Here is a 144,179-nt window from a genome sequence, read left to right on the forward strand (position 1 = left end):
ACATTGGGATGTACGTACGGACGATTAGACCTCATAACATAAGCTCCGCCCTTACGGCGAGCGTGTAAAATATTGTCTCGTGTTTATCTTGATTGGATATATCTCACAAAACAAAGGAATGCCATGTTTAAAATTATTCAAAAGAATTATTCAAATTTTAAACATATTATCCAAAATTAAAACTATGCCCACTGGAATAGTAATGCCTTTGAAAATCAATGCACTTTTTTTAAAAGTGCATTTTCCCAAAATAAATATACAGCAGGCTTTCATAGATACTTTACTTTTGTGATATATTTCTTTAAAAGTTGTAAAAACTAGGTTACAGGACGTATTTGTTTCAAGCTGGCACTAGAATTCCCAAAAGTCATACATTTGATTACTGATATAGACATTCAGAACTGACTATTTCAGTAATGAATGTAATTTGTTACAATTTGATTACACGTACCTTTAAAAGGCAATTATTCACTTCACATCCATATTTCTTTAGAAGTTAATTATTTACACGTACCGATAAATACTTGTGGCAAAATCAATGCTAAATCATGTGACCTTGATTATCTCCTATGTCATCTATCATACTTGAATATTTCATTAAAAAATATTTTTAAAAAATTGCACTCAAAATATGAACCTACAAAAGAAGTTGGAGAGATTTACAAAATGAGAATGTATTTGATTCGGTCTTTCAACTTCCACCACAACACCATAATAGTTTTTCCGGACTTATGTATTCGCTTTATTCCAATTTTATTATGACCTGTTGAGCACGATTTCCTGCCCTTTGAATTGAGTACTTGGAAAATATTTTACCTTCAAACGCTATTTGTTCCAATGATTGAGATGGACCAATGATCTGGACAAGATGTCAGGTATTTCTAGTTGTTTGGGAACAAGTTACATTCCCGAAATTAACCGAAGAGGACTTTGGGTTGTGCTTGTTTGGCGCGTCCTTGTGCGCGTTCGATATGGTCGCCATATTGGTACGGATAGGCTTTAGGCCTGTTGAATAAAAGCGTAAACAAGAACACGTTTGACGTCACTGAGATTATTTGTTGTTATTGTTGTTGTTTCATACTATATTATATGAAACAATTATTCCTCACAGGCTGTATAACAAATTATTATAAGGTGAAACGTACGTTTGACATCAGTACATGTAAACGTCGTAATTAACGGATATAAAATGAGGCATGGAGTCGTCAGTTTAGACGCTCTTAAGTACTTTTACATTTGCAGAGATATTGTTTATTCAGATTGATCCTTCTCATTTCATTTAAACCATTTGTTATTTTCGCAAAAATATGCATATAAAATAATTATGATATATTCCCAAGAACTCGTCGTGGCATGACCCAGTTCATGTCATTTGTTTTTACGCACTTTAAAGAATCTGCTACTACCCTGTTACGCTCACAGGGGCTTGTATCGTTGCTTACAGTTTACATGTCATGCACTATACAATAACTACATGTATGACAGGTACGATACGAGCCCCAGTGGTTATGCTACTGTACAGAAATTATGCAACAAAATACATGGCAAAGTAACATCAGTAGCACATTTAAAGAAAGATAAATTATTGGAAAAATGACATCAATAACTTTCATTTAGTATTCCTAACATCTTCATATTTCTATCATATTTTTGATTTTGAAAAAAAAAAATCCCTAAAAGCTACAAGAATAAAATTGTAAAAAAAAATCATGACGGTTTAATAACAAAATTGTTCACTAGCGAGTAGAAGATTATCTTATGAACCACTTTTTTAAAACATTCATGATGGGGGTGTGTAGAATGTTAGTCTCTTGAATGTTCCCTTATGGAAGTCACTAAGATAAGTCATTTTCTCTAGAAATGTGAATATTTGGAACCAAAGACATAAAGTTATATTGATGGGTTTTGTTTTCAGTTTCTTATCATTCTTACCACTGTATACAATCATTAAAATTAAATAAAAAATAATAACCAATATCAGGATTTATTTAAATAAGAAAGAATATGGAGAACATTAAATTAATAAAGTAAAATAAGTAAATTTGCTGGTGGATCACTAAACACCAACCCTCATGAATTTGTTAAATCACTACAAATTTTCATGAAGTCCCTATTGTAATTTAACAAGTGGTCTTGTGTTGATGTATCTAATAAACTTTGAGATTGCATTCCCTTTTATTTTTAACTGATCAGTTAATTGTGTTAATTGAGTGCCTGGCAAGACCCTGCACTTGGCAAAATATGATGAATGCCAACGGCATAAACTGTCTTGTGTTCTTCCATTGAGTGGGATGCCACCACCCAGGCAAAGTATTTATCAGGGAGAGCAAATAAATATAAATAACACTTAAATTATTTAGTGGACTTGAGAAACTACATAAAATTCAAAAAGAAAGAAATTGTGATGATTCAGCCTTACTTGACACATTAACATATGGTAGCAAATAACTAAAGAAACAAAAATAAATTTAAGTTTGTTAAGTTTTCCAAAAGTTGGATTTGGCAGATAAATCTTTCTCAACAACCCATTAGTCCACCTCATGTCATGTGTGAAACATGTTAAAGGAAAATAAATATGATTTGAAAGATTCAAAATTGATTTGAGACAAGTACAGCTATTTTTGTAATAATAATAAAAATAATTTCTGGAATTGTAATGAATAATAAAAACATGCTATTAATATCATTAAATTCTGAAAAATATTACTCGTGAATTTCCATACATTACTTTCTAATGAAAACTATTGATGTACTGATAAAATTAAAAAGTACCATAAGTTGCACTGGAGAAAATACTGGGATATAATAATATTGTACTCCTCTGCCAAAATGATTACTATCATATTCATATTTGAGTACTTTTAAGTAAATTTAGACATGAAATATTACTCTTCTGACAGACATGGTTTAATTTGTCCATGACCGGTGTGATATTGTAAGATCTAAAAATCAAACATTATCGCATAAACTTGAAATAACATTTTTTAAAAATACAATGTTACTCATTGAATGTTCTTTTGCACAGGTATATGATGTAGTTCAAATAAATATTTTTCTTGGCATTATCATGAAATCAATCTAGTTATTTCCTAGTGATGCCACATTTCATTATAAAAATGGTTCATTCTTTGAGAAAAGATTCAGCAGAAAATAAAGCCCACTCATCAGTCCTCTTCAGCAGAGATTTGGATGTAGATCACTTAGTACACTTTTGTACATTATATCTATCTTGAAAATTTCAAACATGGGTTCACCTGTATTAAAAGAAATTTCAACAATTTCAGTCAGAAGTGTGCAGACTAGAATATGGTATTTTGATTTTTAGCTCTATTCAAACATTATTAGCCATTTTTCAAATGAGTTTATGCATTTGATTTTATGATAATTTATACAGTGTGTTGGAGAGTCATGTGACAAATAAATGCAGGGTTTTCAAAGAAATAAAAGTATCATACTTTTTGTGGGCAATTCAAAATATTTGATAATTTTTGAAAAATTAACAGTTGCAGATGTGCTTTCTTTCTAGGAGTAATGTAGTTTTTTCATCAATGATAATGTCGTAATTTCTGATAAATTTAAAAATCTGAATGCCAACATTATTCAGAAAGAGTAGTTTCTATAAATTGGAAGAGTGAAAAAATGATTTTTTACTGTTGTACACTTTTTGGCAGCTTTTACCATGTAAAAAGAATTAAATCCAAAGTCAAAATCTTCCTCATGCAGGAAACTGATCCTTTACTCTTTCATTCCAGTTACCTTGACACCTTATGTTTTTGCCATATTTATATATCAGAATTTCAGGTGTTGCTTAAGTACAAAATGTTGTAATGTTTGTCGATTCTGATTTTTAAATAGCTGTTTGGGATATTGTCAACTACATACTAATTAATCATGTAAACATTTGAACACAGTTTACTGTGTACAAATATTTGCCAGATAGGATTTTGAATCCTTGGACTCTCCTTAAGATCAGACTCATTTTGGAAGATGTTTGCAATCAAGTTTTTTGATTTTGTTGCTAATATTGATCATATAGCTAATTAAACTTTTGTTGTGTTTCAGGCTTTGAGGAAGTAATGAGCAAAGGAAACTCAAATTAGGCAGTACTTAAATTTCCATTTAGCATGGATGCAAAAGCTGGAGAGGATACTTCCTGTGAAAATAATGATGACTCCCAGGTAGGAAATGATCAAGACAACACATCAAATGATTTTAGTACAGGGTCAAAAAAGAGTGATGCTTGTAATTTGGAAAACGAGATTTCCAAAGAAGATAATTTGAAAGAAATTGACAGTTTGTCTACATTAGGACAACACAAATGTCAACTTTGTCCATTCTCCTTCAGCATAAGAAATGACCTTGACACACATGTTATGAATGAGCATACTTCTGACCCAAAATTAAGAAATCAAACATGTGAGACTGTTACCATGACCTCTGTTTCCAAGGATAAGAATCTAAAGTCAAAGACTGTTACCATAGATTCATTTTTGAAGATCATACAGATTTGTAGTAGTTCAAAAGCAGTTGATACTTCAAACTTTGCGACTGGCCAGCATAAATGCCAGATGTGTCCATTGTCATTTAGTTTGAGGGATGACCTGGATGAACATGTAGACTCTGCTCACAACCAAGTTTCAGATGAACACAAGGACTGCAGAATAGCACAGTCAGAGAAGAAAGGGAAAAGGAAATACCAATGCTTAATATGCAAAGTCTGTTACTGTTCGAGATCTAGCTTTAAATGGCACTTGTTTCGATCACATTCCATGGATTGGCGGCTATCTGATATCAATTGGTCTGTTGAGTTAAATTGTAAAAAGTGTCCATTTTGTTCTCGGTTCATGTTTAACTTTTCTGGCTTAAAACTTCATGTCAAGAAAAAGCACCCTGAGGAGGATATTAATTCATTAGATGAAATACAGACAAAGTTTGGAGAAGATAGGAATAGATTAAAAGCCAAAACTGTAAATGATCAGCAGAGAGAAGATTGTGATAAGTATGCTGAAGAAGAGATTGAAATTGGAATCAAATATAAGTGTCCTGCATGTGACCTGTTTATTAGTAACTTTGCAAACCTCAAAAGGCATATGCATAGAAGACATCCAAATAAAAAAAATCTTGAGAAAGTGACCACAGAAAGCACAAGAGTAGCAGTTCCAATCAGTGATGAACAAGCAACAAGTGAAAGCAAAGGGATTTTCAAGTGTCCATATTGCTCATTGCTTATGTATAGTTTCTTCAGTGTAAGACGTCATGTCCAGAAAAGACACCCAACTGAAGCTCAGGACATCACTCTAGAAAGGACAAGAGCATCTGGACAATTAGATCAGCTGGAGAGGAACAGTAAATCATATGAGGAGTCTGAGCCTAAGCACACCACTTCTGGTAGAGAAAACAAAGCAGATCAATCTATAGAGACAGAACAGTCAGTCTCTAAAAGTACAATTCAACATCGGTGTCTTTTTTGCTTGTATGTATCTTCTTCTTTTTCAAATGTTAAAAGACATTCCCTTTCCTGGCATGGTGACAAGGATCTGTCAAAACTTAAGTACTGTAATACCAAAATATGGCCACATAATCTGCATGGCAGTGCAGAAAAAAAAGACAGTGTTGTTGAGTCAGAACCTGATAGCCTGAATTTGGAGGGTAAGGATGTTGATTTGGAGAAGGTACATTTACAGAAAAATGTTGGTGAAAGAGATGGAAGTGATGTTGTTTCAGATGGTTTTAAATGTGAGTGTATCGGTAAAACTGATGAAGTGAAACAAGCACTTAAGGAAACAGAATGTGTTAATGTTTCAGAAGAAAATATGAAGAGCAATTACAAAGCAAAATTACCTATAGTAAAAACAAATAATCTCCAGTCAGACTCTGAGGACAGGAATACAAGGAGCTCTCTTCGGAGAAGATACAATGGTAGTTCATGTGGGAAATGTGGAGAAATATTTAAGAACAAATTTAGTAAATTTGAACATGAATGTACAAGTGTTTCCACACAGGTACTTTCGTGCACTGAATGTGACAAATATTTTGCACATTTAAAGAGTTTAAAGCATCACTTCAAATCCCAGCATAAAGGAAAAACTCTAAGTAAGCCCAATGCAGAGGAATCAATAAATAAAGCTAGTGTGGCAGAAAAGTTTACAAATTCTCAGAAAGATGCAAGTCAGAAAAAGAGAGATTGCTTATCTCCAAGGAGACAACACACTAAAATGAGCAGCATGACTGATGTTGATGATAAAAAGAAGGAAACAGAAGATGTGGAGCTCCAGCTTGAAGTTTTCCCAGATCTGGTACACTTTATGCAGCATTTTACTTGCCTTTTATGAGTGAATAGTATGTGTGTGTCCTAGTTCTTGTGTGTGATTTAAGATATTATATATAGAGTCAAACCTGCCACTAGCTGCCATCCATGGGAAAAGACAAAACTGGCCATTGTATACAGGTGACCTCTGTACACAAGTTCACATCTTAAAATTGGTTTTTGAACAAAAACCATCCACTGAATGTTATTATCATTATTATTATTATGAATATTATTATTATTATTATTCATTGTTTATGTGCACTATACAAGAAAATGAATAATTACTTGTATATGTTGCTCTCTTCCAAATTTATTATTCCACACAAGATTACTGTATCCTGCTAGCATTAATTAATCGAGCCTTCAGATTAAATCAGCATTAATCACAGAATGTGTTCATGCTTTAAAAACAATATCTTGTTTAGCCAGTTGCACAATTAGTTGGGATCAAATGACAGCTTATGTGAAAAGCCTGTCATGAGTAGGAAATCAACAGAATCCATATATTCATATTCTTTGTGACCCATGAACAGAAATTTCACCTGTTTATACAGACAAGTTTTAAATATCGAATGATCCCTAACCCTAATGAAAAGGGATATAACTCATTTCACTTGTGGAAAACAAATGTTTTTCTTCAGTGATAGCTTTAATTCACAAACAAACAGATGACAGTATTGAACTATGCCTGTCTTAATGGCACAAAAAGCAGCTTGTATTTCTGCTGCAATAACACAACTACTTTTCCTGCCATCTAGCAAACAAATTGCTTTTACCTTTTACCCTATTGACACCATTGAGTTGCACTTTCATTGTGGCTGGAGTACGGTGATTACATGCAAGAAAAAAACTGTTAGTACATCATTTCAAATGATATTCATTTATCAAAACAATAATGCCTACCTCATGAAGCAGTGACATACCACTATTTGATTAAGAAACACATGGCCACTGGCAGCAGAATGAAGGTGACATATATGGGACATATTTATAGGAAATGTGCCAAGAGGAAATTAGGATAGCCATTGTGAACACATGACTGCCAAGTAAAGGTTGGCGTTAAGACAGGTTTGACTGTACATGTATGTATGTAAGTGTAAGTGTAATAATGAGGACTTTGTATCGCGTCTAATCTTTAGAAGCTCTAAGCACTTTACAACATTAGACAACACCTATAAGATAAAAAACATAATGATATAATGATATGATTACAAAAACAAACACCATGAAATAAGAAAACATTATAAAACATGCTGAGAATATTTAAGGTAGGAAACATTATTAGGTCTTTAAGTTTGTTCTTGCAGTCGAAATAAGTGAGTTTTGAGAGCTCTCTTGAATGTGATCACTGTGTCTTTGTGTCTAAGTTCAGTGGGCAATTCATTCCATGTTGCTGGACCCTGGTATGCAAAAGAACGCTGTCCATATGAGTCATTAAATCCTTTAGAACACTCACCTTTTTTTAAAGTATAAGTCCTTGTTAGAACAGACCACGTTTATTCATCGGCTTTTGACCACAGATTTGAATTACCCATGCATGCGTGTAAAGCAGCTTTACCACATGTCAAGAGTAATGCGTTAAAACCGTCTTTGTGTGTGTGTGTGTGTGTGAGTGTGTGTGAGTGAGAGAGAGAGAGAAGACCACAAACTGTATTCACTACACAATAATAATAATTCAAACTAGATAATATAATGTTTGTAAATGTTTTTATTTTTATGAGAAAAACTCAGAAAGAATTTAGCAAATCTCAATAATGCCAGTCTGTCATAGTCAACAAGTACAGGATCATTGTTCGCAACACATTTTTCAGTTTCTGTTCAAAAAAACTAACATATCGACCGTATCTGGTGACAGCGATGCACGTTTCTTGTTTATAACGTGTCCGGCCGTCGAAAATGCACTTTCTGATGGAACCGACGTCGCAGGAATACAGAGATACTTTCGTGCAAGGGCAGCCAGCCTGGGATAACGTGGTGTATTGTCTCTCCAATACTGAAGAATGTCACCATTAACATTAAGTGGCGTCTCCGACAGATATGTTGACAATTCGTCTACTGATGAAGCGTTGTCATCTGTGGCACACAGAGAAGCGAGATCATCAAATATATTATTTTCTGCGACATTTTCCAGTTTCTGTCTCTTCGATTCTGGTTCATCCGTTTTGTCAGTGATGGCATCATTAGTTTGCGACACAGTTAGTGGATCCGGGATTACTACTGCCATCAACTCCAGTCTGACAGCAGCGTACGTCTCCTGTCGTGGTGCTTCTTTAAAAAACTTTAAAAGTTTATAACGCGGATTGACAACTGCAGCCTTAGCTGCATTGAGCACGCTGTATCCAGTAGGATAATAGCGGGTTTGAAGTTCATTTGTGATTGCTTTCCTACATTCTTTAATTGCAGCTGCGTCATCTGGTTTTAAATCGGAAATGTTTTTCATTATTATGTACAAGTGCACATACACAGACGAGATAGATGGGTACTTTTGTCCAGATGACATGACAGTAACTTGCTTAAAAGGCTTTAGTATTGGTATGAGAGCTTCAGCCAATGACCAGTTTTCGTCCGTCATTTCATATGTAGAAGCGATGCTGCGGACTGTTACCTGTGGGTCAGACAGAACTGCACCGATCGCCCACCGTAATTTGACGAGGCGTTCCAACATATCCAGAGTCGAATTCCACCTTGTAGAACAATCTATTATAACTTCTGAAACCGTTGTGGTGTCATTATTTTGAAGAGCTTTCTGTTTTTCACGCAAAGCCTGAGCTGCAACTGTACTGCGTTTGAAATGTGCGGATAATCTCCTGGATGCACCAAGCATTCTGGCTATGGATTTCACTTTTAAACCAGCGCTAATTGCCAATTGCAACGTATGCGCAAAGCAAAGTTGATCTGGCCAGTCATCCAGCAAGTTCATGGCTGCATTCATATTAGATCCGTTGTCATGGACTGTAGCAGCTATTTTATTTATTGGAATGTTCCACTCATTGGCACAATCACTCAGACGAACACTGATATTTTGCCCAGTGTGTCTTTCCGGAGTCTCTCTTGTCTGCAAAATTGCCAATTCTAGTTCCCACACAGGATTTATCCAATGAGCAGTCACACACATATATGCAATGTTCTGCAAAGATGTCCACAAATCAGTCATAAACGCTACATATAAAGCCTTTTCCAATTTCACCAACAGTTTTCGAACGCCTTCATCATATAGTTCCTTTATTAAAGCAGTTGTCGTTGTTCTAGATTTAATGTCGTAATCTGGCTCGAGAAAATTAATTAGGCTTTTAAAACCTTCTCCATCCACAATACTTATTGGCCGCCCATCTTGTGCAATAAAGGCCGCAATTCTGCGATCAATTTGTAAGGTCCTGGCTTTTGATAAGTTTGGTTTTCTGACCAAGAATGAAGCAATGCTCGGAGTACTATTTGCGCTCTCATTCTTATCAACGTCGATGCGATGTGTTCCAACGAGATGTTTCCGCAAAGTACTCGTGTTTCCACCTTTTGCAGAAAGCACCAGTTCACACAACTTGAACGAGCATTATTTTCATTTAGTCGTTCAGCATGCACCCACACTTTAGAACCTTTGCCCATTACTCTTTCTTAAAAATTTATTTAAATACAAAAATAATATTACTAAGAGTCGCTATAATAACTGTTTTGTTTGACACATGAAGCTCTTCTAAAATGGCAATAACAAATAGGGCTATTATGCCCCAGTTATACCACGTGACCACGCAGTCGCAGAAGTGATATTATTTTGGAATTATAATTCTTAAGATAGTTATGACAAAAACGTAGTAGTATCGAAAGTAGAAATATCGGTATATGTATGATGGCTAACTTTCAAAATTAGCAGCGCTAGTCGACTAGAAAAACAACGAGCTGCTCAAAGATTACTTTGAGGCATTACGAAGATTTCAAGTTGTCTAGGTGATAATTGTTCATAATATAAATTGTGGGATTTCTTCGACATGTGTGTTCGGAAATCAAAGGTATCCATCTGGATTTCATTAAAAGAGCACGCAATGTACCGTTCATTTAGCACCCACAATCAATAGTTATTGTCTACAAAGAGGTTTATTACCTGTAGAACAATGCTATGTTTTAACCTTGGTATATAATGCCTCGGGGATAACGGTTTGTCCTGTTGCACAATGCCAATGAATTTTATTAATCCAAACAGACTCTCTGATGTATTGTTTATTTATATTAAGCAGGGATCTGGTTTCTAATTAAAGCCATAGCTGTCACACCTGTTTGAAGTGGTTGGCGAGTGTGGCGATTTTTTTTTACGGGTACCCGCGTTTACGTTTCAATACCCGGGTTTTTCAATACGGTCGGGTACCTGGGTACCCGAGTGCCCGTTGACAGCCCTACATATGACTTTGTTTTCATAGTGGGAATAATGAGTATACGATTGTCAGAAGAGGAGCATAAGTATCTTGCTGGTGTGTACACATGGGTGAGGTCGGATAGGTATGTTGGACTAGAGACCGACAGTGAAACATAGCACAGAGAACAAATTTTGTGTTTGATTCTGGATCAGATTGATAGCCATTGTAGGGTACAGAGCAGCGGGGAGATGTGCTGTGATCGTGGTACTCTAAGTATGATCCGAGCAGCTGTGTTTTGAACTTTTTGAAGTTTCTGGAGCAGATATTGAGATGAACCAGACAGAATTGAGTTACAATAATCCAGTCTTGAAAGTACTAATGAACATACAAGTGTTTTACTACTTTTAGTGGCATCAGCTGAAAGATATTTGCGAATTGAGCTGATGCGTCTCATCTCAAGATATGCAGCCTTGCATATGTTCATGAAATGTTGGTGCAGTGTGAAAGGACTGTCCAGAGTAACACCTACGTTTCATACTGATTGTGTGAATTTAATGTTGGTGTTGCAGATGTTTATTGTTTGAGGTAAAGGATGTGAATGAGAAATCTTTGTGTTGTCATCAGAATGGCCTCAGTTTTATCATCATTTATCTGCAGCTTGTTACATGTCATCCATGATTTCACATCAGAAATGCACCTCTCTACACCTTGGATGGTAGCATCAACTTCAGTTGGGTGGCTAGATTTGTATATTTGGGTGTCATCAGCGTACAATTGGTGAGACACTGGATGATGATCTATGACACTTGAGAGCGACTGAGTGTACAGAATGAAGAGAACAGGTCCAAAAACAGACCCATGTGGAACACCACAACATAGATCAACTGGGCTGGAGTGTATTCCATTTGCAGATACAATTTGTATCCTGTTGACCAAGTAAGACTTGAGCCACAGTAAGGCTGTATCATGAATGCCAAATACATGCTGGAGATGGTGAAGTAATATATCATGGTCTATTGTGTCAAATGCAGCAGACAAATCAAGGGGGGTGAGGACTTTTTATCTTTCCGCTATCCAATGCAGAGAGAATGTCATTAACTACTTTTAGAAGAGTGCGATATGCAGATTGTACATTGCTAAAAGGACTGTGTGAATTTAGATGAGATACAAGCTGGGATAGAACAAACTTTTCTAAGAATTTTGATATGAATGGGAGATTAGAAACTGGGCGGTAGTTCTTTAAATCGTTACAATGGTCAAGTGTTGGTTTCTTCAGCAGAGGCTTTACAATGGCAGTTTTGAAAAATGATGGGAATTCACCAGAGGAGAGAGAGATATTAATAACATCAGTTAGTGAAGGCAATACTTGATCTAAGCACTCAAGCAGCAGTGATGTTGGAATTGGATCAAGTTCACATGACTTTGGTGCACTCTTCATCAGGATTGTACGTACGAAATCCATAGAGACAGGTTCAAATGTTGCTAATGGTTGCCGCTCAAATTCTGTATCCCAACTGTATGGTGACAATGAGTCAATTGAAATTGTGGTGTCAAGCTTACCTCGAATGGTTTGTACTTTGCCACGGAAGAAATTTGCAAGCAAGTCCGGAAGGTCGACTGGAGAGAAGGTAGTTGGAAGTGGTGTAGATTTGTTCCTTGACATTAGCTTGTTAGTAATCTCGAAGAGCTCTTTGCAGCTGGAACTTTCCATAATCTTATTAGTGTAGTGGGCTGATTTCGCTGCATGGACTATATTTGTAATATTCTTCTTAGCAACTTCATAGATTTGCTTATGAATAGTGAGTCTGGTGGAAAGCCAAATCCTCTCAGCTTTACGGCGGTCTCTTTTAACAGCGCGAAGTTGGTCCCTAACACTGCTATACCATGGAGAACACTTTTGAATTGATACTCTGCACTTGGTAGCTGGTGCATGTTTGTCAAGCAATGAACGCAGGCTGTTATCGAGTTGTTCTGCGGTAGGAGGTAAGCAAGTTGTTAAGTTAGCTTGGATGTCGTGCATTAGTTTGGTCCTATTTATCATACGGAGGTTTATCTTAGTAGCAGATAAAGGTGAAGGTTAGGGACTGATACGTCGAGATGGCATATAATGCAGAGGTGATCTGATGCAAGGTCATGGGATACCAGGGAGGACCATAGAATGTTATCATGAGGTCTATGAAAAATCCAGTCTAAAATGTGACTGTGTTTATGGGTGGGTTGGTTAACTGACTGTTTCAGGTTGAAAATACTTAATGGAATCTATAAGTTTTGATGTATTTTATCCAGGCTGACTAAGAATGGGGCATGGACCTGTCATTTTTGAAGAAAATGTAACAGATTGAGAAAATCTTTTGAGGAATAATGTGCTAATAAGCAGCAAATTATACATTTTGCATGATTTTCATTGGGATACGGACTTGTTATAATCCCCTTGTGGACCATTAAAACATTTGCTGCATGTTGAAAACAAGTGGTGCTCATGTTATCCTAACTAGTATCTCCTGCTACATTTCTCTTCCATTGGCTGTGTGATTAGTTTCATTTTCTATGATATTAACCAAAAGCTTCTGAGTCTTGACCAGACAAATCTGATATACATATTTAACCAGGGCTGTCATAATGGTTACAGATTGGCCAAAACAAAAATACAATAAACATATTAGTACTGATCTTTGGCGGGACCCCGAGTGGTCAAGTGATCTAAAGCGCTCAACATTACATTTCATTGCCCTTTCACCTCTGTATGCGTGGGTTTGAGTCTCAGGTTCAGCCATTGTGGGTATGTAAGAAAGCTTGCCAGTAGCTTCTCATGAGTCAGTGGTTCTTTCCTGTGTTTTCCCCGGGTTCTTTCTCTGCCGTTTGTACTGACTGTCATGTATAGCCTATACTGTGCTGAAGAATGGCATTAAACCCTACAACAACAGCCAATGTTTGGCTGTCTTCTAAATGGTAAAAGTTATGGATGAAAAATTGAATTGATTTGAATTTTAAACATTTTCTTTCTTTTTATGCTGTTAACATGTCATGTATATGTAGGCATGTTAACTCTTTACTTTCTGCTGATGCATATATGCGACAGTAAAAATGGCCTTGTAACCCCAGATGCATATACAAGCTGATAGTTATACTTTTTCTGTCCTGGCTGGCTCATACATGCATTTCTGGCCAAGGGTCGGGAAACCCCAGATACGCATATAGCTGTTTCATATTAAAGCTTTGTATTGGATGAAATTGCAGACATCCGTTCTTTTTAACAATATTTAGCCAATGAAAATAGTCCTTACATAAAATGATCAACATATTCTATTAGTAGTTTTACAGCATGTAAGCAGGAAATTCTATTGAAAACGAGGTCAATTGTGACAATAAAACAAAATGGCAACATTTGTGTATTCTGACAACGATTCTGATGAAAGTTTTGAAGGATTTGAAAGTGATGACATTGCGGATGATATTGATTTTAATCAGATTCAAGATGAAGGATTGGACATAAGTATAAGTCCTATTTCGACACCTGACATTTCAAATTTATCTGAATCCAAAGACAACGATTAAATCTGGTCGGAACACTTGAGACTGGTAAACATGGATGAATTTACTGCAGTTTCAGGGCCAACATTTATTTTACATTTTTTTCCTGAAGAAATATTCCAGTTACTGGTAGATGAAACAAACATACACCGGGAAACAAATTGTCAAGAAACCTGATCCCAAGTGGTCACCTACTTCGGTTGCAGAAATGAAGGCATTTCTTGGAATACATGTTGTTTTTAGTATAATGCAAATTCCTGAAACACAGGTAACTTAAATGGAGTACTCAGTATTCCAGATGTAATGACAAGAGAATGATTCGAGAAGCTGTCAAAATATTTTCATGTTAACGGCATGACTAACAATCCTCCATGGAGACAACCTGGTCATGACAAGTTGTGTCATATTAGGCCAGTTCTAAACACTATCCTTGCAAGGTATCTTGAAAATTATAACCCACCCAAGGATCAAACTGTTGATGAGGGTATGATAGCGTTTAAAGTTAGATTATCTTTTAGACAGTACTTGCCAGCAAAGCCTACCAAATTTAGTATAAAAGTATCACAGAGGGCTAATCCAGCAAATGGCTATGTTCACGAGTTTCAGATATACTGTGGACACAAAGAAGGTCGAGGTCCTGAGCGTGGCATAGGATCCCGAGTTGTGACAGACTTGACAAGAAGACTTGTTGCCAAGAACCACCATGTTTACATGGATAATTATTTTTCAAGTCCAGCCCTATTCGAATCTTTGAAGACCGACAAAATATACTGCTGTGGAACCATGCGTGCAAATAAAAGAGATATTCCTGAAGCCATAAAAAATCCCTGAAACCTTTCCAGAGGCCAGTTCAGAACAATTCAGAAGGGAACACTGACAATAAATGCATGGAAACATAGAAAATTTGTCCATTTTCTTTATAACAACATCAGCTCTGGAGAAGAAACTGTAGTTCAGCGACGACAGAGACATGGTGTTCGCCAGCAGATAACCTGCACCTGGTGTGGCCACATTATGCTCCAAGAAGAAAATGGGTGTTGACTTGGCTGACCAGATCAGAATGCAATATGGTACATGCGGAAAAGCAAAGAAATGATAGCCCTTTGTAATGTCTTCCCATCCATGAAAGAATCCCCAAACCATCAAATTTTCACCCAGAGAGGAAGGACCAAAAAACAGCATCAGCTTGACTTTCAAAAAAATCTTGGACAGCAGCTTATTGAAGGTTACAGGGGATCAAGGATACATACAGCAGTATCAGCTATAGATAGTGAAGGTAACTGCCACTGGCCAGTCAAATTTGACAAGCAGTTTAAATGCAAACTTTGTTTGCAGAATGGCAGCAGACATGAAGTCTTTATTGGATGTGAAATATACAAAGTTAAATTGTGTGTAGACAGAGACTGCTTCAGGCAGTATCATAAAACATTACCTAATCTGCAATTAAATAGTGGACACATTGTTATGCAAAATGGTGGTGAGAAAAGTAATATAATATATATTATGAACACAAACAAATATCTTGAGGTATATTGTTTATTATAAATATGTGAATATAAACATTGATTCCTGTGGATTCTATGTACTTATTGGTAAAAATGAGTGGCTCAAAACATTGATAAGTGTTTACAATTTTATTTTTCATTAAATTACATAGTTTGCATGGGACAAGATTGATATAGAAAATGTAGACAGCATGTGCACTAACTCAAGAAGCTTTCACTCAGGCAGCCATTACGATGCTCTGGGGTTCAGCCTACAAACAGCTGCTAGAAGGCAGGCTGCTTATCAGACTTAGTAGGCAGGGCAGGAAGTACTTGCATAAGGTAAAGAGTTAATTAATAGTATATTTTCTGCAGTTTACTCGATGATTGATCAATATGGTCTTTACACATTTGAAAGGTCTTCCTACCAGGATGCTTTTAATTGCATGGACATTTTTGGACAAAGTCAACAAAGGGTGTGATCCAGTACAATCAGGATTGAATGTTATGCACAGTGTTGTCACAGTAAAATCTGTACATCTTGAAAACAAATTTATGTTACCATTTTATTTGTCATTATAAACTGCCACACTGCAGACATTGTAGCGATAATTGTTAAAGCTACATTAAAAATCCAAATCACCCACACACATACACACCATGTTATTTGCTATGATAGGCCTGATGTCCTCTTTTCTTGACCCAGGTTAGTGCCTTGCTACCACTGTAAAAGTCCATAATGGTCAATAATTTTTATCTGGAAATTTCTTGATGACATTTATGTTTCAAAGCAAAATATATGTAATATTTTACATAGGGTTACATTTTTTTAGGAAACAAATTTCCCAGGTTTTCCTCACTGGTAGTAGTTGATACTTAAAAAAGGCCTTTTATATCACAGGTATTGCAACAGTTAAAAGAACTTTTAATATCCTTTATTTCGTTGCTTGTTTAACACGGGTTATAGAATCTTCTGCAACTTGGCTTTACTTCAAATGTGCACCTATAAAAAAATGTTAGCATCACTTGGTCATGTTCACTTCCTGGACTTCAGAGGTAATTGTTAATGAAAAGAGCCTATAATGTTTTTACATTTTATATATTCATTGCACTTTCAGAAGCTTATATTTTCTGTCCTGGCAATCTTCATTTGTCTTATTTTAATAACTGCTAAAGATAATTTACTTTAGACTAATTCAGGCTGATCTTTCAAGCCCATGGAAGCATTCATATTGGTTAGACGTGTGCTTAGATCATGTACAGTTTACACAAGTACAATATCCAAAGATATTCCAACCACAGTACATGATAAAAGTAACATGCCTAATTTCTCTCCATTTTGCATGTTGTCGAATGATGCAAACAACTTAACTTTACACCTGCCACTCTCATAGAAGTTCTTTATATCTGTACAGCACCCCATCAGCTATCAGGACTGAATAGACTTTGAGTAAATGATTTTAGTATTAAATTTTAGAACAATATTTTATTTAATTTGAATAAATGCACCTACTTGACCACATTGACATACACTTTAACCTTGGCAGGATTTAAACCAGCAGCTCACCGCTCCTAGTGGTTAGAGCGTCCACCTCAAAAGCGGAAGGTCATGGGTTTGAACCCCGGCTGAGTCATACCAAAAACTTACAAAAATGGTTGTTGTTGTTGTGGGGTTTAATGCCATTTTTCAGCACACGATAGGCTATACGTGGCGGCCAGTAAAAATGGTGGAGTTGATTCTGGGAAAACCCTGGAAAGAACCACCGACCCACGAGAAGCTGCTGGCAAGCTTTCTCATATACCAACATTGGCCGAATCCAAGACTCGAACCCATGCAGACAGAGGTGAGATGGCAGTGATCTGTAACGGAGAGCACTTTAGACCACTCGTCCACTCAGGGCCCTACAAAAGTGGTACTAACGCCTGCCTTGCTAGGCGCTCAGCATTAAGAGGTTAGTGTTAGGACTGGTTGGCCTGGTGTCAAGATAATGTGACTGAGTGGGACATCATGCCGTATGTTTGTGGCATTATGCCTCAGTATGATATCACTATGAACTGCCACACTGCAGACATCATAGCAGTATGATTGATTTTAAAAAAAAGCTACATTAAAAATCTTAATCACACACACAGACCTGCAGCTCATTGATTGTTAATGCTATATTCTAGCCAATGAGAAATCACCATCTTTTTATGAGGTTCAGCTCAGTAAAACAGTTGATGACCAGTTTTCAAGTGACACTGAAGACCACTTTTGTAGCAAATGTCTGTGACTTTTTCTACTTTGGACAAGTCCATCATGTATTTTTATTCTTTACAATAGATTGGACAAGCATTTTTATCTGTAATGTTAGCTGTTGGGTAGTATTAACAGTGCAAGTCTTCATCTTGTTCAATTATTTTTTTTCAGGATTCAGTAGATGAATTGGGCAATGGACAAGAAGGAGAGAGATTTGCAGATGTTAAGACAGAAGACATCAAGCGACAAGAGGCAGCGCTTCATTTTAGATCCATAAGTTCAGATTCTTTCTTTCTGTGTCCAATACTGGATCAAGACTTCATTTACTCCTCCACTGTAGCAGAAGACGTCACCCAAGAGACAAGTTGGGGATCAAATTTTTCATTCAGGTGTGAACTTTGCAAAAAGATTTTTTGTCAGAGAAGAAACGTGGAAATGCATCTGTTTTGGACCCATGCCAGAGTTCCTATGTACATATGTAAATGCTCAAAGTTTCAATCAAATATGTATTCAGAAATAATGAAACATATCTGTCAGGAACATAAGTACATGGATACTAGACATGTCTTGATTGATAACGTTACTGTTCTAGAAAAGAGCTCTGGCAAAAAAAGCTTGGAAAGTGCCACCAGATGTTTTGAATCCAAAGAATTGTCCAAAAATGGTAAGGAGTCTGTCAGTAAGGAGAAAAATGACGAAGAATATGCCTATTATAATGCTCAAAGTACAGTTAAAAAAACGATTGAAGTTCCTTTTTGTGAAAAATTGCAACTTTTGTCTGGCCATTTATTAAAAGGCCCACTGGAAGATATAGCAAATATCAAATGTGGTGCTTGTATAAAAACATTCAAATGGCGGAAAAGCCTCCAGCGTCACTTGCAGTCCTATCACAAGATGACTCTTATGTACAGTTGTCCATTTTGCCCCAAAACATATTTCAATATTAGAGACACCTTGTACCATCTCCACGGCCTGCATATGGAAGAATCTCGGCCTAGTTATGCTTCTGTCTTGTTTATTGCAGTCAACAATACCAGTCTTGATTATAAGACACCAATCATTAGAGACAGTACACATGACCCAGTCATTAAGAATGATGAACTGCCTCACACTGTGGAGACTTTGAATGAAATGCAAATTCTTGCATTTAGCAAAGTTACAGAGTCCAAAGAGAGCAGTGCAGTTTCTAAATTACCTAAATTACTGGGCTCAGAAAATGGTCCGAAAATGGAAGGGGAAAAAAGTGAGCCAAAGAAAGCCACAGTGACAGACAAAGACATCCAGTCTCCAGTAGAAAGGGGGACAGTTCCAAGTAATACAGAAACTTGTAAGAAGGGTAAGCCAAAGGTAGCAAGTATCCAAAAGACCGGTCAGTTCAAACATTCAGAGGAACTTTTTTCAAACAGGAAAGAAGTTCTCAAAAGAAAACAGGAAGACCATGGATATTCTACCTTAAAAAGGGTTAAAACAGAGAAGAGGAATGACAAAATTGGAACCAGACAAATAGTTTTGCCTTCTCAGAGAGAGAAAGTATCATCACAGAAATTGCCATGTTTTGATGGCAAAAATAAAGCAGTAACTATGGACACTAAAGATAAGGATGAAGATTATGTTTGTCCAAACTGTAGCCACAAATTCAACAGAATGACAGCTCTAAAGTTTCACATGAATATGAAACACGGGGAAACATCACTAGGCCTCGGTGATTGGTCTTCTCTCTCCAAGATGGAAGCCAGAAGAGCAGAAGTTAAGCATCATAAAACTAAATCAACTGAGAAGACAAGGGCAAAAAAATTAAATAAAAATTCACATGATGTGAAAAAAAAATTTAAAAGACAGGAAAAGCAGCTTTCAGAGAAATTGGGTGTAGATAAATTGGTAAAGTTTGAGTCAAAGGATTCAGGAAAAAAACAGTCAGAAATGAGCTTTGCCACCAGGAATTTTAATAGAAAGAATACAATGTGTGAGACTGATTCAGAGAAAGGGAAGTCTCAGATTCTTGACAATACAACAGCAGAACAAAGCAGTTGTGTAAACCATGATCAAACCATCAAATCAAATAAAATTTTTATTGATGATGCATCAGATGAGAAAAGCTTCAAAAGAACGGATGAAGAAGGAATAGCAAATGTGGAAGTAAGTCAGGCAGCTAGAAAGATGGTCAAGGTTTACAAATGTCCTTTCTGTTGTGCAGTCTTTATGAAGTTTGCAGCTTTGAATCATCATGGTAAGAGATGCCATTTGGATGAAGACTTAAGCAATGTTAATAGTGTCAGCACACGCCATTTCAAATTTATTGAGGAATTAGAGGCAGAAGGTATTAAAACAGATCAGATGATGAGCTTTTACAAGTGTCCCTTCTGTCCTTTAGTTTGTGATCAGTTTCCTAATCTTAGCAGACATGCTCAAAGGCGTCATTCTGACCAAGATCTTACCAAAGTTACTAACGCCTGTACTAGGATTATGAAGTCCTTGAAAGATGTAGCTGAAACTAAAGTCGGTGTGCAGTTTGGACTTCCATGTGTTTTTAAGTGTCCTGAATGTCCCAGTACAGCTAACCAGTTTGTAGAGCTTCAGAGTCATCTGGAAAAAGACCATCCCTCACAAGATTTTTCATCCTTAACAGCAGAAAATACGAAGATTTATAAAGTACTACAAGATGGCATTTTCTTTCCAGGAAGCACAACGGGACAAATTTCTATTTACAAGTGTCCTTTCTGTTCACAAGTATGCAGACACTATCCAAATTTGCTACGACATGGCCAGCGGCGTCATAAAGACAGAGATTTGAACTTAATTGATAGAGACAAAACCAAGACTAAAGCTGAAGCAGTTTTCACACCAAAAGAATACAAACCCAAGATGAAGAATTCTGAGATAGATGATGTAGCAGAGTTTGCGGATTCAGAAATTGAAGTCAGCCAAGATGTTGATGATCACAGAGAGGAGGATATATCAAGATCTTCTAACATGATAATTAGGAACAATAAAGCTCAAAAATCTACAAAGGAGGAGACAAGAAAAACAGTAAGGTGTGAATTGTGTGGGCACATTGTTCACCGTCAGAAATTGGAGAAGCATTTGACACTTTACTGCTGGAATAATCCTCAGACCTGCAATCAGTGTGGCCTTCTCTTCAAGAGAGGTATTCGCCTCCAGCAACACATGTTTGTCCACACAGGTAATGTAAATACATCTAGCATTTATTGTGTCGTCTTAGAAAACAAGTGCAACAATTAACATGTCTTTTACTGTTTAGGTAATATGCATGTATTGCTCTTATATTTTGCTATGGTTTAGTTTTGACCAGCCTACAGTATGCAAAAAGTGTACCGATCATATTTTACTCCTGGTGGTGGAGTATGCTGTTGAGTGTAGTTAGTGAACTATACCATGAAATCTCCTGTCTGTACCTGTATTTCTCTCACCAGGTGTAATTTTCACTCAGCTCAACTTCAGAAGTGGATTCTGCCAGGCCAGTCTGTGGATTACAACCTCTTAAGGACTTTGCAGTTAGTAATATTATGGATCATAAATCATTTAAGTCTGTTACTCAGCAGTTCAATGTAGCTTAGGCCCAATTCCACCTTAAGTCTTGGAAATTTTACTGTATAGTCAGGTGTACTACTATGGATACCAAACAGACATGAATGGAAAATGGTCAGTACACTTTGTTTGTACGGTTTATTGGCAGACATTGAAAGCAACACTACAAATGGTATTTAGTAAAACACCTTCATAGAAAGTTTACAACACTTTTAGCCAAGTTAACTGACAAAAGATTAATCACTGCAAAACGTTCATTTACAAAAAGAGCCTGAATTTTTCAGGGTAGATTTGTGAACTGCTTTGCATTTAAAGAATTATTTTGCTGGGTTTTTTTAGTTCTCCTGTTTCTGTTCTGTGCGTGATACCATATGATGTTCAGCATGTTTGTTTTAGCTGGTAATTCATTATTTGATTGATGTTTGATGTCACATCAACATGTTAAAGTGTCATGGCAACTGGAGTAAAATATTTACCCAGAGAAAGACCATGGTATCCAACTCTATCTGGTCTGGGCTAGATTTGATATTGTAATGTTCTGATGGCAAGTTCTGAACACTGACCATCAAGTCACAGTAGCAAACTATTCTTTTTGTCAACATGTACAAAAGTAGCAGCAAAAGTAAACAAATTATCCCACAAGATTTATTTTTAGCTGAACAAAACAAACTCAAATTGGAATGAAACTTAGGAATGCTGTACCTGTATTCAAAAATGTGATTGAATAGTAATCCTTGGGCCATGAAGCTGGTATGATTAACCTGATTATCACATTGATCAACTGACTGTTATTGATACACACAGTGTTATGTATACTACAGTAGGCAGCAGTATAAACATTTAACATGTAGATCTCTAAACAAAGCCAGCCATGAGCTTGTTGAAAGTAATGAGGAAAGAAAAACAACATTTCATCTTGAAACAGTTGGTGGAATTAATTAATGAATCATTTTGACATCTCTAAAATCAATTGTCATCAGGGCATGAATGTTGTTACATGCTTCTTTTATATTTGCCACTGGAGAGCATACAGAGGGAGATGAATTTGTCATAACACATCAATTACAAATGTGGATTAACTTGTGGGAAATAAACTGTTTAACTATGTGTGTTAAGCTGTGTTTACATTTATTTTTGATAAAGGGATTAACATCTCTGACATGCGAATTTCACAAGTTCTTGTATACTTGGGCATATTCAGGTGCACATTTCCTTATGCCAGCTCATTCCCTGATGTAGTCAGTTTGGTCTTCATTCCTGTAATTGGGATTCAAATAATGGTATTCTGGATTTAAATTCATGAACCAGTCTACAAGATTTGACCCCATTACATATTTAAGGTATATTCTGAGTTTTTATTGTTGATATTATTCAATCCTTTTAGAAGGAAAATATGGACTATATGATTTCAAGAGGCAAGATAATATGATTAGATCTATTATTTCAGTGACACATTGAATTTTCAAAGACAATTTTTAGGTTTGAAACAGTATGATTATTTGAAGTAGGTCACAGTCATATACAGAGTTTCCACCCATGTTATGATCAACAGTTATTGTGTGATAGTTTGCTTAAATGTATATTAGTAATACCTCAGTTACACTGTCTTAAGCAGTCTCTTTTGAAAACAAAAACAGTTTCCACAGGATGGGTGCTCATTACAGGTCATTATTACTGTATTATATAGGTTTGCAGGACCTTGAAAAGTAACTGTTAAGACAGGTGCTTGCATATAACATAATATGTAGAGTCTCTTTGATTTGATTGTCCTTCAGTAAAATCTGTGTTCAGTTCATTTTTCTTTTAATTGCAGGTGACACCCCTTACACATGTAATGAATGTGGAAAGGCCTACATAAGATCACACTCCCTGAATATGCATTACAAGAAAGTCCATGCCAATCTTCCAAAGAACCACAAGTGTCAAAACTGCAGCAAAGCTTTCTTATTCAAGTCACAGTTGACTGAGCATGAAAGAATTCATGATGGTACAGATAGACCAATCTGTGATGTCTGTGGCAAAAGGTGAGCATAAGATAAGAGTGGTCACATGGTTCCTATATTTTAACACATTAACCCCTGGTGAAGAGTTTATGTGGCAGGAAGTAGTAGCCTACTGCCGAGCTCTGTAGCATCAAGGTCATGCATGATACACTAAAGTGGTGGCATTATAAAAAGGTAGACACTAAAGTGATGGTATTATAAAAAGGTAGACAGATGTAGCTCTACAATGGTACCAGATAATCTTAAGTTACAGTTGCATTACGAAATATAGAGGGGAAAACCTCATTTTTTGGACCCAATTTTTTTTTTCCACCCAAAATTCGCCCGTGGTCAGAATCTGGTTTTGTGTCCGGATTTTAGACTTTTTAGTCTCAGATCTAAGGCAGACTGGTATGAACTGCAAACAGACAGATGAACCTTTGCAAAAAGTAGGATAAGATTGGCATTTGGAATAAAATGTGGTCTCGATACTTAAATAATGGGTCTGTTAAGCAAAAAAAAAGGGAAAAAAAAAAGAACTCTAACTTTTATCCCTCTAATCATGCGCGAGCCAAATAGCCAATGAAAAACGATGTTTCCAACACAACTACCATATATACTCGCGTATAAGCCGAAAAAGTTGGGGAAAAAATAAGGCCTGGAAGAAAGGGGGGCGGCTTATCTGCGGGCCAAGGTCCAAGTCTGAAATTTTTAAAGCTTTTTTCCTCAATTTCCAGTATTTATTGTTTCTGTCGATCGCCGAAGATGAGATCACATGCCTAATGATGCCACATGGCTCATAAGATTTGTGCTGTCGTGAAGTGAAACAAATATTTTTTTTCTAACTTAAGTGGTAGGATAATGAATGAAAAACATGCTTTAACGTACTTGACGTCTATTTGACAGATGTCCATCCACCAGAAAATGCAGCCATACATGTTATTTGAGCCACGGTGATACGTGTATTTTCCAAAAGAACCGCCATATTAGTAATCTCCAGTCAAGTATTTAACCCTCAGCTAATCAGTAATCATTAAACTCTACGGTATCGTACAAATGCACGCTAGCTTATTTCAATGTAAATAATAAAAGAATCTATGTAAAAAAATAAAAGAATTATGATACTGAAGGTATATACGACAAACATTTTGATTGAGAGTAGAAATACATGTACGATAGTCTTAAAGGAACAATAGCGAGAGGCTACATAGGGGTTTGTTGCGCGCACACTTAGGAAGGGTAAATAACAGGGCAATATACGAGTCAGCGTGAATAATTGTAAAACAATATAATTTGTGGGATTTCGTTGACAGGTGTTTTAGAAGTAATTGGCAGCCACAGTTTATATACTACTGTTATTTAGTTGTTTGTAAAGCAAAGTGGATTGTTAGCGGTAGAGTGTTGTACAATAGTACCATATGCTTAATCTGTGGTAAATGCCTCGGGGATAATAGGTTTGTTTTGTTACACAATGCCAATGACTTTACTCATACATGCCGACTCTCAGATGTATTGTTTAATGAGATATGGTAGTGGACATGGTTTCTGCCCAAAGTTATAAACTGTCACAATACTTGAATAATGTCCACGCTGAAACCAATCATATTTTGATCAATTGAATCACACTACTGGTAGTTTTAAAAAAAAACACAAATAAACAACAATGATAAATAATTATCAAATACAAATTGATAACTGACCACACATGGAAATAATTACAGGATAAGGTATATAAATAGTATACTACCACTATAAGAAATTATTTCAGTTTAATCTCTCTAGAAGTTTATATTCAATTCAGTCAGATAAAATGAATAGTGTTGGAAGTAAAAGAAAGCATTCTGCTTATGATGCAGCATTCAAACTTAAAGTTATTGAATATGCAGAAGCAAATAACAACTGTGCTGCAGCATGCAAATTTTTTGTGAACGAGAAGCAAGTATGGGAATGGCGGAAAAGCAAAGCAGCATTAGAAGAAATGCCAAAATCCAAGAAGGCTCGTGGGACTGGGTTTGCCTCTTTCCCTGAATTGGAGAAAGAACTCATTGATTTTGTAAGTGAATGTTGACAAAATGGATACATTGTCACACGAACTGCAATTTGTCTATGTGCTACGCAGATGGCGAAAAATGATAAATATAAGTTGGCAGATTCAAAATTTGTTGCATCAGCCAGCTGGTGTTCTCGTTTTATGAACCGGAATGGTTCTGCCTCAGGCAGCGAACGAAGATAGCACAAAAGCTACCAAAAGACTTCGAAGAAAAAATTGAATCATTTCAGCAGTTCATCATTAAATGCAGAAAGGAGTGCTCATTTGAACTATCACAAATTGGAAATATGGATGAGACGCCTATGACCTTTGACTTACCAAGCAATAAAACAGTCAGTGCTGTTGGTGAGAAAACTATTCTGATAAAAACGACCAGCCATGAAAAAACGCATTTCACGGTTGTATTGGCCTGTTTAGCTGATGGATCAAAGCTGCCTCCTGTCACCATTTTTAAAAGGAAGTCGCTGCTGAAAAGCATGAAATTTCCTGCTGGTGTCATCGTTCGTGCACAGCAAAAGGCATAGATGGACGAAAGTGGAACAATTGAATGGTTGGAGAAAGTATGGAACAAGAGACTAGGTGTAATTTTTTTGGAAACCTTCAATGCTTGTATGGGATATGTTTCATGCACACAAGACCGATGAAGTAAAAAAGGCCGCAAAGAAAATGAAAACAACACTGGCTGTGATACCAGGAGGTTTAACATCAGTGTTACAACCTCTTGATGTCTGCCTTAACAAACCTTTTAAGGACAAGTTACGAAAGATGTGGGCAGAATGGGTTTGTTCGGGGGCTGTGAAAATGACAAAGGCGGGAATTTAACGAGGCCGGACATCGATTTGGTCGCCAAGTGGGTAAAAGAAGTGTGGGACTCAATTCCATTGGAAATGATTGCAAAATCATTCAGGAAGTGCTGTATCAGCAACGCCATGGATGGAACAGAGGATGATGCTATATTTCAATCTGACAATGACAAGGAGAGTGAGAAGGAGAACGACACACTATCAGATGACCATGATGACGTATATGATGAAAGCACGCCCGTAACAGAAGCCGAGTTTCGTGAACTGTTTGGCGAGTCTGATACAGATCCAGATTTTTAAGGATTCTAAAAGTGATAGAACTTTTATAATTCATGATTTTAGAATGAGGATTAATTAAATTTCCATTAAGCCTTAACACTTTAGAATTGTTTTTATTTCAACATATAAATTAGCTTTCTTACTTTCATTTTATTTAATAATGTGATTTGCCTAAATAAACATATTCAGAACTCACTTTGTGCATCTTGTGATGTACCGGTAGTCTAGAAATTTTGGGTCAGCTTATACACGGGTCATGCACTTTATAACAGTTTTACCAATTCAGTTTGGGGGGGTCGGCTTATACATGAATGGGCTAATACGCGAGTATATATGGTAGACATTAGGTTATTGGAAAATCAGCTGGAAGTTGATGTCTTAGCATGTATTCAGAAATAGCTTTCAAAATGTTTCCTACTCATATTTCAGGCAAAAATGACAAAAACCTCCAGGACTTAAATAAATGTGTTAAATCTTCTTGATATACCATTATTTCCAATAGAATGTGGGCATTGTCATAGATGCCATGCAGTTGGTAAAATTGTTTTTTTTATGACTGCCAAATGTTTATATGGCTATAGTTGTCAGTATACATAACCAGTTGCAGCTATAATGTGGTTTCATATCAATAAATCAATACGTTATTGATGTTGTCATGAAGCATTGTCATTGGATTTGGCATGACGATATTGTCAGAAAATATAGAACATTGATCTTAAACAGATATGAGCTGCACATTCCACATAAATCCATCAGAGAACAAAGAAACAATTTATGGGAAGAAAAAAACTCACTAAACATTGATAAGCAGAACTCAAAGAAAACATTTTTTAGACACATGCCTAGGGCTGACGACTTAAAAAATATTACAAGCCCCACTCAGTCTCCAAGCCCAACTCCAATTTCCATATGCCCAAAATGAGAAACAAAATCATATTTAACTGACTTGTGTGATTATTTGGATGATGAAAAATTTCATGCAGTCTTTTTCTCCAGGTCCCAAGTTCAGCCATTGTCTAATTCCTCTAACAATGTCCTTCTTACTCAGTAGATTGACAGTGTTTGTGTTCATTAGCATCTGAATTGTCTTAATGTTACGTGTTAAGGCTCAAATAAACAGTAACACAAGGAAGAGTGAAAACAACAGGGCCTGGCTTTGAAAAATTTAACAAATAATTTATTTCTCTGGAAAAATACTGTAAAAATGAAAAGAATAAGAACATGCAGTTTTAAGATTCAAATCCAAAATTAATCCACAAATAAAATTTTAGAAGTCCTAATGATGAAATGTTCTAACAAATTCAGATTCAAGTCCCGACGAAGAATTCAAGATGGAAGGCAATGACGTATACTGTATCCTTTGTGGTGTTGGAATGTCTACAGTTCTGTGTTGTTCACAAACAATAATCTGGTGTTTGAATTAATGAAATATCTTCGACCAAGAATTCTGTATGAGCACTCATATATTTCCAGGAAAAAGAATTAATCCTTTTGAATCCAAATAATTCAAATAAACATTAAAATAACTCCAAACTAACACAACAGACACTTTCCAGTGTTAAGTAAAAGCCCTGACTGAGAAATATCTCTACAATAATGATACAGTAACTCAAAATGCAAAACAAATTCCCAGATGAGGGTCAACATTTCAGAACCTTTGAGAAGTATTTACATATAAAAACATGTAGTCCCAGTATGACCCTGACAAAAACCATTTTACTCAAAGAATAAGATAAAAAGTTGTTTATTCGTCTCAATGATTCCTGAATTAAGGTCAGGAACTAGGTCAGCTTTAGGTGTTTACAACTGAAGAGTCAAGGTCAAGCTATTTTCTGAAAAATGTGTGTGATTTGGACTTTTAGCTTAGCTTTAACAATTTTTTAGTCATATCGCTACGATGTCTGCAGTGTGACAGTTTATAGTGATGTCAAGCACTGGGGCTTCATGCCGCAGACATGTAGCATGATGTCCCACCCAGTCACATTATCCTGATGCTAGGCCAACCAGTCCTAACACTAACCTCTTAATGCTAGCGCCAAGCGAGGTAGCTGTTAGTACCATTTTTATAAGTCTTTGGTATGACTCGGCCGTGGATCGAACCCACGACCTCCTGCATCCGAGCGGACGCTTTAACCACTAGGCCACCGGAGTGGTTTCTGAAAAATATCAAGTTCCTAGTAGACAAAACTACATTATTTTGACATGTAAGGAAATTAAAAATAAAAAGATTTAAACCTTACAAACAATTAAAGTAAAAAGTGAATCTTGATTTATACAGTTTCTTTATGCTTTTAACATTCACAGGTGCTGCTTAATTTGTTTAACCAGTAGTTTCCTTACACTAGAGTAAGTGTGTGCATGGGACAGCTGAGTTATTATTCATTCGACTTAACTTCAAACACCTGGAAAAACACAACAACAATTAAACAAGACCAATAAAAAATCAAAAATACTCAATGCAAGCGTTTTTGCCATCTAAAAAATGCCAGAGGTTGGCCGATTTTTATAAACAAAGATAAGAGCCAACATGATCTGTTTATTACTTATAATACCAAAAAAAATATCCTGCATTTGGCCTAAGCTCTCCTGATTACAACAATAAAGTAACCAATTACCATGTTGTCATGTATACACACTAGCTGTAAATTCCTTTATGCAGCCACGCATCATTGCACTGGTTGCAGCAATTGATGGGACAGGTCCAGTACTCCTATGACTGATTGTGGCTGGTTTCTGCTACATACATATCCAGATTGTTATTTTAGAATCACATGTACATGTATGTTAAAGCCATGTGAGCACTAGTTATAGTAACCCAGGCAATCTATTCCTGAGTCACTAATTACATTCTTCACTTTGTACATAAAGTTTGGAGCTTTCGATAGACATATGGTAAGTGAAATCTTCATAACAGTAAATTCATGGAGATAAATAATAATTTACTAGTCTTCAAACATATTGAAAATAAAAATAATGCATTTCATCAAAATGATCTAAGTTTCTGTGGCAAATTAGTCTTTTAAATATATTTCACAAGCCCAACGGGCACCTCATTTAGAATACAGCAGGGGCATTGGAGTATCAGATTTTTTGAGCACTGATAAGAGTCACTAAAATAATTTCAAAATAAATATGTCATTATATTCTGGTGAATAGCTGCTCCATGAATTTGATAACAAATGATGGTGCTTCAGTTTACAACCATCACAGCACATGTACCATGTTCTTCCCGAGTGTGCACTTTTAGGTACATGTTATTTACAATTAGCAGTTGTTAATATGGTCCACTCTAATATAATTAAAAATACTCAAGGCCTGGAAATTAAACACAAGAGCTGATGTCATATTAGGGTGTTGAATATAAATTGCAAAGGCCAATATGGTATGGCACCTGTAAGATCATATTTTGTTAGCACTACTTGTCATAGAACAGATGAGTTTATGGGATTGTCTTTTGAGTGTCGTCCATCCATCTGTTAGCAGAAGTTTGTTGTTGCTACTCTCCTTAAATAATTTGGATGATTGCCATGAAATTTTACACACACAATCATCACATTGTCTAGTTTGTCCTAAATGAAAATGGTGCCATGCAGACATCCAATATGACAGCTACTGTGACAGTCTTGAAAATCTTATGATCGCTACTCTTTGTGAATGGATGGTCATATCAACATGGAGTTTTCACTGAAAGACTTCTTATGATTTCTAGTTGGGCCTAAATGAAAATGGTGCTGATCTTACTTTTAATATGGCCACCACAATGGTAATGTTGAAAATGTTGTTATCATTACTCCTCCTGAATGGACGGTTATATGAACATATTGATTTCATTAAAAGGCATCTTATGATGTCTAGCTGATCCTGATTTAAAATGGTGTGATCTGATGTCCATTATGGCTGCCATACACTACTTCTGGATGGATGGTCATATCACCATGGGGTTTGTCCTAAATGAAAATAGTGCAGATGTAATGTCTTATATGGCCACCACAATGATCATTTTGAATTTTTTTTTATTGCTACTCATCCTGAATGAAAAGTTGCCATGAGGTTTACACCAGATTTCTTTTGTTTTGCTTGTTCTAAATGAAAATGGTTCTGCTTCTAAATCGGATAGGACAACCACAGCAGCCATCTTGAAAATATTATCACTATTCCTTCTGAGTGGGTAGTCGTATCAACATTGGGTTTAGTGAATGAATTCTTGTGATGTCTTGTTGGTTTTGTTACATATGTCTATAATTGTGTGTTTGACCTTGACCATGATTCTGGATTGTAAGGGTCGTTTGTAAAAACCATACTACATAGCTGTCTTTTGTCCATTATCGTAGATTATACTTTAAGACCATGATCATATATAAACATGTTTATTTGGATTTGAGTTCAGGCCCTTATTTTTCCCATGGAAGTTATATTGTGTGTCTGACTTTTATCATTTTATTTACTTAAATTTAAGTTCAAGGCCTGAACTTGTTTACAAATTTGATGGGAAAATGACCCACATTCCGGTCATCTTATCGTGTCTTTGGTTTTTATATAAGGTTGAGGTTGTGGAATCATTTTTAGTTGTGTTCAGATATAATTTATGGGGAATTATTATTTAAATAATTCATTGGAAATATGCTCATTAATGTCTGGATTAAAATTTGCATTGGGATTATTGAGGACTCATTCAATGATATTCTGGATTGTATCATTGTCATACATCAAGGCTTTTGGTACATCAGCACATTCCAGATTCATGGAATTTGGAACTTTCTGTACTTTTGGACTTGTGATAGAACATTTAAGGTAAATTGGGGTTTAATTCACGATACTTTAAGGTCCTCTTTAATTTTTCTTTTATAACTTAGAAAATTAAATTGTTTGTTGAAATTTATCAAAACTTGTTGTTTTCACTTTCACATGTTCCTATATTCCTTATTAATGCTTGTCATATTAATATAGTTCATAGATGATGCTTCTCTGTTTACAACTCATTTAGTAAACAAAAGGTCAACTAAACTCTTTAAGTTTTTTTAATTAAAATTAGTAGCAAGGATTACAGTGAAGCTCATGCAACCATATTGTTATTATATATCTTAAAAGTGTTTTGGTCATTAATACCATTTCTTGTTGGAGAAATTTCTTTCAAATGTCAAAGTGTGGATAGGTATGGATATAAAGAGAAAGGTCCCATGGGAAACTCACCTGAATATTTCATGTATATATTAGGTGTACGTCTGTGTATGTATGTCACACTTATTGTGATCTCACCTCTGTCTGCATGGGTTCAAGTCTCGGGCTCAGCCAATGTGGCAATATGGGTATGTGAGAAAGCTTGCCAGTAGCTCTTCGTGGGTCGGTGGTTCTTTCTGGGGATTTTTAAATACGTGTTCTTCCTCCACCATTTATACTGGCCACTATGGATAGCCTATCTTGTGCTGAAAAGTGGCATTAAACCCTATAACAACAACTGTTACAACACTTGTTGTCATATTCCAACAATACAGTTGTACATAATAAAACGAGGAAATAAGTGCCTTCTTTTTCTCTCTCTGAATCATTAAGCCGTGGGGACAGTTATTTCCACAAATCTTGATTACAAGTAACTTTGGGTGGCCTAACAATCACTGGGACCAGACAATTGATCAATAGGCAGTGGCTACCAGGCATCGAGAACACTTGCACAATCAAGGTATTGGGTTAGAGATCAGATCAAACCTGCACATTCCTAGTGATCCAACTGCAGGAACAGAGCCTGCATTTATGAACACTACTTAGAAGGAGATCCAACTGGTCTTCCCTTTCAACCCTTTTGTTTCTCATTTCAAGAGAGAAATCGTGGATGTGTTCACTATGTCCCACTGCAAGTACAGGAGCTGAGGTTCATAGACCACCACATATTAGTCAGGAGAGGTCATCACAGAAGGAGTGTTAGCCCACCTTCTGATACAAGATTTGGAACCACTCTGGTGGCCTAGTGGTTAGAGCGTCCACCTCGGAAGCAGGAGGTCATGGATTCGAACCCTGGCAGAGTCATACCAAAGACTTACAAAAATGGTACTAACACCCTGCCTTGCTAGGCACTCAGCATTAAGAGGTTAGTGTTTGGACTGGTATGCCTGGTGTCAGGATAATGTGACTGGTTGGGACATCAAGCTGTATGTTTGTGGCATGATGCACCAGTGCTAGACATCACTATAAACTGCCACACTACAGGCATTATAGCAGTATGACTGAATTTTTTTAAAGCTACATTAAATATCCTAATCACACACACACACACACAAGGTTTGCGAAGGAAAATGAAAATTCTCATCCTTCAGACTAAGCACCAATTAGGGATGGTTCACTTGCTCTCCGTGAACAGTCACAGAACATCTATGTCTAACTTATCTGCCTTTCCCCCAGAGACTTGTGTATCCAAAAACAGTTTGGATCAGGAAGATGATAATGCCTTGTCAATCATAGCAGCCTCTCAGAAATTTGCTGATGATCAGGAGGGGATGGTGTACCCTCCATTTCTAGGTCTCCAAACTCCTTCAACCAAGCATTTCACTTCTTTGAAGAGAAGATATAGTCATTCAGCAAGGCCATAATATGCCTTTGGAATCAACCTAAAGGGAGAGAATGCATTAGCAAACAGTTGATCCCAACTCAGGCTGAAGGTGTTCACTGGCTAAGCTTTTTGGTCTGGGAATGCTACAAAAACATAAACAGAAGCTTCACGAATTTCATGCCAACAAGTCCACAAAATGTTTCCCTCATAGAATAAACACAAACTCTGCATTGTCTTGATGTAGAGGCCATTTTATTAGGTCTACCTTGCCTATTCTGGACAAACTGTCCACACAGGTATTTTCTTCCTGGAAGGTGACGAATTGAGTGTATAATCCATTCCAACTCTGTTGAGCATAAAAGATTCAAGACAGAAACAAGGATCATTTATTACCTCCTTGTCATCTGAGGAATGTAACCACTGATGTGTTGTCTTAGGAGACCATGGTACAAGGCCCTTTTAAGTGATATCTGCACCATTTCAGTATGAAGAACACAATCCAAATTGTTTGTGTAGGTTTGTGGTTTTGACACCATTCATAAGCAAATGATAGGTTCTATACACGGCAGTCATTATCTTTGGTGCAGGAAGACCCCAGGAAAAACCTGGGAAAAGCCACTGACTCAATGGATGCAGCTGGCAAGCTTTCTCACACCCGTGTTAATGTGTAGGGGCATCTGATCATGGAACCAGTGGTCCTGGAGAATGTATTATTTCTGATTCTTAGTCTTTCCTCTCTGTGAATCTGATGTGCCATTGTACAGATAGGAGTAGGGTTCAAGGGCATGCAGAGGAACTCCCATTAGAATTCTTGACACATCAGGAGCTACTGAAAAGTTGACCCTGCAGAAATTTGATCTGACAAAGAATCCATGTGTTGTTTCCAGATTGCCAAGACAAAAAAATGAAGTGGATGTAATTGGAATCTCAGTATGGATACTAAGTCCCCTGTGGAATTCAAGATTCCCAGAACTGGGACGTAAAGGTGGATTGGCAAGGAGGTCTTGCCTTGTAAAGTCCTCAGCAATCACAGGATTTTGTGGGTTTTTTTCTGGGAGAACCTGGCATTGATCCTAAAAGGAAAGGAAATTCATTTCTCTGTCTACATAGTCCTGAGAAGAAATGAGATATGAGATAGGTTGAGAATAAGTCCAAATGGAGTCACTACAGACCAACAGTGGGTCATATTATATGATAGGGACTGTTTGCTGATGTTGTACAGCAGTCAGTTGTCAATGTACTGGATGTGTTCAGTCCCCAAATATTCAAGTGTGCAGCTACTAATCCCATAACTCCAGTTAAGACCCTTGGCAATGAGGCTTGCCTGAACAGCCTGGCTCAGAACTCAATACACGTACCTCCTTTCGGATAAGAAACCAACAATATTTATTGTGCGTGGAGATGAAAGATCACAATGTGGAATATCATCCTGGAGATTAAAAGAAATTGTTCATTCTACAAGTTTAATAGTGTTCTGAACTGAGGCTACAGTTCTTTCATGAAGGTTTTCTCTCACAGAATTTTAGGCATGGATGAGCTATAATCAACCTTAGAATCCCACCTTTTTGGGGACCAAAAATAACTGGGAGTAGAATGTTGGTGCCTGAATTATTTTAACCCTTTCAACTACACCCATCTGAAGAAGGATGTGCTCCTCTTCTTTTAACATGATTATATTTGGCTAATGCAAGAGAATGGGGGTCCTTGAGAGAGGTGCAAATATTGTGAATCACAGATGTAAACACTCCTACATCATGGAAAAGGGCCCACCAGTCTTGCATGATGCTTGACGATGACTGTGAAAGGTGGGTCATCGAACAACAGCGTGTCTTAAAAAGATATGTGCACTTCAGATGAGGCAAGATGTCCCTAGGACCACCCACCCTCACCATTTCTTGTGAAAGGGGGAGGAGATAGTAGTCATTATTGACTTGCCCTTGACTCTCCAGGATCTCCATCTCAAGTATAATTAATATGGAGTGAGCTTATAGGAAGAGGGGCTACTTTGCTTTTGTGTTTGCATGCCCTTCATTGGATATTGGCTTGATCAGGCTGTATTCATTTATTATCCAGTTGCAAAGGGCCAGTAACTGATGCAAAGGGACCTATGTTGGAGATGCAGTAGCAGGAATGAGACCACTTAATAAGTCTCTGACTCCAGTAGTGCAGCCCTAATAATTGTCCAGTGTGCCATCTCTGGAGGTGGAGAAGCTCCACTGACAGTGCCATGGCTGTAGACAATGTGTGCCTTGGTGTCTTCATGCAGCCTCCAACAACCACCGCAAGTCAAAAGCAGATAATAGTTCTTCCTTCCGAAGACTGGAAGTCACTGAGAACAGATCAGCATGTGATGCTTTAGCCAATCAGGACCTGGCCTTTGATTTAAAAGAGAGTCAAACAAACAGCCCTGATAAATACCCCTTGCAACAATGTGGCATCCAAAGGTTAATGGCCAGGATGGAAATGAACCCTATACTGGAAACTCGTACTAAAGGTTGCGGTGAGGAAAGAGGGACAAAACACCCCATATTTTGCCTTGCCCATTATCTTTCTTCCATCCTCCGCACAAGTTCCCTCACCATAGATGAGTGAAGAAGCAAGAGCACTGGCCCAAAAAGCCTCTCTAAACTTGAGGAAAAAATATTGTGTCACATGAGCACATAGGTTTTGGGCAATGTATCAGGCGGAAGGAGGCAGTATCACTCATTAGTGCCTAGATTGAATCTCCCATGTGTTGCTTTTGACAATTTAAAAAAGAATGAATCTTTGAGTCAGTTTTAATTGAATATCTTGCAACTTAAAACCATCTTTCTATTTGTAGTCAGTGCAGAGAAGAAGTGAATTACATGTTTTATAAATGTGGGTGAGGGGAGATGTAATAGTTCAGTTCCAATTCTGTTTCCCTGGTTATGTCAGCTAGATCTCCTTGCAGAAGAAAAGACTTCATCAGTACTTCTGTCCCTGATAGAGATTCAGTCTCAGTAACTTCTGTGCAGGGGATATACTTCGTTGCCAAGTAAGGGCACTTAAGTTCTGTTTGGCAGTTACTAAGCGAGAATGAAAGATACTCATAGGTTAAGGGGCTCCGCTGATATTTTGGCATCCACCATCTCTAGATAGAATTTGCTCAAACCATCAACAATAGATTATTGGTCTCTCACTCAGAGAGACCTCTCATTCAGGTTTATAGCATACCTTTTCTTTTTACCCTCAGTCCTTATCAAACCTTAAGCAAGTTAAGTTTTGTCTTGTTTCAGTTGTTACTGCACAAACAGTGACCAAGACTGCTACCTGTTAAAACAATATTACAGTGAGAGTAATTTTTTCACTTTTTACTCCCTTACAGACCATCATCCTCCCTCATTACTGACACATTCAGATAAACAATAGAGTCTTATATGTATTACTGATATTAAGATGTAGTGGGGGGTGTTTAAAACTTTTTAATTGTATAATATACTTACCTGTCATTATTAGATGCCTTCTTCCAAATCCACTTGTTAGTCATGGTCCTAGAAAAGAATGAGGAAGCACACTGCCAACAATGGCAAGTCAGACTGGGTTAGTGAACATGCTTTATGAATTTCTAACAGGAGGATAGTGCATCTAACATGAATGAGGTTTATTCATTGTGAAAAGAGTAAGCTAAACAGTAGTGACCGGGGAAAGTATTACATAATTAAAATTAGCCCCCCCCCATACATAGTTGACCTTTAAACTTCTGCTTAAGCTCCACAAGACAGAATTGGGCCAGTTTTGAAAGAAGCTATCCTGGCATTGATGCTGTTCAAGCTTGTATAATATATACCATTACTAAAAAGAGACAAGTCTTTACAAAACTATAATTTGCTCAAAACTTTCAAACAGAAAATGGCAGAAGTTTGACAGAAAGAATAGCTCAAGACTTTTCAAATTCATTTGGATATGGCCACTTTTCAAAACATACACAACCAACCTCAAACTGTATTTTTTTAATATCAAAACCAGCTGAACAGAATTTGAACAAGTTTGACAGAAAACATCCTAGTTTGACAGCCTTTTTCAAATTTAGTGTATTTAAGAACCACAAACTCAGCATCCATTACTGAAAAAAAAGGCCAAAGAGAATTTGATTACATGACAATGAAAATCATTCTGGCATAAAGGCTTTTCAGTTTTTGTTCATATAATGACAATCCATTATCAGATATGCCTACCATTACTAAAAATAGAAGAAACTTTTTTTAATGTCAGAAAGCATGACACTAAACCAAGATTTGTTGGTCAGCTATCCTTGTAATTTGCTTTTTTCCTAGATATGTCAGTTGAGTAATCTCAGGCCCACTTGGGCCTCTTGTTAATGAATAATATGGAGAATCAACATAAATGTAGACAAAGGTTGTTTATAATATTTATTTCTTTATGTTTCAGTTTGGCAGGTAGAAATTCCCTAAAACGCCATCAGTTGCACAAGCACCCAGAGATGTTTGATGCTCAAGCAGTTCAGAAGTATTCCAAGACTTTGGTTTGCCACATATGTGGGCTAGTCCTCAAAAGTCGAGGTGGCTTGAAGAAACACCTTTCAAGGACTCATCAAGATGGCAAAGAATTAAAGTGCAACCATTGTTCCCAGACTTTTCAGTCTGCTAAAATTTATCATAAACACTTACTTCATGTTAAACATGAGGAGCTTAGGAAACAAAGCGTGGCTAATAAAGAGGATGAGTCATCCAAGCAGAATTCAGTATTGGATAAAGACAATGAAGAGGAGAATAAACGCTTTATCCCGTTGACATCTACTGACAGAGGTATCAACCAGTTGAGAGATATCTGTAGACGTTATCGTATTGAAGAGAGATTGTGCACTGATGGTCTCCCTCACAAGTGTATTCTCTGTGGCAAAAGGTTTCGGAAAGTGAAGTACTGCAATCTTCATATTCGTCGTTACCATATAAGAGATGAGCACAAACCTCTGCGATGCAAGGTTTGTGGTGCTGGATTTGTTTTGATGAATGAGTTTAAGAACCATGCCCGAGTTCATACTGATATTCGACCTTATCAATGTAAAATTTGTTCAAAGCGTTTTAAACAGTCCAACCATTTGCAGGATCACTTCAAGAGTCACAAAAAGGAGCGTTGTGAAAAATGCCAGATATGTGGGATGCAGTTTAAGGTACGAGGAGCCCTTTCGGCTCATGTGCAGAGACACAGCAAAATCAAACCCTATGAATGTCCTCATTGTCATCAGAAGTTTGTTGACAGAGGCAGCCTCACTCGCCATTTGTCAAATTATTTTAAGGATGGAGCTGTGGCATGTCATATCTGCTTCCAGAAGTTTAATTTCAATTCTGGTCTGGCAAAGCACCTTGATACACACATACTTCAGCGGCCTTTCCCATGCAAATTGTGTGATCAGAACTTTACCTGCTTTACAAGTCTCTATTACCATAAAGTCAGATGTAACCATTTCCTAGAGGAAGACTATGAGGATGCATATAAAAAAGAAACCAACCAAACAAACAGCAAAAAGAGTGAGACTATGTCACCAGAAAATACAGAGGAAATTTTGGAAGCAACTCCAGGGACAAAAGATGGAAATCCTGTTGTAGACACAGGGACACCTGAAACATTGGTTGGAGGAGAGTCTTATGAATTGAATAAGGAGAACAGTAATAAAGAAACAGTAAATGCTGATATGCAGCAAGGGTATAATGTTATAACAGATAGACTGCAAGAAGAAGTGGTGCCTTCCCTAACTGGCTCTTTTTTGGAATTGAGTACAACAGGAGTGTTGGAGGAAGAAATCGGCTTTAGGTATATCAGAGAAGAGGGAGATGAACACTTGCTAATCCTAGATGCTGATGAGGAGTATCTCACTGACATCCTAAAGAAAAAATCAACCTACACACTAATCCATGGTGCCAATGAAAATAGCCCTGGAATTGATGCACCTGCAGACTGTGAAGATTATGTTAGTAAAACCATTGCACCCATGGAGGTAGATGATTCATCTACATCTCAGATGGTTGTACACAATGTATCTGCTGGAGAGGAAGGAGAAAAGTTTGTCAGAACCTCCAGTTTGAGTCAAGACAAAGGTATAGATACAGGGTCAGTAAATGCAGTTCCTGGAATATATTTAGAGGATATTGTGGTAGAGGTAGATGTTCATACTCAGACTGAGACTTTGGGTCTAGATACCTTAGCAAGTAGGGAAAATGATGCTCATACTCAGACTGAGACTTTGGGTCTAGATACCTTAGCAAGTAGGGAAAATGATGCTCATACTCAGACTGAGACTTTGAGTCTAGATACCTTAGGAAGTAGGGAAAATGATGTTCATACAGAGAGTTTGGGTCTACCTACCTTAGGAAGTGGGGAAAATGATGTTCATACTCAGACTGAGACTTTGGGTCTACATACCTTTGGAAGTAGGATAACTGCTCAGACTCAGATAGAAAATGCTAGGGAACAAGTTCCATTGGAATTTGAGATTGAGAAAGATAATGTTCAATCGGTTCAAGAGGAAGGCAGTGCTAAGAGTCTTCCAGAAGATCAGTCCATAATAAAGACACCGGATTTGAATATTATTTATTCAGATCCAGATGCAAATACTGCAGGTTCTATTCCTTCTGAAGATACGTTGTCATTGTCATTGTCTGGTCAGGGTTATACAAAGAATGTGCTAACTAGTAGTTACTCATATATCGATGAAGAAGGGAATACAGTTTATGTCTGCATTACAGAAACTCCGTCAAATAATACAGGTCCATTGGATCAAGAAGTCATCAATGCTGCCATGATGGTAGATGGGGAGTGTGTGATATCCTCCTCAAATCAGATCAGTGCCAGTGGAGAGATTTTCCTGTCAGGGATAGAACACTCTTACACATTAACCACAGCATCAGAAAAAAAACATGTACGGAAAGATACTTATCCGCAGTCAACAAAATTGCAAAATCAGGCAACAGAAAAACACATGCAAGATGTCACCTGTTTCCTAGACATGGTGGATAAGCTGGAAAAACAGGAGACCAGTGGTGAGGTTGTGCCACTCATCACAGGGTCAGACTTTCTCGATAACTTGGCAGAAGGAGGAAATGAGGAAGGACCATCACAACCACCCATTATAAAGAAAACTGCCTCCTCTTCAAAATCCCTAGTCGGGACAAAATCCTTCAAGTGCAGTGTTTGTGGAAAATCATTTGCAAAAGTAAAATATCTAAATCTTCACAAAAAGCGACATATTCCAGATGATGACAGAGCCTTTAAATGCCCGCATTGTTCAAAAGGGTTCAGTCGCTCATCAGAGCTGGAGAGACATATTAATATTCACTCCAACAATCGACAATTTGTGTGTGACATATGTCAGCAGAGTTTCATTCAGAAGGGACACCTGATGACACACAAATTAACCCACACTGGGGAGAAACCTTATAAATGTAAATACTGTAATCAGGGATTTACAACAGGGAGCAATAGAAAAATACATGAATTAAAGCACAGTGGTGCGACATCATATGAATGTACAATTTGTAAGAAAAGTTTCCATCATCGAGCTGCATGGATGACTCATCGAGTTTCACATACAAAACTTTTACAAGTCAGCAAGATTGAAGAAGCAAATGAAGTAATGAAAGATGATGTACAGTCAAAGTTTATTTGTGATATTTGTGGAAAAGTATACCAGTCAAACAGTGGTCTCAAACTGCACATGGATCGACACCAGGAGGAGAAACCTTTTTCCTGCAACATTTGTAGTCGAGATTACCAGTCAAAGAACCTTTTGCAGGAACACTTGAAGATTCATCAGAAAAAGAAATTAGAAGAGAGTATAGCCTGTGAGTTTTGTGGAAAAGTATTCCAGAAAAGGGCATCTCTGTATTCTCATATTAAAACCCACAAGAAAAAAGTACAGTATCGTTGTATTAACTGTGGCAAAGAGTATGCCTCAACTTCATCCTATACTTACCATGTTGCCAAATGTTGTATGGAAAATGAAGATACTGCAAGTTAAAAAAGTAACATTATGAAATTTGTATAATTATATGTGCATATACGCTGTACATATTAGGTTCAATTGAGGCTGCTTTTTTGTATCTGTAGCACAAGAAATTTTGTTTTTGGGGTGGAACAGATTGTGGGTTTAACACCCTGTTTCAGCATACATTGTAGCTGGTATACTTGGTGGAGGAAGAACCATCAAGCCATGGGAAGCTACTTGCAAGCCTTCTCACAAACCAACATTGGCCCAGCTGAGACTCAGTCCCCACGCAGACAGAGGTGAGATGTGTGAGTGATCTGTAAAGGTGAGCACCTTAAAGAACTCGGCCACCCGCATCCCCAAGAAAATGTATGGATGACCCACTGAAATACGAAAAAAGATGCATCGACATGGTATAGTATCAAAATAAACAGCATACACATTGTACATCTTGTGTTCGTGATTTCAGCCCATTACCAGTGATATGTACTTGTACATGTTTTTATCTGGTATTTGTCATTTCAGCTCATTGAAAGTGATACGTACTTGTACATGTTTTTAAATGGTATTTGTCATTTCAGCCCATTACCAGTGATATGTACTTGTACATGTTTTTATCTGGTATTTGTTATTTCAGCCCATTACCAGATATGTACTTGTACATGTTTTTATCTGGTATTTGTTATATCAGCCCATTACCAGTGATATGTACTTGTACATGTTTTTATCTGGTATTTGTTATATCAGCCCATTACCAGTGATATGGTCTTGTACGTTTTTATCTGGTATTTGTTATTTCAGCCCATTACCAGTGATATGTACTTGTACATGTTTTTATCTGGTATTTGTTATTTCAGCCCATTACCAGTGATATGCATTAAATAGGTATTTATTGACAGACTGACTCTTTAGCATGACTGATTATATCAGCATATGTTAGCAACTGTGTAGTTAACAGAGAAATACCGTATGTCATCAATAGGTGATCCACAGACATGTTGACAAGCTGTTTACTGAAAATCTCATAATAAATTAAGATGGTATTATCCAGATGAAATTGTTTAATAAGGCTTTTCATTGCATCTAGACCACCTTAAGAACTGCAAATAAATGAGCTTCTGGAAAGAAATTTGACTGGTAAATATGTCAGATGTAAAGACATCATGGTTTGCTGCAGCCATGATAGGAATTTTGTCAAAGTTGTATTCTTTGACTTGCACATGATAAAGACAGTACAACAAAGCTTGGTAACTTTAAAATTGTCATACTTTTGATTGTTACTTTGTAAAACCCATTCAGATTGCTGTTCCAAACACGAAATTAAAAACGAATACATCAGCAGTATTAATGTCTACACACATTCATTACTGGCTGGGAATAAAGTAAAATGTTCATTTGATTTGATATAAATTTTTGGAGAAACTTTGGCTTTTCTAAATTAGACCCAACTATCTTTGAAAGGCATGACGTTCAGTTTTTAATGGTACTTTATTTCCATTAAATAGCATACACTAAAATTACAAAAAGTTTCAAGTATATTCTTTTTTTCATAAAAGAAAACAGTCACCAAGCCAAATATTAGTCCATCACAACATATGGCCTGGCCCCTTTAGAAATATCAAGGGACCATTGGTCCCTTTTTCCTGAATCTTCCATTAAAACCTGTACATAGAACAGTTGTAGAATATTGTATGTTCAACTCTGTATGTAATATAGCTGTTTTGATTAGTTATTTGAGTTTTTGTTTACCTGTTTTAGTTTGCTCTTGTTCGTTCAGCTCGTGTTGTCAAAATTATTATGCAGTAACTTGGGTCATGGGGAATGGTTCAACCTTGAAAATTCCTGAGAGGTTCCTTGAAAGCTCTTTGAATTTCACAAAAGTTGATTTTATCCTTGAAAACTATTGTAATTTGTTCAAAACATCTTGAACTTTTCTCCAAACTTACTTATCAGAGTGAATACAAAACATCAAAACTGAATAAACTATCACTTTTCAAATGGTTGAACTAACATGTTGCAGAATGATATATCTCGATAATTACTCAGCCAAGTATGAAGAAAATCTATTAAGGGGTTTAGGAAATGTAAGCAAATGAAACAGCTTGAATCAAAACCTTGCCACAATCTTTCTTCAACTAAAAGTACAGTGTATATTTTCTGACTGCGACCTTGACCCTAAGAATGAATTGTCTTTGATTCATAATGAATTACACTAAGAATGATGAAAATCTATCCTGGAAATGAAGGCAGATTAAAATTATTAAAAAAATTAAAACATTGACACATATTTTCTATTCTATTAATGACTTAGAAAATACAGGCAAATGAAGAAAAAAAAGACTTTAATCAAAATCTTTGATCCAGTTTTTTATCACTGTATCCTTGACCCCAAGGTAAAAGGAGTCAGTCAATATGTCATTGAAATAGTTTCATAATGATTTATTCCAAGTCTGATGACAATCTTTCAAGGGATTTAGGAAATATAAATGAAAACCTGCTGACTACATGCATGAATTCTGCAATTTTGTCATAGTTTAAAAAATACACAAGGATAATCCAAGATCACAGATATTTTTGAGGTTTAAAAATAAATTGCTAAACTTTATATTTTTGAAACTTTACAATTACAGCTTAATTTTGTTGTCATTATACTTTTTACTTTTACTGTTGTCATTATACTTTTTACTTTTGCAAAAAACTACCAGTCAGATGATGAATCATGTAAAAATATCACAAGCATCTCAAATCTGTGTGCCATTTCTAGAAAGGTCATTATAGATTTTTTAGAACTGCAGATATTTTTTCCTTAAATGTGTACAGAGTTTGGTGGTTTTGCAAAATATGTGGTAAGCCAGTGTGTGTGCGCGTGTGTTCTGTTTATGCAAAGCTGATATGTACATTGATAATTGTCATCATTGCATACTCCAAGACTGCACACACTTGTCTTTTGTTGTTAAGTGTCCATCATGCACAATTTAAATTTGTTACTAAATTTATGGAGATTATAAGTGATATGTATTAAGAGGTATCACATATGGCTGGTTTCTTAATGTACTATAACATTAAACACATCACCCATACCCAAATCCATTGTAGATTATGAAGATTAAAATGATTAACTGTACTTGTTTTAGTTTATCTGTGAGTCTTGTTGAATCTTTAATTAGAAACTGTATGTTTCATGTTAATAAGAACAGACTGTGCTTTGCTGTTGCTTGTTCTTCCGTATTAACCTGGATGCAGTGGTGCGTCACTGTGGTTCCACTTTTGAGTTTCATATTTTTGTGCAGGGTTGAAAATTTAAAGAAATGGCATCCTACTGATTTTTCCCACTTGTCATGACAAGATTATATGTTTTACGGTAGCTTTAAAGAATCTACAGTTTTCATATTTTGATATCTGGATGATGATGGGGTTGTTTGGGTTTGAGAGTAAACAAGAAGGCTTTACTTCTGACATTTATCTTTGTGAAGATTTTTAGCTTTGCATGGCTATTTCCAATTCCTGAACTTGAGATGTAGAATATTTTTAAGAAAAACAACCAAAAAAACCCCAAAGAAGTAGACTATTTTTGTTGATGTGTTTGATGCATCAAAATAGTATAATTGCACATTCAGAAAATATTGATGCCTACACTACAAAAATTCCTTCATAAATTTCAGGCCAGGAAAAGTTAGTGTCCTTTTGCTATTTCAGGTAAATTTCCCCAGCATACAGAAGCAATGACTTTCATATGCTGTCTGCTTCAGACATAGTTTTCCCAGTTATGTTGAGAACTAATATCAATCCAATTTGTTGAAAGATGCATAAATGTATGCTAACTTTCTCTCCCATTTTAAAGTTAACATGTAGAGCAACCAGAAAGTCTTGCATTGACCACTTTCAGCAGTGCTTCAGAAACCCTGGAGCAGAACCTATAAAGCTTTTGGATATTGATTTTGTGGCCTTAAAGCCATTATTCAGTACATGGTAGGCTATACATGGCAGCCAGCTTATTTGGTGGAGGAAGACCCAACAAACCCACAGGAAGCTACTGGCAAGCTTTCTCACATACATTGGTCAAACTGAGATTTGAACTTGTGACGAACTGAGATGTGTGAAGGCAGGTGCCTTAGACCACTTGGACACTCGAGACCCAACTATAATGCTGTTAAAGGAAAGGAACAATGGTACCTCAGTGGTTAGCATGCTGGACATGCGACGGAAAGGGTACTGGATTAAATCATACCAATGGATCAACGTGAGTCAGCTACCATGGTGTGTCCATGTGCAGAGCACTAAGTCCAATTGCCTTGTACTAAATAACCTGCTACTTTTGTGGTTAGAGCATTTGCCTTGAATGCAGGAGGTTGCAGGTTGGAATCCATGCCAACTCATACCAGAGACTAATCAAAATGGTACTGACAGCTGCCTCACTAGGCACTCAGCATTAAGAGGTTAGTGTTGGGACTGGTTGACCTGGTGTAAGGATAATGTGACTGGGTGGGACATAATGCTACATGTCTGTGGCATGATGCCCCAGTGCTAGATATCACTATAAACTGCCGACATCATATCCATATGAATGATTTTTTTTTTAAAGCTGTTAAAAATCCAAATCACACACACAAATAACCTGCTTGTGTTGTGTGAACCAATCCAAATTAAACCTATGGAAGGAAGCCATAAAAATGAACTATGATGTAATTTTTTACAGGCATCAATGAAAGTTCAGTTTTTGAGTAGCTTATCTGATAAAATCTTTAAGAGTTATTCAACAAAATAATACATTTTGAATGCCAGATTTCTTTTTAGAAGTAGCAAAGCTCCAGTTGATTGGTGAATAATTGGTGCTCATCTACTTATTAGTAGCTATTAAATTTAATTAGACTGGCAAGTTGTAGAGCTACTATAAACCATAGAAAGGTAAACTTTATTAATGGGATGCATTTCCATAAGAAATCCCCATTGACCCAATCTTGGGACACTGTGATGTAAATGTACAAATTTGAGATCAGTTAAATTTTGTATTTTATTATATTTGAAACTTATTGGTTAGATACTTAGATACAACTTTTCCTGGAGATGTGATGACACGGCGTCCTCCAACAGCTCTTGCTGTTACCTTAAACTTTTTATGAAAACTACTTTAATTTGTAATATTTACTGTCTGTACTTGTTATGGTAACGAGACAAACTACAAGCAGTATAGATCCTGATTTGCCGTAGCATGATGCACCTGACGATAAGGGTCTATGCTTTTGTTATACCAATTGCTCCTAATAAACCGTGATCTACAGGCACACTGTATGATGACAGATCTCCATCAGTGCAGTTTACAATTGGACTTGAAAGGGAGTGCATTGTACTGGTAGTTTACACCTAAGGTCAAAACTATGCAGTAATTGTATACATATATTATAAATGGTCTTTGCATTTAGTATGTAGAATTTCTTCCCCATCTTTATCAATAAGTAAATTTCAATTAAATGTCACCATGAACTAAGTTTACTGCAAAAAAACAACCGAAATGACTGCTGATCTTTAGCAGTACTGTAGTACTAGAAAAACATTTTTGGGTTGTTTTTATTTTAACTGGGTGCATCAGCCAAGCGTGTATGCTTTACCTGCAGTACTGTTCCAGTTAGTTTGATGTACCTTAACCTCCCATAAAATTGAACACATCTGAAAGGTACAAGACAAATCTTAACAATTTTCAAGCTTGCTTAGAGTTTCATTACAAGGACATATTAGGGATTAATTATACAGTTTTAAAAATGTTAAAGTTTAATGAATTTGTTCTGTTATCGTAATGTTTATATGCTAAATAGTGTCTCCAGAACCTTGCCAGGTAGTCAATCCCACCTTATCCTTCTACTGTTAAATTGACTAACACCTGTGTGGAACTTCTTCCAAAGTGCTTGCGTGTGAAATAGCTTAAATTTTAATATTAAAACATTATTGAAAATTATACAGATGTCCAATAATAATTTAAACAAGTATCCCTAGAAGGGACTGATGGAGCACAAAGAATTTACAGAAATTCAAACCCTTTTCTTCTTTCAACTGCTTAGTGTTGAAACAATCCCTAACAAGATTTTCAAATCAGCCACTGTGGTGACAAGATTAGATGCAAGAATGGCTTTGTTTCATTTAAGACCAACTAGACACTAGGATAAAAAGGTATGGTATTACCATATACTGTCTGTCTGCTGTATTTTCTTAGGTGATATGAACCACGGTACTTCTTCACTCTATTGGTACTTTCATCATGGAAATTCCCAAGTAATCTTGTTATGAATTCAGTGACAATAAAAGCAGGTCTTTTATATTTCCTGGAACTTTTTTCTCCAAAACTTATTATTTAAGATAGCTGTGTTTGTCACAGATCATTTTCAAATATTACAAATACATGTATAATTATGAATCTCTTGTCAAATCTTTGGCATGTGTCACGCATGCTAACATTGCTGCAGAATGAGATATTGTAAAACCAAATACAACTTTTGGAGAAATTTATGATTAAAGGAAGGAACCTTTACAGGACTGAGACTTGGCCTAAGACGTTCAGAGTTTTTTCTGTTTAAAGTTTACCTTATTTCTCTAGTCCACAAAATATTTTCTCATTTGACGAGTCGGTTTGTATTTTATTACTTTATTTGTTTTAAAAAAAACTCTTGCCAAGGTATTGGCATCCATTCAAAGCTTCCCTGCCTGTAGTGGACTATAGGCTTCATTGTTGAAACTTCCTATTTTTATTGATTGTTCCAGTGGCCGAAGTGGTTAGAACATCCGTGGATGTGGAAGGTCATGCGTTCCAACCTCAGCTGGGGCCTACTAAAAGATTTATAAAAAAATGGTACCAACAGCTGCCTTGCATGGTATTCAACATTAAGAAGTTAGCAATAGGACTGGGTGGCTTGTTGTCAGGACAATGTGACTTGGTGGTACATGATGCTACATGTCGGCAGCATGATGCCCCAGTGCTAGACCTCACTTTAAACTGCCTCAATGCAGGCATCATAGGGATATGACTGAAAAATTATTAAAACAATGTTAAAAATTCAAATGAACCACACATGCTCCCATTTTTATCAAGAAGCACTCAAGTGTCAAGACTGTCTTTCACAGGGTATCATCATATAAGCTATTAATTGTAGGGTTCAGTGTTCAGACTTCCTATCTTTATCAGTAAGCTCTCTAATGTCGGGGTGTCAGCTATGGAGTAAACTTAATCATGACATCCCACTTTAGTTACAATGTTTCGATGACAGGTTATACCACAATACATAGCTATTTCACTGACCATTTAATGGGGGGTGGAGGTTGCGATTTTCTTTAGAGCTGTGGTATTTCCTTTTCTCATAAGATAATATGGTGTTACTTCACTAAAAATAAGAGAAAGATATTATTTTTACCTCTAGTATTTGAGAACTTGAAATTTTGTTAAAAATCCAAACCCCTGCCCCAGAAAATTTAAATTGTTGGTCTGCTAGATAATTGCAGTATACTGTGGTATGTATTGCAATATGTTAAAAAAATATGGTGGTATAAAAAAAATCATGGTAGCCAACTCCACTTTATATCCTTGGTGAAAACCCTGTCTGAATATGGTCATCTGTCAAGTAGCTGCAATAACAAGAATTTCCATAATGTCAGATCAGAATACTTTTCATTTTTGCCCAACTAGACAATCATGGGAAGTCTTCTGGCAAAAATCAGTAAGACTTTCTGTTTCAGATAAGTAACAATTCGATTCCCCAAGACTGCTGCTATAGTGTCCATTTTTGACCTTGGACTAATGGGTCATTATAAGGAGACTTCTTGTGGAAACCCGAAGTCAATACGTCTTTCCTTTTCAAAGGAGTAGCAATAACAAGTTTTGTTCAAGATGACAGTCATAACAGCCATACTGAATGTCAAATCAGAAACATTTTCCTTTAGGACCGACAAGATCTTACAAAAGGTTTTCTGGTGAAAATCCAGTCATATTCTTCAATAGTCATATTGACAATCTAGGAATAGTGATAACGAGATCTTCAAGATGGCCATTGTGGCAGCTATATTGGAGTTTGATTGGCATGTTTCATTTGGGACCAACTAGGCATTATAAGTCTTCCCAGTAAAATTTCCATGCTGATATATCTTATTGTTACGGAGAAATAATTCTTTAGATGGTAGCCATATTGAATGTCACATTGGCTGCAATTTTAATTCACTACCTACTAGACCTCACAGGAAATCTTTCTGTGAAAAGCTCATGTTAACATGTCTAGAGTAGCAATAACTAGATTTTCAAAACAGAATCCATGGCAGTCAAAGTTATGTCCAGGACACACCATTTAAGAGGAATAACAATAGACAAGATGGCTGCCATGGTGGCCATCAGATAAGCAACATTTGAATTTAGGACCTGCCAGACATCATTAGAACTTGTTTAGTGAAAATTCCATGGTGGTATCTGTTCAGAAGTACCAATAAGATGTCTGTTGCATCATCTGCATTTAGGATCAACTAGACAACATAAGAAGTCTTTCATTGAAAACCCCATGTCAGTACACTTTACTGTTCATCAGGATTGAAATGACTGGTCATCATGCATATCTGATGTTAATTAAGCTTCACAGCATTCCATAAAATATGCAAGAGTAGGTATACATACATGCCAACCCCTGACAAGGAAAAAGTGTAATCCAAGTGGACAAAATGAGTAATCCACATATAACATGTTAAAAATTCACTGAACAACAATTTATTTGCCCCTCTCATCTTTTAACATCCTTTACTGCTTAAAGTTTTCATATGTAACACTTTTAGCTTTAGAAAGCAACAGATTATCATGCTGCATTTCAAAACACTTTGTACCGGCTGAGACCATAAATGTTTTGCACACCAGTAGAGCACTAAGTACTGGGTTACTACTGATCCTGGATATGAATTCAGTTTTATTTTTGTTAACAATACTGAACAATCTCTCACAGTCAGTGTTAGGATGGTAAAGAACCAACATTCCTTTCATAACCTGACAAAGAAGAGGAAATTTATATCTTCCAGTGACTGGGTCTTTTAGCTGGGAAATAAGATGCCATTGCATATCAACTCTATCTGCATTAAGTATATTGTCAGGTTGAATCCCAACTTTATACTTCAGGAATTCTCCTAGTCTACCTGTGTAATTTTCGCATGCAAGAACAAAATCATCAAATATTGTTCTGTGTTTAGCAGAAGATATTTCACTTAATATTGCTAAAGCCATGAAAATTGGGCCGTTTAGTATTGCCACAGAAGGGAGTAGTGATTATGATGACAAAAAGTTGCACCCAGTATGTGTTAGATACTTCGACAATGAAAAGGGCAAAGACAGGAGTGTTCTTTCATTTACAGAACAGTAAATTCCACTGGAGAAAACATTTTTGATTTGCTTGATAATGCTTTGAAGAAACGTGACATAAGTTGGCAGAACTGTATGGAGTCTGTAGCTGATAATGCATCAGTGATGACTGGAATTCATAAAGGAGTTGCATCCTATATTTTGAAAATGTCCCCGTCATTTGATGCACCTTGTTGCTGGAAAGGCTGCTGATAAATTAGAAATAGATATTTGTCATTTGCTAATTGATATTTACTACTATTTGGAGAAAAGTAGTAAAAGGAAACGTGCTCTAAAGTTGTTACAAGATCAGTTTGATCTTGAAGACTATAAAGTAATAAAGCATGTGTGTAGAAGATGGTTATCCCTTGGCAAATGTATTAGCTGTTTACATGAGCTTTGGACAGCACAACACGCTTTCTTTTGAACTGAAAGTGAATCTGCAGAGAAAAACCGGGGATAAAAGTGAAGAAGAATAGCACAAAAGCAGAGTCTGTTATTGTAAGTCAGAAGAGAACAAGAGATGAAAGTATGGATAGATATACTAACAATAAATATAAATCCATGGAATTTTTATTTGAGAGGCCTATATCTATCCAGGTTGAGGGCCTCCAGGCTCAGACCAAGATTGTGAAAGATAAATGTTGTGACAGGAAACTTCAACCCATTGTTAGTAAACTAAATCAACCAACTGGATCTGGTTCTTCAGAGGATAAATTGAGTACGAAGCATACTGGATCTTCTCATTCTTCTAAGGGCAAAACTAGCAAAATGGATACTAAGAAGTCACAGAAAGAAACAGAATCTGTTCACTGTTTGTAAGAATCAATGTGTGAGATGGTTTTTAAAAAAAACTTAATCCAGTTACAGAGTTGTATTGCTTATTTATGAAGAGTGCCATTCCAATGATGCAGCAAATGTTGTCTTACAGAAAGAGGAATGATGTATTCATATTATGCACAAAATTCTGCCAACCAGTTGTCAGATTTGCTATTAAGGTTTATTAAGCCAGAAATCATTTCATCAGACAAGCTTTTAACTGATATAGATTTTCTTGATAGAGCAAACCAGAAAGAAAATGACGACTTGCTATTGGTGCAGAAGCAAGAGAATTCATAGAACACAATTCTACTCTTGCTGTGAAGGTGTTTGATGATAATGTTAGAGATTATTATGCTACAGCCTGTGATTACATGCTCAGAAATTCCCATAGGGAGATGAAGTGCTTTTAAATGCTACAGTTGCTGACGTAAATAAGAGTCAAAAAGCTTTAAAAGTGTTAGATTCTTTTTCAAGAGATATCCCTTTCTACTGCCACCCTTGTCAAGCAACATCCATTTGAACAAAGGAACGTGGTCTGCTACCGCTAGTCTGTGTTCTATTAAGAACTCAGTAAATAACTCTGCATTTATAACATCCATGTCTGCGCTAGAGTTCTACTGTAAACAATTAGTTACCTTAGTGTTGGAGTTGGCAAGACAAGCTAATTTGACGCTTCTTTGTTTTCAAGGGTTTCTCCACATCAAATTTACCACCATGACCAATATTAAAACAGTTTCCACACAGCCTGCAATGGGCATGATGCTGCCCTAGAATGGAATGCTGTATTAAGTCATTATGTATTCATCTTTGAATCTTTGTAGAATTCGTGTTTTTTCTGATCCATCTGTGAAATTATTGGAAGACTTAGTGCCAAATAAAGTCTTTTGGCACAGCCTGCAATGGATGTGATGCTTCCCTCAAATGAATTGCTGTATTAGGTCATTCATGTGTTCATCTTCGGAGGATTCTATTTTTTTTTTTGTTTTGTTTAGTTTTTGTGTTTTTCTAAGCCATCTGTGAAATTATTTGAAAGAAAATATTTTTGCTCTAACATGCATCAGCGAAAATAAATTTTTAGTGCCAAATACATGTACCTATTGACTTGTTCTATACCAAATATGAATTAGAACAAAGAATTGGCGAGCAAAGATTAAAAATTAGAAATTTTAAACTAGTTTGTTTTCTCCTCACTAAGCATTCAAGGTCAAAAGTTTAAAAGTAGAACCAGCATGTTTCTTGGAAATAAGATAGCTGCTATAAATTTAACATAATACTGATAGGAAAGTGCATACAAGTCTATGGACAAACATACTCTTATATCATAGTTGCGTAGAAGCCATCTTTTCTAGAATACAGTGTGGGATTAATTGAATGTTAATAAAAACAAGAAAACAAATTATTAGTATTTCTTGAATGGGATGTAACAAAATTGCATAATCCATATACATTAACTCGTAAGGCGTAACTTAGTGAAAAAAAAAAGTAATGATTATGCCAAAAGAGTAATGGTTGGCATGAATGGGTATATTCATAAGACTCTCTCATCCACTTCCACCAAAATTACAGGAGCAGACATGTAGCATCAGATCCCACCCAGTCACATTATCCTAACACCAGGCCAACCAGTCATAGCACTAACCTTAATGCCAAGCACCTTGTGAGGCAGCTACTAGCATCATTTTATTAGTGTTGGGTACGATTCGGCTGATGTTTGAACCCATGACCTCCTGCATCCGAGTGGTCTAAAAATTTGAGAATATTCTTGAAAATGTGACTGCTATGTAAGAATAGCCTAATAATACTTTCCTTATTGGCCATTTATAGCAAATGTATATGACCCATTTCCAAGAAAACAGATGGGTTTCTTCAAATATGAACTTTTCCTCAGATTAATGACATTGAAAAGCTAGTTAATTAGCAGACCAGTTGATACTTTTAAAGAAAATGGTGCCAGATGTTTAGCTAAACGGTGCAAGTTGTGGGTCTGTTTGCTCTATTAATTAATCCGAGCAAACTGCATATACCCAGCTCTGCATGCAGATTATGCAACAGAAAATCTAGTGCAGTTTGTAATTGGACTAGATTTATAAGAGAGTCAATATGGTTATTTTATATCTTGGAAAAGCACAAACTGTATGGCACACATTTATGCAAACTGCACTGGAATGTTGTGGGGTTTAACGCCATTTTTCAGCACACGATAGGCTATGCATGGCGGCCAGTATTAATGGTGGAGGAAGAACCCGGGAAAACCCCAGGAAGAACCACCGACCCACGACAAGCTACTAGCAAGCTTTCTCACATACCCAGCACTGGAATGTAACAAATATAGTAACATCGTCACAAAATGTGGCTGAATGAACAGACGGTAAAACAAAAAATTAATTTCAAATTTCATTTGCAAATTAAGCTTGAGTGAATACTCAAATACCAATTCTTCACTAAACTGTGTATACATACAAATGACACTTCTCATTAACCATTATAACTTGAAACCTTTTCCCTACCAATTAGCCCATTTGCTTTACACTATGAATTTGGCCAAATGACTTTTCATGCAAGCAGGAGTTTTATGAATAATGCAAAACATGGTATCAAAAGTCTGCCATCCCGTTTTTAAAATTCTGTGCATAGCTTGTGCATTACTATGTGTAGAAGCTGAGCCACCATACTACCACATCCTGTCATGAAATGTGACATCTTGCCTATGAACTAGATGGTGCATCATCACTACCTGTAACAAATGTAACAATCTGAACTTAGGACTGAATACCAGCAGCTCACCTCCAATACACTGTATCTCAAAATATTCAAATACATGTTACCAGGGTGCGAAATATCGAGGGAGTGGTGTATAAGACTTCCAATGCACATTTAATGCTATGCAAGCATATTTACTTTGTAAAACGTTTCTCATAACTTGACCATTTTGCACCTATGCAACAAACTACCACATATGCCTGCATACGAGTTGGCAATCGTTTTATTTAAAACTGAAAACTGATTCATGTCAGGATCATTATCAAAGTGTGATGCAAAATATTTCATAAATCTTCGGGTAATGTTGGAAACTAAAGTTGTTGATATGTGAACAAAATACCAGAATATCATCATCGTCGTTTTCATGATGCTATTCACATGGTTCCCACTATGTATTAATTTTATTACAGAATTCAATACACATAGATCGATAAGTTGACAAGTTATTTGCGATATATTCCACTCAATAATCTTTATAATCGACTATAACTGGTCAACAAGTCACCCATTACATATATTTAATTTGCAAAGTATACCCCTGGGTCAAAGATAAATTAGCTTTTTGCAGCCATAAAAAAAAAAAAAATAAAAAAGGGAGGGGTCTTGAGTGTATACAGCAACTACAGCCGACTACAGGTCAATCTGTTTACTTCTTGTAGCGTTATTTGTTATGTTTACTGAACATAATATTTTTACTACAAGTTGAGCATTTGTTGGAATTTAAAAAAATTTGATATAATAAAGAATGATTGTTTATATTATCCACATGTAATATTGATTTGTATCATTTTTTGAGTATCTTGATCGAGCTACTTGACAAACTATTGTCACTGATACAGTGATACTAATACAGACACATTCTGCCTTGTACTAATAATGTAGGTACAACTAAAAACTTGTATCCTGAAAAACAAAAAGCGAAGACTGAGAGTTCATACCTTTTATTCTTAAATCACACGGGATGGCATACACATACTTAACAATTATTTTTACTCAAATGTACACCTCACACCCGTTTTAAGACGCACTTGTCTCACATTTTGAGGACTTATGCATCACAACTGCAAAGACTCTACCAGGCAAAGAATGTCTGCAGCAAAACTGTGAACAAATTGCAAATTTTTGTTTAAAAATGAATTTTTATATACATGTGAATAATAGAGTTTATTAATGCTCCATAAAAGCACAGAGAAAAAAAAATTGCATAATGTTCTCCAACTGGTTATGTTGTACAAAATTCTAAGGAATATATTTGGATTAAACCTTGGTTCAAATAGAAAATAAGAACAGTTTGGTGTCATACTGAGAAGAAAAAACCCCCACATGAAATAACCTTAGCATGTTTCTTATATAGATGCAAGTGCAAAACAAAGTTAATGTTATGACCATTGACCATTAACCAGGTGTCGTGTCTTAGAAATTGTCAAGATATACTCAAGTGCTACAAAATTTAGTTGAATCTATATAAGTCGTGTGTTTTTAAAAATTTAAAATCTGTTAGCAAGCCACATGCCAGTACAAGATGACCACAATGGTGCCATGTTGAAGGTAAGCTTGTTATCAACTACATTCAGAAACACTTAACAAATTGCTGCAATAGTGTTTTACTGTAAACCTTATGTCAACAGACCACTGTTCAGGTGAAGTATCAATATAATATTATCAAGGTGGACATTTTGGAAGTTAGAGAAGCAGCATTTTAATACAGGAATAACTTTATATTGAATGAAAGAAATTTATTTTTTATATGTTAGTATAATATCAACAAAATATATAGTTAGAAGTGTTTTAATGTAAACTCCATACTGATATGACCATTCACTTAAAAGCAGTAGTGATCACATTTTCAAAATGGTCGCCAATGATTGGCATTTTCATTCAGGACAAACTAGATATTATAGACCACCTTTTGATTAAATGTCCACGTCAACATGGCCATCCATTCTGGAGTAACATTAACTAGATATCAAGATCCCTTACTGGATTAACATCGGCACTGCTATCATTTAGTACTAACAGGGCATCACAAGTCTTTTCGTGAGAACTCCATATTACGACCATACATCAAGAGTAGTAGTGATAAAATGTCAAGACTGTCATGATCAGCTATTTTGTATATCAGATAGGCATCATTTTCATTTGGGATGAACTGTACAAGAATTCTTATGGTGAGATGTGATAACAAGATTTTCAAACTGGCTGCCATGGAAGCCATACATAATATCAGACTGGCACTATTTTTGTTTAGAACCAACTATCTCAAGCATTCGTCTGGTGAAAACCTCATTTGATATGACTTTCCATTCAGGAGGAGTAGCAATACAATTTTCAAAATGGTTGCTATGGTGGCCATCTGGATATCAGACTATCACAATTTTTTTTTCAAGACCAAGAAGAAAACAATCTTTTAATCAAAACCCATCTGTTCAGGTGTAGTAAGGACAAGATTTTCAAGAAGGTCCAAGTAGCAGCCATATTGAATAAGCCAGTGGTACCATTTTCATTAATGATCAACCAGAACTTGACATGAATGTGTGCATCAAGTTTCTCAGCAATCCTCCAAGTAGTTTATGAATAGTGATAATAAGCCTGTGCTAACAGATGGACAACAGGCCATCCCATAAGCTCTCCTTATCTGTCACACCGAGTGGTGGAACTGTCATTCAACAATGCAGTACATGTATTTGCACGATATGATCGGAAACCATATGTATACAATCTGAATATACTATGAAACAGTTTGGAACAGATTACTTTTGTTGTGTGCTAAATGGAGCATTTAGGTTTTACTTGGTACTGTGCCATGGAAGGTAACTTCTTTTGAATTAAGCAATCATTACAAATAATTTTTTCTAATCAACATGTAAGGGAACTGATAAATGCATCATGATTAGATCTCATCTATGGCAAGTAACTTCATTAAAAAATCACAACACAACATACAATTCTTCAAATACACTTGTGAAGAAATTGATAAATACTCACTGAAATAATAATTTTGTAATTCCTGAAATAAACAAATGTCATACGAAATAAAAATGTCATGAATAATGAATGTGTTTTTCAAATTTGTCTCATTATAATAAACCAAAATGAATGCATACAACACTTTAAAAATTAAAAAAAAATAATTCATGAAATGAAGTAGAAAAGTTTCTTTGCTATGGAATTTACAAATTCACACATCCATACATGTGTGATAATTTTGGTTCACTTCCCCTCAAGGAATAAGTTTTTTTTTACAAAATGTTTTTGGAGCTAAATATAAGTGGTATGCTGTGTATGGAATAAATACTCATGAATGGAAGAGCATTAAAATGGTAAAGCTGCTGAAGAATAAGATTGAATGACTTTAGGAAAGTGATGCAGATCATTGCAGTCAACGAAAATCTGTTTTTTGCCACACTCATATCAGTGCTCTTTGCCTGTTTGAAGCAGACGATCACCTTGCTCAATAATCATCAAGATCATAATCCTCTCCTAATGTGTCTAGCTCTGGATTAAAGCTCTGAAAGTCGACTTGGTATCGTAAAATTCCTGAAAGAAAAATCATATATGCTTTTCTTTTGTAACAAAACATAACTAATTTTGTTCACTAAAAGACTTGCATCTAATTCCAGGAAAGAGGTTTCCAAATGATGAGAAATTATGTTATCTCCTGTCCGGTGGGTGGGGGAAATGCCTAAGATGGTGTTTTTCACAACATCAGGCTTTTTTTTTTTACCACCCACAATGACCTTCTAAATAAGCAGTTTTATTCTGCTTTAAATGGGAGCATATGACCAGACCATTTACTACCTGCTGGCAGGATGCAAATTTTTCAAAAAAATTACCAATAACAGGAAGAAGAAAAAAAATCTGCTCTTTGACTATGCATATTTTGTTCTCAAAATAGTGAAAAGTAAATTCTAATTTAAATTTACAACTATGCTAATGTTATTCATACTGAATAGCAATTTTTTTTTGAATTTGCTACTATGATATCAAGATGAACACTTTTTAAGTTTTATTTGTCATTTATACTTGCTAATAAGTAAGACTGCAAACAAAACTGACCCTCTTTTGTTGTAGCATTATGTGCCAGCTGATCCAGGCCTATGTTGTCTGTACTACTGATTACTACTAACAGATCCAGGCCTATGTTGTCTGTACTACTGATTACTACTAACAGATCCAGGCCTATGCATAGCTGCCAACCCTCACGAATTTGGTGTGAATTTCACGACTTTTTCAGCGATTCACGGATTCACGCCGTAAGACAAAAATTCACGAATTTTCCGATCCTCAATTATTTTAAATCTTTAATAAAATAACCGATTTCCCATTAAGCGCTAGTCGTGATATTCGTAGTTGCCGAAACGGTCCGGTGCCGCTGGTCACGATATTAGTAGATCTACAGCTGATTAGTACAGTTGGCCCGGACGCAAGCATTTTAGCCTATTTTAATCTATATATATAAGAGCAGTTTTACAAGTGCTTTTGAGAGAAACTGGGGCCTAACCGGAAATTTGATCCGCGCATGCGTCAAAACACTGATTCGAGTTACCGTTCAGCATCGCATGTAAGATTTTGAAAACGTCTTCACCACCAAGGAAAAAGAAATGTATTACTCAAAAAGTGAAGTTTAATTTGGAATATATCAAAAATTGGCCGTGCATTCTGCCATTAAACATTGATATTCATTCATGCTTTTTGCACTCAGTGTGCCATTGCAGAGACGATGTAAGGAAGAATGTCGGTTGCAAAATACACGTAGAAGTTGGGAAAATTAAGAATTCGCAGATTTCAGCTCTGGAATATTTTAAACCATTGGCGGAAGACCCGCAGGCTACCAACGCTTAAGCATTATTTGTGAGTTTTCTTGTGTCGAACACAATCTACCTTTATCAGCTGGAGACCATGCTAAACATTTGTTCTGACATGTTCCCGGACTCGAAAATCGCTTCCAAATTTTCATGTGGAAGAACCAAAAATGCTGCAGCTCCTGTGCATTCCTCACAGCAATAGTGACAGCGAAAGAGTATTTTCTTTAGTGAGGAAATATGACAGACTTTAGGGTCTCCTTAGCTGCAGAAAATTTGCCAGCAATTTTAGTCCCCAAGATCAACCAGCAGGCAAGAAGTCGGAACTATTTTTAGTGTTTAGAAAGCAAATTTACGATCAAGCAGTTGAGGAAGTTCAAGTCTGCCATAGTATCAGTCTTGATAAATAAATATTTCTGCATATATGTAGTGTTTTATTTTTATTTTGCGAACTTGATATAGGGTAGTAATGACAGTCGGAGTAGTCAGAGTGGATGGAGTTATTGTCATGGTATTTTTCACGAATTCATGTCCAAATTCACGAATTTTTATCCCTATTTTCACTAATTGTGAGCCTGGAAGGTTGGCAGCTATGCCTATGTTGTCTGTACTACTGATTACTCCTAACAAATCCAGGCCTATGTTGTCTGTACTACTGATTACTACTAACAGATCCAGGCCTATGTTGTCTGTACTACTGATTACTCCTAACAAATCCAGGCCTATGTTGTCTGTACTACTGATTACTCCTAACAAATCCAGGCCTATGTTGTCTGTACTACTGATAACAGATCCAGGCCTATGTTGTCTGTACTACTGATTACTCCTAACAAATCCAGGCCTATGTTGTCTGTACTACTGATTACTCCTAACAAACCGCTCTGACCCTAATTAGCCAGTGCATTAAGCAATGAGAGATCTGGCTGTGCATTTTGCAGTTGGGTTTCTACATGAGTACAGTATATCCACTGTACAAATAGGATTTGATAGGTATGTGTAAAACTAGATGCCCCTACCACTGTTTTGTTAAAGTATTAAAATGCCATGTACCTGCAACTTTGTATATTTCACCTTGGACACCTCTCTGGGAGCCTATGGAAGATACATGGGCAACCTATGTACCAAGTTTTGTGCATTTCCATCCAACGGTTTATTAGAACAGTGAATTACAGACAGACAGATGGACAGGGAGTACATGAATGTCACCCTGATTAAGTGCTGACAAAATGAAGGTAGACTTAAAAAAATCCTGTCAGTCCACACATCTCCTACTGTCAAAATGTTACTATTAAATCCTACAGTCCTTGCTCATTTCCTATTGTCAAAATATTAGTTAAAATCCTACAGTTCATACATGCAGACATGATTTTGTTATTCCACAAAAAAAGCTGAAAATGTGAAAGTAGGGTTTGGGGGTCCTCCCGCAATGGGGTCTCAAGGATCAGCGCCCACGATCCGGGGGTCCAGTCATAAAAAACTGCTCATGGTGTAACTTATGATCATAATATATAACAAAATAATCATTTGAAAAAATAACTTACCAAAATTTTCAACTTGAATAATTTCAAAATATTTATTGTCACATGATATTGTTCTCCAATACTATTGATGCTTGAGTTATTTCATGTGCTTGTCAGTGTTCACATCGTAATTAAGTCACAATAATTTCTAAATTTTTGCAGCAAATATATTATACATCTCTCTTTTCATAACAAATCTGTAAAATAAACTCATAAGTACATCAACATACATGCCAACCCCAGGCAAGGAAAAATTGTAATCCAAGTGGACAAAAAGATTAATTCGAGCAAAAAAAAAAGAGTAATACACATATAACATAATAAAAATTCAATGAGCATATGTACAAAATGATTTATTTATCCCTCTGGAATTTTAACATCAATTACTGCTTCAAGTTTTTGTATATAACACTCTGAGCTTTAAAAAGCAACTGACTCTCATATTATGTTTCAAAACACTTTGTACCAGCTGAGATTATAAATGTTTTGCACACCAGTAAAGCACTAAGTGCTGGGTTAGAAAGCCTGGATCTGAATTCAGTTTTATTTTTGTGAACTATACTGAACAATCTCTTACAGTCAGCATTAGAATGGTAAAGAACCATTATTCGTTTCATAACCTGACAAAGAGGAAAATTGTTTCTAACAGTTATTGGGTCTTTTAGCTGGGAAATAAGATGAAAAAATCAACTCTATCTATATGAAGTACACTGTCAGGTAGAGTGGAGTGCCAACTTGATACTTCAGGAGTTCTTCTAATTTATCAGCAGCTTTTCCTGCACATGGTGCATCATATGACAGAGACAACCTGATATGTACAATGACGGAGACATTTTTCAGAATATAGAATGCAATTCCTTTCTTATTGCTAAAAATAGTTCTTTTGAAAGGTTGGATGCTCTATATTTCCTCCTCCTCCTGATGTTAATGTGATTTGGTCATGTATTGGACTGGAAATGAAATTTTATAGTAAATTATGTTTCTTCAAAAATACTTACCGTATCATATTTGTCTAAATCCCTCCCAACCCTCATCGCAATGCAAGAATCGCGTCACAGAAAGTGCTCAAGTTAAAACTGACAATATCTGGTGATATTTGTTAAAAAAAATTGTTTTTAATTAAGAACGTATGTGCGGTCATTTTTATGGGGATTAAATAAAGGTTGGTGGAGTTTATCCTTGTTTTTGCTTTCCGGTGGTTCATAGCAGGTGGTTGCACATAACAGCTTTTAAATAATAAAATCGATCAGTGCATTGCAGCTGTGATTGGAATTGATGTTGTTGTTGTTGTATGGTTTAATGCCATTTTTCAGCACACGATAGGCTATACATGGCGGCCAATAATAATGGTGAAGAACCCGGGAAAACCCCGGAAAGAACCACTGACCCAAGAGAAGCTACTGGCAAGCTTTCTCACATACCCACATTCGCCGAATCCGAGACTCGAACCCACACAGAGGTGAGATGGCAGTGATCCGTAACAGAGAGCGTTTTAGACCACTCAGCCACTTGGGGCCCTGGTCGGAATTGACAGGTGGTCGCTCATAGCAGAGGTCATTCAAGTAGTTTTTATTGCAGTAACATTTTGACAATAGAAAAGGGACTAGGATTTTCATAGTAACATTTTCACAATAGGAAATAAGAAAGGACTAGGATTTTAATAGAAACATTTTGACATTAGAGACATGTATGGACTGCAGGATTTTAATAGTGGCTACCGGTCTGAATTTATGTTAGCTATGCCTATAGTGTTTTATAGTTTCTGTCATAAACCAGACTAAAGTATACATAGATTACTTCTTAGTCTGGTTCCCTGCTTCATATGCTCCCTGCATTGTTCTCCGCTATTTGTATAGAGCTGAGCAATGCAGGGAGCATAAAAAGCAGGAAACCAGACTAATTATTCCCGCACTTAGCCTGCTTCCCGGGTTTATCATAGAACCAGTCATCCTTATCGACAACTGTATCGCAAGAACAGACAGACACCACTGACCTATATGTAATCAACTGTTACAATGACCGCTTGATTAGTAATAATTGTTCAGATAAAAAAAAAACATAATAGGAATATTATAAAAAAATGGATTGTTGCTACTGGTGAAAGAAACTAGTCTGTAAACCAGGTTAATGTACATGTTATGAATTACCGTTGTAGTGCCCAAGTTGATGTAGTGGTCACATATATTGTTTGCTGATAAGAGTTAATCCGTATTACCGGGGGGTGAATAAGGTCATTGTATATTAAACCATGAAAAACCAGAAACATGTGCAGGATTCGACTGATAGTGTTCGACTTGTGATGTTTGTTGTATTTCCCCCGATGTTAAGTGATTACAACCCAATCATAAAGCTGTTGTCTATTCAAGTTGGTGTGACCAGGTAACACACATTACTTCGAGTTAATCCCTGTATGTGATCTGTGAATGAAGCCGTTGACTTTTGTGTGAAAAAATGTTTCTGTTCCTGGATGGTATGATTGTTTCTTTTTATTTCATTAATTGTTAGATATGCAATGCACATGTATAGATTTTCCATATTTTCCCACAGCCCAGGCAAAACCATTTTTAATGTTTGATATTACAATTGAGCACTAATAATTTTAACACCTAGAACCTTAATAACAATGGACAAACTGCCAACTAAAAAGAGACAAATTTTAAGGCTGGAGAAAACAATTATTGTAAGTGAAAGAAGTGAAAAAGAGCAGACCACTCACCAAAAAGCAGTTTAAACGTCAGAATTTTTTTAAAGATTGTTATAAAGGAAAATAAGTAATTCAGAAACGATTTCATATGCTAAAATATGTGATCTTCAAATGTAAATGTGATTTCATGTTTAATGATAAAAGTATACCTTTACTGCTATATAATTTTGTATTTAGATGAATGCATACAATATTTTAGTTAGAACTATTAATAAAGAATAGAATATATGTACAGTGATTGTGGTTATTGTTCTTGAAATTGTTCTGAAACTGGACCTTGGAAACACGCCTTTTTCTACAAATCTGCTATGAGAGACCACCTGTCTTGAGAGACCGCTTTTTGTTGACAGAAGGGTGGTCTCTCATAACCAATTTTACTGTATTAAAATTCTACAGTTCATACATGTCTTTATTGTCAAAATGTTTCTTTTAAAATCCTAGTCCTTGCTTATTTTCTATTGTCAAAATGTTGCCATCAAAATCCAACAGTTCATACATGTCTCTATTGTCAAAATGTTACTCTTAAGATCAAAGTCCTTGTTATCTCCTATTGTCAAATTGTTACCAGACCTACCAACCCTGACAAGTCTGTCTCAGTAAGGCAGTTTTTTTGTTGTTGTAAGATTGACTAGTTTTCAGTAAGGTGTAACAAAATATCAATAACTGCTAATGTAAAGCTGGATAATGTAATTAAAAGTTTGACGCATCGACAATAAACATTATGTTCAAATGAAAAGTTTGCAAAGCAAGCATAGACTTTATTTACCATTAGTACCGTTGTAAAAACTCTAGTTCCAAACCCTGTGCAGCTCAATGGTTTGTTGTTATCTCTCAACTTGACATAATTCTTGGAAATTTTTTTCCATTTCACATGATGATGGCAATCAATCTCCCACCACGAGACAAACATTGGCATGTGATGTCCAATAAACGTAACTGTGTCCTTTCCAGCTTTTATTCACAAGAATCTGAATACTCCGTTTTATTCTTCTGTGTTGATTAGTAACACTTTTCTAGAAGCTTATTTTCCCTTTCATCTTAAACATGCATCACTTTCTGGACGCCATTTAAAAAATTCTATAATCAACAGTTTGATCATACAGATGCTTCACATGAACAAACAGGTGCATTTTAAAGCATCTGGGGTGCTGCTGTAAAGTTAGTCTGGTTCCCTGACTAATTTCACTAATTCTAAGATGAAACCCGGATCCTAATAAAACATGGATGAACTAATTATCTGGATGTTTCAGCAGCCATAATTTTTCTGTAGTTTTTGCTAGCATGCCATAAGTATGTATTTTAAGGGTAATTTTCGTAAGACTTAGGCGAAATCATAAGAGCTAGCAGGTCTGTGTTACTATTAAAATCCAACAGCTCATACATGCCATCTGCTGTAGTCTACATATATCCTATTGTCAAAATGTTACTGATAAAATCCTACAGTGCATACATTCCATCTGCTGTCAGTCTACACATATCTCCTATTGTCAATGTTACTGATAAAATCCTACAGTTCATACATTCCATCTGCTGTCAGTCTATACATGTTTCCCATTTTGTCAAAATGTTACTTATAAAACCTTTCAGTACATGCATGTGTCTCGTTTTCAAAATATTACTGTATAAGAAAAAATACTGCATGAAACTTTGTTGCAAGATCAGCTTCATTTCTGGTTGAAATTGGGACTAATTTCTGATAAGAATTTTGCAGGGGAAAAACATTGGCTGCCACATCTGGTTTAAACATACTCACTTTCATCCTTTCAAAGTTGCAAACATTATCCATTTTAAGAATTCTATGTTAATATCAAAGTGTGTATGCATGTGCTTAGCCTTTGTGAAAGAGGGTGACAATTTAAAAAAGTTTTAAAAATCAATATCAGTGCTTGGTAAAGGCAAATCAGACTCTTCTATTGATGAAATGGAGCTAATATGTAATGTCAACAAGTCCAATTTTTAAAACCTCACGAGTGGGGCTGAAGACAAAATAGCTTCTTCACCACCACCACTTCTGTCACTGCAATCAAAGATAGATATACAGCCTTTACCTGTGCTCAAAGCGCATCCAAATGGAAACCAAACTGACCCATTTCCCAGCATTACAAGTCAAGGCCCCGCACATGACAAGCATAAAAATATTTTTGACTTTTATCATCTGGCATCTAACTCAATGACAGCAGAGCTGGATCCATGCTGTGTGCTTTTGACTCCATGTTCAAGATAAAAACAGCATAACCATCATAAATGACCTTACTTTTGACAGACAAAGGCCCAAAACAGGAATCTTTTGAATGACAACGGCTCAGTGAAATGTGTGTAAAGTTCCACTTTTATTATTATTATTGCAGTCTTATTGACCCTGACATGTACCTAAAGGTTGTCAAAGCCCTATATATACTTTAACCACATACCCATAGTTGCCATTCTATCACTTGTTACCTATATCTGATTTAATATATATTTATTTTAATTTAATTGTTTGTTTGTCAGTTTTAAATTTTTTATTTTTATTTTTCTTACAATAATAATGTAAATTTATTCACTGGAGATGATATTTTCCCAGAAAATTGGTTGACCTGAATCATTCCTTTCATCAACACCAGGTGTTGACCTGGATGCTGACCTTGATTCAAAATTAGTAAACACAGTTCTATTTTATTTTAAAATGATTGGTTGTTGTCAAGGTCATGATGGGGCTTTGGGTTTAAGATGTAAACAACTTTTTTTAACTTTATTATTTCTTACCAAACATTATTGGTCTAATGAAGGCCATATTATGTGTATGTGATATAAACATGATCACATGACCCCCCTTCTGATTTCGCAACTTGGGGGAATTTCAAAACTGCATCTTATAATACAATATAACCTTTGTTTTAGAGAGATCCTCAGTTTTGGGGGCTTTTTACACTGATGTCAAGTTAGTTTGTTGTAGCCAGATTTGAGCTATAATTTTCTTCAGATCAGTTGGATTTCAAAATGATTAAATTCTTTTTTCTCTGGAAATATTTTTAGGAGTGCTCACACAGAAATTTTGGAAAGGCATTGCTTACAAATTTAATTTGGATTTCCAACACTGGAGTGCCATTATTTGTATTTCTACAAGGAATTGTAGATAAGCACAGTACTGACTACAGCATACGTCATCCATTTTGGATTTTCCATCAGGATTCAAACTTGAAATTATTAGAACATTTATTACTAGACTTTGCAATTTAATTCATGGATTATTCTGGATCTGATTCTTGAAACCTTACGTTCTTTGCCTTTATTCATTTTTACAGAATTTTCCAGTAAAATAAATTGTTAAAATTTAAAAAGCTTGTTGTTTTCACTCTTTCTGTGTTACTGTTTATTCGAGCCTAAACATGTAACACACTCTCGACTGGTCAATCAACAACTGTTTCTAATTATCTCACAATATACTCACCCATGGTGTCTTTCTTCAATTCTTTTTAAGACCATGTCTTCTGTTGAAAGGAGTATCACAGATCAAGCTGCCTTTTCTTGTCAACAAACCAAAATCACAAGTTTCCCCTGTGGTTTCATTTATAATCACAGAGATGCTCAAATTTACCACAGTACAGTAAAACCAAGTGCTCCAGTGACAAGGCCTTAAGAGACCAATGTATGGCCAGAACCATGGCATAATGAATCACGTTGGAAAAAAGCCGTACCCATAAAAGGGATACCTTGAACCACAGCCTGTATTTTTCTAACAATTTTCATAAAAACTTTGGTTAAGTCATAGCAGTAATCAGTTGTCTTATTATTAATCAGTAAATAGTTGTTTATAATAGAACAACTTGGTCCCCCAACTGTATGCTATACAAGGTTTTATTGTTGAAATACCATCTGTACTCACTTATAAATCAGACTGCAAAGAACAAAATTACAGATCTGGCGTGGCATAACACGATGGCAGATCAGGGTCTATGTTGCTTGTTCTACTGTTTACTCTTAACAAACTGATGAGACCCAGATCTGCCAGTGTATTATGTGATGGCAGATCTGGGTCTGTGTAATTTGCAGCTGGACTCTTATAAGCAAGTATATACTGTACACTTTAGACAATTTATTGCCCTAAGTGATAGCATATATTTAAGTGGATTTGTCTAGTAACTGTTTGAACATACCTCCAATTCCACCAAATCCTTTCACAAATTGTGCTCCCTCCTGCGACCTGTCTGTTATGATTTCCAGTGTGGCTCCTAAGATAGAAGGAAAGTACTGGACCATCTAATCAATCACTGAAGTCACTGATGATAAGCAATACATGAAAAGCTTTTAATGACAAGTATGCAAAAGAAGGGTTTCCTAACTGTTAATGGCCCTAAGCTTAATAGTCCTGTATGTAGACACTTGACACTATACTTTACTTCCTTATCAGACTCGCTAAAACCATGGCCTAAACCTACAGATCCTGGAATCTATGGGTTTTTCTTTATTATACTAAGTACAAGCCATCAACAAAGTTTCATTAAGAAACTTGCCAAACAAAGTTCCTCCACAAACCCCCTTTTTTCTTAAAATAACAATGACCCTGACCTTAACCTTTTTGAGCCCAAAATAAAAAGGACCAATTCCATAAATTAAGTGCAAGTCCTTCACAAACTTTGGTCAAGGTACATGTTCTACAACTTATTATGTCAAGGCCTTTTTTAAATACTTTTTAGTCGGTGACACTTAGCCTTGACCTTAAAAATCATGGCCTAAGTGCAAGTCATCCTAAAAGTTTGATCATGGCATGTGATGCAAACTAATGCTGTTGTAAGGAAATCATTTTATTTTCAGTCATAATGACCTTGCCTATAACATTTTTGCCCAAATTTAATAGGTTTCTTCCTTGATCCATGAGCAAGTCATCCACAAAGTATTTTTAACTGGAGATTGGTGAGAAGTTATTGTGTAGAAATGAAAATATCCTTGGTAGTCATGTAAATGAGTTATGTCCCTTTATATAAATGCTGCTGATCTACTGTGTATTTACACTAAATAACATATAACAGCAAAAGTATGAATCACTGCAATATTTAAATTTCATTTTGAGTAAATACAAGTTTAAAAAAATAATAATAATAATAAATCGAAGGAAGGAATCCCTTTGCAAATATAGACAAGATCAGCAGCTGTATATATATATATATATTAATGAATGTAACAGTTCATTAATGAAATCCATTAAAAAAGATAAAAGCTAAAATAAAGTTCAGATAAAAAGGGCAGTATAGATCCTGTTTGCGTATACACTGCATTATAATTGCACACTTTTACCAAGTCTTTAGATTTGTTAAAATTGTATCACTGATGAAGAAAACTAGTTTTCAGTTCAACAATACCACATTTTAGAATGCTTCAGAGGGAATATAATAATTCCTAAGTATATTCTTACCAAAGTTTTTATAACTGTTGGCAAACCACTCAAGAAGGGGCATCTGTTCTATCAATTCCATCTCTACACCAGTCTGAATGAGAAAAAGGACAAACAACATTAAGGCAGCTTATACCTGTCTATCAATTATGCTATTGTTTATAATCAATTCCGTTACTGTTTATACAGTATGAAGCATTACAGGAATGATTTCTGGAAGATAATTCAAAATCTTGACAGAGTTGGAATTAAACATAAAGTACAAGATATCAATTCTCTGCTACCAACTGTTTAATCTGGTAGCAGAAAAACTTGAACAAAGTCTAACTTTTTTTTTACTATACACTTATTTGGCCTCTGCTGCTCAACACAATTACTGCTATTAAACTTTCATTGCTCTCTCATATGGAATACTGTTTCTATTACCTTTGGTTGCAAATGACAATAAACTGCATAGTAAACACATTCAACTTAACTGAATCTTATGGACGCTTTTGAAACAATATTTTTTTAAATTTGTTGTCAATTTGAAACCACCTGCAAGAACATTATAGAAATTACTTATATCATCAACCAACTTTCATTCTGACATCAGCAAATTTGACCTTGATACTCATAAAAAGTAAGTTTTTTTGTTCAGTAAAATTGAATCCTTATGTCACAGAGTTCTTCCTATATAAAATTCTTTTTCACAAGGTAGCTACAAGCCATAAAACAACAAACTTTGTAAATTGCTACTGTGTATTTTGAACCCTACGTAATCTGACTTTTGCTTTCTCTTGTGAATTCAATTTGCAACCAAGACCAGTTTCTTCTCATGCCTAAGAACTGAGAGAACAGGCCAGATGTTCTGACCTCAAGAAATATCACAAGACTAAACCACAAAACTTTGTTATATGGCCATTTAAGAGAAGAAATAATATTGACTTATCAACATTTAAGCACCTGAAATTATCAGTCCAAGGGGCATATTTTGGACATGCATCCCTTTATAATGCTCTAATATGGGGACTTAGCAAATTTTGTGGGTACACTACACAGACAATTTGATGAAGCAAATGTCCCCTGGGTTCATCCAAGGTGCTACACTGGATGAAGAACACAATCTCATGATCAAAAATAAATAATCAGGCCTATTTTCTCTGTCGCATTTTCTGTACAATACTGGAGATTTTTTTGTACATGTAAGATGAAGAATTTCACATGTTTTCTTAACTGCAAACAACACACAGCCTTATCTGCCATCAGATAATGTGCCAGCAGATCATGGTCTGTTGTTTGTTCTACTGAATACACCTAACAAACTCCAAAGACCTAGATCTGGTGGCACACCATGCAATGGCTCATTTGGGTCTCTGAGATGAATCTGACTTGTAAATGAGAATATACGGTATTTGTGGGGTTCACTAAACTGTAAATCTGAGTCATAACAACTCATGCAGCCATGTTCCCCCTGCTCTCTTTATAAATCACTATGTTATAACATAAATCTCTACTGAGACTTGATATTCATAAGCAAGGAAAACCTTTCATCATGACAGGACAAAACCCGACTACATACTCATCAATTGGGGGGGGGGGGGGTAGATGCAGATTCACACATTGTGAATAAATCCAAGTGCATTTTCTACCCTTAACAAGTGCCAAAGTTTAACACTGCCTAAAAACTGGCATTCATTGGTTATAAATAACTTTGTCTAATTCGCCTACTTGTCAGTCTAGAACATGCATGGTCAACTTCATCCAGGGTGCTGGCTCAGCAATGAAATAAAATGAAACTTGTTTCAGACATGATTTTCGTATTCCCCCCCAAAATGCTGAAAATTTGAAAGGGGGCTTTTGGGGCCTCCTCCAACGGCGGACAAGGTCTCATGGTGCAGAGCCTCCAACCAGGTGGCCAACAGCCAAAAAATGCATTTTACAATCAATTCAAAACTGCCCCTGGTGCAATTTATGAACATAATATATAACAAAATAATCATCTGAAAAACAAACAAACTTATCTAAAATTTTCAATCTGACTTGAATAATTTCACAATATTTATTGTCACATGAATTTGTTCTCCAATACTAATGGTGCTCAAGTTATTTCAAGTGCATGTCAGTGTCCACATCATAATTAAGTCAAAATAATGTCTCAATTTTTGTAGCAAATACATTATACTTCTCTCTTTTCATAAAAAATCTGTAAAATAAATACATTCACTTGTCTTTTTCTCCAATGGACGCAAAACCTGCTGATATTCCAGTCTAGCCCTTTATGTGGTTTTGGCAAATATTTGTTTAGCCTTCCTTTTTGACTGACTTTTTTGGCTCAATGTGCAATCGTCTCAATGAGAGCCTTTTTCCTTTCAAGCTGGTGCTTGTATTGGCGACATGCAGTTCGCATATTCCAACAGACAACTACAGCTGTTCTCTCATGCAAGAAATGTTTTTTCTTATAGTAAGTAACTGCACTTTTTCCAGATGCCTTCTGAGATTCAATTTTTCCATATGCAGCTTCTTTTGTAGGTGCTGTTCCAAAACCTTCCAACCATGATCGACGTCAAAAAATACCAGTCCTCTAGCATTCAGTTTTCTTATAAACTGACCAACTAAATCTCGAATTTTCGCTCCAGTAATTCCCACATCCATATGTTTTTTTAAACCTTTATCTAAACTTCTAGTGTCATGGCCACTCTCAACAACTCGGGACACCATTCTTTTTTGCTGCAAGCATGCCTCTTTCCACTGCCATCAGTTTTCATTACACAAAGATTCATTGGATGAATTTAAACTTTTGACCAATAAGAATACTTTTTACGAGAGTCGTTGCGGGATGGGACTGAACAGACCATATTTTAAAAAAAAAAAGGATCGGAGATGATTAAAAATAAAGGACTATATCAAGAAAAATCAGATTCAAGTTAGGAGAAAAGTGGAATTCTGCTTTAAACGGAGAAAAATCTTGTCTGTTGTTTGCTTATATATGCACAAAACCTGATGTAAGTATTTTCCGTCAGCAACATAAATAATTCTAGTTTACTTAGATCTAAGCTGTAGAGTAGATTTGACAGAGCCTTATTGTGCCCAATATCCATCCTATCATATTACCTGAATGTGTTGGAGGTCATTGAGCAGTAACCCTAGATCATAATAGGGACTAATCTTTTATTTTCAGAAAGATAGGAAGGTTAGCCAATTGCGATAATGAGACAATACTTTTGACATTTCACCAATCCCTAAAAACATGCCACTTTCCTTTGTAAATCTTTAAAGTGGAGGGCCTTCCAGCTTGTTCGATTTTCCCCATAACAGAAGGTTGAAATTTCTTTTGATGCAAGGCTCTCCTGACAAGAACCAGATGTGCTGTAGAAATCTGTTCAGGCAGGGATGAAGGCCTCTGAACGATTTACCTGGGTATGTCTAAGCAAATCACCAAGAACTAGTTCCACCATGAAAATATAAGTTTAGCAACCAGGTTCATGAAATATCCGATAAAAATCCAATCAAAACATTGTACACCAAATGTGTTTACTAGCTCAGCAAATCAAAGACTCGTGATAATTGAACACCGATCTTGCCCATCCCAGCTCTTGATGAAACAAGACTATTAAACAAGTTTAATCAAAATCTTGTGAGGAATAAAGTTGCTAGACTGTTGAAAAGCTCATCCAATCATCTGGGTGGTGCTTATTATCTAACTCATCCAAGATCCTCATCAGATCACAGTGGAAATAATTTCAGCCAATCAAATTCAACATCACCTCATTACTATGTGTGGGTGGCACATATCAAACTTATCTGAGATCATGATCAAGCTTGTTCAAATTCCGATCAGAATGAGGCCTCCAGAGTGGTAAAAAGTTGTCAATCTGACTGAGGGTCCATACTATGGGGTCATTCAGGTTCAACAGATGTCCCACTGCCTGACATATTTTCTCAAATAGCAACATTTGCAATGTTTCTAAATATGCAATTCCCATAGAAAATTGATTTCTAAAATTCTGCCCATTTGTGGCTCAATCACAAAGAAATGATTACTCCTGGGAGAATTACAGACTGATTGCTATTTAAGTTATAGTTCATATTGTATTTCACCCCTAAAAAGCAGGAAAAGCAGGCCAATAGATGGTATCTCAATATCTCTCATCCACTTTGAATAGTAACTAATTTCTTAAATAAACGTCTTTGCAAAAATTGACAAACAAAAAATTCTGCTGAACAAAACCATACAATGGTTTCTTGTTCTCATACAGTGCAATGATTATTCCTTCTCATCTGATATTATCTGAATCCAACATTTCACAAGACAGCTGTTTTATGGGACTTTTTATAATTCTTCTAAATATGACCTCTCCAAACACTTGTTCCAATTTTCCCACCACTTCACCCTATTCTTGTGGGGAGAGATGCATAGCTGCCAACCCTCCAGGCTTGCAATTAGTGAAAATAGGGATAAAAATTAGTGAATTTTGACATGAATTCGTGAAGCGATCTATGAGTCTGGGAATATTTGCTGGAACGTATGATAAAGGTAGATTGTGTTCAACAAGAAAACTCACAAACAATGCTTTAGCATTGGTAGCTTGCAGGTCTTCCGTCAATGGCTTAAAATATTCCAGAACTGAAATCTGCTGCGAGTTCTTAATTTTACCAACCTCTATGTGCTTCCTCACATCATCTCTACCACCATGCCCGATGCTAAAATTTGTGGCACACTGCGTGCAAAAAGCATGTTGTATATCAGAGGTCGATGGCCGAATGTACCGACAATTTTTGGTATATTCCAAACTAAACTTCACTTTGTGTGCAATACATTTCATTTCCTTGTTGGTGAAGACATTTCAAGATGCGATGCCAAATGGTAATTCAAATAAGTGTCTGCGGCGCATGTGCGGAGCAAAATTCCAATTAGGCCCCCGTTTATCTCAAAAGCATTTGTAAAACTACTCTTATACATATAAATTAAAATGCACTAAACTGCTTGCTACCGGGACAACTGTACCATTTAGCTCTAGTTCTACTAATATTGTGACAGCAGTACCAGACCATTTTGGCAACTGCCGATATCATGACTAGCACTTAACAGGAAATCGGTTATTTTATTAAAGATTTAAAATAACTGAGAATTGGGGAATTCACAATTTTTGGCACGTTACATGAATCACTGAAAAAGTCGTGAAATTCATGCCAAAATTTTGAGGGTTGGCAGCAATGGAGATATCACTTCACCCTAAAATTTGAATCCAGCTTGTACAATGTGATTACCCCATTAATATCGAAAGATCCTGATTATTGTGAAAATCCTTCTGGAGTATTTTCCAGTATTAATGAGAACCAATAAAAAATATAGCCTCAACAGTGGCAGCCAGCACATGTAATCAGCTGCAAGATAACCAGATTTGTGGATCTGAAACATTATCAAACTTGTCCGATATCATGAGATAGGCTTAGATGCCATGTGTGAATACACCCACCCACCCCTCTAAAATGGCCACCACAGTGGTCACACGCAATTGCTGATGGTCAGACAATGTATAATAAATGAGAAGTCATACCATCAAATCGCTTGGCCTTATGAACTGAATAAAAAAATTTTTTTTACAGATCAGGCAAATGCAAGCTTCTCCATATAAACTTGAAACAAAACTTTAACCCATTTACATATTAGATACTATCAGGGTCAAAGCATAAACTCACTTTATACATCACAAGCAAGTTAAAATGAAGCTTCCACACATTCTTTTCGACCCCAAAACCTGAACAAAATTTTATAACAATGGATTTAAAGCAATTAACATGAAATAGCCATTGAAACCCTAGCTTGAAAGAAACCCTTCACCATATGACGTCTTTTCCAACTGATGTCTCTTGACAAACCAATGCATTCATTTCGGGGAGGAAACTTTTATGATGACACTAATATTTTTTTTCTTTTCAGAAAGCAAACATATGCTAAATGTAAAGACAGCTGGAAAGCTGTATCACAAAATCTAACTTACATCTTTGTCTATGAAATAAGTCTTGTCTTTTTCCTGGTCTGGCCTCAAGAACAAAATTCTCTCCTCTGCAACAGAAAATGATTAGACATGTCGGCTTGAAACACTGCCAGTTACCACAATATTAAATGTATACCTTAGAGATGATGCTATTACAACCTGTTTGCAATTTTTCACACACAGATTTTACTGTAAATATTTCTTGATTTCTGTCTGTGGTATCTATGCCATAATATTTGTAAATCAGACTATAAAGGATTAAAAGCTTTGGAATTATAATTTTTGGCAAATTCTGTAGCCCTGAAAAAGGTGAATATCTTCCTTCAGTTATTAATGCGGTCGGCTATACCTGTAGTTCATTTCCTGTTGGTTCCCTACCATGATTAGCTTGTGAAGCTAAAACAATGGAATTTGGCCCTGGACATTCCTTTTACCCTGTGCCAGTAATGGACTGCAGTTCCATACCATTCCTCTACTGCTTCTAATGTGTTAATTTTCATTTCTAAATTAATGCAAGGTTTACTGGTCAATTTGTCACCAAGAACTGTATCTAGATATAACCCTTCATCATCATGTTAATTAACTTTAATTAACAGTAATTAACTTTAACCAGCTTTTAATACTTCAGCAAGACTATCAAAATATCGTACAATAAAAGGTTACCACAACATCAGACTCACCATCTGTCTGGTGGTTTTTTAGTACATATCTGGTTATATCTAGGTTTTCCCACACTATAAGTATATCCACAGCTCCCATCTCTAGGGCTCGTAGAGTGTCTTCCACACCAAAACAGAACTTGCCAGTGTCTTGTGAGATTTCATCAAAGTAACGCCCTGTAAACAATTAAAGGCAATCAAGAGTCTCACTTTTTATCACAAGTAATCAAGCAGTAAAAATGAATTATGATATATACTCTAAAGTGCCATAGTGCATACCAGTAAAACAAAGGATGCTTTACTCATGAAAAATGGTAACTGTCAGATTATCATTAATTGATCAATTAGGAAAAATCATCGACAAATACAAATACTGAACAGTATTCCAACTAGAATGTAATGAGTTCCAAGAATAGTAAATACACATGGCCCATACTTAACACTCCTCTACATGGATAACAAACTTTTGTGCAGAAACCATTTTTCTTCTTTCAGTCAAAGTCATATTCACCTTTGACCCCAAAATAATGTAAATACTTCACACATGCCTAACCAGAGAGAGCAATGTTTGCTAATACAAGTGGGAAAAAAGTGTCATTTGAGCACAAAAAGTGTAATCTATACATTACATGCCATAATTGCAGGAAAATGTATGAAAAATGTACATTTATATTTGCTGCTAACCCAGACCTGCAGCAGGTCAAAGTATTTGGCAATAATGTACGAAAATCAATGTGCACCAGAACCAGAATACATGCGCAACAATTACTGACAAAATATTTATATCCATATTTATATGGATTGGTTACATACAAAGGGAGGCAACTCATGAAATCTGAAAAATGTCACTAAGACAAAGCACTGAAATATCTGATCAATCCACCAAGGTGTAAATAGGACAACACATCCAAACCTTGGAAAGATGCACTCACTTTAACTAGTCTACACGTCCAACTTTTTCTGAATGATTGTAAAGCCAACAAATTCTGCAATGAGCATGATGTTGTGCTCAGTTCAAATGCTCTATTACATTACTCTCATATTCATCTTTTCAAATTTCTAAGGTGCTGATTGGTCCTTTTTTCTGATCGGAAAAGTTCTGAAGTTTAAAATGATCCATCTCCTCTAACAATCTTCATCCACATATCAAACTGTAAAAGCCTGTTTCACTTAACATCTGACATCATTTTCTTTAAAAGTACAGACTGGTCTACTAACAAACTTGATTATCAATATAATGAATCTGCAAGTCAAAGTTTCAAATTAAAGAAACCCATCTGTTTTCTAGAAAATGGCTCATATACCATTGCTCTAAATAAATTTTTTAGGAAGGTGCATGTAGGTCTATGATGGACAAATTAACTCTTTCCCTTCTTACTCAGCAGTCTTTCTTTTTAGAGTGAAAAGTGGAATTAAAGAAAAGAAAATTCAAAATTTTCATCGTCTTATTTTTTAATGCACTGAAAAAGTGCAATCCATATACAGGTGAACACAAGACACAATCAGGTGCAAAAAAGCATAATGATTATACCAAACACATCATGGTTAGCATGTATAATACCTGCCTGTAAATATTTTGTCTGCAAAAAAAGCTCATGGCGTAGGTATTCGATTGGTAAGCATGACACATATTCAAATTTGATCAATGTGAGATGAAATTAGAGCTCATCTTTTTGCTGCTAAAAATGTCATGGCTTCAGCTTTCTTGCACAATGCAGTCTGCTGGCTAGCTATTAGTAAATATATGATATGAAAAGTGACAAACTGATTTTTTTTTTCTTGATATTCATACTACATGCACTTGTGCTTTTAAGAAATGACCATGTAGTTACCAATAACCACCATTACCTTTTTAATCCACTAGTACCTTTTTTAAATCTTAGTCACCGAATTAAACTTGCTTGGCCATACCACATAACAATCTCGCGTCAAAAGTAATTGTGTTACTTACTTATGGAACTGACAGTCTCCATTCTGCTTTGACTTTTGATCATTCCTTTGATCCGTCAGTTGTGTTTCACGTACATAAACTGCACAGATTTGACAGAAAATGCAATATGTCCTCTTAGTGTGTGCATTATTCATGTTGAAATCAAAACGAGGTAAGTATGTTGGCAAAGTTTATGGTCTTGCCCAGCTTTTCCAATCACTGAAGTGATTTCTTTTTCACTTTCTGTGTTCAAATGCTGATATCCCTTTAGGTCAGTACTAAACCAACACCTGGTGTTAGTGATATTTTATGCTACTCTTCTGTGAGACTATCCCACAGTATCCACATTTTAATACCATATTTCCATTGTAAAACAATCTCACACTACTACAAACAGTATACATGCTGCTGCAAGTTAATTACAAAGTTTGGTAACTCTAGACGGTGAAGACAACTTAGTGTGAAACACATTTTTCTTCTTTCAGTTGCAATGACCTTGACTTTGAACCCAGAAATCAGTTGGGTCCTTTCTTATCTCAAGTGCAAGCTATCCAACAGTTTGGTTACACGCATAAATTGAAGAATTTTTAATTATTAGGCAGAAACCATTTTTCTTCTTTCAGTCACACTGACCTTTAAACATTTAGCCCTAAAATGTATAGGGTTCTCACTTATCTCTTAAAGTGCTATATATGTTTTGCAGTACAAGATCACTCAGTGCTGAATTGTTTGAGAAAATGAAATAAAAACTGGTTTTTAAATTGCATTTTTCTTAAGATACACAATACAGGCACACAAATCCTATATGAAATATGATGGTGGATGTCTGAACTTTCAGATAAGCATCAAGGCATGTGTGTAATTTTATCATCTTTGCATGTACAGGTGCAAATAAAGGCAAAATGTCAAGTTACCTTTGGATTTCATCTGTATTTTTTTTTAATGGAAAAATTCGAATACATCTAAGAAATACTATATTCTTTAGTAGTTCAACCATGTACATGTAAATGTTATGTCTGTTAAAATGATATATATATATCTAAACTGTGAAAAACAGGCAGAGAAAAGGTAACAGTTTTATAAATATCTACTCAATGGACGTCAGAGGTAAATTTACACCTTTACACACCACAGAGCCAATAATAGAGGTTCATGAAATGCACTTTTTTTTTAAAAAACATAGTATATTTACACTGTCTCATGTCCACATGTGAGTCAACTTTCAAGTTCATTACCTGTTCAGGTTTTATTCTAACTTATCGAACTAATATCTTCACTTGGTACTTTACAAGAAACAAACAGGTACACAAAGTTCCACATGGCATGTCTCACATCTGAAGAATGTTTGTCTTCTTTGAAATCCCTCCCTGTCCTTTCTTTTCTTATTAGATAAAACACAATTACATGCAGGGTTTGCTTGTTTAGCTCCATTTGCAGCTGGAATAAATGCAGGGAAATGCCTCCAAATGAGGCATTCAGGATGAATGACTTCACTATTAAAATCATGGTGACTTAATTTGTTCTGCACAGTTGAGAATTTCAGGTAGAAAACAGTTTTCTTCACCATTTCTTTACTGCAGGATTGTATTGATTAAACTGGTCACTTAAATCTAATCCTCCTAGGTTATTCACATTATCCACAATATAGGTGGGTTTCATTACAGGTGCATTTCTTGCAAATTTTGTCATATTGATCACTGCTACCTTTGCTTCATGAAAACTCCAACTCTGTCTGCAAGGTTCCACAAAGCAGAGGTGTTTTGCAAGTCCAGCGTTCAGATGAAGATTAATAGTTGTCCATATATACTCTGTGTCCTTTATTCAAAAGACTACACTTGCAGAGCAAACCAATGACAACTTTTGCTGTTTTACCTAGCTCATCAACATTAGTTGTAGTCCTTCACAATAACTGTCTAGGTCTCTACGTTTTATCGGTGCAAATGTGATAGTCAATACAATTTCAAATGCTTGCCTCACACACCTAAACAACTTTATGCCAAACTTGTTAGGGTTATAAACTCAGGATGTCAGACAACCTTATCAAGAGCAGGTAGCCTCATATCATGTGTTTAAACCTCAGCAAATGCTTCAGTTTTTACAATCACTGGGCAGATCTTGTGTAAAGCATCATCTTGATCGTTCTTATTATCCACAAGGCAAAAACTGCTTAGAATAGCTGAAAATGTATCCCTACTCAGTTTTTTTGTGGAAGTATGGGGCTGATATCACATCATCTGTAGTCCAGTAGAAATCAAGATCAGATTTATATAACAAACCAATTGCTATAATCAATGCAACAAAAAGAGTTTCAGCTGGTCAGGTGTGACAGGTGCCAATTTCTCATGCAACTGTTCTCCTTCAAGTCTGACCCGTTAACTCTCTGATCTGCATAATGACTTGTTTGATCTACCATCAGATGCAATAACTCACAAAAAAGTCTTAAATAGTCTATTGGTTCGGTATTCACCATCTCCACATTTTTAAATACCAGTGATGGGGGGTTGGGGGTTGACAGGCATGCCATCTTTTCATACAGCCAGTATATACATCAGACTCCTGATCCACATCAATTCCTGCCTCAAAATCACTCATGGGTATTTCTATAAAAACAGCGCCAGCTCCAAAAATCTCATCTTCCTACAATCCTTCAAAATCCTTGTCATCATTGCTACCTGCAGCCAGTATTTGTTGAAAGAATTCACCATCATATTCTGCATCAGCCATTTAATTTTTTCCAGGTACAGGCAAATATCTTTAAAACTTTTTTGCTAAGTGCATAGTAAAGTATGATACAATGCTTGTTCCAGGCCCCAATGTACCAATCAAACAGTTTGTTAAGTGCATAGTAAAGTATAACAGAATGCTTGTTCCAGGCCCCGATGTACCAATCAAATATAGTTTTACAAGTAGTCATGGCAAGTTAAAGTAATGGGATGTATACATTTCTGCTTAAGTGAAAAATTACTAAAGTCATGACAAGCACTTTAAAGGTTAACTTATTTGAAAAGCCATCCATAAAGTTTGAAAACTGGTGGATAACTCATTTTTACGCTGAATGAAATTGGTCACAAACAGATGGATGGAAAACATCACAACATAATCAAAAGCATGTAATAAAATGTGTCAAATACATTTTTTTTCCTGAAAGAGGTTAGTCTCAAGACCATCTAAATAAGGTCTAATACACCAATTAAGGTATCAAATATCTACTTTGGTCTGGTTTGGCACAATAGCTTTTGAGCTATCTTGTATGAGTAAAACCTATGTCCTGTGGACAGGGCAACTCAAATCATGTAAACAAATGATCACCACATACCTATTAGTTTCTTTTCCTGTATAAACTTCACATTTGCAAGAGCATCAGCAGCCAGTTCTATGGCCTGGTTAAAACCATTCTCACCCCCGTATGATACATCCACAATCTTAATGATCTTTGCTTGCAACCTCTAGAGAAAAATGGCAAAACTTTAATGTTGCAAAAATATACAAGTAGCTTAAGCAACAACTATGACTAGTATACAAACATGCAATCTAATTAAAACTAAATCTCCAACATAACTGACATTTGACAGATGCCAATTTTTGGCCACGGTCTGTTGACCTTTCAATCCACCAATCAAATTACAACTTTCACATTTATGAAAGTGAAAAATTTAACTTGAAACAATATTTTCAACAATGAATCTCTCTGCTGCAGAATGCATTTCTTTTTCTGATAGGATAGGTCAGATTTGGCTCCCACACCACTGTATGCTATGGTAAGTAAGTATCACTTGTTCGTTTTAATACCAACAGTATTTCTAGTGCTAAGAAATAACTATTATATATGTTTATTACTGATGATTAACATTGGAAAATGACCAATAATGATTTAATTAGCATACAAAATTTAATGAACTTTAATGCTCTGTATGAATGTAATGACTCTATGTAATGCTATACTAATCAATGCACAATTACCCCTGGGTTGTGAACTTCCTTACTTCCCAAAGCATGTATTATATCCATTTATAATAATTACTATTTAGTCCAACATTATGACTTGTAATGAAATTGGGAAATGTCTGAGAAATGTAACTGCATTAAAATTAAATAAAATAAAATGTCAACCACAATCTGTACCTTGTTTAAGCACATATATCCTTTTAATAACATTAGTATCTATTTATCCAGGAAAACATCCAACATAATAAATGAATCATGATGCAGTGCATTATCCACCATTAGCCATTGTTCCATGCTGAATAGACATGTTAATATGTTTGATATGTGTGATATTTGGATTTTTAACGTAGCTTTCTTAATTTTTCAGTCATGTCATGTTGCTACAATGCCTGCAGCATGACAATTTATGGTGATGTCTAGCACTGGGGCATCATGCCACAATCATGTAGCATGATGTCCAACCCAATCACATTATCCCGACACCAAGCCAACCAGTCCTAACACAAGCTAGGCACCTGTTAGTACCATTTTATAAGTCTTTGGTATGACTCGGTTGGGGTTTGAACCCACAACCTGCCGCATCTGAGTCAGATTCTCTAACCACTAGACCACCAGAGCAGTCATGTTAATATGAAAGCAATTACTGTCCATTTCAAACATTAGCCAGCTCATTAAGAAGGATCTTGTTATCACTACCATATAAAATTGCTTACAAGTAGTCAAATAGCACACAACAAAGATCCTTATCTGTCACATCATAATGTGCCAACAGAATAGGGTCTATCTTATTTGTTTTATGTTAACTAAAATTCAACAGATTAGTCCCACTTTCTCAAAGCCCATTTTAATCACATCTGTCCAAAGTGGTGCTTTATCAAGTGTGGAGATAATCCACTTTGCATCAATTGTTGTAAGGTTAATCAAAACATCATTAGAGGCATGTCTCCACTGCCCTCTTGTTCACATGACCAAACCCTAACATAAATTTGTGGGTTGCAACTTGTCTGTGCATGCAACTGGAACAGATGACTGATACCACGTTTACTCTTGAGTTGCTGTTGATTAGTTGGTGTAATTATCAGTTCTTATTACTCATAAATGATTTTGGACCGCACTGTTCGGAAAGGCTGCTGTTGCAATTAAAGGATAATAGCATCAGTCATCTGTTGTTCCAGTTTCACACACAGACAAACCCATTACAAGATGGTCATCACAGCCATGTCCATGCCATCCCATTACAAGATGGACATCACAGCCATGTCCATGCCATCCCATTATAAGATGGACATCACAGCCATGTCCATGCCATCCCATTACAAGATGGACATCACAGCCATGTCTATGCCATCCCATTACAAGATGGTCATCACAGCTATGTCCATGCCATCCCATTACAAGATGGACATCACAGCCATGTCCATGCCATCCCATTACAAGATGGTCATCACAGCTATGTCCATGCCATCCCATTACAAGATGGACATCACAGCCATGTCCATGCCATCCCATTACAAGATGGACATCACAGCTATGTCCATGCCATCCCATTACAAGATGGTCATCACAGCTATGTCCATGCCATCCCATAAGCTCTACTTGTCTATGACCAGCCAAGCTACAAACATGGATATTGTCCATGCTCTATATGTATTTATGTCATATATACAATAAAATATAAATATATAGCAATCTGTTATGAACATGGGTAATGAAAATAAAATCATAAAGAAACACTTATTTCCATGTAAAACTGCCTCTACTCACAATGTCAAACATATCAGACTGACTGAGCTCAGTTTTGAAGTCTGCAGACCCTGCTAACACTAGACCTGCTATATTGGGTTTGTCATTTGTGATAAACATCTGAACTGCCACCTCTGCAACTTTCCGAACATAGTTGTGTCTCTTCTCCATCCTCAACCTGGCAAAACGCAAGGCAGACTGTCCTCCTCTACCTAGAAGATAATAAAAGTAAACCATACTCTGAACATCATATTTCCTCAAAGTCTGTAAAGGCTTAAATATGGCAACTTTTCAATATGGTAATGTTTGAATACAGCAACTTTTCAATCTGATAACATTTCTATAAGATAATGTTTAAGTATAGTAACATTTCAATATGGTAAATTTTAACAAACTATCTTTACTTTTATTTTTTTTTTATCTTCACTTGATAAAGATGTTTTCGGTAATAAATGGATGAAAATTTGATTTACCCTTTTTTCACTGTAATATATGCAGCCATAAATGGTTGTTTACAACAGATAGTGATCAAGCGATGGTGGCCTCATCTTTGTTTTGGTAAATGAACACTTTCATTTGTTAAAGATAACTGCTTTGAACATTAACCAATATACATCACAACTTCAAAGTGCTGTGAGCACTTAGGTTCTTGTAATTACAGCAGATTTCAGGCAAGTGCTGTTGTCATTTTTGCAGTTGTCGTTATGAAATTATGGGGGCTTGCTGGCAAGTGCTGTGGGCATTATGAAATTATGGGGGTTTGCAAGCAAGTGCTGTGGGCATTATGAAATTATGGGGGTTTGCAAAGCAAGATACTACTTTTATTAACAGGGATTAAAGACAGATCACACAAGACAGTATTTTGAATACCTGAGCAGTTAAGTTTTAGTATATGCTGACAGATGAAGAAACTCCAAAAGTTTTTTTGTACATGATGCAAGGTGGCATGCACCCAGCATACCTGCTGACCCCAACAAGACCATCTCAGTAAGGCAGTGTGTGTGATTTGGATTTTTAATGTAACTTATGTCCCAACCAGTCACATCATCCCAACACCAGGCTGACCAGTCCTAACACTAACCTCTTAATGCTGAGCACCAAGCGAGGCAGATGTTAGTACCATTTTTGTAAGTCTTTGGTATGACTAAGCCAGGGATCGACCCCATGACCTCCACCATCCAAGACGGACACTCAAACCACTAGGCCACCGGAACGGTTCAGTAAGGCAGTTTATTTTCTTCCATAAGGTGGAAAAGTTTTCAGTAAGGTGTAACAAAATATCAAGCTGGAAAAACATGCAATTAAAGTCTAGAAGTGTGATTCAAGATATGCAGTGATCGTAAACATCGTGATAAACTCAAAAATATGTAAAGTTTAGTTGAACCTTAATTACCTCCAGTAGTTTCACAAACTGCAATTCCAAACTCTACAGAGCTCAATGGCTTCTTGATATCAACATGCCCTTCACAACTTTTTCAACAAGAATAAAAATATTACATTTTATCTTTCTGTACAATTAGAACTATTTAAGAGGTTTATTGTCCCTTTCATCCTGACATTCCCCTTTAACAAAAAAAAAACAAAACAAACACAAGTAACAGCTTGATCATGCAACCTCACTGAATCTAACATGAAACTAGATTTGAATCAAACACGGACAAGCCAGTATCTGGAGTTTACTGCAAACAATCATATTTATGTTAATTTGTGCTTTTATTCCTCAAGTCTATATTTAAAGGGTCATTTCCGTAAGGCTTACAGAAAAACGATAAGGGTACTGTCTGGACTAGTAATCTCTCCTTCATTATAGCGCATTTGTTCAGATTCCTAAATGATGATGCTTATGTACCGAATTGCGGATAGCAAGAATAATAAGAAATTCAATGAATACATGTGTGCTGGGGGTAGGATAATAAACAAAGTGTCAAATGCTAAGTAGTTTACGAAAATTAATTATATGTGTTCATTTCAATCATATTTGTCCAACAATAACATTTCCAAAACAGAAATACAAATATGATACTATGTTCCATGTTGTTTTCTTCAAAATTCTGTGTCATGCATTTGATAGACCAGTTTAAATACAATGGTGTTATTTTGATCATGAGCTATATGCGGCACTGCATTATATCTTGTTGTTGTTGTAGGATTTAATGCCATTTTTCAGCACAAGATAGGCTATACATGATGGCCAGTAAAATTGGAGGAGGAAGCACCGTGGAAAACCCTGGGAAGAACCACTGATCCATAAGAAGTTACTGGCAAGCTTTCTCATGTACCCACCTTAGCCGAGCCTGAGACTCGAACCCTCACAGACAGAGGTGCGATGGCAGTAATCCGGAATAGTGAGCACTTTAGACCACTCGGGGCCCTGCATCATATCTGAATCGCATCATAACAAAGATCATTTTAATGATGCAGAGCTGTAATGCACGAACATGACTGCCAAATTATGTGAATGTTTTTGGAATTTTTAAATAAGCAAGACAAAGCTGTCAGATGACATACCATGCTTCTTGGGTAAATCCACTGTGAATTTGTGTAGGACTTCCCTTGTGTTACCAGACAACGTTCCAAACAATGCCCCATTACCGTCCATCACAATAAACCCAAACTTGTTGTCATCTGCCAACAGCGCTGTTAATGCCTGTACAAAAATCAAACAAAATCTTTGAAGATGACAATAAGATCTACACTGAATAGTACTGTCCTGTTTGCTGCAGAAATTCTTATGATTTATTATCAAAAAGAGTTTATATTTCTTTGCTTTCACCATACTGGAGTGTGTGCTCAATGATAGGTATTTTCATGGGAAATCGAAATAGATTCATTTCTGATAGTGTTCTGAACTAACATTTTAACATTACAAACTCATTACACCATTAACCGTATTCCACTTAGGCCAACCCCACCCCCCAAATAAAGGTTTCCAGTTGCACTGGTTTTAAAATTAGTGAAAGCAGGTTGTTTTTATTTTTTTTAAAACATATATATTTAAGATAATTTTATTTTTTTCACCATGGGAGGAAAACGTGCTTGGGTTGACAATGAGATACATTAACAGTCTGCCAATTGGAAAGCCCCATTTTTTTGTTTGGCCTTATAGTATTTCAGCTGGACAGAAATGTAGCAAAAGTAAAACTTCCATCTGTCCACTCTCTTTACAAACTCTGCCTCAACCATCTTCCAATATATTTTCAACATCTAAATTAGTTTATGTCTTTATCAACAAGTAACTACAATCGCAGATAGTATTATATTATTTTCCATCTTTCTTAAGCAAAAGGGTTATTTGCACATATCAACTGTCACAAGAAAAAAAGATACACATTCCTACTTGCCATAAATTGTCAGACACAATCATGAACTAGAATGCCATAAAACGGATCCAATTTTTTGGACACAACACCTTTGACATACTACATTCCAGACATGGTGAAAAATAATTTGGATACGTTATCATTTTTTTCCCTTCTAAGCACATGTTTATTAGAACCACATTCTGTATTCTCAAGGTACCAATAAATTTCCATGATCAAAAGAACTATTAATTCATAATCCAGGATTAGAATATTTACAATGACTATCAATTATTCACCCATTACAAGAAGTAATAGTGTTCTTGTTGAGACTAACATAAAAGCACCACCACTCATGTGATGACTAGCAGTTGTATATATGTGACAGAAAAGACAGGTCCAAGCAGGAGATTTCCAAACTTTGTTCACGAGTGCTTACCTCAAAAAAGGGATGATTTTCATCAACCAGATTTTAGCATGCAAATGGACGAAACATACAATTACTGAACAAATTTTAAGATGTGTACATTATTTCATCAAATCAGTCCATTCACAGCAAGTGTGTACACAATCATTTTTAACATTACTGGATCATTACCTGAATTATTTTAGTTGTTGTTGTTGTGGGGTTTAAAGCCATCTTTCAGCAGACGATAGGCTATGCATGGCGGCCAGTATTAATGGTGAAGAACCCGGGAAGAACCACCGACCCACAAGAAGCTACTGGCAAGCTTTCTCACATGCCCACATTGTCCGAATCCTAGACTCGAACCCAAGCAGAATCAGATGAGATGGCAGCGATCAGTAACAGAGAGCACTTTAGACCACTCGGGGCCCCGAATTATATTAGTGGCAGTCCTCATCAATGTTGATCTCAGCAACTAGGATATGGTATACTGTTACTTGATCCAGGTTTTGTCTGGAGTTAGCATAAATTTTCCGAATAGCGAAAATGTTCTTTCAGTGTCTGCCTTGTAATGTGGCAGTGTTAGTAAAACTGTACCAAGTTCATCAAGTTTACACTGCCATAATGGCTCAATACTGTTTAGGTATGATGTTTTTTCAATGTCAGAAAGATTCTCCACATGAAGTATAAAAACGTACAGAAAACCATCCCAACCTTTTTGACATTAAGCCTAATTTGCAGATTTGTTGTTATCATTATCATCATTATGGTCACATTTTAAACTGGATTCTTCATAGACCTGATGATAATATTCTACATTCCTCTCTGGTATCCCATAAACTTGCATCAGATCACCTCTGCATTATATGCCATCTTGACATATCAGTCCCTAACCCTCCACCTTTATTCGCTACTAACAGAAACCTCCATATAATAAATAGAACCAAACGCATGCATGACATCCAAACAAACCTAACAACTTGCTTACCTCCTACAGCAGAACAACTCGATAACTGCCTGCGTTTATTGCTCGACAAACATGCCCCAGCCACAAAGTGCAGAGTATCAATTCAAAAGTGTTCTCCATGGTATAGCAGTGTTTGGGACCAACTTTGCACTGCAAAAAGAGACTGCCTTAAAGCAGAGAGGCTTTGTTTCCACCAGACTAACTATTCATAAGTAAATCTATGAAACCGCCAAGAAGAACGTCACAAACATAGTCCATGCAGTGAAATCAGCCCACTACAGTACTAAGATCATGGAAAGTTCCAGCTGCATAGAGCTCTTCGAGATAACTAACAAGCTAAAGTCAAGGAACAAATGTACATCACTTCCAACTACCTTCTCTCCAGTCGACCTTCTGGACCTGTTTGCAAATTTCTTCAGGGACAAAGTACAAACCATTAGAGATAAGCTTGACAACACAATTTCAATTGACTCGTCGTCACCATACAGCTGGGATACAGAATTTCAGCGGCAACCATTAGCAACATTTGGACCTGTCTCAATGGATTTAGTACGTACAATCCTGATGAAAAGTGCACCAAAGTCATGTGAACTTGATCCAATTCCAACATCACTGCTGCTTGAGTGCTTAGATCCAGTATTGCCTTCACTAACTGATGTTATTAATACCTCTCTCTCCTCTGGTGAATTCCCATCATTATTCAAAACTGCCATTGTAAAGCCTCTGCTGAAGAAACCAACACTCAACCATAATGATTTAAAGAACTACCACCCAGTTTCTAATCTCCCATTCATATAAAAAATCTTAGAAAAGGTTGCTCTATCCCAACTTGTACCTCATCTAAATTCAAGCAGTCTTTTTAGCATTGTACAATCTGAATATTGCCCTTGCCACAGTACTGAAACTACTCTTCTAAAAGTAGCTAATGACATTGTCTCTGCTTTGGATAGCGGAAAGATTACAGTCCTCACTCCTCATGATATATTACTTCACCATCTCCAGCCTGTATTTGGCATTCATGATACAGCCTTACTGTGGTTCAAGTCCTACTTGGTCAACAACATGACACAAATTGTGTCCGCAAATGGAATACACTCCAGCCCAGTTGATCTATGTTGTGGTGTTCCACAGGGGTCTGTTCTAGGACCTGTTCTCTTCATTCTATACACTCAGCTGCTCTCAAGTGTCATAGATCATTGTCCAGTGTCTCACCAATTGTACGCTTACAAAACCCAAATATACAAATCTAGCCACCCAACTGAAGTTGACGCTACTATCCAAGGTGTAGGCTGGTGCATTTCTGATGTGAAATCATGGATGACATGTAACAAGCTGCAGATGAATGAATAATAAAACTGAGGCCATTCTGATCACAGCACAAAGACTTTCTCATTCACATCCTTTACCTCAAACAATAAATATCAGTAACACCAACACTAAATTTATGCAGTCAGTACGAAACCTAGGTGTTACTCTGGACAGTACTCTCACACTGCACCAACATGTCATGAATATATGCAAGGCTGCATATCTTGAGCTGAGACGCATCAGCTCCATTCGCAAATATCTTTCAGGTGATGCCATTAAAACACTTGTGTGTTCATTAGTACTATCAAGACTGGACTATTGTAACTCAATTCTGTCTGGTTGATCACAATACCTACTCCAGAAACTTCAAAAAACAGCTGCTCGGAACATCCTTAGAGTACCACGATCAGAGAACACCTCCCTGCTGCTCTGTACCCTACACTGGTTATCCATTCAATCCAGAATCAAACACAAAATTTGTTCTCTGTGCTACGTTTCACTAACGGATTCCAGTCCAACATACCTATCCGACCTCAAGCATGTGTACACACAAGCAAGATACCTACGCTCCTCTTCTGACAATTGTATACTCATTATTCCCACTATGAAAACGAAATCATATGGACAACGTTCTTTTTTGCATACTAGGGCCCAGCAATGTGGATCTAACTGCCAACTGAACTTAGACACAAGGACACAGTGATCCAATTAAAGAGTGCTCTTAAAACTCACTTATTTCAACTGCAAGAACAAACTTAAAGAACTAATAATGTTTCCTACCTTAAATATTTTCAGCATGTTTTTATGTTTTCTAATTTCATGGTGTTTGTTTTTTGTAATCATAATGTTTTTTGTAATTATATCACTCTATTTCTTTTATGTTACAGGTGTTGTCTAATGCTGTAAAGCGCTTCAAGCTTCTAAAGATTAGGCGCTATACAAAGTCCTCTTTATAATTATCATTAATATTATCAATATCATCACTCTATACTAATGACAATTTAATCCATAAAATGATTATCACCTGCTATTTAGCAGACCAAGACAAAGACCACATTCATCACAGGCATTACTGTAACAATGGCAATTAAAGATATACTTTAGTTTGGTTTACATTCCTGTTTACAAAGGACTAAATCAAGGCCAGTGGTGTTAATACAAGTTTTCTGTGATGGAGTCGCTCAACATTTCCGAGACTTTCAAGATATATTTTAAAAAGTTGATAAATCAAATGCAGATTTCGTAATATTCCATATTTCAGGGTTGGTAGGCACAATGAGATAATAGGATAATTAAGTAAAATGAGAGATATACATTTGTGAATTAAAATAAATGATGCTGTGCTTCATTAAAGGCAGAAGAGGGTAGTACACAACTTTTCTGTTCAAAGCAACTGGATGATTCTGTTTACCTTACCTCTGTGTGAAACTTGTTATCACATAAGTAAAGGGATGTGTTGATTGGCCGGAATGGTTCAAAATCAATGTTGACCTTCTTCTCTTTGCCTTCATCTGTCACAATTGTTCCACAGTATATCACAAGACCATTGGGAGGTACTGCAAAACAGTATTTTAAAGAGAACTATGATAATTCTAGTGAAATGGATAAATGCTCACATCTCTTCAATTTTTTTTATACTATACAGTCTACAATATACTATATCAAGGTATATTCCAAATATCTAGCAAAGTCACTGGACAGCAGAGGCAGAAAACAATCCACTGCCTGTAATAATTCAATTTTAGCTTCTATCAGTCAAACATACATCTTACACTCCAGTCTAACAACCTGATTTTAATGGCTTAAGTTTATCACGTGCATCATAACACTGATGCAGAATATTTTGAACTGTCTTCTTACAGGTCTGTTGGCTGTTATTTCTGCCAGGTTATTGTTCAACAAAGTCTACTGGTTCATAAATGAATTTCCAGACTCCAAGTATGTCTTCTTTTCAAATGCCAAGTATTGAAAATGATATTCACGAGAAGCTCTAGCATAACAAATTTGGTAAAGAAAAAGAAATTGTTTTAGCTAACATGTTCAGAAGAATATATGTTAAGTCTTAAACAGAATCTTTGACCCTGAACCAATATCTTGTCACAGACAATATCAAGATGTGCCAATGTACTGGATATGGTTATATCTTTAATATTTTTTATATATAACAAAACATTTAAGTGGCCTCGTTCAAGGTGTTTACTGCTATATGTTGTCACAGTGTTCATTGTACAAAAAATTTCAATCAGGACTGGTTTGAAAAACTCAAAGAAATGTGGATATGTTAGTGGTCAGAAGTGTTTTAGTGACAACACCACCATGTCAATGCCACTATTCATGCAAGTGGTGGGCATCTTATGTGGGGTTTAATACATTTGTCAACACATGATAAAGCTATACACAGCAACCAGAACATCTGGTCGAGAAAGAACCTGAGAAGGCAAAAATAAGCCTCAAAACCCACAGGAAGCTACTGGCAAGCTTTCCCAATACCCACGTTGGTTGAGAAAAGACCTTAACTCAAACAGAGGTAAGATGTATGAGTGACTGGTAAAGGTGAGCGTCTTTGACAATGCAGCCACCTGGGGCCCCTCTTGCATGTTTACCAACCTGATGCCTGAGGTGCCTGAGGTGATCATAATAACAGGATTCATCATGCGGCCAACACACCAATGTATGCCTAGAACAACAGTCCATAATTCCAAGTTTTTATGTGAAGGGTTGTTTCTTCCCCAGACCCATAATCTCTTCAGAACTATATACACTGGTTCCCACTGACCACCCCATCCAAAATCTGATACAATTCTTAACAGAAGGGTGCAGGGTTTAGGGTATAAATTGGAACTTTGGTCAGATACCAGTGCATATTTAGCACCCCCTCCCCCAAAAAAAAAATGGTGATGGAAATTGGATCCCTGGGGAATACGAGCTAACAGAAGGTTCATGTGGTCTCCAAGGGCCAGAAACAGAGTAAGATCTCCGTAGTGGAATCAAGTCTGCAGCCAAGTTTGGAGTCCACAGAAGAAGGAATGAGCTAAAGGCAAGCCAATAATAAGGTCTTTTCCAGAGGAACCATTATGAGGGATAGACCAGTCTTGTCTGGAGGAACATGAACTCTCCCTGTGCATCAACCAGCCATCAAAATAAAGATGGATGAACTACAACTACCCCTCATCATCCTAGTAAAATCTCTGAAGACAGAGGCAAGACAAAGAAAGAGCTATTTTCTGTGTGGAGGGCTGATAGGATGTGAAGGTACCCTTCCTGAAAATCAATGGAGATAACGTAGTCACAAAGCCTCATGGTGTTCCAGACAGAAGTGGTAAATTTCAACTCAAAATCTCACAAGCCTTTGATTACTTTCATGAGTTGTATACTGTCACCAATTTAAGCAGTTAAAACAACAAGGGCATTGTTTCTTTGTCAACAAATGCAATTGCTTACATACACATTCAACAGAACATCAGTTTATTCAAGTCATCACATCAAAAAAGGATTAACTTGACTGGTCATGCTGGCTTCTTGCCTATTTAACCAAGTCTAACCATTAGCTATTCCACAGACTGGCCATAGCCAAACAAAAATATAAAAAAACTGGTGACCAGCTGCTAACCCTCCAGGCTCGCAATTAGTGAAAATAGGGATAAAAATGGGTGAATTTTGACACAAATTCATGAAAATTTGTTGGAACAAATGTTCAGCATGGTCGCCAACTGATAAAGGTAGATTGTGTTCAACAAGAAAACTCACAAACCATGCTTCGGCGTTGGTAGCTTGCAGGTCTTCCGTCAAGAGCTGAAATCTGCTGTGAGTTCTTAATTTTCCCAACCTCTATGTGCTTTTTACTACTAACATGCTTCCTCACATCATCTCTGGCACCAAGCCCAATGCTAAAATTTGTGGCACACTGCGTGCAAAAATCACGATGTATATCGATGTTTGATGGCAGAATGCACAGCCAATTTTTTGTATATTCCAAACTAAGCTTCACTTTCTGAGCAATAGATTTCTTTTTCCTTGTTGGTGAAGACATTTTCAAGATGTGGTGCCGAATGGTAATTCAATTTAGTGTTTGTGGCACATGTGCAGAGCAAAATTCCGGTTAGGCCCCAGTTTCTCTCAAAAGCATTTGTAAAACTACTATTACACACACCAATTAAAATCCGCTAAAATGCCCGAGCCAACTGTAGCAATCAGCTATAGTTTCACTAATATCGTGACTAGCAGTACTGGACCGTTTCAGCAACTGCCAATATCATGACTAGCGCTTAACATGAAAGCGGTTATTTTATTAAAGATTTAAAATAAATGAGAATTGGGGAACTCATATTTTTGTGCACGTGGCGTGAATCCGTGAAAAAGTCATGAAATTCATGCCAAAATCACGAGGGTTGGCAGCTATGCTGGTCTGATGGACAGACTAAAGTAACCCAAATACCTATGCAACATTTGTGGCGAGGCATAAAAAAAGTGCACAAAGCAGTGAAATGTTATAAGAACAGACACAGGTCTCACTTACAAAAACATTCTTACCTTTATTATATAATTTTAGTCTCTGTTGCACAGATGTAATTGCACCCAATACAGACAGCCTGTTCACTCTGCTTTTGATGTTGGAGGCTGTACCAAACTCATCTGCCAACATCTTGGCTACCCTGGAAATCTGGTCTTTAGGTGGAATGATCAGAGAAATCATACTGGTACCATTCCTATGATTTTAAGAAAGAAAAAATTAACAACTTAAAAAAAATACAAGATGCTGGCTAGGGTGTGCACATCAAGCCGAACCCCATGCTTTTATAAGCTGTGTATTTGTAAAGCTAAATAAAGATGTATGCATACCAATCCTACATATACAATCCAAATCCAAAATGATGGGACAAATGGTGCTGAAATAAAAGGAAAGTACCAGTAACACTGATATTAATTTAAAGTGTTTATGGAGTCATGAAAGAACGTCAATGTGATTGCTATTTAGAACTTCTTCCAAGGCAAGAATGATAAAAATGTTTTAGACATGTGCCATTTTTCATCATAGTATAGGTTACACATGGCAGCCAAAATATCAGGTGGCAGAAGAACTTGGGAAAACCCTGCGATAAACCAATGAGCCATGGAACGCTACTGGCAAGCTTTCTCACATACCGCGTTGACTTAGTCAGCGACTAAAACCAAGATGGATAGAGGTGAGATGCCAAAGTGACACTGATCTGTAAAGATATGTGCCTTAGACCATCCAGCTACCTGGGGCCTCTTGATTAAAATGTAAAATTACATTAAGTCTAATACCACATGTACATGGACAATGAGTACCCACATGCATATGGCCCAAGAAGTTTTTCTTGTTTCATACATTTGTTATATAGTTATCAACAGTGTATCAATCACAAATTTAACAACCAATATAAAAACGACAACTTTACACTTGAGGCAATTCTCATGTTTTGTCATTTATCTATGGCAGATTTGATTTTTTATTGAATTCCCCCCCCCCTTTATTTGCTTGGCATTACTGGCACATAACTTGCCTATACCTGCATACAAACAAGGAATGGCATGATTGAAAGATGCAAGATTTTAAGTGAAAATGTGATCAAGAAGTTTAAAATGTATTTCTGCTGTGAGAAAATAACTGAAACAAGGTTCACTGCGACACATGAAAATTTTAACAGCGGTTTCTACAGTACACATGTTGGCAAACTTATATTTCATCGGTTTCTACAGAGCAATTGTCAATCATACTGGGAGTGCAGGTTATCAAAGAATGGTGAAGTCCTCATAAATGTATTTGGGTGAAGCTGCATAGGTTTGATCTTAGTAGACAAGGAGATATAGACACATTTGAGTCAACTGCTAATGCATAATGATCGTTGAAACAAATTATCGTACGCATTTATGCTTTGACATAACTCTGTGATAAACATCACTTAGCGCACTTTGAATCCATATTTTAAATCCCTCAACGATATTCAGAATACTTGCATATTTTTGTATATGGTATCTAAAAATTATTACCAAGATTTTGGAATTTATTTTTATGCTCGGACAATAGCAGAATATGGACTCCTATGATAATCATCTGAGCCATTTCTGTCATGTACAGGTAGGTATACCTTCATTTTCAATTATCATTTTCTGACGGCAATACATAATTACTTTGGTGCTGAGCATGAGGTGGCAAACAAGCCTGATTCTTGCATGACTGCCAAACAAAATAGTTAATAATTCATCCAGTTTTGATTAGAAAACAGATCAAAGAAACAGAATGGTAGTATGAATCACGAAACAGGCCATTCCCATGGGCTGCAAAATGAGAAAACAATTGTTAGCTTTATGCACTCAGACTTATTTCCATACAGTACTGTGATAACAAATAGGTCAATATATATATATATATATATATATATATATATATATATATATATATATATATATATATTCAACTACCACTTAAACTAGCAGTTTACTTTTTTTTTACTCTTGAAAACTGCAAGAAAATTAAAAAAGTATAATGCATTTACAAAACCATTTTGACACAAACCCTATAATGTACATGCAGTACAAGTTCAGGTGTCCTCACATCACTATTCTTTTATTCAAACCTGATAATCAATGACTTCTAGACATGTAACCTCATGTTTACTAATATGTTTTAGGGTTATTTCAAAATATGAATCTGCTGAGTTTGGACAATGGCTAAAGTTTATAAAACTACAAAAAAATAGCTTGTTCAAGTGGCAGCTGATTAACATTTGTAACTGCAGTACTGTAATGTAGGTACTCCTGTTGGTTAGAATTAAAAACAATACACCATATTCATATAAAGGCTAAAAATACATGGTGTAATCTCAGTGAGAGATCAATCACAAAGTTTAAAAAATGTAATGTAGTAGCCTGTGATGCTTATAGATGGATTGAAAAAAGTCAATGGAATATGATCATTTTTTCTTCTTTCAGAGGACTGAAAAGGAATTAAGCTAATTAAATAAATTCATACAGAAAAAAAAAGATTGGCATGGTAAAGCCACTGAGTGTTGTTATAGTTGTAACATTATAATCACAATTATCGCTATTTTCATTTGCCAAAGTTTTCATTTAACAACTAAGCAGCAAGAGCATCAGCAACTGTTCCCTGGCAACCAACAATCCATGCATCATGCTATGAATTAATGCAAGAGGTATCATTATTTGGACTCCTATTTTTCGGGCTGGGACTGCATTTAAAAAAAAAAATAGTTATGGACTGCAACTTTCAAAATCATATAAAGAACCCTAATAAAAAGTGATACAAGTTTTGATCAAGATTGCATGTCATAAAATAATCATTCTGTTATAGAAATCATGGATGCTGTGATGTTTGTAGTGTGGCAGTTTATTGTTATGTCTAGCACTGGGGCATCATGTCCAACCCAGCCACATTATCCCAACACCAGACCAACCAGTCCTAACACTAACCTTTAAATGCTGAGAACCTGGCAAAGTAGCTGCACTTACCATTTTAAAAAGGCTCTTAGTATGACTTGGTTGGGGTTTGAACCTGTGATCTCCTGCATCCACTCTAACCACATGGGCCACCAGAATGGTCAGCCGAAGAGGTCATTTGGTCTAAATATTAGGGTCCTGAGTTGTTACAATTAAAGACACTTAAAAGCAATGCAAGCAATGATTTCTGGTATGTAAAAAGTTAAAATTAGAGTTCCAACCAAGTAACAAGTATGAAAGCAATGAGGGAAAAGTTAAGCCCTGAAAGACTGACTAACTTTCTAACTAATTATACTTCAAATAAAATTATGTAGCCAACAGTGTAAGTACAGGCTACCTGGCTGCCCTGATTAACATATAGGAATCATCCCTTACTACATGTATAGTGGAATCATCCCCATAACTTCACTAACAAATTTCTTAATTGACAATTATCTGGTTTCTAAAGAAAAGCTAGCACTTTACATTCAACTGAAACCATTATTACAAAACTAGTGCATTAAGATGTCAAGAGTATTTGCCTTTATTAACCAATAACTTTAAGGTATGTACAAGTAATTTCATAATCAAACAAGCTCATTTACAATTCACTCTCTCATCTTGAAATGTAGATAATCCTCTTTTAATTTTTGTAATAACAGATGCCATTAAAAATTTCTGTCTTTGTTGTTCACACCCTATTCGAATTTCGTAAAAACGCATACCATTAAGATTTTATCATTGTTGCCCACATCCCTTTTAAATTTCCAAAAAAACATAAGCCATTATAAAATTTCTGTCATTGTTGTCCATGCACATGTAGCTAAACATTTAAAAAAGAACAATCATAAACTACTAGAAATATGGATAATCACTAAATGCATAATAATGACAAAACTAAAGATTATACAAAAGAAGTCAGAGGAAAAGATACAAAATTATAAGCAGGGCTGACAAAATCCCATAGCATGACATCCCAAAAACTATTCATCTTTCAAGATGGGCAAGTAAATTTTTTGAAGTCACTAGTCCGCTAGAAGTGCTATTTTCAAACTTTAAAGACAGCTAAATCAGAAACGTCAATATTTTCATGTCTTAATCATTTTATCTTATTTTATCTGGTCATTCATGCCCTTTTTCATGTGTAAATTTACATCATGTATCACATCTACTGGGTCATGGAAACTGTTCTATGTGTACACATTCTAATACAATTTGACTGCATTCTGGACTAAGCAACCAAATTATCAGCAAATTAAAACACACCAGACAAAACAAAACTGGTATGATTAATTATCAGTGTTTTAAGTGGATTTGGTGTATTGTGTTTATTCGAACCAGATACCCATGAAAAGCAGATGCTGATTTTAATCCACTGAGTCAGTGTCATTACAAATATGTTTGCTACATTAGTGTTAGTTTTCTTGGCAAACTGATTAAAAGACAATGATTCTTTAATTTGTATACAAACTCTTAATGGTATGTAATTAACGGAATTATCAGACAGTTACCAAACATGCTGAACTACGTCAAAATTTGTCTGATGGAAATAAACTAGCCCACAGTGTACGCAATATGGCACCATGTTTGTATGGAAAGTATACCAGTATCTGTGCCAGTCTGGTCACAGTCGGTTAGAAATTATAAATCAATGATTCAATTGACTTAGTTCTGTGCACTTTTTATCACATTAACCGTTTTCATTATTGAAATCATTGGGAGGGGGGACAAACAAACTAGGATGTACAGCTAAGCATGGGATTGATCAACGTAAAAATGAATCAAAGCTTATAGTGAACAAGGTCTAAATGATTTCACAAGGTAAACACAAAACAATGTTGAGTGATATAATGTTAAGCAGAGTGTACATGTAAAGCTTACATACTCTGTACTCCCTGGCAAAGTCTGAATCCACCAAGGGGTTTGACGGTTATATAAACGCACCCCCCCCCCAATCCCTCCAAAGCAGAACATATATCGATGCTGATGAAAAAATAAATAAATAAATTTTTTTTGGGTTAATAACTTATGGCATCGAGCCCTGACACTAATCGGGGTCCTAAGGTTCAAGTTTGCTCAATGTAAAAACTTTTTAAAAAAAATAAGAATAAAAACCAAAACGCTTGCGGCACTCTTACCCTCGAGCTGCTTCTAAACTCTTTATGAGTTTTTTTATCTTCCAGATCTCTACATTTCTGTCAGCGTTAGATTCACCGTCCACTCCGTTTGATGCCATATTGTAGCTTCAACGTAATTCCTATCCCACCAAAGGAAGTTGGTTCACCTTTCACGTTGTTCCGTATGTGGGGGTTTTAAGTGCTCAATATGACATATATGCTGAATAATATTCAAAAGTTAACGACGAAAATAGCTGTACTGGATCGTCTGGCTTACATCAAGCCCTAGCACAACGTGAAGAAAGCTGTGTGAGCTTAAAATGTCACCGTTTTCAATGTTATTGTGCAATTTACGTTCATAATGGACCATGTGAGCTACGTCATGACGTCATAAGCAGAATTTGTCCCTTAGAGGAGAATACAGTCCTCGAATAGGATTTGTCAAAATGTGAATAAATTGTTACAAAAGAGCAGCTGTCTTAATAGTTAAATATTATAAAGAATTAGAGTTGTATTTGTTTAAAAGAGATCCAAAGGAAATCTAAATCATTAATACCATTCTAGTCTTTGATTTCACATTCTCACCGCTGCATCGGTGTATGTACAAAAAATAACTACTGTACATTTTATCCTAAAAATTTGACCTGATGATCTGCCAGGTTGGTGAAAATACAACATAATTAATTACAATCTGTCACAAATTCTGTACATTTCTATATCACACAAGAAGAAAATTCAAGTTTACACTCACTAGGGGAAAATAATGTGCTTTAGAGCAAAAGTATAATTCTCTGATGTTAAATATTATTATAAAATTTGGATCCGTACATGATGAAATAGGACGCTCCCGCCACCAAGAGTCTCCCAACTATAGGTAAAATAGTGTGATGATAGCACAACAATACTGGGCGGACGTTCTGCTCGATGAAGTCAAAGACCAGTGCGGAAGGGTTCCAAGATTAGTTCAACGACCATGTGCTCAAGACCAGGGCATATCACACCATATCGGTGGACTTCGGCTGTGGTCATCCAGTCTAGAGAGGGGTGGGCACCGCCAGGCTGCATCTTGCCCTTGACACGCCGCATCAAGACAACTAGCAATCCTTCCATACCGGATCAGTCGCAGCCCGAGTCAACAATGACCGCGCCTGCTGGACACCAGGACGGAGGCGACAAGTATTCTAGTGGGGCTCCCACTACCAACATCCGTGGAAGAGACAACATCATCATCGGTACATGGAACGTTAGAACACCGAGGACTATGGGAAAGTTGAAAGAACTTACACATGAGTTGAAGAGGTACGACTGGAACAGTATTGCTCTCTGCGAAGTGCGCTGGATAAACTTTGGTGAAATAACAACAGATGAAGGGCATAAGCACTTCTTCGGCGGAAGAGAGGACAAGCACGGTCATAGCATTGAATGTCTTGTCCCCAAGGGCATTGTGAACAGCATTATGGGTTGTTGCCCAATCTCAAGCAGGTTTATTACCATCCATATTAGAGAGACTCCATTCAACATCACAATCATTTAGGCATATGCACCCACATCTAACTATGATGACAACGAACTGGATATTTTTTATAATCAAACTGCAATATGTCATTGACAACCCACAAAATAAGGACATTCTGTTCGTACAAGGAGAATGCAAAGGTGGGAGTTGATTCACAGAAAAACTTGCAAAGCACAAAGCACATGTGGACCCTTCTGCAAAATGCAGAAACAAAAGAAAGAGGACCCAGGCTCTTGGAGTTTGCTGCCTACAACAATCGTGTGCTGGCCAACACGTTCCGCCCTCACAACATCTAGAAAATGGACCTGGCACATTCCAGATGGACAACATCACAACCAGACTGGCTAGATGTTGATGAAAAGACGATTCCGCACAGGACTGAATGTGGCCAGAGCACGAAGTTTCCCAGGTTCAGATATTGGAAGTGATCAGACTTTATTAATGACAACATTTCGCCTCCACCTGAAAATGATCAAAAAACATAACCAACCAATAACCTGGTTTGACCTTGAAATATTGAAAGATTTTAATGTCGCAGAAGCCTTCCGAGCAACGTTAGGTTGTAAATTTGCACCTCTGATAACTTTGGACAACCAAGACACCAACGTATCTTAACAAACACATTCAAAACAGCTGTGACTAGCACAGCCAGTGAGATCATTGCCAAATATCATCGAACAAAGAAACATTTGGTCACAACATATGTCCTTGAACTATGTGAGAAAAGAAGAGAACTGAATAAAAAGGGAGAAAGATATCACGAAGAAGATAGAAAATACAGAGATAAACAACATGATCAGGAAAATCACGTAAAAGGCAAAGGAATCCTGGATAGAAAGACAGTGCTGTAAAATCGAAGACGGACTGAGCAGAAACGTTGCATATCAGCTGTTGAAAAATATCACAACCCATAAACATGGGAAAACTATCGCCACCCAAGATAAATCAGGAAAATGCCACACAATACATTAAGAGCTCTTCAAGCGATAGACAGAATAGTGCTCAGAACTGTACAATCAGAAGACCCAAGGAGAACAAGTAGTACTAAATTGCCCTCAAGTAGAAGAAATTGATGACAACTCCATTCATGGCGAGGAAGTAGAATTGCAGTTAGGTCATTAAAGAAAGGAAAGTCACCTGGTGTTGACAACATACCAGCAGAGTTCATTCAAGAAGCAGGAGAAGAGATAGTCATAGCCCTAACAACAATCTGCAACAAGATATGGCAGACAAGAGAATGGCCCACCACGTGAACTTAATCTTTGGCCATAGTGCTCCCCAAGAAAGGAAACCTACAGCTATGTAAAAACTTAAGAAATATCAGTCTAATCAGCCACCCAAGCAAAGTCATGCTGAAGATAATTCTCAACAGACTAAAGCCCCAAGTAGATAATATTATTGCTGAAGAGCAGGAAGGAGCACCACAGAACAAATGTTCAGTCTCAGACTCCTTTGCGAGAAATACCTTCAACACTATGTCATAGATTTCAAGAAGGCCTTTGATAGGGTATGGCATGCGGCGTTATGAGCAACCGTAAGAAAGTAAAACATCAGCTCAGACGACTTGGTACGGGTTGTTTGGAACATCGATGACAAAGCCACCAGTGCTGTCCTCATTAGTGGTGGCAGAGGAGATTGGTTCCAAAGAACAGTTGAAGTCAGACAGGGGTATATACTGTCACCTACACTCTTCAACATTTTCCAGGAAAGAATCACAGAAGATACCTTGAAAGACCACAAGAGCACTGTCTGTATTGAAAGAAGAACAATACCAACCTACGCTTCGCAGATGATGTTGATGGTTTAGCTGGAGATGACAGAGAATTGTCTGACTAGTTTGAGCGCATCGTCAGAGCGTCCTCAACATACGGTGTGGATATTAGCGCCGAAAAAGAACTGATGACAAACGACACCAATGGTATGAGTGAAGAAGATAAAGGTCAGTGGACAGAAGCTGCAAATTGTCTCAGTCTTCAACTACTTCGGATCAATATCAAAGACGAGGCCTTCATACCAGAATTACTTTGCTGGATTGCCCAGACCACAGCAGAAATAACAAGGTTGGGACCAATATGAAAAGACACCAACATTTTTTTGGTTCCAAAATAAAGCTGGTGTGCTCGATTGTCATATCTATATTTCTGTATGCATGTGAAACATGGACGCTCACATCAGAGCTGCAAAGAAGGATTCAAACCTTCGAAAGGAGATGCTACCGCAAGGTATTGGGCATCTCTTACATTGACCATGTAACCAACAAAGAGGTCCACGGCAGGATCCAACGAGCCATCGGACCGTACGAAGACTTCTTGACCACTGTGAAAAAACGTAACCCGAAGTGGTACGGTCATGTCTCAAGATCATCTGGACTGGTAAAAACAATCTTGCAAGGCACTGTGTGTGTGTGTGCAGATGAAGAGGCAGACAGAAAAAGAGGTGGGAAGACAACATTAAAGAGTGGACAGATGTGTGGTTTGGAGATTCCCAAAGGGCAGTAGCGAACATGGACAGATGAGGAGAATCGGTTGTAAAGTCAATTGTGGTGCCCTAACGAGCTCTTGGGTTACGGGATCGTTGATGATATGTAGAAGACGTCAAATAAAGAATAAAAAAACATGCTCCTCTCATTGTGACATTACAGCGCACGGCATTAAATCCGATGTATATTGGATCACACCTTTAGGTTGACCTCGTCCAAAATATCTACGTAACTTGACATTGATCTTGCTGTATGTGCTTTCGGGGTGTGTAAATAATGGCTTTGCAAAGCACCGTGAGAAATTGCTACCAGCCGGCCAGTCCGATATCAGCCAATGTCACGACGAACCGAGGCAAATAATGTCAGTAGGTGGGTTGATGTGAGATTCCGACTCCTTATGGTGTTTGGATATCGTTATCTAAAAGATGATCGACCACGGTGTTATTGCCCGGATCGAATAAACAATAAAATAAAATATGAATGTCATGGATGTAATAACAGAGATCTGAACAGATATATAGAATAGAACAACACGAGCACCCGTATGTAAAATACAATATTTGCTCAATTACATAACAAAATTAAATTGGACATGACATTTTTAATGACTCACGTTCTCTTAGAAACAATTACAAAGTTTACGCGAAATTCAATTAGCCGTTCTGATATACCGATAAAACAAATTTCATCATATAATCAAGAGACTAATCGAACTCAAATTGCCGACATGACAGCTTTACTTGGCCGCTTCCGGTCTTTCCCAAATCACAATTGGTTTATAGGTCGTAGGTCTGCGTTGACTTAGTTCTTTTCTTTCTCTCTCCCTGCTTCCCTTCTCTCTCTCTCTCTCTCTCTCTCTCTCTCTCTCTCTCTCTCTGGGCTCTTTGAATCATAAACACTGTTCGCTTTTCTACTTTGCAGTACAGGTATGGAGCTATTTCCTTTGTACCTTACCTTCTCGAGTCCCCTTTCCCCTCGCGTATCATCAGAGAATCCCCTGTCTCTTCTCGAGTTCATGGTCTCTCTAATTTCCAGACCCCCTGTCAATTCGACAGTTTATTTAACGAGACAAACTGCTCATTAATTTTCCTCGCAGCTAACTTCTGGCTTTCCTCAGAACTTAGACTGGTTAATTTCGCGAGGGAATACATGCACCCTCGTTTAACTTAGTCATTCAGAATACTTTCTCTAACCGCAAAAAATTAAGCCACCCATAGAAATCGGAATAATCCTTCTAGTCCGCATTTATTAATAACTATTCTGGAAAATATCATTTTTGATACCTATTTCAAATGGTCCATGATTTCCCAACATTTTTCCCTGGTTTATCTCAACTCTGTCATTTTCCGGTATTTGTCGCCTATGTTCACATTGGCCACTTCCAACTGTCTGGCCGTTATCGAAAGGGTTCTAATTGAAATTTAATTCATGCCCCAAACAAAATATATCCTGTCCCTCGTAGTCATCAGTTTATTGTAAGCATAGCCTATACGTCAGTCTAAACTGACCACGACATAATGTACTGTGAAATTATTTACAAAAATTTCACCATTACACAGCAAGTAGCCAGTCCGTGTGGCCAGTTGGATTTTTTATTGAATTGTAAAATGATATGCTTTTATGATATTAAAAGAAAGATTTGAAACCAAGTGAGACCCATTAATGCGATCACAAAAACAAAAGCAAGCATATACCACTACAATGACATGACTCCTTCTCAAAACAACCAGTACTAGGTAATGTGTAAGATATTTATATGAACCTGGTGAAGCTGAAGGGGTACAAAAGATCAACTGATTCTATTTGGAGTGTGACGATACATAAAATTTCCAACGTCGTAAGATCCACGGGTAGACCTGCAATCTACAGAGTAGATTCAACTGCTCCTTAACGTGGATTTGTACATAAACAATTACAAGTAATTCCTGAAGACACACAGTAACCACCGCCCTAGTTTGTGATCTAGCGCCATGACGTCGATTACATTCAAGACAGATCAGCATCACATTTTGGCATGTGAGACTAAGACTACTGTTAATTCTATCTACGATAAACTGTCTTGGATTATTATTTGAATACTGCCACAACATTACTGTTTTATAGCTCGCACAAGGATTATTCTGTCATTGTTTCAATGTCAAGATACATTCAGCATCGATATCAAAGTTGCGCTTTTTTTGTAGTCACACTGCTTATAACAAAGTTTGTCTTGCAACATCATCGTTAATTTCCTGAGTTTGATTATTATTTTCTGTGAAGTCTACAATAACTTTCCGCAGCTGAGATATTCTTCTGACTCAAGACACTGCGAGACAGTCTAAATCTGACCATTCTGTACGATCATCAACAATCCAAATATTAGTATCCGAAATAGTTAATCCTTGTGACGAATGAATCGTTATAGCATATCCTAGAGTCCATGGAGTTTTGTCCATTGTTAATTCGCTCTCAACAACACTCACAGGAGCTAAAACAATATCATTTAACACAAGATTTTGTTTGCTATCGTTATAACACCTATGCGAAATTTCCGAACAGAAATAAATAATGAGTTGTTTTGGAAATTTCCAATCCTTTCTAGAAAAATCGGTTCCAAACGTCGCTGTAATATTGTGTGACCCTTAAAAATATATTGTGCAGTTGATCAAGTACACGTTTATATTCTGACTTTGATGTCTTCGGAAAAACTATTAACATCTTTGACGAAACCGTCTTTATTACTAAACTTAACCATGCCTAATTACATGAAGCTTTTTACTATCAGACGCAACGAAAGTAGGTTCTATCGGACTCCATGGTTCTCTTTTTCGATATTCTGGAAGTTCTAAAATTATTCGTTTGTCAGTGCAGAAATCGACACGTTGTGATTATGGTGGTCCTTGATAAACAGGTGCGATCTATGGCCATTCTAATACGGTTATGATCGAAGATTGATATAAATCAGAGGCGTATTCTAACTAGTTTATTTTTATCGCGGCTTATAATGTTGGTTCGTGAACAGTTATAACTATTTTGATAGTGATATATTTGATTCTACATTGGAATTCATCGTTGATTTGTTCGACCTGATAACTGTCCTTAGATATGCTCACACCATTCAAGCCTGGTGTTCCATCTAGTTTACTTTTATACGAAAATACCAGAGAATTATTTGCTTGCAACTCAACAAATGAGCTTGATATCCTATTTGGCCAGCTATGATATAATCGTAATTGTACTGGTGCTATTTCTTTAGCTGAATAGCAGTTGGAAAGTTGACGCTAAACTCATGATTGATTGGGCTTGTTGATATCATCGTGGTGTTCAACGGAGTTGTATTAGCGACAGTCTGCTGTAGTAATTCTTGCAATGACAACATTATTGTTAAATCCTGATTCTAAATCAGATTCTAAATCCCGATTTTCTAAACCGGACGTAGATTCTGGCGGTCATTACCTTGTTGTAAATCTTAATCATTTCTGTGAACTAAGTATCTGATATTATTACATCGCTAAGACCTGACGATATCAATAAAGATAATTTGGAGTATGCATGCGTAGCTGTATTCAACTTTATTATATATTCATGCAATTTTGTATTTATACATGTAGATGATATTAAAAATACCCGCAATTGTTGTTGTAGCTGAAACACAAATTGTTACAACTGATGGTGATGTCATTGTTGTTGCTGATAGCAATACGCCTGTTTCAGCTATAACAGCGGACGCCGAATACACAATTTTGTCAACGATAACTACACGTCTGCGATATTTTCTTACTTTTATTGTATACTCGTCAACGATATTTTCCAGTTTGGTTTGCCACTTCACATACTTCGTTGTATCTGTAATGTCGAACGTCGATTGGGGAGTTCATTATATAGTAAGTGGTAGTTTATCGACTAATTCAAGACACCAATAATACAACAAATCTAATTTCTTTTCTTCGGACTCCCCAAGAAATGTTTCCTCGTTTTTTTTTTTTTTTTTGTTTTTTTTTTGCTCTAACATCACTATCATATCTCCAGAGGATCCAGTTAGAGGATAACGCCGTGAAATTGTGATATATATCGTAAATGTCGCAGTGCCGAGTACTGAGAACCTGTATATACCAGTAACTTTAGCGCGATGTTTGATGGATTTTATTGAGTGGTGTCCATGATGCTGATACAGACACTGCTGTATATTCTACACCATCAGTATTTTTTTTTATATCGGATAGTTCAATACCGATAACTTTTCTTTTCAAAGAAATCGTCCACAATTCCGTTTATTTTATTTTTCCGAAAATTTATAAACGATAGTTTATTATTAGAATATTCAGATCTAAATGTGGTCATTCCATCATTGATTGTCATCAACGATTTCATCATCGGAATGTTGCTATCATCGACTTTTTCCCCGCTGCAGCGTCATTTCTTGATAATGGTTCTCCAAGACCAATACTTTTTATTAGTAGTCATATTGAGATAACCAGTCATTGTATCACCTGCGGTTAGTAAACGATCATTGATCTCAGTTCTGATCATGTTGTTGTTGCTATCTACGTAACTTTCTTTTACCACATCATCGTCAGGTTTTGGTTCTTTCACGTTAATAATTGTGTTTTTACTCATGCTGAGACCACCATACATAATATATCAAATTACTTTTTATGCGTGCAGTAATATCTCGCATGAGTGTTAAGACTGATTCGTCTGATTTTTTAACGTTACCGTTTTTAGCAAACACCACTAAGTTATCTTCGTTCGCATCTGGAACCTGCGGGATAATATCTGTCTACGGGATGTTGCTCGTCTTTAATCGTCCTTGTTTATCCTAAAAAATAACGAATTCATTTTGGTCTACATTTGAGAGACTGAAAAGGTTAGCGAGTTCATCCTTGACCTCGTCAGTGGTTGCATATTTAGATTAGTCGTTAGAGGTTTGCCCTGAGTCTTACCCATAGTAGATTTTCCGTATATATCTACCATTTTACTTTAAGATCTGTTAAAAACGACGATGGACGGCTATACCGTCTACTTGTATGCTCGCGCACGACTTTATGAGGTGGTGTCCCTAACGATGTCAGGACCATGACACAGCATCGAGCACAGCGAGTACTTTACGGCCACATATTGACGGATCGGTTATTGTCTGTGTTGGTAATGTTGAATACCAGATCAGAGTGTTTTGAACATGAGTGCTTTGAACTCTGCCGACTTATTTTTAAAATTCTTTTGTTGGAACCAATCCATGCGAATCAAAATAAACAATTCCACCTGGATCAATCGCGTATGCAACCCAACGAATATCTGGACCAGAACTTCCATCGAGATTAATGATACCGGTTTCAACACGGTTTGGTTGTTTTGGTAATTGGTGACGTATGCAGTTTTTTATATTTAATCACTCAGAAGTATCAATTAAATCAAAACTGGACATATAAAGGAGACGTTTGGCATCTAACCAAATGTTATGGGAAGTCTTAAACCCTTTCGTAACTTTAGTGGGGAGTTCCTGGCAATTCCTGGCAGTCTTTCTTTCCCTTTTTTTTAAAGTCTATATTCCGTGACCTGTTGCTTTCTTTAGTGCCATCCCAGCATCAGTTCCAACAGCACCAAGTATAGCTGCTTTCCCAACAGCCTGGGCTGCAGAGGCTATCAATTCTGGTATAACTGCAAAAAGTGGAAATATACAACCCGTCTTTACTGCGTCTTTAATGGCACCTGTAGAGAGATTAAGTCGTACGCCTCTTTGTGATTGATGGCGTTAATGAAGTGCCTGAGTTGACGTTCATTCAGTGATAGTTTATTTGGACCACCTCTGATCTGATCTTTTTTAGTGATATATTTATTCTACATTTATTTGCTGATATTGATCTTTTTAAAAATCTGACCAGGAGTCAGACTGGCACTAACGTGATGCTATCACATTATAATATTATGTTCGATTTAATTAAATATTTTCTACTGGGGCATCAATAACTCTCATTCGTCCACCAACACATTCAAGTAACATTGTTTTATCTCAGAGTATAATAGCGATTGCTTTATAACCATCAGCGGGCAGTCGAGCTACACGAGCTCGGAAGCATTGATTTTGTCAAGATGGCCGCTATCGCTTAACCGGCTTGAAGCAGCTGTTCCGTTTTCGTGTGTCGTTTTTCATGATATATGTGCTTGTTGTCTGTCTTTGTCTACGTTATTGTATTCATCGTGTATTGGCTGTTTAGTTCGTATGTGTTTCTTCATCTCCTTGCTTTGGAAACGAGAAGAATTAGACTTTTGCTCAGCTGTCTTGCTCCACTGCTACAACTTCCTTTCTTGTTGAACAAATCGCCATCACGTGAAACTCGTCAGTCAGTCCGTTTATGCTATGATGGACTCTCATTAATTGCTTTAAATGACCACTCCTTGGCTCTCCACACTACATTGTGCTCTACGCTAAACGAACTGGGACTATATTAATCATTACTTAAATGTAAACATAAGCGAAAAAAAGAAACATTGTTTCAAACCTGGCCGGTGTAGAACAGGAAGAAGAATTCTAGTTATCTCCATTATACCCTTCACGGATCAACAATTTAAAAATTCGATCGTTAATTTAGATAACCTAATTCAAATCCCTATTAAATCGTCAACCTTTGTGTCAACTAACCAGGATATACCTCTGTGTACTGCATTATTCAATGCCCAATCAGTAGGACCACCGAATATGTGCAAAGAAATATTTAATTTTATCCGCGCTCAGAATGTCGACACACTTTTTTGTCTGACAGAAACATGGTTAAAATATCAGGCGATGAGCCTACGTTCGCGGATCTAACACCCACTGGTTACTCCATCAAGTCGTTTCCCCGCACTCTCGCGGATGTCGAATTGCTGTCATCACAAAGAACCCCATGATCAAACGTCTTAACCGCACCACTGCTTTCAGTTTCTACCAAACATCGTTTGAACTAGTCTAAACAACACTCACGCTGGAGTATGGAAATTCGATAGGTGGCAATCTGATTATTCTTGGAGATTTCAGCTTTCACTTTGACCGTCCCGGAAACACAGATGCATCAAAACTCCTAGATTCCATTAATGTTTTCAACCTCAAACAGCCGGTTAACCATCCCACCCATGAACATGGTCATATTTTAGACTGGATTCTTCATAGACCTGATGATAATATTCTACATTCCTCTCTGGTATCCCACAAACTTGCATCAGATCACCTCTGCATTATATGCCATCTTGACCTATCAGTCCCTAACCCTCCACCTTTATTTGCTACTAAGAGAAACCTCAGTATGATAAATAGAACCAAACTAATGCATGCCATCCAAGCAAACCTAACAACTTGCTTACCTCCTTCAGCAGAACAACTCGATAACTGCCCGAGTTCATTGCTCGACAAACATGCCCCAGCCATAAAGTGCAGAAGATCAATTCAGAAGTGTTCTCCACGGTAAAGCATTGCTAGAGACCAGCTTTGCACTGCTAAAACAGACCGCCATAAAGCTGAGAGGCTTTGGCTTTCCACCAGACTCACTATTCATAAGCCGCTAAGAAGAACATCACAAAGATAGTCCATGCAGTGAAATCAGCCCACTACAGTCCTAAGATCATAGAAAGTTCCAGCTGCAGAGCGCTCTTCGATATTACTAACAAACTAGTATCAAGGAACAAATGTACATCACTTCCAACTACTTTCTCTCCAGTCGACCTTCTGGACGTGTTTGCAAATTTCTTTCGTGACGAAGTACAAACCATTAGAAATAAGCGTGACAGCACAATTTCAATCGACTCGTCATCATCATACAGTTGGGATACAGATTTTCAGCGGCAACCATTAGCAGTATTTGAACCTGTCTCTATGGATTTAGTACGTACAATCGTGATGAAGAGTGCACCAAAGTCATTTGAACTTGATCCAATTCCAACATCACTGCTGCTTGAGTGCTTAGATCCAGTATTGCCGTCACTAACTGATATTAATACCTCTGTTTCATCCGGGGAATTCCCATCATTTTTCAAAACTGCCATTGTAAAGCCTCTGCTGAAGAAACCAACACTAGACCATAACGATTTAAAAAAACTACCGCCCAGTTTCAAATCTCCCATTCATATAAAAAATCTTAGAAAAGGTTGTTCTATCCCAGCTTGCATCTCATCTAAATTTAAACAGTCTTTTTAGCAATGTACAATCTGCATATCACCATTGCCTCAGTACTGAAATTACTCTTCTAAACGTAGCTAAAGACATTGTCTCTGTGGCACTGTTAAATAACGCTATGACACCATCATCAACAAAATCAACTCTATCACCACTTCCGCATGTTGTGTTATCTGCTTTCAAAGTCTGCTTTCGTTCTCATTGAATGCCTCGGCGAGCAAGAAATATCTATTTGTATCCTAAACTTGCAACTCAATTCTTCCTCGTTCGTTTGGTACACGTGCGTAATAAAAATAATATTGATTCATCTTTGAGAATTGGTGCATCCATGTGAAATGCAGGATCAGATACGCGTTTGAACATCTTTATTATATTTGTTATCGTCTGAAACAATTACCACCTCCCACTATCAGACAAGCAGTTATATCTTTTTCTTTTTCTGACATGCGACATCAGCAAACTCTGCTAGATTTTTATTTGCAGCTTGATTTATTATTTTACCAACATTTTCAGGCATAACTTTGGTCTATCCTTGATTGATGAGAATGCTTTACTAGCAACATCACCAACAGCACAAATACCTTTATCACGAACAACATAATTAACTTTCATTGATAATTGTTTTCTACCCGTATTGCCTTTGTTGCTATCCTTCTAAATAGACCCTGAACTAAATTACCGAGTCCATCATCGTAGATCGCTTTGTACATTGGTAATCACGAATTTATCACCCTCACCATGATCGGTCCACGTTGAGCATTATATATGATCATCTTATTTTATTGTTACTGATCTAATTACATACCATATATCACATGGATAATTATCAACGATTTCATCAATGAGAGACAGATGAACAATAATGTCATTGATACCGTTTCTCAATAATCGTTGACAAATATCAGCTGCTTCACTGATGAATTCTGTGCAATTATTACCAGCTCGTGTTCCTCCAATGAGGATTTCTAGTCGTTTAACATCTGCAAGTACGTTATTCGGACATAATTTATCGGGTAACGGAAGGGTTTGTTTTTACACTGCCAGTGGCAAGACCTTTTCCGGACTTTTTGCCTGTTGTTGCAATTATGGTTGTGGTTACTGTAACCGTGTAAGGTAGTTATTTATTCCATGGATAAATTAAATATATATTGTTTCACCATTTCGGGCCTGATCAACTCCGTAGTGTATGCGATACATCCATTTTGTACCAGATTTCACTACCTACATCATAATCAGCCTACTCAGGTTTCAGAACTTTGTTTCGCTGATTCAAACTGTTCACGGCAAATGCAGATAATTCTTTGATGTTTTTAATTTTCTACATGAAGGCATTACTATTTTTGGTAAATTTATCATTCACTTCAGTTCTGACTCTTGCTGGTTCTGATTCTGGTTCTGGTTCTGGTATAAGATCCTTTATATCAGCTACTTCATAACGAAGCTTTTTGACACCCTCAAGTATTTCTTGCGTTTGTGGTTGATATGTAGCACCAGCTATTTCACCTGGAAGTTCTCGTAGAATCCTTTTTGTTTGCTTAGTTCTTTTAACGATTTGCTTTAACGTGAGAAGAAGACCTTTGGTAGCCTTTGTAACTCCTTCGGTAGCCTTCGTAACCGGTTTAAATAATTGTTCTGTACCTTCTGTGAATTCCACCTAAGGCTCCTGATGCGCTTGTAGTTGTTGTTTGACAGAATCGCCGACGGGGAGATATTTCTTGTTTACCTCTAGTTTCTCTCAAGCTAATCTAGTTTTGTGAGATTCCATTATTTATATAATAATGATTTAATTACGCACACACTATAGCAACAAGGAGGGTGACGACCAACAATGAGTGCACGGGTGGGTAAACGAATACACGTACCAATTTGAAAACACGAGCGACAAAGACAAAGTAACAAAACGAACTAACCAAATTAGAGAAAATCTCGGTTGGTTAGAGGCTTCGGTTTGCGTTATGGACTTTATATTTTCATTTTTCGTAGGAAGCTTTATTTTCAAAAAAGACTGTTCCATAATTGGTTCATTCACCCTCTCTGCTGCTGAAATTAGTCAACGATTCACTTTGATCACCTATAATTAGTGATTAACCGTTGCCGACTATGACCACCCCGCAAAAATAAGCAACTGGACATAATTTTGATAAAGTGTAGTATGGTGACAGCTGGTAGGGGTAATATTCGGACAGACAGCTGGAATGATAATATCAGGCAGGCAGAAAGGATGCAGCAGACAGTCAGGACACCATGAGCCACCACGGCTTGCTTTGGACGCATTTTAATTACTACAACCGAAGTAGTACACAAACACGCACAACATAAGGAGACGTACATGGCAGTATCTGCCGAAAAACGACTATAATTAAAACAACAACAACGATGATGATATATCCAGTAAGTAAGGATACTGAACAAACGTTTCAGTAAGAAATTAAACACGACTATAGTTCGTTCCACACAGCATCTCGAATTTTATCATATTTGTAACTCATTAAGTTGTCAGGTAAGCGTCATTAAATGTAGCTAGAAGTACCTAATTCGTTTCACACGAAGTATTTAGTCTATTAGCATCATGCGATATTATTTAGCCGAATCGATTCCAAAAATATTTGTCAAACACGAGCCCGAAGTGAAGATACCTTTTACGGACAACGACACGGTTACGATCCACGATTCACGATTCAATGACTCGTATCAGTGGGATATGATCAACACAGTTTTCTTGTAGGTATTTGATGGTAGCACATGATGAAACTTGTAATTTACCCTTGCTGTTTTACTCGGAAGATAAAATTTGGACTCCTTGCTGTTGATTTTGTTTGCAAAAAACCCACAGCAAAACAACTGCAAAAAATCAAACAAACAACAAAACAAACGCAACAACTACTAAATCTGAAGATACAGTTTGAGGGCTGAAAGGCGATTCCGCTTCTGATAACTATACATTAATTGCTGATACCGGTGTAGTTTGGGGTTGATGAATTACATAATTAACATTCCAGTTTTGGCGCGAGTCATTATAATAACTTCAAAATTGACATTTATCGATGGAATAAATAGAGATCTAAGCAGCAGTATAGAATATAACAATTTAATCAATTATAGTAAACAAAAATAAATAAATCAAAGCCGTTAGTATGTTGGGGCTGATTGATACCTTAAATTCTCATATAATGCGGTACCGCTCCGGTGGCCTAGTGGTTAAAGCGTCCACCTCGGATGCGGGAGGTCGTGGATTCGATCCCCGGTCTAGTCATACCAAAGACTTGCAAAAATAAATGCTTCAGCGGGTAAGAAATATCTACTTGTATCTTGAATTTGTAATTCAACTCGCCCACGCTGATTTGGTTGTCGTGCGTCATAAGAATAAAATTGGTAATCGAGTATAGATTCATCTTTAAAAACCCGTGCGTCTATATCGAACGCTGGATCGGATACACGTTTAAACATTTTATTATAATTGTTATCGTCTAACACGAAGATCACTTCCTGCTATCAAACTTGAAGCTATATTTTTTTCTGTTTCACCAGCCAAGTCTGATAGTTTTTGATTTGCGGTTTGATTTATTATTTTACTGACATTTGCAGGCATAACTTCAGTTCTGGCCAGTTTCACTGGTGGTTGTGGTTTTTATTCATGTTAATCGAGCTAGTCTATCCTTGATTGTCGAGAACGGTTTACCGGCAAGATTACCAATAGCGCCGATGCCTTTATCACGAACAGTCTCACTAGCCTTCATCCTAATTGTTGTACAATCGGTATTGCTTTTGGGGCTATCCTTCCAAATAGACCTTGAACAACATCACCAAGTCCATCTCCGTAAATCGCTCATGACATCATCATTCAACCAGGGAACGTCGACCGGTGAACAACTCCATCTCCGTTTATCGCTCATGACATCATCATTCAGCCAGGGAACGTCGACCGGTGAACATCGTGAGAGCAGGGCAAGGCAGCCGACCACGTGCTACGAAGCAGTGCAGTGCAGCCTTCTACCACCGTGACGCGAGCAATAATATTTTCGACATGCTGCAAAGAAAACAGTTTGCAGCATATGTAATTCAACAGGACGCACAAAGGGCATTGAAGCATGGAGTTACAATGGGAGACAGAACGACACAGAAAAAAAGAAACCGGAGCGCTCGTTTACTAGAAAAGTAGAGAAGAGGCAGGAGTGAGGAGTGGACTTAGCTGCGACACGTGGGCCGTGACCAACCTGTATCAAATAAGAAAAAAAGAGGTGGCGCGACCATATACACACGGAGCCTGCAGCCCACGGAAACCTAACGACCCAGCCATTTTCAACCGTTCAAAAGTAGCGGTAAACCAGAAACTTGAGTATTAGCACAGTATCAACGCTGATGCCGGAAAGAAAAGTCGGAGCTGATAAAAAATTCAGTGGAGACCAAACCGGACCTGGTGACGTTCCCGAACTCGATTTGAAAAGGTCGAGCAACGTATCAAATTGCCTGGTTGAATGTCGGGTTCTCATTTTGGTTAGAGAACCAGTTTGATAATATCTATTTCATAACTACCTAATTTGACTTATTTTGGTACCGCCGTCAAAATTTTCATACTCAATTTAAACTATGCGTGACTCAAACTGATACAAGTCGTTTAGACTTTACTGACTGGTTCCATTTACATTTCATTTACACTTTGTACACTAAATTCAATCTTGTTCGTCAAAATTTATTCAAAATTAATAACTATTTGAATTTGATTAATTGCAGAGGTGGCTCACACATTATTGGTATTTTTATTGTCCATTAGTACAACTGGACTTGATTCGAAATAAGTACGGGCTAGCGTTTCGGGAGGTACACAACATCCATGGCTGGCTTGTCGAGCACCTTTCCTCCTTTACCACGCTCGGATTTCGTTCACGTGGCAAGATGTGCAATGATTTCCACTTGCCACACGACCAGGTGTCCTAATGTGACGTCATCGCAGCTGACCAATCGCAGCGTACGTTACATACTGCTTGGGTTGACACCTGGGGCGAACTTAATGCAAACTGAATCTATACTAACATGAGTGCGTGCTTTCACTGTTCCCACTCATGTAAGAGCCTTACATTTAGGTTGTTAAGAACAAAACAGTTCTACAATCTAACGGCTATAATCAAGAAGTACTCTGTGAGTACATAAATGCCTGGGGGATGTGGCACCATTCCTTCCCCCAGGAGTAATCAAAAAGGTGCCTGTGGCACCATAAACAAGAGGTACATGTCTATTGCAGACGAACACCTCTATAATTCAATTAAACAAAAAACGTAAATCGCTATGTAAGTTGGTAATCGTGTGTTCACTACCCTGACCATTACGGGTCTACGTTGTGCATTGTGTACAATCATTTTTTAAATTACATTTTGATTAATTAGTTGTTTTAGTCGCTGTGATAATCATCAGCAATTTCATCAATGAGAGAACGATAAATGTTGCGATCCATAATACCGCCAGTAAATAATCTTCGACAAATACCAGATATTTTATTAACAATTTCCGGCGAATTATTTCCAGCACGTTTTCCTCCAATTAGAACATCTAATCTATCTACGTCGGTAAGAACACTGTTAGGACAAGCAATAAGACCACCTCCTGCTGGCGTCGTTGAGTAAAATCCACTTCCAGTAGTGCCTGACGTAGGTTCATAAATTTCATCAGGGTCATCATGTCGCTGTTTAGCTTCTTCAATGGTCACATTTGTGGTTTTAGCTATTCTTTTATATCTCTCCTCTCTTTCTCTCTCTCATTACATTTTGTTTAAAGTCAACAAAATCCTGACTAGTAGTATCTAAAGAACTTCGATTTTTATGGGCGGCATATGCTGTAGTAATCCATTTTTCAGGTTCTCCCCGTTCAACGAAAGTTTTTTTTCCAAACATCTTTCTCTACTTCTAAAAAAAGGAGCAATTAATGATGATGTTGATCGATTATTAAGTGATGCATGATATTGTTTAGCAAATATAGTTCTATAACCAATATTTTCTTGCTCAGGAGGTGGTAGTTTTGGTTGTGACTGAGCAATAATTCGTGAAGGAGATTGTGGTTTTGATTGTTCTCGCTCTATTTGTTGCTGTGATGAAGGAAGTAGATAGGAAGGTTGTTGCTAGGGAGGTTGTGGTTCTGATTTCTTGGTAGCCTTGGTAGTTTTTGTTTCTCATCTTCTAAGTGCTGTAAAAAAATTGTATTCCCCTAGCATAATTAATGTAGTTTATATCGTTACTATCTACTTGATCAGGTCCTTGATGTACACAAAACACCCAATTATACCATGTGTTACGATTAACACCTTTAACACGTTTAGGGTTTAACAAATTTCTTCTTCGAGCATAACATAACACAGCAAACGCAGATCATTTAACGTTATCTTTATGACAATTTATTTTGTATTTCCTCAACACCTTTATCAGTAAATTTTACCATAAATGTAACACCGTTTCTTCCCTTTAGTTTTTATATAGATTCATTTATATCAGCTAATTCATCAAGTATTTCTTCACCTATAGGAGGAGGCTGTATAAGATCGTGTCATTATTGATTTAATAATGATTTAATTATAGCAGCAGAGGAGGCGCGACCACAAATAAGTGTCCCGACGGGTAAACAAAGTTTTTAAAAAAAGACAACAGTTTGACGTTATTGACCTTTTTCGTTTTCGCAGGAAGCCTTAATTTTCAAAACTGGACTTTCCAGCAGTGATATCTTCACCCCCACCCCTTTTTGTTTCTCCATTTATTTTCGTAGGAATCCTTAGTTTTCTTAGTTTTCAAAAAATGGACCTTCCAGCAAGTGGTCTGTTCGTCTCCTCTGCTGCTGAAAGCGAAGCGATAGTACCACTGACGAAACGAATAGATTAAGCGAAATGACCAACCATACAAACTGACCATCAGAGAGAGAGAGAGAGAGAGAGAGAGAGAATGTGTGTTTTGAAGTACCGATTTTCAATACAAGTGCTTCAGCTCAGATATAGATCAAAGAGTTATTCTGTATAAGGGAGGGAAATATTGCAGGATAAATAAGAGCTATATATGGTTTGTGTCCCCTGCTGTGTAAGAGCAAAACTTTTTATTAAAATAAGTTTTTTTTACAAACATCAGAGGACATTACCTGGATCATTTGAGTTCAAACTGACAAGTCGACTGTCCAGCCAACACAGACTGAGAGAGAGAGAGAGAGAGAGAGAGAGAGAGAGTTCCGATATTTTAGTATTGAAAAATGATCCGTTTTAGAACCTTACTATGGGTTACGAAACAAAAACAAAAAGAAGCATAAAAAGATTACAGAATATGTTTGTGAAGAAATCTACAGAACAGCTGTCTGGTCTCGATAGGCTAAAATACCATGGAAAGTGAACGCATTCCATTATAACGACTCCGGTTCGTCAATGCAAAGTTACCTGTTGTAAGCACAAAAATAAAGTTCAAGGTTTTCATGAAGCTCAAATTCTTTTTTCTCACACTCGAAATATTTCCTCATATTTTTTGTCCTGATTATTAAGACGTCACTCATCACTGTTCTTGGGAGAACCGAAGCGAAAATCTACTGTTTAAGCTCTAAATTTATGCATACACACGCGGTATCCTTGATATATCCCGATATGTATACATATTTCCTTTAAAAGAAACTATGCTCGCCGAGCTTAAACGGTTATCTTCTTTGGTCTTTTCATTCCCACTGGCTCTCGGTATTCACTGATTAATAATTGTTATATATATATATATATATATATATATATATATATATATATATATATATATATATATATATATATATATATATATCTATATATATATACAAAGCAGAGTAGGCAACCATTCACCAAATACTATATTTTAGTGTATCTATTATAGTGCATGTTGTTGTTGTTGTTGTTGTGGGGTTTAACGCCATTTTTCAGCACACGAAATATATACAAAGCTTAGTAGTCATTCACTCACCAAATGCTATATTTTAGTGTATCTATTATAGTGCATGTTGTTGTTGTTGTTGTTGTGGGGTTTAACGCCATTTTTCAGCACACGATAGTCTATCCATGGCGGCCAGTATTAATGGTGGAGGAAGAACCCGGGAAAATCCCGGGGAGAACCACCGACCCAGGAGAAGCTACTGGCAAGCTTTCTCATATACCCACATTGGTCGAATCCTAGACTCGAACACACGCAGACACAGGTGAGATGGCAGTGTTTCGTAACGGACAGCGCCACTAGGGGCCCCTATTATCGTTTATGCACAGATGAAGATATTATCCCTTGTGCGAAACAGGTCCCCAAACCCTCCAACGAACACAGTAGCGTCTTAAGAGTAATTGGTGCCTGGGGGTCAGTAACATAAATGGTACCCAAGTTGACGATGATGTTCTAAAGGGCAAGAATAAGACGTCCGAAGGACCGAAGTCGGGGAGGGTTGGGGCTAGTGACCGCTCCTACTAGCTATAGGGTTTGGGTGAGCGTTGTGAGCTTCTCTCCCAGTGGGGCTGGCCGCCAACGATTTTCCTGCAATTTAATGCCATTTGGTGGCCTTTCCTGATATCTAATTTCTGTCATTCACTGCTATTTTGGTGCTCCAAGGCTTTTGTCGCCCGGAGCAACCGTCCCGTCCGCATCCTACACCCCTTTAGTACGCCACTAAACAAACACACCACGGAGTGGGCATTCCCCCTTACAAGTTGTTATAATGCATTGCACAGGAGTATATATTATTCCAGACAGACACACACACACACACACACACACACACGCAATAGAACGGACATATTCCTGACAAACGGTTACAAATGCATTGTATGCACTAGTGAAGATATTACCCCATGCGTAGATCACATGCTATTTTACGCACGTGTTATCAGATATACTTATTTGTCCGTCAATAGGGGGAATGAGTTGCTGTGATTTACGATGTTTTGCCCAGCACACATTCAGACCACTAACAATATAATAGTTTGATTTACGATGTTTTGTACTATGAATATCCAAACTAGCATGATCAAAATTTCGTGATTTGAGATGTTTTGAAATGCGTATATTCAATATAGAAAGAATGGAATCTCATAATATACGGCTGATCAAAGAGTTACCAAAGAAAGAATTCATATTATAGAGCAGTTACTCATGCAATTTTGTAGTCGTGGGATTGGTGGTATTGTCTTTTAGAACTTTACCCATTGAAATTGCTAGGTTGAAAAATCGTACGGTTCGAATTCCGAGCGTATCATGAAATTTATGTTATCTCCAGTCAATTAATGAATCGAGTGTGCTAATTATTTTTTTATTATTTATATTGTATTGTTGTTGTTATTCAGCCTGAGGAAAAATATGACTCAGAAGGAATTTAACCTTTGACCGTCTCATCCTTATATCTTTCTTAAAAGACATGTGATTAAGTTAAGGATTTAACAGAAGAAATTATTCAAGTTTAGTTTTGGAGCAGAAACCTTAGCGGCAGGGTTACTAACTGTGACCTCTTCCTTTTAAACCTCTGACGGCCCATGATTATTGACCTTCTTAACAGCAAATCTTTAGAAATGAAGATGAGAGCAGAAAAGTAGGCGTAAAGACAAGTATGCATACCGACAAGTAAGTATACGGATTGAGAGACGACATTACTGCATGGCCCGATCAGGTCAAGTGTTGGGGGTGGGGGTGGGGCTCAAAAATTTCAAAAGGGTACCAAAGCAAAAGTCTATGTGTATATTTACTCAAGGTGTGCATAATACCCCCAAAACATACGAAAGTATAAAACGATGATCAACTTTCAAGTGACAATTGACTGTACGTTTGTGTGTGTGTACGTTTATTTTTCTGGACTAACTGGACAGTTTATCTGGTGAATTTTCATCCAACAATGACCTATTACAGAAAAATGAGAATAATTTTACACTGAAGATGCAAATAAAAACAAACTAATGATTTTTTTTGTAGAAAGCATGCACGTGCGAGTTTGACTGCGGCAGTCAGGTTAATTCCTTATACAACTGGTGGCTTTTATATTCAACCAACACTGCCACCAACCCCTCCTTTTTACCTTTATTTTTGACAAGAAAGAACTATTTTGAATATTTTCCTCTGACAAGGCAGTTACAATAATCAGTATGTGCCTTATGCAAGAATAAAGTTCACTAGTACTATAACAACTAAGCATACTTGTCATGACCCTTCAACCATCTCGATTTTTAGATATTTACCTCTGTAGCAGACATACATAACTACGTGTGACAAGTCAGCTGTTCATTTGCAGCCCAAGTTACACATTTGAACTCCAATGCTAGTCTAACTGTGACAGGCACTCACCGAATAAGCCGACCCATTTTCAAGCCTAATTCAAAGTAAATCTAAACCACATTACAGACGTAGCTTCTGTGTGAATTTATAAATGCTAGGCTTGTGATAATTAGGTTCATGCCTTCTACCTTAAAAATTAGGGAGGTGTCAAAATACGAAACTATCCAGTGAGACCTTTGCTGGGTTTGGGGTGGGGGCCGGAAACCCCGGACTCCCACCCCGCCAATTGGCCCTGTTACTAGTGCCACGTACAATCATAACATTTTAGTAGGAAATCGGCGACGGAAGGAAATTATGCATTCTAAAGTATATTACAAAAACACTTTTTTATGCAAATGTTGACATTTTTGCCCCTTCTAGCACATTTTGTGAATGGTTAATGATAGTACATACCTATGGGGAACGTGGAGAGGAAAATACGGATTCCAGATGATGTAAATTACCAGCATTTCTTTATACAGGGATTGTATTATTTTAGTCAGCAAACAAGTTATTGATTCGCGCTATGAATTAACGGTTCATGTAAAGTAATAGTCATATCTGAGATTATCACACAGTTAGTACTAGTACTGGTTCCTATTTACCTGTCAACATGTAATTGGATTTAAAATAGTGTCGTATTACCTTGAGTGTGTGTGATTTGGATTTTCAACGTAGTTTTAACAATTTTCAATCATGTCGCTACGATGTCTGCAATGTGGCAGTTTATTGCGTTGTCTAGCACTGGTGCATCATGCCGCAGTCATGTAGCATCTCTCCCACCCAGAATCATTATCCTGACACCAGGCCGACCAGTCCTAACATTAACCTTTTAATGCCGAGCACCAAGCGAGGTAGCTATTAGTACCACTTTTATAAGTCTTTGGTATGACTAGACCGTGGATCGAACCCACGACCTCCCGCATCCGAGACGGACGCTCTAACCATTAGGCCATCGGAGTGGTGTATTGCTTTGTGTTCGGCCGTCTAATGTAAAGCTCTCGAAAAACTTAACTTCATGAGTACAAATAGGACCGATGTTTTAACGAGCTTTTTATGAAAAGTATTGACATCTATGCGAGCAATTTAAATCAAGCTGAAAATATTTAAACAACTACCGCGTGTTGATGAAAACTAACCACAGTATTATATAATTACAAACAGATAAACCTTGCTTTGAGTGAGATAATAAGGCGAGAAAAATTGGCAGTGGTCAGGTGATGTCCCGTCAGCTATAAAATCGTGGTATCAGGTTACAGTTCAATTATCTCGAGATAGTGGAAAGAGGAGTTAGAGGAATGAACAACATCTATTGAATTCTTTGTCACAATGCATTGGCTAGACGGTTCAATAAGTAATCATTACGTAAGATTGCCACGAAACCCCTATTGTCTGGAGGCTCCATATAAGGCTTTTTCGATGAGAGGTAATACCTAGCTACAGTTATCTCCTTTGTTTTCAAAGAACATGGATTGATAGTTTTATCACATGTAAAAAAATTATCTCATTACTACATATCCCAACTGCAATTAATTTCATTGCCTCTAATTCAATGTACTTACCCTTTCCACAATAATACAACATATACACAGACGCACTCGCGCGGGTTGCAACTGTAAACAGGTACGACTCTCTGACTCTGTCTCTCTCCATATATGATGTGGAGAATCCCCACGTGTTCATCCCGTGAATCTCGCGGAGATATTTTAATATATACATCAACAAAAAATATTTAATTTAATTTTTCTGTATAAAATACATTGGTTATTTGTAAGTTACTTTAACCTCTATAAGACTACGACTTGTTAAAAATGTTAAATTGGTGGTTCTCTTACATACCTAATGTCATACAACTAAATGTGTCCACCATACAGGTAATTATATAGCTAAATGTGTCTACCATACAGGTAATTATATAGCTAAATGTGTCCACCATACAGGTAATTAAACAACTAAATGTGTCCACCATACAGGTAATTATATAGCTAAATTCGTCTGCTAGTGACACACGAGACGGAGGTTTTCTTATTGTACGCCAACATACTGCTATTTACTTGATTGGACGAAAATTGGCCAATTAAATACCTTCAGTGCGCATCTTTAAGCGACCTATTGTTTTATATGCTCTAAAGTTTCAAACTAATTCAATTATCTAATGCAATCCAACTCCCCACATTCATTTTTTTCACGGCCAGGAGGAAGCGGCTTTTTTAAAATAATGAATTAAGTGAATTGATAAGTGTTTTGGGATGGAAATGTTTCTCTGCACAAAAAGCCCATCGGGGGAAAGGAACTTAGGGAAATAGACTTTTTAAAAAATAAAATAATTTAACGCAGACGTCACCAAATACAGACGAAGCTTAGACTCTCATTTCTTGCTCCCGATTTCTGTAAAGGATTGTAAAATTATCTCTATTTTTAACCTCGGTGAAGGAGGTAACAGTTTCATGTCTTGGAATTCTCTTTCCAATTTCCATTTAGATGATGCCAAGATCCTAGATGATGATTCTAGTTTACTTACAACTTTGTACAGCCTTTTCTATTTGCAGTATTTTTTTTTTTTTTTTTTTTGTTTTCTAAGATTTATTTATTTCACTGGCAATACATTATGGCTAAATAACCAAAACTTTTCGCCGAACGTTTGCTGTTATAGATTACATGCAGATCCACAAAGGGATCTCTGTTCAATCTTTTTCCTTGGTAAAATAAATCGGCTATGACTTGTTTTGCTTTATCTTCAATTTTTATTTTATTTGCTTATTTGTTTAAGTTATTTGAAATTTTCCGCAATTGTTTTGAGTTCTATTTTTTAGGTAAAAGTGAAAGTTTAATATCCCATATGTGATATTTAAAATAAAGCAAAAATAATACGATCAAAAAGTAAAACAATTTTAAAAGATACCCACTAAAATTTTATATACTATTTTGAATACCCGTTTTTACAGAATCAGACAATTTACACTTGGTCTGTTCTTGCAGTTGATCTGAGCGGTTCCTACGGTTTGATTCAATCTGATTTAACTCACCTGGCCATAACGCACATGCTAGCCTTGAGTTAATTATTCGTCCGTACGTTGTCAACTATTGCTTATTACTAGTATAAAGGTAACATTTCTTATACTAGGTTGATCAAATATCAGTTTGCTTATCAGAAGGTGATTGGCTTAGTTCAATAACCAGCGTGACCAAAGTATGTTGATCAGGTGAAATTCCATCCAATTAGCTTACTTACTAGATACCATTCTGGAGAACATGTTTCTCCTCTATTCTTTTGTAAACAAATTTTTAAATCAAATTTACAATATGATCCTATATCATCACGATCTTGGACGTGGCGGAAAGTGACTAATATTCGCGATTAGCTGAGCTTATTACCAGTATGGATTCATCATTTCTTGTCCGATTTTAATCAAATGTGTAATCCTTTTAAGTTTTGTAAGTCAGCGAATGATACAATGCCGCTAGTGCTTCCTGATATGTTATCCATTTGACGAGAATGGAACTCGTCTAAACTTTACTCCTCCAATGCATTTTGTTAAAAAAATTGAAATGTTGCTCATAAGCAATACATTATAAAATAAAGAACCAGTCAATACTCCTATAGTTCAGTAAGTCCATCTAACGACAGACAAAATTGTGACTCAAAAGTTCCATTACTACGCTTTGACTGAAACGCATAAATAAATAATAAATAAATAAATAAATAAATAAATCAGGTTTTCATGAATCCCACATCCCCCCCCCCCGCGTTAAAAAGTCAGTTCCATTCTTTCTCTTCTTGGAGCATATTTGTTTTGAGTTTGGTCTTAAGTCGTCTGAAGATCGTCTACGGCTTTCTTCTCACCTATTTTAACTTTTATTTTCTTTATTTGTTTAGTACATGCAATTATTATGCCATAAACAATCTTTTACATTCTACCAAACACATCACCTGATAGAAAGACAGGTGCTTATTTTACATTCTATTGTTACAACTCTAGGTCTTCAACTATGTAACAGAAACAAAGAAAAAACAAGTTTAGTAAAATGTTATGTATATCTGATTTAATTTATATTTATTTTAATTTTCTTGTTTGTTTGTTATATTTATTATTTTATTCAATTACATGTTATTATAATGTAATCTTGTTTACGTGATTTTAACTTTTTCCCTAGAAAATAGTTTCACCATGACTGTTCATTTGTTAACAGCAGCGGAGGGGGGGGGGGTGTGAACCGCAAACTTTTGTAGAGCCCTCAAATTGCCGAACAAGCCCTTAAAGTATGCCCGAAAACGATATAGAGGTAAAAAAAAGATATCTCGTACAACCAAAAAAATAAGCATTTTTAAATTTAAAAAAAATTCAGCACCGGGCACCCAATTGAAAACATCACCCCCACTCCGCTGCTGTTCTTAAAATATTTTATCTAGACCGATTCGGCATCTAGTCTTGGGATCGTGTAGATTTATCGTGACAAAACCATGCGGTCAAGATTTAACATACAAATATATACCTAGATTTCTCTCCGGAAATCAGTTAAATAACCTTCTTGATCAACAAGTTTAAAATTTATCCGCGTTAACAAATCATTATGACAGCGTAAATAGACATGATTTATCGGTTTTTGTAATATTAAATATCTCAGACGGACTTGTGGAGTAAAAGTATAAAGAATATATCCTTGCTGGGCCTGATTTGATTCTTTTAGATTTGCTTGGTAACTACCGTCAATTACATCACATTCAAGATCGACTGCAATCGTTGAAGTTATATTTGCAATTCCAGGTGATATATGCCGACCATCGCCCTGGGGATTATCGTTATATCGCAAATATTATTTTGCTGTGGTATTATTTTTTGCCACTCTTCGACGATTTTAGGTAAATATTCATCGATGATATCGTCAGTTAATTTTTTTGATTCGACAGCGTCAATATATCCAGGGAAATTAAATGCTGCTAGATCTGCTTCTGTGATTGAATATTTATTGAAAAATATTTGCTTGAATCTTTTTTTAAACCTGGATACTATTTGCCTAACCCTTTCGCGAGCAAGCTCAAAATTAAATGCAATTTAATTTAATATTTACACCTGTTTAATGATTTCTCCGCTTGTAGACGTCAAGTCAAGAAGATACTCGGTGAAACAATGACGCAGTTTTTTTCGTTGTTGTTCATGCTCACGATTAATGTAATCAAATATGAGTTTAATTTCATCATTGCTAGATATTCCTGCATATATTTTTATTTCATTATACCCCATGCCACATCATCGAGATGGTCAACTAATAAACCCATGTTCGGGTTTGCTCTTATAGATGTCCACATTGGAATACCAATTTCTTATTCTGTAGTAATTTCCCAGTATGAGCGTTTATCCGAAGTAAACTCAGCCCGCGTTGGCTTAGGTATCATTGCAGACACTGGTGGAGCTATTTCAGGCCAACACAGCACAGATCTCACCGATGAAGAATAAATATCAACGGCATAATCAGGCGAATTTATTTCTATCGCGGCTGACAAAGCTGGTTCATGAACCGTTATAATTATTTTAGATTCTCGTCCCTTTACCGACTTTATTCTACACTGGAATTCATCGCTGATTTGTTCTATTTGATAATTACCTGTTGGAATTCCTACGACAAGCCAGGCAGGTGTCCCATCTGGCTTATTTTTTTATTGAAAACACCAGATAATTATTTGAGGCTAACCCGCCAGACGATTTTGATTTGATATTAGGCCAGCTATAATATATCCGCAATTGCGTCAACGCTAGTTCTTTCGCTGCAATCGCAGTTGAAAAAATAACTCTGAATTCAGGACTGGTGGAGCTTAGTGATATGATCGCGGTTTTCGGCGGGAATGTATTCGTGGCTATTTGTTGAAGTAGTTACGTCATTTTTTAAATTCGTTGTTTTAATTACTGAGTTGTAGATTTCAATCATCGATGAAAATTCAGAATCTGATATGAGCGCTCCGTTAAGACTTGTCGATGTCAACAAAGATAACCTCGAATACATCATAGATGCCGCATTTCATTTTACATCATAGCTGTTTAATTTTCGGCTTGTGCACGTGGATATTTATTTCGCGATAATATTAAAAGTATCCGCGATTGAAGTTGCCGAAAAACAAATCGTTAGCACTACCGGGGTTGTCATTGTTTACGCGGATAATATCACACCAGCACCGCTGACAACCTCGGATAACGAATACACAACAACGTCGGTGACAACTACACGTTTTTGATATTTTTTTACCTTAATTATAAACTCGTCAATTATATCTTTTAGTCTTGTCTACCATTCATGCACTCGATTGCACCTAAAATTTTGCACGTTTGGAAGACTCATTATATTTTATTTAGTAATCAATTGAGGCGTTTCAGGGATAAATTCCAGACACCACCAGTAAGACGCTGAGGTTAATTTTTTTATCAGATGATTCCAGTCTAAATGTTTCTTCGTCTCCACTTTTTAACACAATAGACACTGTTCCAGAAAAAAACTACTGGTTGAATGTCGCCAGGTATACGTAGGGAATATACTAAATTTTGCGCCGTTGAACACAGACAGTCTATACACATCAGTGACTTCTGCAGTATATTTGATAGTGCTATTTTTCTGTGACCATGTTGAGAATCCTGATGACACAGTGTATACGTTGTTGACAATCTGCTTGTGGGGAATTTTAATCAGGTTAATTTTTTTTAATGATATTAGGAATTCCATTTATGACATCTTCTAGTTTTTTTAATCGTTTCAAAATCTGTTTTAATATCACTGAATTATGCATCAACATTTAAGGGGTTCCGAAGAAATCGTCTTTCTGAAAATTGCGGGGCGTATTTAAAAAGACGTTTACGTGAACGTCACACTCGGCCCCCAAAGTGGATAATTTAGTATCTACTGTGTCTACGTATTGTTTTTGTTGGGGCATCTTCATCAGCTGTGGGATCTCTTAAAACGATTTTTTTATTTCCATTCATGTTAAGTTCACCCGTCATTGTATCACCGGTAGATCGTAAACGATTAGCACCACGATTTGCAATTTCATTTCTAATAGTTGCGACAGATATATTTTAGTCTCTGATTTTCCTCCGTCGGTAAATACTGCAATATTATCCGTTGTAGCACTGAGAACTCTGCGAACTATGTCATTCCATTTAATAATACCCGTTTTAAAAAAGCCGTATTTGTCTTAAAAACGACAACTTCGTCTTGCTCGACTCCAAAGAGATTCATAATATCGGCAAGTTCAACTTTGGTCGCGTAATTTGACAAATCTACGTGGGTAAAGTTTTTTCTTGCCACTGATTGAAGAAGATCTTCCATAAATATCTACCATTTTATTTAAAATTTTCACGTGTATAATTAAAACAACTTTTGAGACGCCTCGGTCGAATTTGATATTGCGTTGAGAACCGCGAGTATTTCAGTGCCGCATATCGGCGGATCTGACATTGTTTTCTTCGATAATATTGAATACCAGACCGGCGTATTTGCCGATTTGGTGTAATCGATAAATTTCCGAGGCGGTGCTAGCCCGTATGAGTCAAAATAAAGAATCCCACGCGGATCAATCTCAGATGCTACCCAATGAGTGGCCGCGTCGGTACTATTATCGAGATTGATAATACCTGTTTCAATATTATTTGGCCTGAAAGGTAACTGATCGCGTATAAAAAACCTATATAAATATTTTTATATTTCTTAACAGCATCAAGTAAATCAAAATTTGACACTGGAAATACTAACGAATTGTTCCCTGGAGTCTCAGATCACGCCAGTATTGATGAAGAGTCCCTATCAATCTTAGCCCTTGCCCACTTTTTTTATTCCACGTCCTGTCGCCTTTTTAATGTCACTCCCACAGTAGTTTCAACAGCACCTAGCGCTGCCGCTTTTGCAACAGTGGGCACCGCTGGAGCTATTAACGCTAATATCTCCGCAGGAAGCGGAAATATACCACCAGTTTTGATTGCATCCGCGATAGCGATCGCGTAAAGATTAAATCGTATTCCGGTTTCTGCCTGCTTGGCATCGTTGAAAAGCTTGAGTTAACGCACGGTCAGTGACAATTTATTTTGGCCGCCCGCGATTTGATCGCGTTTCAACAAATTTTTCTTTTGTTTGATTGTATTTTCGTGATTTGACCGGGAGTCAAACTAACCTCAACATGCGTGTACGTCATTATACTATTCAATTAATTCAATTAGTTACATATTTTCCACGGGCGCGTCAACAAGTGTTATTCGGCCACCGGCACCTTCAAGCATCATCGTTTTATCGCTGAGTATAACTGATTGTTCTGTAGATCGCTATAGCGCCTTTTGTAATATTAGCCTCGAAAATTATATCAACGACGGAACGACTAAACAGATCTAAATATTTCAGCGAAAAGTAATAAATCGGATATAACCTTGTAAAATTCTGATGTGATATTTGCAGACCCCTGTCTACATTTTGGTCTCTCCCCATATATTTTAACAGGAAGTGATACGCACGCGCCGCATTGTTGTTTTCATAGTTCAGAGTTATATTTTCAGATGGTTCCTGGTGGCCATTTATATGCAAAACAACATCGGAAGCCCGAAGTAAATCAAAAATCATTGCACTGCGCAGTTGTTAGTTTACACGTATGGCATCCTGAAGCGCGAAAAAATTATGACCTAACGTCGAAACGCACTTATGCGACGGCAACTGCCATGTAAAAACCCATTAGTGGCACTTTGAAACGCAACTTGGGTCATCGTTAACCATGACAACGCTGTTTTACAGCCTGTGCTCATAAAAGACAGTTGTATTTCGACAAGCGACGGAGTCATTGTTGCCATCCACAGCGCTAAGTTTGTCCAAACAACTTTGCCGGCATCTCCGAGGGGTCGCCGGTGGCTTTCTTTACAAGTACAACAGAACGTTGAACTCCAAATATAACTTTTCTCACGTTGCGACAAAATCCAAATATATGTGAAAGCGGAATCACGCAAGAAAATTGCTGAGGCCGCCATTTAAGCATCGATCGAAGAGTTGTGAATCCCGAGTTGTAGCCTGGATAGTCGCCATGGACTACCTGTCACATCTGCGTCGTTGCTGTCAGCATAATTTCTTGGCCGTCTTATTATATATTTTGACTTTTCAGGGCTGTTGTCGGAATCTTTGGCAAACATCATTGATAGACCGGCCGACCGTGCATAATCATCGCTGTATCTAGCCAGGCCAAGTAATGTTGTGACGACCTCGACATTGTTTGAATCGATTCAATACTTTTCCCATCAATTGTGTATTCTATCTGATCTCTGTACTATATACGTCGGAGTCCATGATTTTTCCTGTGTACAATCGTTTGCAAATATCATATATCTCATTAATGATGTCAGAGGAATTGTTATCTGCGCGTTTTCCCCCAATTAAGACTACTAGCCGCGAACCATCGTCGAGAACATTGTTTGGGCAGGTCACATCGTTAAATCCACTACCGGATGCTTCTAGCTGTTTCTGTTGATGTCGCTGATGCTTTTTTTTTTGGTCCGTTCATCTAACTCTTTAAAAAGTTCATTTACTTGCCTAGTATATAATTTAAACACTGGATCGTTATCTCTGTCTTGTTTTTTATTACCATATATGCACTTAAAGTTATTGTCATTGCTTATGTTATAATATTCAGTTTTAAAATATTTTGTTTTTTTAAATGTAGGTACTACTGCCTTATAAGTTAATTATGTCTCTTTGTATACTTTAATTTTCTCAATATCGCCCTCGTTAAAGTTTTCAATCAATTCAATATTTTCTCCTCTTATTTTAGGTTTAGGCTCAATTTCTTTTTATATATCGGCGATTTCAGTGCGAAGACCCTCGATACCATCAAGTTTTTCTTCGTCTGTAGGTGGGGGTTGCGGGGCAGTTATTTAAACTGAAGATCTTTCAGAATTTTTTTAGTTTGCTTCGTTCTCGCTCCGGTGAGCGCCAGAATAAGGCTTTCTTTGGTCTCTTTAAGAGGTTTAAATCACTGTTCTGCACCTTCCCCAAGCTCTACTTGTGCTTTTTGAGACGCTTGATGTTGTTTTACAGTATCGTGCAGGGTAAGATGTTTTAATTGTTTTCAGTCGCTCTCGAGCCAATGTGGCTGAATAAGGTTCTGTTATCCATGATATTATTACACATTATTAATTTATATGTATTTTCACTTGTGTAAGTAAACAATAAAGCTGATTAATAAACACAAGAGTAAAATCATTAAGTAAAATCAAGAGTAAAATAATTAAGTAAAATTAAAAAATAAAACTGAATAGTAAGCACAAAGTAAACGTAATTATTTTGGTCAATTTAACCACAATCGTGCATTTGTTGTTATTTTATCATTTACTTTTTATTGACTTTTTTTTTAAATTTAATTTTTATTTTTGATTTTACTTAATAAACATATGCCTCGTCCACCTACATACCTGTCACTACACGAATAGGAAAAATTAATAAGTAGACGAGGGTTTGAATCTCCACCGAAAATCGCCAAAAACATCAACTCTGCTTAAATCGCCTGTATTGAATTTGGGAAGACGCTAGTAACAATAAGAGATTTTTCCGCAGGTCTTGCTGAAACGATGTCTGGAAAAGATATTACTGCACGGATGGAAAAACGAAAGCATCAGCACAGCGCAAGCCAAATACAATACTGAAAATGAAAACTACAATGAGTTGTGCAAGACCACCAAAAAAAAACGAGTCAAACACGGCTAAAAAAGAGAAGAATATAATAGGTTAAAAAACAATTAGAAAACATAAAGAAACCGAGATCGCCGATTATATTGACAAGTTATCAACACTCGATGCAGAACTCGCCGAAGGCACCGATAAATTAACAATACTTCAGACAGAGTTATCCGAATTGAATCTTACCTACGATAAAATCAACAACGATTGCTTCGAGGCAAAAAGATTATTATTGCGCGAAGAAAAAAAAACACAATACGACAAAATAAATGCCCGCGCAGAAGAATTTTAAAAAGTTATGAATTCGTTGGCGAAAATAGTTTGTCGTTGACTACATAGTTAAGAGATCTGTATTATCTGGTTCCGATTTATCGTCTGTGGATTCATCATTTCCGGGTTTTGATTTATGGTGCGGATTTTGATTTATCATCTGTGGAATTTAATTCACCGTCGTCGAGCACATTCGATAATGCAAGTGTACGATCAGTAACAGTTCTCTGCAACGAGTATTTTTCGCTTAGTGCAGTTTTGACATTTTTAATTGCACAAGCAAGCGGTTTAAATTTTATAAGATCTTCATCGCGCATAAACGCAAGTGAATCTTTCAATGTGTTTTCAAAATGTTTTGATTATACGATATTCATTTAATAGCGTTTTTTGTTACTGTTTATTTATTTCATCTCCGTCATATCCAGTTTCAATAGAAACAGGATCAAGTATTTCATATGGTGTTCTTTCGTTTCCTCAGTGCCGTGTTGGCTTCAATAATTTTTTAGATCTCAACGCGTCGACTTCTCTTATTATATCATCGGTGTTTGTGTTTGTATTCTTTCATTTAATTGCTCGAACATTATAGTCCTAAATATAATAGAATGATATCCACGCGGTGCATTTACGCGAGTATGTTGAATAAATCATGCCATCGGCGACGTATTTTACCGACACTATAAATATTGAAGTATTTTGCGGCAAGATTCATGAACAAAACTCAATTTCGGTCGCGTCATAAACTGCAGTAACATTTTGTCGGTTCTTAAAAAATCTGCCAGTGTTACCATATATATAATCTAAATATTGGATTTGATTAACATAAGAACGCATAGACTTAATGATGTAAAGTACAAACAAATTAATTTAGCAAATATAAAGACAAGGAGTGAATGGTTCACAACGATTTGATAATGAAACTATAGATAAGGTTTACTCAGGTAGTAAACAACGTAAAATTGTACTCATGTAGTAAAATGTATTCACTCAGGTAGAGAAATTATGGTCATAAATAAGAGGTACAGATATGCAACTTATCTTTACAGTCCCGAAAGATACACTGGGTTTTACGAACACCAAAATTAGTACACGGCTAACAAATTACATGTACGGAGATACACTCCGTCATCAGTACACTGTTTCAGCTCCACGGCTTCTACAGTTCAGCTTCACAGCTGCTACAGACTCCGAACACTCGGAACACTTCGAAACACTCTAAACACTCCAAATTTTTGATCCTCCGGACATTAGACACTCCGGACACTCCGGACATTCGACACTAGACATTCCGGACACCCCGGTCACAGACAGCTGAAAATATATCCAATACCGTGTAATATACATGACACAGGCATTATAACGTAATGGCGTTATACACGGTAAGTTATATAGATTACATTTTCAGCACAATAATTACAAAATGGCAGGTTCAAAAATAAACCTAATCCTGCTCGATAAGAATCCTACTATAATAAACAGTTCTTAAAAATAATGTAGCTTTACATTACTGATATAAATCCCTTGCTAAGTCGAAAACAATAGAAATATGTGCATTATAATGTGTACACCAAAGCTACATAGCAAACATTCAAAAATAAACATGGTAATACAGTAGTTATAACTTAAAGACTAGAAATTAATAAAACTTACATACCTCTGCAGCTGAAGATGTGCAAGTCCTTGAAGCAGACTGCCCGCTGACATGACTATTTCGTATTGTAAAGAAATGTACATACGGTGAGGTATTTATAGACAGACAACCTGTACAATGTAGGCATTCGGTTCGTCCCATCGAGAGCACTTCGCACGTGCGGCATGTGGTGAACCGAACTCACTATTTCTAAATACGACACAATATACATAAATCACCCTCGGGTATCGTTGTACACAAAAAACGAAATCCGAGTCCATGTATTCAATAAATAAAAAAGTTTAATTCCGTGACACCAATAGTTCTCTTACAATATATGCTTGATGTAAAAATACTGATATCGTTGTTTGTCAGCGAGGCAATTATATCATACTGTTCTCAGAAAGAAGTGTGGTTGCCGCCACGAAAGAAATATCCTGATGAAAATCCTGATGAGACCGATTATGAAAATAAAACAGCAAAAGATCTTGGTAGAAAAATAATTGGTAAATTTACCCAGGGAGGATTTAAACATAAACGATTTTGTGCAAGACTGATTATGGATGACGCCGAACTAGATTTTATAATTACAGATACCACACGCAAAAATATATTTATAAGTCAAGAACCAGCTACTTTATCAGATTTAACTAAATTAGGTACAATTGTAAGCTATTTCGGCGGTGAATCACAGCAATATGTTGATTTAAGATCTTTGATGCTGGCTTATGATTCGATAAATTTATTATCGATGGTAAATACAGTCCCCGCTGTCAGAGTAGCCACGGATTCATTTTATATCAGTAAAAAGAATAAAAAATTGTTAGATCAACTTAATATAAATGATTATTCATCGTGGGGCCAATGGAGAAAAGAAAAAGAAAGAGAAGAAATACGCGGTTAAAGATATTTATCGCAAAAACAATCAATCAGGATTGTCATCGGCGCCATCAGTACATGATCCAGTATCTTGACACAGAGTAGTTTACCTTAACGGGCCTGGTGGTTCCGGTAAGACAACTCGAGTTATTAAATTATCTAACAGTTGTTTAGATATAATCATTATAGCGCCTACACATAGACTCGCAAGAGAGATGAGAGAAAGAAATGTAAAATCGTGCACTGATTACAGCTTATTTTAGATGGAACGGTGACACATGGACTTCAGAGCTAAATATACTAAATATATTTCTTGACTGGTTATTATCAAAAATCACCGCTGTGATTATGTGTGTTGATCATGGTCAGCCACCGCCGTTTACTGGTCCTTCTCCACATGAATGGTGGAAACAATTTACTGATTATTACGAATAAATAAATGAAGATGAAGACGTAAATCACTTGATGTGATTTTAAAAGAACTTAAAACATTAACCAGATTACAACCAAATGAGACTCAATGCGAAATATTACTTACCGTGATTTCAGAGACCCAGAGATGTTGACATACCGGTCTCGTCACAGAAACAGAATCGTTTGGTAACTGCAATATTTTTGGTTCCTGTCGGTGAAGTTGAAGATGCGCTAACGATGAAAAAATCCTCGTTGAAACTAGGATATGTTACAACGATTCATTCATCTCAGGGATTGACTATTTCTTATACTCGAGTCTGGATCGTCGATAACCGTATCGAATGGTCAAGTTGGTTTATCTTGCAGTGTCTCGAGTCAGAAAAATACATCAATGAAAGAGAATTGTTAATGATTTTGTAGAAAACAGCAACGACGCCGAAGTTGACGATGAAATAATAAAAACTAAATTGATCGGTTATTAACAAGGTGACAAAAAACGGGACTTTGACCTCAATGCTGAATTTGTCATGACGTTAAAACGACAAAATAATCATTGTGCAGAGCATAATATTTTAATGCGATTGAAATACTCAATAATAATCCAAGACAATTTACCGTAGATATGGTCAATATCAGTCTTGGCCATACACAAGAAAATACAATGTTGACCTGTCTTGAGTGTAATCGACGTATAGACGCGGCTAGTTTACAAAAGTGATTACGGTGGTAATTGTGTATCATCGGGAATTACTTGTAAATGCTCGCGTCCAAATGCACGCTGAAGGGCAGTTGAATCTAATATTTAGATTGCAGGTCTACCCGTGGATGTAACCACGCTATAAATTGTATGTGTTGTGTAACTCCAAACAGGATCTGTTGCTCATTTTTTTACTACCTTCAAATTCACCGGGTTCATATAAATACCTGAGGGTTATATTACCTAGTACTGGTTGGTTTGAAAAATCGCCTCATTGTATTGGTATGTTTCTTTTTTTTTGTGATCGCGCTAGTAGGTTTTATGGCAGTTGTTCGAGTGATTTCATTATTTAATGCAGCTATCGCATTTGGTAATCTTGCAACCCATTCACGAGATCTCGTATCTTTCTGAATTATTTCCTTCACTTATTGATATCCAAATAACCGTTCAGCAATTGTTCGATTAAATCGTTCAACAATTGCCTGATCACGATGAATTGCAGAATGACCTCTTCTGATTTTGACGTTATGTTGCTTCATCAACGATGATACTGCACCTTGAAATTCTTTGCCAGGATCAACCTGTAGCAACTGTGGCAACTGTAATTGTCCTCATTGATAAATTCGTTTAAACACAGAAGCGACATCAGTTGCTGTTTTAGCTGATGACGGCTCTGCTTCCTTATATCTGCTTGCAACATCAACGACGGTTAACGCGTATTTGTATGTTAATTGACGTCTACCAATTTTAATAGTATCATGTGGTCAAAATATTATATCTGCTTGATTTGCGGCAGCAGAACGTGTAACACTTTCCGCATCGGCGAGTTTATCAATTGTAGATCTACTTTTCCATTATCCTTTTGGGCTATAATAAATCGATTCCATTATTTTAGTAATCGGGTGATTAATTACCGGCACCTAATACTAGTTTACCTTTCATTGCAGATCTTACCATCCAATCAGCTAATTATTCTCTGAAAGATTTTTATTTATTTATAGAATTTAGCGCATGAATTAACTTTACATCTGCAATATGTCGTTGCTGAAGATCTTTACTTTTATACGCTACATCATGAATATGACATGCTTGGTCAATCGCGTTTATTGGATACTCTCCAGGTCTTGGTTGATCTTGGTTATCAAGTCAGAAATCAAGTCTGTTACCAGGACCGTAATAATACCATCCATGAAGATGTTTTTCGCGGGATATTTTTTCTATGGTGTTCCTGGTAATTTATATAACGAAGCGGCAATATCACCGCCTGTCTGATTGTTAGAAATACATTTATATATTTTTGAACCACATCGTATACATGCGCCAGTAACCGCAAGCATTTTAATTCTTGTTATTATATTTGTTAAATTGTTGGTACTCGTAAAGGCTCAGCATTTTACACAATATAATTCCATATATTTGTTATATGGATGTAATTAATTTCTCAGCAACAAAAACAGAAAGAACCAGTTGAACAACATCCAGCGATACCAAATTCTATCCGAATGATAATAACTGGTCCTCTGGATCAGGTAAAACACAACAGCTACTTAATTTGATAATTAGATGGTTAAAATGGGATAAGTTGTATTTAGTTGCTCATTCTGTTGAAGATCAGCGATGTTAACGAATTTATAACTGATATTGATGAAGCGCCGTCTGTAGACGATCTCGATAGGCATTTAAACACTTTTGTAGTATATGATGATGTAATGTTAGATAAACAGTCAAATCCAGCTAGAATATTTTCCCGAGGAAAACATAAAAACACAGACGTGATTTACGTTACTCAGCGATATACACGAATACCAAAAGTGATCAGGGACAACTGTAATATTTTAGTTGACACATATACGCTAAGAAATATTCATCAGACTTGGTGTAACGGTGATATGGATATAATTAAATGAAAAACCTTCTTTGGCCGGGCACAGTCAACCCAACACCGTTTTATCACGATAAACTTGCATGACTCACGATCACGATACCGAATCAGTCTAGATAAAATATTTTAAAAGCAGCAGCAGGGGGTGGGGTGGTGATGTTTTCGGTGTTGTGCCCGATGCTGATTTTTTTCTGATAAAAATGCTGGTTTTATCGTGTTTTACGAGATTTGTTTACGTCTTTATCGTTTTCGGGCATATTTTATGTTTTTATCGACGATTTGAGATCTGTACAAACGTTTGCGGTTCACCGGCCACCCACCCGCTACTTAAACACTTAAAGCTGACCTAATTCCTGAATTTAATTCAAACTTAATAAAATTCACGCGAGCAAGTTCTTTTTTAAATTTATTTTTATTGTGGTAATAATAAGGGTAAGATCGAGGCTGTATTTGATAGGTGACCCTAAACTTCTAAATAGTGTTAGTGAAGTAAACAACTTTTTTATTTTATTCTTAGAGTAAAATGATTGGTTTTTGCCAGTGCCATGCTGAGTGTACGTGATGTAAATATGATCACGTGACCCTCATACGGGTACCCATTCGGCGTCTCAAAATTACTATATAACCATTGTTTTAGAGAAATAATCTCAGTCTGTGTTTAAAAAACTTGCTGTCAAGTCATTTATTTCTGTTTTAGCCAGTTTTCGAGTTACATGTTAACTTTTCTTCAGATTATTTTGATTCCAAAAGATTAATTCGTTTCTCTGGAAATATTTTGAGTGCTCATACTGAATTCTTGAACAAAGAGATTTCTTAAAACTTTCATTCGGATTTCCAACACCGGAGTGTTATTCATTGTGTTTCTACAAGGAACTGTAGACAACAGCACTGTACAGGATATATCATATGTCATCGCCTTCCCTCTTGGATTCTTCGTCAGGTCTCGAACTTGAGTTCACTAGAACATTTCATTATTAGGAGTTCTAAAATTTTATTCGTCGATTATCCTTGGATTATTTTTGGATTTGATTCTTAAAACATAGTTCTAATTTTTCATTATTACAGTGGGGTTTTTTTTATCCAGGAAATAAATTATTTGTTAAATAAGCTTGTTCTTTTCACTCTTTCTTTTGTTACAGTTTATTCGAACTTAAACACATAACATAAGAAATTTGGCCCTCGTCCTCGGATAATTTTGAGTTTTGGTTAAAATATTTTCAGAAAACGTTTTTTGAAATTTTAATTCCCCTAGTTTTTGAAATCTTTAGTGAAATCGGCAAGCTTATTATAAAATGTCATCAAAAGTGGAAACCAATTTTCAAAGACAGGAAAGAAAGAAAGAAAATCAGATGCAAATACAGTTACAAGAAAAACAAATAGATAAGGAAGAAAGAGAGAAAGAGAGGGACTATCAATGTAGAATAAAAGAAAAAGAAATGAAACTGGCAACTGAAAAGTACATTCATATTTCAAATCCAAATTTAAGTTTTGAGCTTGCAAAGAATATTAGGTTAGTGCCCTCTTTCAGAGCAAAAGGAAGTAGACAAAATATTTTACTAGTTTTGACAAAGTTGCTGAAAATTTGAAATGGCCAAGGGAACGTTGGACTCAATTATTACAATGTGTACTCAGTGGTAAGGCTAGTGATATTTACAATTCACTGTCAGTTCACCAAAGTGGTAACTATGATGTGGTTAAGGAATGCATCTTAAGGGATATGAGTTAGTCCCTGAAGCTTATTGGCAAAAAATTCAAAAACATTAGAAAAGAAGCTGGACAAACTCAGATTTGATAGATGGTGCTTAGCCAAGAAAGTTTAACGATATTATGAAAGTCTCAAACAACTGTTACTTCTTGAAGATTTCATACCTGTGTCCATAGTGACATTAAGACTTATCTTGACGAGTAAAAGATCGAAACCTTGGAAAATGCTGCTCGAGCTGCTGATGAGTATTCTTTAACTCAAAAAGTTCCTTTTGCAAATAAGACATCTACTCAACAGTCCTCTAACAGAAACGTATTTCAGCCTAATACAGGCCCTTCTGACTCTCAGACTGGCACAACCTCTAAAAATCAAGCTTCTGATAAGCTTGATTCAAGATCCTCGTCTCTTCCTACGAAAAAAGGACACGTTATTTCTGATTGCTACAAGTTGCAAAATAGACATCAGAATCAAGACAGGCCTATTCCAAATGCTTTTATTTCTAAGAGGTCAAGGTCACGGTAATGTATTGAAAGCAATACATTTGTTGGGTATAATAAACCACGATCTGATTTTATTATGGAGAATTATGAACCATTCATATCGAGGTGTTCTATATCATTGGGTGATTCGGCCAATCCTATCCTTATTAAAATTGTAAAGGACACAGGATCTTCTAAGAGTCTTTTATTTTCAGGCACGTTGCCTTTTTCTGAGAAGTCTTCTTCCAATGATAGTGTTTTTATTCAGGGAGTAGAGTGCGGCTTTGTTAATGTTTCTCTCCATTGTGTAAATTTGTCATCAGACTTAGTCTTAGGACCCGTGACAGTCGGCACAGTGTTTGTTTTACCCGTCGAGGGCATTCATTTATCACAAGTTCTAAATTATGCATTGTTCCGAATGAATTTAAATAATCTTGAAGTTCGTGATGTTCCAGAATAATATATTCCAAAATGTCTTTGAATGACTTCTCAAGAATTCCAAAGTAGTGTTTTGGTCCAAAATGTCAAGAAGCACTTTGTAATTCCAATGAATAATTTAAATAAATATTTTCTCTCAAATGATATCAGAACACAACTATAAGTGATTTCAAAAACTGATCATAAAATAGGAATGAACAATTGTTTACCAAATCCTCTACATACTAATTTCATTCGACCTAAGACACAACATAATTTCCTAGGAAAAACCTGGGCCTTGAGCTGAAAATGAAGTAAGCATCTAGCTCACGTCTTAAAATCATGAAAAAATCAGGTAGGCATTACCCTCAGTCACAGAAAAATTAGGCACATAATATAGATATACATAACACTGTCCAACGCATCATCTGACACAAAGACATATGTGTGTATTTTACATTCCACGAAATACATCATTTGATAGAAATAAATATGTGCGTAGTTTACATTTTGCCAAACATGTCGCCTGATTGAAAGACGTGTGTATTTTGCACTCTACCAAACATATCACCTCCAAAAATATCACCTGACACAAACACGTGTGTGTATTTTACATTCTTTTAATATATCACATACACAAAATCATGTATATTTTACATACTACCAATATACACCAGACAAATGATGTAAAACGAGTTTCCTTTAAAACAGGCTAATGCTGGTGAAGTTAGAAACGAAGATGTATACGAAAAGCTGTTTAATGCAAATAACATGTTTATGTGGTACCGTTGTCTTGAATGTAAAATAAATAAATAAAATAAATAAATAAACCTGCTAGTGGATGGAGATAACATGCTGCTGGCTTCTGCTTCTTCGTTAAATTTTAAAGGAGGCGAATAATCTAAGAAATTTGGCTTGGAAAAAATGAGTGATTTTTCCACTGTAATCATCGATACCATGACAACAATGCCAATGTAAATTAAGTGTTTTGTGACCACAACTTTAGAAAGCTTGCGTGACAACATTATACCTTAGATAATATATTATGTTCAACAAACTCCACATTATATCTCGTTTTAGCGCAGAAGTTCTTTTTATATTCAATTATTGGCAAGGGCTACATATTGCATCGTGTGGTGTTCAGTACGCATACCGAGACTGGGTGCGAGCAAATAAATCTTTTTGTCAAAACGGTCGTTGAATATTAATGTATGATCTAACGTGTTTTTATTATCTGTGGAAGGAATATGGTTTCCATAGGCAAAATGCTGCGGACGATGATCAACTAGTTTTAGCTTGTAAAGTCTTGACAATATTCATTTGCTTATTTTTGCCAAGTCGAGCCGATTTCAGCCTATATAAGAGCAATGCTGAGAAATCAATAAAAATCAATAACGTTCCTTAAGCCCTTTGAAGATGGTAGATCGACAGTTTGTCCAACTGCCATAAGTCTATGAGCAGATTCCAATTAAGTTCCCACTTGACTGACACGATCGCCGAAAAGGGAAAAAAACAAAACAAATGGCCTTCTTAACTATGTCAAAACTCCGACTTTGTAAATTACTGCTGGATCAGAGACAGACATTTCAAGGACGATTGACCCCTGCATTTTGCCACAAATGCCCACCCAAAAATGATTAAGGTCACCATAACCTTCGTTCTGTACCAGTCAAAATCGATCCAGATCTTGCAACAGAAAAAGACAAATTGCAAGAAAAATGCACATCCTTTATCAATGATTTCTCTCTTGACGACTTGTGCTGCTTCAACAAAATTCAATACAGAAACATGATTTGTGCCGATATGTGCATCCATTTAAGCAGTCATAACAAGACGTCTCTTGAAAGCGCAGCACATGACATCAGCAACGTGCTCAACAATGAGATACAGCTTTTAAAATCTCAAAAAATGGAGGCAACAATTTACCACAACAAAATAAGGCAAAAAGAACAAGAATCAATTCCTGCCAAAAATACATCTTGCACAGTCAAAGAAAGTGATGATCCTAATTCAGAACAGGAAGATGATGAACCAGATGAAAATAGCATTGATGCATATTGCGATAGCCTGAACGAACAACAGAACGAACCAAGCACTGGGGACGACAGTGTAACACAAGTGAAACAGACATACAAAATCTCAAGCAGTACCTCGACCAACCCGGACGTAAAAAAAACACAGAAGCTATGGCTGATAATGAATATAGTGTAGCTCTGCCTGTAAAGCAATAGGCAAGTCAAAAACAAAATGTAAAATTATGACAAGGTGTAACATGTACGCCTTGGTACCATGATACTTGTCTTGGTATTAGCAGAACAGACCCAATAGGATTCTGGCTCTGTACTCTATGTAGAAAAGTACCTAAATACCTTATAGCGATTCAGGCTTCCGTAAATGAAATGCATGCTTGTAAAATGGTCATTTTAAACCAAATACAAATAATGTCGAACAATATAGAGTCAATATTTGTAAACATAAACGACTAAACATCCAGCATGACAAAACACAGGCTGTGTAAGACAAATAAGCCTCAATGCAACTTGAAGAAACCAAACAGCAAACACTAGATGTCAAAGCTGAAACAAATAAGAATACAGCTGTACTGTTGCACAAAACACATAATTCAATTGAACTGATTAGAACTGACAAACGCTAATACAAAATATCCAAAGTCGGATGAAACGGCCACTAGTCAGACAGGAGTCAACCAAGAAATGTTAAACCAACAACAAGAAAGATATGAACATTCTCAGACAGATCAAAATGGACATAGTCATTTTTCTCCAAAACCAATAAAGACACTGATCATGGGATCATCTCTCCTGAAAGGAATCAACACCAGAAAACTTTCATGCGAGATACATGTGAAATCATACCTTGATACCACCAATGACAGTCTCAAAAGTGAACTGAACAAACTTGACCTAAATAAATACCATATAATTATTGTTTAAGTGGGTGAAAATGACGCTGATAGAGATGTGGAATTAATTCAGTTTGAGATCAAATACATGTCCCCCATCAACCAGTTGCAAGTCCAGGTAAACAAGGTCGTTATATCTGGCCTTATGTCAAGACGTGACGTGGATATGACGCAATATGATGACATGCTCATAAGTACTGGCAGATACTTCAACCTTCCATACACATCGAACCATGATAGCTTTTTGTTAACGTAGTTTTAAGCTATCATTTACTTTCTTTCACTCAGACCTGACCGCTTGAATGCATAGTGTATTGTACACAAAACAACACCAACCAACGTGAGTAAGCGCTAATCAACTGCGCAATACCAACACAGACAACAGAAAAGCCCCAGACTTGCAATGCAAGCCCGTAATGGGTGGGAACAGAAACATAAACAAAATACACGTAATACATGGCATGGTTATCGAGGCAGAATCGATCGTAATTCAACGTCCTGGAAAAGGGACCCTTCGATCCAACAACAGTACATACATGACAGACGTGACGTACCTAACTATAATTATAACCATTAGATACGTCCATCTAGGTACAATGATGATAATAAATGTACCTCAGTCAAAACTATGTATCATGTTCTTGGTGATATTTGTTCCGACTGTCTGTCAGTCCAAAGTGCTATTTATAATTGTTCATGTCAAGGCTATAATGTCTCTTCCTCTAACTCGGAAATAACTAATAAATCTGTCTTAATTCCTACAACGACTGGGAAAAATGCAAACTGTAAAGAAAGATTTGCAACTTATCAACCTCAGTGTAAGGCACATTTTACCAAAAATCGACGAACTAAGATTTACGATACAAAATGAATACAACCTTGCAGTAATCGGACTATGCGAAACGTTTCTAGATTGTTATTACCCGACTGTGCTTTCTTTATTAGCAACGTTTCTAGATTGTTATTACCCGACTGTGCTTTCTTTATTAGCAACGTTTCTAGATTGTTATTACCCGACTGTGCTTTCTTTATTAGCAACGTTTCTAGATTGTAATCTACCCGACTGTGCTTTCTTTATTAGCAACGTTTCTAGATTGTAATCTACCCGACTGTGCTTTCTTTATTAGCAACGTTTCTAGATTGTAATCTGCCCGACTGTGCTTTCTTTATTAGCAACGTTTCTAGATTGTAATATACCCGACTGTGCTTTCTTTATTAGCAACGTTTCTTTGGAAAGACGAAATCGAGCAGAAGACATAGGAGGACGGATAGTCATGTACAGTTCAAATAACGTAAGATACAAGAGAAGAACAGATTTCGAAATATCTACTATATAATCAATATAGATCGAGTTAAGTCTCCTCAATGGTCAGTCTAGTTATATCTGCTCAGCTTACCGACCTCCAAGCTCCATTTCATCATGGATTGACCAATTTTAACATGAGTTAGAGGCTGCTTTATCTTCCAACAATGAAGTAATTATCATGGGAGACTTTAATATCGATACTAATATCTGATACTAACACTAAATGGTTAAATATAATACAACCACACGACCTTACACAGGTAATAAATGCTCCAATAAGAGTAACAGCCTGTACTTCTC

At 36.5% G+C, this 144,179-nt stretch overlaps 2 protein-coding genes across 3 annotated transcripts; one reads left to right on the forward strand and one right to left on the reverse strand.

Moving 5' to 3' along the window:
- The first annotated feature begins 755 nt into the window (after nucleotides 1-755).
- LOC149794618 (uncharacterized) lies at nucleotides 756-44,195 on the forward strand. 2 transcript variants are annotated; one of them, XM_089964227.1, is made up of 5 exons: nucleotides 756-875; nucleotides 4,063-6,296; nucleotides 18,079-21,088; nucleotides 23,267-23,477; nucleotides 37,519-44,195. In XM_089964227.1, exons 2-5 carry the CDS (start codon nucleotides 4,125-4,127, stop codon nucleotides 41,102-41,104), a joined length of 8,979 nt encoding a protein of 2,992 aa, XP_089820353.1. In that variant the 5' UTR covers nucleotides 756-875; nucleotides 4,063-4,124; the 3' UTR covers nucleotides 41,105-44,195. The 2 variants fall into 2 exon arrangements, with proteins under 2 accessions (XP_089820353.1, XP_089820355.1); XM_089964229.1 differs by lacking the exons at nucleotides 756-875; nucleotides 4,063-6,296 and adding an exon at nucleotides 15,822-16,010.
- Nucleotides 44,196-54,927: 10,732 nt separating this feature from the next.
- LOC149794619 (eukaryotic peptide chain release factor subunit 1) lies at nucleotides 54,928-98,616 on the reverse strand. Its single transcript, XM_089964230.1, has 11 exons — nucleotides 98,234-98,616; nucleotides 93,168-93,343; nucleotides 90,054-90,193; nucleotides 85,166-85,304; nucleotides 82,679-82,869; nucleotides 80,286-80,415; nucleotides 75,061-75,216; nucleotides 74,384-74,448; nucleotides 68,421-68,493; nucleotides 67,165-67,239; nucleotides 54,928-57,539 (listed from the first exon to the last, which is right to left on the reverse strand). Exons 1-11 carry the CDS (start codon nucleotides 98,329-98,331, stop codon nucleotides 57,454-57,456), a joined length of 1,329 nt encoding a protein of 442 aa, XP_089820356.1. The 5' UTR covers nucleotides 98,332-98,616; the 3' UTR covers nucleotides 54,928-57,453.
- Nucleotides 98,617-144,179: the final 45,563 nt, after the last annotated feature.

The sequence above is a fragment of the Sinohyriopsis cumingii genome, chromosome 7 (genome assembly GCF_028554795.1).
Source record: "Sinohyriopsis cumingii isolate HCF-2022 chromosome 7, ASM2855479v2, whole genome shotgun sequence".
NCBI classification, from domain to species: Eukaryota; Metazoa; Mollusca; class Bivalvia; order Unionida; family Unionidae; genus Sinohyriopsis; species Sinohyriopsis cumingii.

Coding starts and splice junctions, on each gene's coding strand:
- LOC149794618 (XM_089964227.1), top strand. CDS start 4,125: ATGGATGCAAAAGCTGGAGAGGATACTTCCTGTGAAAATAATGATGAC. Junction 6,297..18,078: donor TTGAAGTTTTCCCAGATCTG/GTACACTTTATG, acceptor ATTTTTTTTCAG/GATTCAGTAGATGAATTGGG. Junction 21,089..23,266: donor ACACATGTTTGTCCACACAG/GTAATGTAAATA, acceptor TTTTAATTGCAG/GTGACACCCCTTACACATGT.
- LOC149794619 (XM_089964230.1), bottom strand. CDS start 98,331: ATGGCATCAAACGGAGTGGACGGTGAATCTAACGCTGACAGAAATGTA. Junction 80,416..82,678: donor AGTCTGATATGTTTGACATT/GTGAGTAGAGGC, acceptor ATTTTTCTCTAG/AGGTTGCAAGCAAAGATCAT. Junction 74,449..75,060: donor AAAAAACCACCAGACAGATG/GTGAGTCTGATG, acceptor TTTCTGTTGCAG/AGGAGAGAATTTTGTTCTTG.